This window comes from Dendrobates tinctorius, unplaced genomic scaffold (genome assembly GCF_039654945.1).
Source record: "Dendrobates tinctorius isolate UK_male_01 unplaced genomic scaffold, ASM3965494v1 ptg000107l, whole genome shotgun sequence".
Lineage (NCBI taxonomy): Eukaryota > Metazoa > Chordata > Amphibia > Anura > Dendrobatidae > Dendrobates > Dendrobates tinctorius.
In genome coordinates this window covers 26,036,688-26,158,583 of record NW_027361775.1, presented here as the reverse complement: position 1 = coordinate 26,158,583, position 121,896 = coordinate 26,036,688, and the positions used below count along the sequence as shown (strand labels likewise).

The 121,896-nt window shown below is 44.4% G+C and overlaps 2 protein-coding genes across 3 annotated transcripts; one reads left to right on the top strand and one right to left on the bottom strand.

Annotated features, from left to right (window-relative positions):
* Nucleotides 1-390: 390 nt before the first annotated feature.
* PSMD1 (proteasome 26S subunit, non-ATPase 1) lies at nt 391-115,090 on the bottom strand. Its single transcript, XM_073589300.1, has 25 exons — nt 114,940-115,090; nt 111,571-111,614; nt 109,865-109,938; nt 109,118-109,287; nt 106,633-106,838; nt 106,309-106,452; nt 105,994-106,220; nt 105,578-105,638; nt 103,439-103,567; nt 89,016-89,104; nt 88,635-88,713; nt 88,365-88,538; nt 85,222-85,333; nt 84,929-85,125; nt 82,756-82,851; nt 82,606-82,670; nt 9,417-9,531; nt 9,223-9,339; nt 7,331-7,433; nt 6,818-6,987; nt 6,004-6,096; nt 3,772-3,858; nt 3,002-3,142; nt 1,845-1,999; nt 391-564 (listed from the first exon to the last, which is right to left on the bottom strand). Exons 1-24 carry the CDS (start codon nt 114,953-114,955, stop codon nt 1,853-1,855), a joined length of 2,856 nt encoding a protein of 951 aa, XP_073445401.1. The 5' UTR covers nt 114,956-115,090; the 3' UTR covers nt 391-564; nt 1,845-1,852.
* On the top strand, nt 34,123-42,783 carry HTR2B (5-hydroxytryptamine receptor 2B). Of its 2 annotated transcripts, none has more exons than XM_073589299.1 (3): nt 34,123-35,422; nt 39,453-39,551; nt 41,166-42,783. In XM_073589299.1, exons 1-3 carry the CDS (start codon nt 35,101-35,103, stop codon nt 42,062-42,064), a joined length of 1,320 nt encoding a protein of 439 aa, XP_073445400.1. In that variant the 5' UTR covers nt 34,123-35,100; the 3' UTR covers nt 42,065-42,783. The 2 variants fall into 2 exon arrangements, with proteins under 2 accessions (XP_073445400.1, XP_073445399.1); XM_073589298.1 differs by having other exon boundaries at nt 39,351-39,551.
* Nucleotides 115,091-121,896: the final 6,806 nt, after the last annotated feature.

The following is a 121,896-nucleotide window of genomic DNA, read 5'->3' as shown; positions in this document are numbered from 1 at the left end:
GTATTTGCATAGAATTATAGGCTATGTGCACACGCTGCGGATTCTGCTGCGGTTCCGCAGCGTTTTTGGCCCTGCGGAGCCGCAGCAGTTCCGCTGACATGGTACAGTACCATGTTACCCTATGGGTTTTAAAAACCGCTGTGTTCACGCTGCGGTTTTGCTGCGGTTTACAACCGCAGCATGTCAATTGTTTCTGCAGATTCCGCAGCGGTTTGGCACCTATTCCATTGTCCAGGTGCCAAACCGCAGGGGAAAACCGCTGGTGAATCCGCAGCGTGTGCACATAGCCTAAGTCATTCAACATCAACACATTAGATAAAACAAATGTAGTCAAATGATTAATGGGTTTGTCACTTCATTTGAATAATAAAGAATGATGCAAAACATTGGTTGCCTTCTTGTTTTCTTATTTTTATTTGAAAAGTGACCACTGGTCAATAACATGGAATCCAGATATTCTTCACTTTATGTGCACGACATGAAAGGGTTGCAGACATTTAACATGCAGCCTAGCTGATGTTGCTGCTTCAGGCATCCATCCAGACATCAGACATTAAAGTAAACCTACAAAGAAATTAAAAAAACAAAACGTTAAACACATAAGCGTTATGTAATTCTTAGCAGGTAATCATGATTCCGTATTTGCAACAGATCTGAAATATTTTCTGGTTACATTTTTTCTCAGCCCAAAGTGGCTGTAACTGAAAGATGGGGTCACTATTGTCTAATAAAGAAAAATATATTATACATATTATTGAAGGGATTCTCCAGCGCCTTGGAATTCTGCATCAGTAGCTGAGAGATGCTGATTACATAGTGTCGGCAGGTGGTAGACCGCACGTATGCACCGCCAGCAGGTATCGTGCGCACAAACTATTCTTTTTTTTTTTACATGAAAAACTGACTGATTTTCTTAAGTGTTTTGAATCAGATTTTTAACTGTGTTTTACAGTCCATAATCATATACAATGTATGACAAAAAACCAACCAGACAGGTTACTCCAAGTCCGCCTGTCAGTGAAAAATGGACAGCATTAGGATGCCATCAGTGTGCTGTCAGAGATTTTCTCTCGCTCATAGGCTTGCATGGCAAGTTTTTTATACTGATGAGTATAATAAGTATGTACGTGTTCTGTGAGCACATCTGAAGATATTAGACATGTGAATAGGGCCTAATAAAGTGATTTTGCTCACCCTGTACCAGTTTACTCAGCAAAGCTGACAAGTGAGCTGCAGAAAGGTCAGCCAATTGTGTGTGCTGTAATGGCCAGTGTAAAAAGTTGGAATATCTTACATATTTGAGAAAAAAAAAATGTTTAAAAGAAAAAAAGTAATAAAAACCTGATTTAACAAATATGTAATTTTCTGATGACACAATCACTTTAATTAAAGCTGATCTCTCACCAGATTTCAGGATACAAACTGCATACATTATTACATAGGTCTTAAACCAGAGGCTGCTGGCAAACTTAACTGGAAAATTCATGTGAGAATGTCTGTATAATTATTTTTAAAAGTTTTCTTCACCGATACCAAGATGAATATTTTAGCAGTCCAGCTTTTATTGAACAACTAAAATGCCCATCCTAATATCAGGATAATACAGCCATTCTTACACAGTTTTTCTTAGTAAGAACCACAGACACATCAGGTCGAAGATATTGATTGTGAAATCTAGTCACAGATCCGCTTTAATCATGTTCATAACACACACAAAACACTTGAGTTCTGTAATAAAGGCATGCCAATCACCACCCATGTTATGAATAGAAATATATCCATTACCCTTTTCTGGATACTAAAATACCTGCAATACAAGCATTAATACTCATAGTTCTCCCTACCTTTACTTTTAGTCATCAATATATTCAAATGGCTCTGGGGGCTCTGGTTCTTGCTCCTCCTCCTCAATTTTTGGACCATGCGCAGCAACAGGTTCCACTAGTTGCTCTTCTTCCTCACTAGTATCTCGGAGGATGATTATGCCACCAATTGAAAGCTGTGGGGAAAGAAATAAACTGCACCAACAGACTTCAAGCATGGCCAACAAATTAAAGGTGTAGAAAGAATTGAAAATTTGGAGGAAGCTAACAAAAACCCTCAGCAGTTTACCAATTCACAAGATACAGTTCTCTAAATCTACAGTCGCCTTTACAGAGACAGAGTTAAAGGGTTTGTGCCATGTGAACAACCCTTTTCTAAAAGGAGGATCAGCAGTTCCAACCCAGTGCAATAAGATGTTATTTGCAAGGAAAGCAGCGCGCGGCCCCACAAGCAGCGCGCGGCCCCACAAGCAGCGCGCGGCCCCACAAGCAGCGCGCGGCCCCACAAGCAGCGCGCGGCCCCACAAGCAGCGCGCGGCCCCACAAGCAGCGCGCGGCCTCACAAGCAGCGCGCGGCCTCACAAGCAGCGCGCGGCCTCACAAGCAGCGCACGGCCTCACAAGCAGCGCACGGCCTCACAAGCAGCGCACGGCCTCACAAGCAGCGCACGGCCTCACAAGCAGCGCACGGCCTCACAAGCAGCGCACGGCCTCACAAGCAGCGCACGGCCTCACAAGCAGCGCACGGCCTCACAAGCAGCGCACGGCCTCACAAGCAGCGCACGGCCTCACAAGCAGCGCACGGCCTCACAAGCAGCGCACAGCCAAATATTTATCCTGTGGAGGTTTCTGCAGGTGAAATAGGTTTTTAAATGAGTTGCATTCAAAAGGATGGGAGGTCATGTAATACTGTGAAGACCTCCAAATCTGGACTTTTTTATATGTAATGTCTCTTTGCTCTGGAGTGAAAAAGTAAGGCCCACATGCAGCTCAAATGCCCAAACCGCAATCCTCTTAATGAAGGAATTAAGAACTTCTATAGTCATTTAGCGCTGCATTAATCTGTAAGCAGTTACTTCCAGCTAGGTCTCTATGAAATAACCCCTCATCTTAATCCTTCAAGGTCTTGTGTATATATTTCAGATCAGTCTTGGCACAAAGCACTTAAACTGTACTCACGGGTTTAAAAGGTTGGTATCTGGAGCCCTCTGGCATGCTAAGCACTTTGAGTTGAGCTGGCATCACACGAGCTGGGTTCTCAAGGAGCTGGAAGTTTGGTTCTGGTTCCTTCTTTTTCTCTTCTTTTTTTTCAGTCTCATCCTGAGTGCAAAAATCAAGAATCACATGCATAAATGATATCTGCCAATGTAATTATTGCACTATTTATTTAATTAAAGATAACAGACATCAGTTAAATTGTCTTCTGCAAATATCCTTTACATTTATAACAAAGCATCCTTATTCACTACATAGTGCCACAGGTATTGGGATTCTTGGAACTTTTTTTGGTTGTTTCACAGTTCTGGACCATAGAGTTCCCCAACTCTGATCCTTGAGAGCTACCAACAGGTCATGTTTTCAGGATTTCCTTAGTATTTCCCAGGTGATATTTGCATCTCCTGGACAGACAATAATTCCATCTCCTGGGTAATACTAAGGAAATCCAGAAAACATGACCTGTTGGTGGCTCTCGAGGACCGAGTTGGGGAGCATTGCCTTTGATAACAAGACAACAGGAACACACAGAAGGAGTAGGAACACATTTTGTATTTTTTAAGTAGAGCAGACAACATCTGGTTAGTCACATGAACGGGATCAAGAGGCACGTGTGTTTCACGGCTCATTAGTTGGGGGACCGTAATTATAACCCATAAAGCAGACCACTGCTTGTCATAGATCGCCTTTCTATACGTTATATACAAATCAGCTGTAGAAACAAAACAACTCACCACTTCCATTTTTTCCTCCTCTTTCTTCTCTTTTTCTTTCTCCTTCTTCTTTGCCTTGGCTGTAATAGATAGGACAGCAGTGGAGACCTGAAAGATTAAGTATTAACATACATAAAAAATAACATCTGAATTTACAAGATGCAACGTTACACTGTATGAAGAGATACATACAGGAAACCGGTAAGACCATTAAATGGATTTCTTAGAGGTTTGTCAGATTTTAAACAAAAACAAAAAAGTCTAACCTGTTATATTATATGAAACTAGTTCTGGGATTCTACTCATTGGACCACATTCAGTAGTATGGCAGTTTTTTGAAGAATATCTTGTGCCAAAACTAGGCATCAAGTCTACAGAGTAAACCTTGTATAGAAACACTTGTATCTCTCCTACATTTTGCACTCATGTCCGAGTTCCACTTACAAACACTCATGCTAAATACTGATCTAAATATCACTGCGCGGAAATGACCTTACGATGTTCACACTAATCGTCTGATTCTGATAATTACAAGAACTTTACATAAACTTTTCATAAAGTAGTTTAAAATAAAAGTACAATGTAAGAGTTGAATATGTTACACTTTTTCTTTAGTTCTAATGTTCCTCCTTAGGCATGTTTCACACTTCCATTTTCAGGCATCAGTCACAATCCGCCGTTAGGGGAAAAAAACGGATCTGACGGATTTTCCTGGCGGATCCGTCTTTTTCCCCATAGACTTGTATTGTCGGCGGATTGTGATGGATGGCCTTCCGTTGGGTCCGTCGTGCGACGAATCTGTCATAAAATTTGCGTCTGTCAGCCAGGAAAAAAACGTCCCAAGGAATGCTTTTTCTCTGCGTCGAAAAGACTGGTACACGGATCCGTCGCCATCTGGTATAATGGTCGCCTATGGGCAGCAGATCCGTTGCAGGACAGAATCCGTTTTTCCATACTAAGCATGACCGGAAGAATTTCCCTTCCATAAATTTAACCCCAAAATCAGTTCTAGCACAGAAAAGTCTCTCTCTCGAATTCTGTAGCTTTACATTTCCTACACTAACTGATGTGACGGATCCGATATTTAACGGATCTGTTTTTCAACACTTTGGAGGATTTAGACTGAGGCCAGAAAACGCAAGTGTGAAACAGGTCTTAGGCTATGTGCACACGCTGTGGATTAGTCTGCGGAACCACATGTAAAACTGCAGGTAAAATGACCTGTGGTTTTACCTGCGGATTGGCCTGTGGTTTTCCCCTGCGGTTTATCACCTCTACAATGGAGGAGATGGTAAACTGCAGTAGAATCCGCAGAAAAGAAGTGACGTCATTTCTTTCTGCGGATTCAAAACCGCGGCTTTTCCACAGTTAAAAATCAGCAGCATGTGCACAACAGATTGTAAATCACATAGATTTACATGCTACCGTACACTGCAGAACTGCTGCAGATCCGCAGAGGCCAAAACCGCAGCGGAACCACAGCAAAAACCGCAGCGTGTGCACATAGCCTTAAAGGGCAACCAGCTGGAATCTTCAAGAAAACCTAGTAAGTGTTCATACCCTCTGCAGCGCCACCACAGGAGGAATTAAGCATTACACGCTGCCCACTAAACTCACTCTTTTTGGCTTTCTCCCTATAATTACTGCCTCTGACCTCATTTCGATGACAATATTTTTCATGTACGCAAAGAAAAGCAGGAGGTGTGTGTGTCGCCTGTGTATAGTCAGAGTTTTTTAAGTCTGTATAAATAAATTACAAAGATTCTCCTGCCTTTTGCAACACTGATAATACTCATATCCCATATGTGCACGGTATATGTTTTTCTCAGACCCATAGACTTATATTGGCACTTTTTGATCAGTGATGCTGGAGAACAAAATAGACATGTCTCTATGAGCCATGATTTTTGCACGGACACACGGTCTGCGAAAAAACAAGGACATGTGAATAGCAGCATAGATTATAATGGGCATGTGTTCTGTCCATGAAGAATACGGATACAACACGTATCTGAAACATGGATGTATGAATGAGGTCTAACCTAGTAAGTGGAGGTTTCTAGCCAAGAGAACCCTTTCATATGCTGGGCCCATGGTAACTATTAGGGTTATGTGATGAAAGCAACTTTATTTTTCCTTGTATTTGTCAATGCACTTTCTGCAAATCTAATTCTGACACTGTTTACAAGAACAGAAGATTTTGCATTTCTGCAATATTTAAATTAAATGCTCTTTATTATGCTAAACACTCACCTTCTCTTTTTCCTTCTCCTTGGGTACTTCTAAGGGGGCTGGGTAGGCAAATGTTGAAGGCTTGCAATTCGATCGATACTGAACCTTTGGCATCTAAATAAAAAATAGAAATATTGTAAGCAAACATAACTACACGTTTATAACAAAAATGTTTTTTAATTAAATTGTGATAAGTCTGCATGTTCTTTACAAGCTTTACAAAATCGCTAGGATGTGCTGGCCAATTTGTCATAAGAATAGGTGAATGGGCTGTATACAAGTATTCTATGGCCCAGTACACATCAAACTGGGAAACCCTGGGATTTGTTCATTTCTAGTGCTAGTTCACAACTTGCAGAATTACATGCTACAATATTAAGCACTTTCACAATGGAATCCATCTTCTAATGTGCTGTACAGGATAAAAGGGCTGTGCTTTAATGAAATGCATCACTGGCGGCGATGGTATGCTAACACAGTGGATATGAGGACCGAGCAATATCAGACTGAGTGCCAAACTGTACTCCCAACTTTAACCTCTTAGTTCCTTTTTAGATGGCCAAGTGATCATATCTTGAGTAGGAAGGAGAAACTGTTGTATCGGAGCTGGTCTAAAGGAAGAGTTAATGAATCTTAAGAGTCCTGTCTATCATTACTATGAGCTGCTAATGAGTGGTGAGTGATCCTGCATCATAAGGTCTGTAAGAGGATTATGCATTTTTCTTTTAAGTTATGGGGACTTGTGATGCTACAATTATTGTAACCCATTCAGAGCCAGCTTGAGTAAAATTGGCTGGGAAGAAAATGGCAGCAAGGTGCCCAGATCCACACTCACCTTAAGATCCTTATTAAGACCAATCACACAGGTAGGAGTAAAAGATAAAGACAAGAAATGTGAAAGAGGGAACCAGAACCAGAACTGAGTGAAGACTAGGACTCCGACCACGGAAGGCATGTGAGTGTGACCGGTGCGAGACTGCAGAGAGATGGTAACATTGTGTCCACCTGCACAAAGGAAAATGGAGCATTAGCATCAAAATTGGGTTTGGTAAGTAGGTAATACAATGCTGGACATTTACAGCCAAGTGGTTGTTGAGTGGTTAAAATAAGGTCTACAGCCAGGATTTCTCGCGTCAGCGCGGGGTGAAGAGGGCAGCAGGCTGGGTCATTACCGCCAAGAAGCCAGGTGCAGTCATCTAATATCATTATAAAACCATTATCTGCCGACTTCTAGAGAGAAGTAATTTATACAGTGACATACTTCCAGCAAAGATAACCCCTTGGGTGCCACAAGCGTTTCAGATTAATGCATCCACCATTCTAGCTCCCAGGGCTGCTACCAACATACCTGCGTCAAGGATGCCCTGTGCCAGTATGGCTCCAAACTTGGCCATCACGTCATCGTGTTTGTCATTTATCACCTTGGAATACAACTGTCGGAACTGACTGACCTGAAAGAGATTATGTAGTAGGTAACAGGTTGGAAAAGGAAACAAATATACTGACTTGCCATCAATTCTGGTAGAAATGTGCCCATTTCATGTAAATATTCACACTTCAGTAGAAGCTAAGTAGACAACATTTCTTTTTGGTGTGGAAGTACCAGTGATACCCTTTGGTAAAAAGTGACAGGCGGCGCTCGCAGTATATCATACATTCTGAACTGTAATCATATCTTGAGGAAGCAGGACTACAATAAGGCAGATGCTCTGCAGACCTAATGCTCCGCTGGCGCCTGTTGGAAAGGCAATATTCTGAACACCGGACATGACTATTGTCATGCATACAGCTTGAAACGGCACACTGACAAGTTAAAGGGTGGTCTAAAGTCTTCTGGACTAACCCCTAAAATGCTGGAGAATCAGATTTATGCTCAAAGTAAGAAAACCATGAAAGAAAGCATTACACCAATATAGGGCTGTTGGACGCTTCTGCTTGGAGCCTTTAGTAGAGGGGACATGACAAGCTTTACACTAGTTGTTCATGGGGTTTCCAGGAAGGGCCTGGAGACGGGAGGCTTGAGTCACAGTCCAGGTTCTGCTCTGATCTAACTGTGGACACAGACTTTATTATCTGCTTTATAGACTGCACCGAACTCAAATAAACAAAGTTCTCCCAGATGGAACGCTCCGGAGAGAGCTGCATACCAAAGTGGGGAGACAATCTGTGTACGAGACCGCGTATGGGAAGGTAGGCATACATACACTAGCTCAGGCTTACATGGGAAGGCTGATGTCATATGTATTAAGGTGGAAAGTAATAGGGTTCAGTGCATGTGCTGCTGAGGTGTGAACGATATGGACCATCTACTTCTCCTGATCCAGATCATTGAGACCCACTAACTCCATTTACTAGGACTGCCTCTCGCTCGTTCTGGGTGTCACACCTATATGTGCAAATATGACATATTTCTCAACACTAGGACGTAGTTTATCCCTGTGTGCATGATATAAAAGGGGTCATCCTCCTGCAAATGTCATCTTTCAGACAGAATTTTTTTTTTTTTATCATAAAGGCTGTTGTCTCATTTACTCTCTGCGACATGCATGAAATAGAAGGATAAAACGCTGGATTCGTGACACATAAAATATTGAAAATATTCAAAAACTAACGGAAAAAGCTGCCAGAAATCTGGCAAGCCATGTTTACCCTTCCTAAGAAATGTGACCGACAGCGTTTCCTTCATTAGTGCATGGACATAAGAAGTTAATGAACGGCTTCTTTCTCCTCCTGGAATGATTATTAATTTTCGAAATTCTCAATTGAAGGGTAAAATCTGTATTCAGTAAGGACAGATTTTTACATTATGGACATAGCAGTTGGTGCTTTTAAGATTCTATGTAGATGGAAGGAGGGAGGAGCCAGAGACAAATCCTCTCCCTCCCCATTCTACATAGAATCTTACCAGTAGTAACTGCCATCTCCAATCTCATGTCCCTGAATACAGATTTTACCTGATAGTTGAGAATATTGAAAATTAATGATCAGTCCAAGAGGGAAAAGAAGCAGATTTCTTTGTTAAGATATATTATAAAATTGCTTATTTTAACGTGTACCACTGATTTGTGAAATAAAAATGATAGTTATTCTTTAAACTTGAGAAGGAATAATTAACTTGTTTTTTTAAGGGTGTAAATTCTATGATGGGTAGCATGGAATCCTATGTAGAAAGTGAAAAGTAACCAAACTATACACATACAGAAGAATTCTGTAACTTGGGGTATTAAAATCTTCACCTACTTTTGGGCAAGTAACTTCAGTCTGCTGGATCATGATCAGTGCAGAGGAGATGAGTGCACCCTGACGCACATAATTCACAGGGTCGTTAGTCATCGGTTCAAGGAGGTTAATGGCTTCCTGTAATAGATACATGGACTTTAGGTCATACAGCATACAAGCCAGGTCGAGGATAAGAGCGCGGCAGATTCGCGAACCTTATTTCCAGTGCCAGAACAGCAGATCCCAAGTGCCATCGCCGCGCCATAACGCACATGAGGATTGTAGCTCTCGGACAGCAGGGACACTACACTTGGGCACTGCTCTGGGGTTCTGCAGAAGGAAGAAGATGAGGTCAACAAACTGAAGTCCAAAAAAGCAGCAGATAATTGAACTAAATGCAGGATATAAACATTTCCAATCACTTTTCCATACACCAGACCAATAATATGTTACCATCAGAATATGCAAAATCTTTATTTTTTTTGTGCATTTACAGGTGCATCTCACAAAATTAGAATATCATCAAAAAGTTAATTTATTTAAGTTCTTCAATGCAAAATGTGACCTTCATATTATATAGAGTCATTACAGACAGAGTGATCTATTTCAGGTGTTTATTTCTGTAAATGTTGATGATTATGGCTTACAGCCAGTGAAAAGCCAAACATCATTATCTCAGTAAATTAGAATACTTTATAACACTAGCTTGAAAAATGATTTTAAAATCCAAAATGTTGGCCTACTGAAATGTGTGTTCAGTAAATCCACTTAATACTTAGTCAGGGCTCCTTTTGCATCAATTACTGCAGCAATGTGGCGTGGCATGGAGGCAATCAGCCTGTGGCACTGCTGAGGTGTTATGGAAGCCCAGGTTGCTTTGATAGCAGCCTTCAGCTCATCTGCATTGTTGGGTCTGGTGTCTCATCTTCCTCTTGACAATACCCCATAGATTCTCCATGGGGTTAAGGTCAGGTGAGTTTGCTGGCCAATCAAGCACAGTGATACTGTTGTTGTTAACCCCTTCATGACCAAGCCTATTTTGACCTTAATGACCAGGCCATTTTTTGCAATTCTGACCAGTGTCCCTTTATGAGGTAAAAACTCTGGAACGCTTCAACGCATCCTAGCGATTCTGAGAAAGTTTTTTCATGACATATTGTGCTTCATGTTCGTGGTAAATTTTGGTAGATAATTTTTGCATTTATTTGTGAAAAAAATCAGAAATTTGTCGAAAATTTCGCAATTTTCAAATTTTGAATTTTTATTCTGTTAAACCAGAGAGTTATGTGACACAAAATAGTTAATAAATAACATTTCCCACTTGTCTACTTTACATCAGCACAATTTTGGAAACAAATTTTTTTTTTGTTAGGAAGTTATATGGGTTAAAAGTTGACCAGCGATTTCTCACTTTTACAACAAAATTTACAAAACCATTTTTTTAGGGACCACCTCACATTTGAAGTCATTTTGAGGGGTCTATATGGCAGAAAATACCCAAAAGTGACACCATTCTAAAAACTGCACCCCTCAAAGTACTCAAAACCACATTCAAGAAGTTTATTAACCCTTCTGGTGCTTCACAGGAACTAAAGCAACGTGGAAGGAAAAAATGGACATTTTAATTTTTCCAACAAAAATTTTCTTTAGCATCAATTCTTTCATTTTCACATGGTAACAGGATAAATTGGATCCTAAAATTTGTTGGGCAATTTCTCCTGAGTACGCTGATACCCCATATGTGGTTAAAAACCACTGTTTGGGAGCACGGCAGGGCTCGGAAGGAAAGGCACGCCATTTGACTTTTTGAATGGAAAATTAGCTCCAATTGTTAGCGGACACCATGTCGCGTTTGGAGAGCCCCTGTATGCCTAAACATTGGAGCTCCCCCACAAGTGACCCCATTTTGGAAACTAGACCACCCAAGGAACTTATCTAGATGTGTAGTGCGCAGTTGAAACCCCCAAGTGCTTCACAGAGCCGTAACAATAAAAATATTTTTTTTCCTCAAAAACTGATTTTTTTTAGCCCTCTATTTTCACAATGGTAACAGGAGAAATTGGACCCCCAAAATTGTTCAATTTATCCTGAGTACACCGATACCCCACATGTGGGGGGGGAACCACTGTTTGGGTGCATGGGAGAGGGAAGGAGTGCCATTTTGGAATGCCGACTTGATGGAATGGTCTGTGGGCGTCATGTTGCGTTTGCAGAGCCCCTGATGTTCTTAAACAGTGGAAACCCCCCACAAGTGACCCCATTTTGGAAACTAGACCCCTCAAGGAGCTTATCTAGATGTGTAGTGAGCACTTTGAACCCCCAAGTGCTTCACAGAAGTTTATAAACGCAGAGCCATGAAAATAAAAAATCATTTTCTTTCCACTATTTATTTTCCCAAGCGTAACAGGATAAATTGGACCCCAAAAGTTGCTGTCCAGTTTGTCCCGAGTACGCTGGTACCCCATATATGGTCATAAATCACTGTTTTGGCGCACGGCAGGGCTCAGAAGGGAAGGAGCGCAATTTGACTTTTTGAATGGAAAATTAGCTCCAATCGTTAGCGGACACCATGTCGTGTTTGGAGAGCCCCTGTGTGCCTAAACTTTGGAGCTCCCCCACAAATGACCCCATTTTGGAAACTAGACCCCCTAAGGAACTTATCTAGATGCATAGTGAGCACTTTGAACCTCCAGGTTCTTCACAGAAGTTTATAACGCAGAGCCGTGACAATAAAAATATATTTTTTTTCTCAAAAAATGATTTTTTAGCCCTCTATTTCTATTTTCACAATGGTAACAGGAGAAATTGGACCCCAAAAATTGTTGTCCAGTTTGTCCTGAGTACGCTGGTACCCCAAGACGTTTTGAAATGCCGACTTTGATGGAATGGTGTGCGGGCGTCATGTACGTTTGCAGAGCCCCTGATGTGCCTATACAGTAGAAACTCCCCACAAGTGACCCCATTTTGGAAACTAGACCCCCCAAGGAACTTATCTAGATGTGTGGTGAGCACTTTGAACCCCCAAGTGCTTCACAGAAGTTTATAACGCAGAGCTGTGAAGAAAAATTTTTTTCCACAAAAATAATTTTTTAGCCCCCAATTTTTTATTTTCCCAAGGATAACAGGAGAAATTAGACCCCCAAACTTTTTGTGCAATTTTTACTGAGTACGCTGATACCCCATATGTGGGGGTAAACCACTGTTTGGGCACACGTTGGGGCTTGGAATGGAGGGAGCACTGCTTGACTTTTTGAACGCAAAATTGGCTGGAATAAATGGTGGCGCCATGTCGCGTTTGGAGATCCCGTGATGTGCCTAAACAGTGGAAACCCCTCAATTCTAACTCCAAACCTAACCGCAACCCTAATCATAACCCTAACCACAACCCTAACCCCAACACATCCGTAACCCTAATCCCAACTCTAACTCAAGCCACAAGCCTAACCGTAATCCCAACCCCAACCCACCCCTAACCCTAGTAACAACCCTACCCCCAACCCTAACCGTAATTCCAACCCTAATTCCAACCGTAACGGAAAAATAAAAAAAAATAATTTCTTTATTTTTTTGTTATATGTGCCGGCATATGGGGGTGATAAAGGGGGGGGGGGGGGGGGGGGTTAATTTACTATTTTTTTCATTTTGATCACTGCGAAAGAATATCATAGTGATCAAAATGAATGAATTCAGGCAGGCGCACTGCGCATGCGCCCACCATTTTCCAAGATGACGGCACCCATGAAGCAGGACACCGGGAGCCAGAGCGGGACATCAGAGGTATCGGGGGGATGGGGGGGGGGCTGATGATGACAGCGGCGGCACATTGCCGATCGGCCACGTGAGTCGGTGTGTGTGTGTGTGTGTGTGTGGGGGGGGGGTCGGATCTGGGTCTCCAGCCATGTCCGATGCTACTGCAGCATCGGCCATGGCTGGATTGTAATATATCAATTTTCATTGATGAAATACAGTGGGGCAAAAAAGTATTTAGTCAGTCAGCAATAGTGCAAGTTCCACCACTTAAAAAGTTGAGAGGCGTCTGTAATTTACATCATAGGTAGACCTCAACTATGGGAGACAAACTGAGAAAAAAAAATCCAGAAAATCACATTGTCTGTTTTTTTTTTCATTTTATTTGCATATTATGGTGGAAAATAAGTATTTGGTCAGAAACAAAATTTCATCTCAATACTTTGTGATATATCCTTTGTTGGCAATGACAGAGGTCAAACGTTTTCTGTAAGTCTTCACAAGGTTGCCACACACTGTTGTTGGTATGTTGGCCCATTCCTCCATGCATATCTCCTCTATCTGCGGGTCGGGTGACCTTTCATTGACCCCGGTCACCCGACCCGCAGGGGGGCTTTGAAGTCATGACCCAGGGTATGCGTCATGGGTCGGAATGGCACCGACTTTCAAGACGGATACGCTGTGTCACTGTTTGTGAAGGGGTTAAACCACGTATTGGTACTTTTGGCAGTGTGGACAGGTGCCAAGTCCTGCAGTGCTGGAGTATGAAATTTCCAACTCCAAAATCATTGGATGATTTTAAAATTATTGTTTCAAGCTGGTGTTATAAAGTATTCTAATTTACTGAGATAATGACTTTGGGTTTTCATTGGCTGTAAGCCATAATCATCAACATTAAGGGTATGTTTCCACATTCAGTATTTGTGTACAGTCGCAGCGTCCAACCCACAGCGTCCAGATGTTACAGCATAGTGGATGGGATTTTATGAAATCTCATCTCCACTATGCGTACAAAGACGCAGGTGGCAGACCTGCGTACACACACATGCGGCACATCTTTATAGACTGCAGCATGTCTATTTATCGTGGAGACGCTGAGTCTACACAAGATAAATAGCACCGTCCTATGAATAGGATGCAGTGATTCCGCTTGTGTTCAATGAACAAATGTGGAATCACCGCGCGTAGAAAAGCCGGCAGCGCTATGGATGGAGCAGGGATCTGCTGCGTTCAATGCGCTGCCAATACGGACCGTGGAAACATACCCTTAGGCCACATGCACACATTCAGTATTTGGTGAGGTTTTTATCCCAGTATCTGTAAGCCAAAACCAGAAGTGGTGGCGTGTTTCTATTATGCTTTTCCTCTGATTGTTCCTATCCTGGTTTTGGCTTACAAATACTGAGGTAAAAAACTCACCAAATACTCAATGTGTGCATGTGGCCTTACAGAAATAAACCCTTGAAAGAGATCACTCTGCTTGTAATGTCTCTATATAATATAGGCGTTTCACTTTTTGTATTGAAGAAGTGAAATAAATGAGCTTTTGGAGGATATTTGTGAGATGCACCTGTGTCCTCACCCTGAAGGTTACATGGTTTTCAGCTTGCAGACAGTCTGTGGCTATAATGGCGGATCCTGCACAGACATACATAATTCCTTATTTCCTCCCTCAAACAAATCCCAGGAGTGTTCTGTACCATGATGTACTGAGGCCATTACCAAGCATGTCTCAACAGTGCAGGTTCAATGACGGCACACTTTACTGCGCGCTGGAGGAAGCGCAATGGCTTTCCATAAGAAGATACTGCATTCTCTTTCTGGATGAAAACTTATGATGGGAGGAGGTTACAAAACACATGGGTAAGATATAGAGGATTTGAAAGGCTTTTTAAAAATGCCATCCAAAATTTATAACTACAGTTAAATCAAGTAACCCTAAGCATTCTACCATAAAGGATACAATCATTATGGTGGGAAAGACCCTTGGAACGGTAGCTGCACTTTCACAAAACTTTTTACGTGTTAGGCTAGGTTCACATTTGCGGATGGCCGAGCTGCGAAGGTCTGTTGACTTCCTCTGTGAAGCTCCGCCCACTGCCTCACCTCCTCCGTCATGCTCCGCCTACTTCTGCATGCGGCCTGCGTACCCCTATCTTTAGCATTGGATACGCAGGTTGTGTGGATGCGGATGTGCGACCGCATCAAATTCCAACATTTTGTGTTCGACGCGAGTCGCTGCACTGTCAAAACGACGCATGCAGAGGCACCCACATACATCCGCACGACCTGCGTACCCAATGCTAAAGATAGGGTACGCAGGCCGCATGCAGAAGTATGCAGAGGTTGACAGGGGTGCGGCAGTGGGCGGAGCTTCACGGAGGAAATCCGCAGCCCTCCGCAGCTCGGCCACCAGCAAATGTGAACCTAGCCTTAGGTGTTTAGATTTGCAGTTTCTGGGTGCCAACATCCCCCATCAATTGCTAAAAGACTGCTCGTCCTCGAAAATGAAGCCGACTGAGCTCAACAGAAAATCAGCGACCCCCGCCAATCAAAACTTCTGCCATGAACGTGCAGCTGGAATACATTGATAAAGCTAAATGATCCATAGGAATATATACACAAACACAGATCACATAGTATTTGACTGCAGATTAAAGAAAGGGCTAGCTATAATGTTAAGACAAAAATATGTTCTGTTGCCTCACTAATCTCAATAACTCACCCATCCCCCTGTCTGACCACAACCTACTGACATTCTCCTCCCTCTCCTCTCCTACTGCGCAACCCCCGCTCCATAAACTCACTCACCCTCGCAGGAATCTCAAACACCTCAATTTACAATCACTCTCTGAATCCCTTCTCCCTCTTACAGACATAGCTTCCCTTCATGACACAGATGCTGCTGCCACCTTTTATAACACCACAATAACAGCAACGCTTGATTCGGCTGCCCCCTTCATGCAGAGCAAAACTCGAACAATCAACAGGCAGCCCTGGCTCACCAGCCTGACCAAAGAACTGAGATGGGTTTCCAGGGCCGCTGAGCAGAGATGGAAGAGAACCCATTCTACTGAGCACTTCAACGCATACAAGCAGTCCCTTGCTAGCTTTAAGTCGACGCTCTCTGCCGCAAAACAAACTTACTTCGCATCTCTCATATCCTCCCTGTCTCACAACCCTAAACAGCTCTTCAACACTTTCAATTCTCTACTCCATCCCACAGCACCTCCTCCCCCTCCTCTCATTTCTGCCGAAGACTTTGCCTCCTTCTTTAAGCAGAAGATCGACACAATCAGACAAAACTTTGGCCCGCACCCCTCAATGCCCCTCTTAGCCGCTCAGCCCTGTTCTGCAAAAGCCAGCTTCTCCACCATGACAGAAGATCAGCTCTCCACCCTTCAGTCAAGATCACACCTCACCACTTGTGCCCTCGACCCACTCCCGTCTCACCTCATCCCTAACTTGGCCACAGTCCTCATCCCATCTCTAACACACCTTTTCAACCTTTCACTTACAAATGGTGTCTTTCCCTCATCCTTCAGACATGCCTCAAATCACACCCATCCTCAAAAAGCCCTCCCTTGACCAATCCTCTGTGTCTAACTATCGCCCAATATCTCTTCTCCCTTACGCCTCAAAACTACTGGAACAGCATGTATATCTTGAACTGTCCTCCCACCTATCCTCCTGTTCCCTCTTTGACCGGTTACAATCTGGCTTCCGACCGCATCACTCAACTGAAACTGCCCTAACTAAAGTCACTAACGACTTACTAACCGCCAAGAGCAAGCGACACTACTCTGTCCTCCTTCTCCTGGACCTGTTCTCTGCCTTCGACACCGTAGACCATTCCCTCCTGCTACAGACTCTCATCTCTTGGCATCACAGACCTGGCCCTATCCTGGATCTCATCATACCTAACAGACCGAACATTTAGTGTCTCCCTCTCCCACACCACCTCCTGACCCCACCCCGTCTGTCGGTGTTCCCCAAGGCTCTGTCCTAGGACCCCTACTATTCTCCATCTATACCTTCGGCTTGGGATAGCTCATAGAATCCCACGGTTTGCAGTATCACCTCTATGCCGATGACACGCAGATCTACCTATCTGGACCCGACCTCGCCTCCTTACTGACTGAAATCCCACAATGTCTGTCTGCTATCTCAGCCTTCTTCTCTGCTCGCTTTCTCAAACTGAACATGGACAAAACAGAATTCATCATCTTTCCCCCATCTCACTCTACCCCTCCACCAGACCTATTCATCAATGGCTGCTCTCTTTCCCCAGTCCCGTACGCTCGGTGCCTTGGTGTGATCCTCGACTCTGCGCTCTCTTTCAAACCACATATCCAAGGCCTCGCCTCCTCCTGCTGCCTCAAACTCAAAAATATTTTCCGGATCCGCTCATTCCTCAACCATGAAACCACAAAAACACTAGTGCATGCGCTTATCTCCCGCCTCGACTACTGTAACCTCCTACTCTCTGGCCTCCCCTCTAGCACTCTGGCTCCGCTCCAGTCCATCCTACACTCTGCTGCCCGACTAATCCACCTGTCTCCCCGCTATTCCCCAGCCTCCCCCCTATGCCAGGCCCTTCACTGGCTTCCTATCGTCCAGAGGCTTCAATTCAAAACCCTAACCATGACATACAAAGCCATCCACAACCTGTCTCCTCCATACATCTGTGACATGGTCTCTACGTACCTACCCACACGCAACCTTCGATCATCTCAAGATCTCCTTCTCTACTCCGCCCTTATCTCTTCTTCCCACAACCGCATACAAGACTTCTCCCGTGCTTCCCCCATACTCTGGAACTCCCTGCCGCAACACATCAGACTCTCACCAACAATGGAAACCTTCAAGAAGAACCTGAAGACCCACCTGTTCCGATAAGCCTACAGCCTGCAATGATCCTCAGTCTACTGAACCACAGCATGACCTGCTATACCCTCTCCTACTGTATCCTCACCCATCCCTGTAGACTGTGAGCCCTCGTGGGCAGGGTCCCCTCTCCTTATGTACTTGTGTGTCCCTTGTCTTGTTTACTATACTTGTCTATATTACCCCTTTTCACATGTAAAGCGCCATGGAATAAATCGCGCTATATAAATACATAATAATAATAATAATAATAATAATAATAATAATAATAATAATAATAATAATATTACTAAAAAGTCACTATCCACAATTTTCTGAATTAGAAAATAAAACAAACACTATGGCTATTAAAAAAAAAAAAATAAGAGCTGGTATGAAAGAAAGAAGTATCCAGCCTAAACACAAAGCTTGCTACAAAAGTGTGTTCATTCTGCACAACAGAAAGCAGGATGTCGCTATTAATCTGGTTATCATATATATAAGGCGGCAGACCCCGCAGAGACTACAACGAGGGGGTTTGTTTATTACGGGAAATGTACTATCCAGTTGGTTAACACAGCAGCATTGTGGAAGAATGTAAACCATGCAAAGAGCGGCGACAGTCATTGCATTTTCTGCGTATTTTCAAGAACACACCATCACCCAATACAAAGTCTGATACAGATGATGGATCAGACAGACTGTAGGAAGAACCTGTGCCCAATAACTACCCCACGTGATATTACGAAATCAATGTCACATGTACAACAAAAGGGAAAAAAAATCGTGTAATTTTCAATTACACAACCTACAGAGTACATGAAATCTGGTAACAGATATCAGAGGATATAAATATACGCAACCTCATTAGTCAAAGTAAAAAAAGAGATAAGATCCTTTGCTTCACATCCAGAATAATGAAACATGCCATTGTGTTTCAATGAGAAAAAGGCAGCTATGCATTGTAATTTGCATCTGTGCCACTTTTCTCTTGGATAATGATATGCACCAAGACTGTATTGCTTAGGCCATGTTCGTATTGCATTTGCCATGTATGATGGGAAATAATCTGAATTTATACAGTAACGTATAAGTGTTTTATGCAGGTGTGCAGATCATGCTGCAAAGTAAGAATGCTTTTAAAAAAAAAAATAGAAGTGTTAGTTTAATTTGCATCAAGTAACAAAATGTAAAGAAAAGATGAAATGAAATGAAAAGAGAAACCAAATTAATATTTGGTGGGACCGCCCTTTGCACCAAAGCATTGTACAGTTTTTGAAGGAAAAATGTTGTTCCACACATCGGAAAACGAACACAGATCTTCTGCAGATGAAGACTTCGGCAAATCCTTTGGTCTCTTCATGTACCTTCAGACACAATGTTCAGATCACCACTAGACCGTTTTTGGGGAACTCACAGTGAGCGATGATATATATACACACCTCCTTCAGCCCTGCTCTGTGTACAAGAGATGCTCACTTGCTACTGCTGGGCCACGCTCATAGCTATCCAGCTAGGAAAACCACAGGGGTCCGCTGCAGACCCTGGGTTGTTATGCCAACCCATCGGCGACCCACGGCCATGTGACACGGGCGCCAATGGGAGGGATTAGTAACACGCTTCTGGCATGATTGTGTTAAATGGCGCTGTCAGATTTACAGCAGCATTTAGCAGGTTAACAGCCGCAGGTGGATCGTGTTGAAGTCAGCTGACGTACCGGAAAAGATGTGGGCTCAGGGGAGGAGCCCACATCAAAGGGGGGAGACCTGACATGCGCTGTACATGTATGGCACATGTCGTCAAGGGGTTAAAGTGTCACAAAGTGTCATCAGCAACAGAGATAAAGAAAGACTGAAAGGCAAAGAAGTGAACATCCTTTGATCACATCACCACACAACTCCAGGCAAAATTATTTAATTAAGAGAGACACTAGGCACCCAAGTGTCAAATCAGCCCATTTGAAACAGTTTACATCAGTGTGACCCGCTTATTCGAGTACCTGAGCACACTACCAGGCACAGGTGTCATTGTCTTGCATTGGACCAGGTACCATCTACACTGCAAACCAGTGGGTCTCAATTCTGTTCACTGATGAAAGTTGATTCACGCTGAAACAATAACCGCCAACCATGTTGGAGATGTGAAGGAGAGCTCTGTGCATCAGCCACTGCTGTCACCAGACGAGCCTTTGGTGGTGGTCTTACAGCGTAGGCAGGTGCGTCTAATCAATGCAGACGAGAGAAAAAAAAATTAAATAAATAATAGCAGGGGTATATCTACCAATGACGAGATGTGTATTTTGTAGCAGATTGGTACGGACCAGTTTAACTAAAACTTAACTTTTAATCAACCTTTAAAAACATAAATCAACAAAAAGTGCCATACAAAGTGCTCGTGCTGAAGTGATTAAAAAATTGTTCAATGCCGCCTGAAATCACCCATATAGGACAATGGGGCACTCGTTATATCATGTTATACCTTGTTTACAACAGCCTCTTAGTGTTGCATACGTATCGGGCCTCAGTCCCTAAATCCAAATATAATGAAGAATGGCCTATAGCCCCACATATAAATTGTCCTTTTATAGTTATTGCTGTTTTCTAGGCTCTAATACAGTCCGTATAGGACATTAATATAAACAAAAGGTGAGCCACTGTACATATATCGAACACCCTCAGAAAGGAAATGTATAGAGTCTCCTTTAGATTACTAACCGCAAATCACCTTTCTAGAGTATGAATAGATCATGTACTTATCTCAGATATCGTTGCTTTCCATGGCGATACCCGAATAGATAAGCAATGCCACTGGACTAAATGCCACTACTCCCCTGATGAATTTGTGGTAGATGAAACGCGTTGGGAGATATACAGAGGGAATAGAGCTACCCAGCGATTCGCTGATATGTGGAGCCCCCTGGCTGTGAGCAGTATTCGGGTATCGCCATGGAAAGCAACGATATCTGAGATAAGTACATGATCTATTCATACTCTAGAAAGGTGATTTGTGGTTAGTAATCTAAAGGAGACTCTATACATTTCCTTTCTGAGGGTGTTCGATATATGTACAGTGGCTCACTTTTTGTTTATATTAATGTCCTATACGGACTGTATTAGAGCCTAGAAAACAGCAATAACTATAAAAGGACAATTTATATGTGGGGCTATAGGCCATTCTTCATTATATTTGGATTTAGGGACTGAGGCCCGATACGTATGCAACACTAAGAGGCTGTTGTAAACAAGGTATAACATGATATAACGAGTGCCCCATTGTCCTATATGGGTGATTTCAGGCGGCATTGAACAATTTTTTAATCACTTCAGCACGAGCACTTTGTATGGCACTTTTTGTTGATTTATGTTTTTAAAGGTTGATTAAAAGTTAAGTTTTAGTTAAACTGGTCCATATCAATGCAGACGAGCCCTACACTTTGTGAATGGCACGGTGACAAGCATCTACTACCTGTATATCATTAATCCAGTCAATGTGCCTCTGCATGAACAACACAGGTCTAATTTTATCTTCATGGACAACAATGCTCCAACATATCGAGGTCGAATCATTAGGCAACAGCTAACCTGTAGCTCGGGTGCCACACGTGGCTCATGTTCCCATGAACCAGGGCTGTGGAGTCGGAGTTAGTTTTGGTTGGAGTCAGAGTCGGTAGAAATGTACCGACTCCAGCTTTAAAAAAAATGTATTAATATTTCATAATTGAACTTTCATATGAATTTTATAAATGTTACTCAAATATATATGTTCTATCAAACTATGAACAGTGATAAGCAGTTCTGCTGGAGATAGAGACATTTCTTACTTCTTGTGTGTCACTGTTCTCCACTGCCCTTATCTAATCTTATACTTGGTTAACCTCGCACGGTGGCTCAGTGGTTAGCGGGTCCTGGGTTTGAATCCCACCAAGGACAACATCTGCAAGGAGTTTGTATGTTCTCCCCGTGTTTGCGTGGGTTTCCTCCGGGTACTCCGGTTTCCTCCCACACTTTAAAGACATACTGATAGGGAATTTAGATTGTGAGCCTCATCGGGGACAGTGATGATAATGTGTGCAAACTGTGAAGCGCTGCGGAATATGTTAGCGCTATATAAATAAATAAATAAATGCTGCCCCAACCCCCCTACTTACAATGTATGAAACAAAGTGAAAATGTGTTGCAAATTCTTAGTAGTAAAGCTCCTCCTCTAGACTAGATCATACTAGGTGTGCGTCTTCCAAGCATCTCACAGTTGCCTGCTACTCAGAAGAGGAAGACTGTAAGAAGTATTATCCTTTCAACAAACTTTGCATCAGTTAACTGTGAGTACATGAGGAATAATAACAGTATTACTGACCACTATATCAGTTGTACGACCTGGCAATAATTTTGTACAATTGTTTTTAGGAAAAACAATTGTCATTTGGATTGTGAATGCAGAATTAAAAACCTGAGAACGTCAAAGAAGCATCACATTAAATCAGCTGTATTTGAACATTTCACCTTCACTCTAAGATAGAAAACATTATGTCTGTCAGTGTATGACAAATGATCCAGACGAAAACAAATGCTGTGAAGCCAAGATGAGTGCATATTCAGGAAAAGATAAAAATGCTCCTACCAGAGCTTCTAATCTAAAGAGACATTTACAGCGCTTTCATCTAGAAGTACTGAAAGCAGTGGATGAGAAAGACTGCATCCAAACCAATGAACCAGTGCCCAGCTCTTCCAGCCAAACAAAGGAGCAGAGAACTTTGCAGCCATCAGTTGCAAGATATTTTGTCAGTGACAAAGTTACTGTGACAATGACAGTAGATACATTTAAAAAACAGATCATAGAGCTTGTTGTAAAGGATAGTGTGCCTATTTCATTATTTTCACGACCAGCTTTTATGTGTCTGAATGGGGAAATGGCCCGCAAGCTTGGTGTTTCTCTGGAGAGAGAGAGTATTAGAAAATTAGTAATCGAAGAAGCTTTTAAACAAAAGGAAGAACTTAAAAAAACTCTCAAGGGACGCTTTCTGTATCTGAAAATGGATGCCTGCACACGTCACAGAGTGAACTATTTTGCCATCAATGACCGATTAGTTTGTGACAAAAATGAAATAGTTACCAAGACATTGGCAGTAAAAGACACCAAAGCTCATCACACCAGTGAGTTTCTCCAGGTCTTGGTGGAAAAGGTTCTGCAAGACTATGAACTTAAAAAAGAGCAAGTTCTTTCTGTCGTAACTGACAATGCTTCAAATATAAGTACTATTAAGCTAATGAATGAGAGTAATGATGGTGACCAGCAGCTAGAAGACCATTCTGGGTCCACAGACACAGAAATGTTTGAAATAGAGGAACACAGTATTGTAACTGAGGAGAAAACTGAAGTTGCTTCAGATGAACAGCAACATGATAGTTTAGATTATCTTGTTGAAACTGTGTCAATATGTTCTTTCATTCATCACATGCGCTGTGTTGTGCATACGCTACAGCTGGCTATAAGAGACAGTCTGCAAGAAGGACATGCTGCTGCACTGATTGGCAAGGTGAGAAAATTGGCTACTGTTGCCAGAACCCCTAAAGTTGACTCAATTTTGAAGAGACGTGCTGGAAAAGGGGCAATTATTGATCAAGCCACACAATGGGGCAGTACTTACTTAATGATTCAGCGCTTGGTTGAACTGAAAACCTTTCTTGTAGACATGGCTAACCCTCAACTGACGCTAAATGAAAGTCAGTGGAATCAGGTGACTGAGCTTGAAAAATTGCTAGAGCACCCATTTACAGTGACTAAAAAATTACAAGCAGAGGACTTAACTCCAGGTATTTTCTTAAAGGAGTGGAAGAACCTGATGTTTCGCCTGTCCCAAAGAGGAGGGTTAATTGCAAGTGGCATTGCTACATCAATGAAACGGAGAGAGGAGCTACTATTACAAAATAACATTCTTTTGGCAGCTGTTTATGTAGACCCAATGCATCGGATTCTTCTAGATGATCAACAGCTAAGTAAAGGAAAAGAAGCTCTGTTTGAAATAGCAGTAAGGATGAAAGGGTTGCAGAACAGTCAGGAGGAACAAGAAGAATTTGGTCGTCCTGCCACATCTTCACCCTCATCATCAACTGATGAAGAATTTAATTTCGAAAAATATTTGGATCACAAGGACCGTGCAAAGCGTTCCCGCATAGAAGAGTCATCCCCATCAAGGAACACAGCCAGTACATTTCAGCAGAATTTTTCATGTGCACTAAAAGAAATTGAGAAATTTGACCGTTCATCAAAAATAACAGTGCAACAAGCGATTCCTTTGTATCCTGACATTGTCAGAGATGTTGCCCGAGTGGTTACTGCTTTGCCACCAACACAAGTTAGTGTAGAGAGGTTGTTCTCTGCTCTCAAAATAATTAGATCAGATTTGAGGGCATCCATGAAGGAGGATCTGACAGAGGCAATACTTTTTCTGAGGACAAATTTATAGATTTCTTCTTATTAACTGCATAAAAGTGTTTATTGCATATTTACTTACAGTTTAGAAAAGTTTATAAAAGTTATTTGCTATATTCTAATTGTATTCTAATAAATGTAGTTTTTGCTCTAAGTGGTCTGATTACTTATATGATGGTGAGAAACTGAATAAGCACGATGTTTAATATTTTACAACAGTAAATTTGTTGTTATGAATTGGCCATTTATGAAGGAGTCGGAGTCGGTGCCTGATAAAATCCAGGAGTCGGAGTCGCAACTGTGACTTACCGACTCCACAGCCCTGCCATGAACTGTGGCTCGCGGCCGTCTGCCAGCTTGGTGCATTAGCTCCAGGTCTAGCAAACAGGTATGAAGAGTACATCTCAAAATGGTGAATTTTGTGAGTAGCCCAGCACAGAAGAGCAGATCTGGATGCAAACAGTCTGATCTCAGTGGTTTAGAGATAAATTTAAGTATGGTACGCTGGAGTCAGGAGGTGCTTGAAGCTGGATGTGACAGTGGGTTGGGAGTGCTTAGTGATGGATCAGAATGGGGGCATTATGGGTACCCTTGGATCTTGTTATACTGCTACGGGGTGATTTCTGTGGAAAAGCTTTGGGTATCATACCTGTAATTGGGGTTTTGGGTGCCACTTCTGTGAAGCGGTTGGGAGTTGGATGTGGCTCACGACATTACCTTGGAGCTGGATGTGGCTCGCGACCCTATCTTGGAGCTGAATGTGGCTCACGACCCTCTCTCAGAGCTGAATGTAGCTCTCAAGGTCAGAAAGGTTGGGGACCACTGTGCTAGAGACTGGGGTACCTCAAATGGAGTAGACTGCACTTTCTCCAGACATGAATTCCATGGAAAACCGATAGGATCAGCCGAGTCGTCGTGTAGAGGCTCCTAACTCTGAACCCCAGTAGCCTGAGGGCCGCCCTTCAAGAAGAGTGGGATGCCATGCCTCAGCATACAGTATCTTCACTTGTGAACAGCATGATGTCATTTTCAAGCTGTAATTGATGCTCAAGGCCACATGAAAAGTTATTGAGATTAACATTTCTTGGAGGGTATGTTTCTGTTGTTGGCTTTTGTTTCAACAGATTTCTTGAGATTAGGAAATCACCATTGCATGTTTCTAGTTAAATGCCCTACTTTCATGATAAAATATTGTAGTGTGAACTTTATACCTTTTCAACAAATTTCACCCAAAATCCAAATATCATTAACTTTTTGTGAGTAGTGTATATACCCAGATACTGCAAACGCCACAATAACAAAATGAACTACTAGCTGCCACCACCAATTGTTTATACAGGTGGATTGGACAACCGTTACATGGCTTTAGGGGTGTGGTTTACAGAGCAAGAGGAACAGAGCTATTAACTTTTAACTAGCTAATTTTAACTAGCTAGTTAATTAGCTATTAAACTTCAAGAAGAACCTGAAGACCCACCTGTTCCGACAAGCCTACAGCCTGCAATGATCTTCGGTCTACTGAACCACAGCAAGACCTGCTCTACCCTCTCCTACTGTATCCACACCCATCCCTGTAGACTGTGAGCCGTGGGCAGGGTCCCCTCTCCTTATGCACTTGTGTGTCCCTTGTCTTACGCATGTTTATTATACTTGTCTATATTTCCCCTTTTCACATGTAAAGGACCATGGAATAAATGGCGCTATATAAATGCATAATAATAACAATAATATTTAATCTGGAAAAGGTAGACAGTGTTGATAAAAAAAATACATAAAAAAGGACATTAAATGGGAACAAAACAATACAGTACATACATTTGCATTGCATAAAATAAAGGTCATAACAAAAGAAAATGACTAAACCTGTGTCATGGAAATGGCTCAGAGCTTAGCGAGGGAGGTATCCCTTAGGAAAACTGATCGAACTATAGCAAGCTGTACCTTCCAAGACTGACAATGACAGAAACCCAAAATCTATGCTCACGATTACGCCCTCATGCCTGCCCTTGGTGAGCTCCTATGAGGGCTGGTTGTGGAATGTGCTACGTCTGTTAGAATTTTAGGAGATCTTTACCTTTCAAGATACAGTCGCCCCTGGTGGTAGATATTGTCTTAGGCTAAGTTCACACGGGACTTTTTTGCTGCTTTTTTTCTGCAGCAAAACCTGATCTTCTGGGCAGGAAAGAAGCTGCGGCAAAAACGCAGTTTTAGGTGAGTTTTTTTTTTTTTTTTTTTTTGCCTGTTTGTCCATGCTAATGTCCATGACTTTTCTGCAGCAAAAACTTTATTCAACACCCATTCAAGTCAATGGGTGAAAAACGCTGAAAGAACGCAGCAAAGAAGTGACATGCTCTATGTCCAAAAACGCAGCAAAGCACAAAATCCTGATCACACAAAAAACCAATGTGTGTCCATGAGATTTCTGAAATCTCATAGGCTTTGCTGGTAATGGAAAAAGCAGCTGAAAATTAACAAAAAACATGAAAAAAACGCAGCAAAAAAGTCCTGTGTGAAATTACCCTTAATGTTTCCTATTGCGACTTTACCTTTCTAGAGTTGAAACGTGGCATGGATAGCATCATCCACTGGTCCAATATGGTTATGCTCATCCCTTCGCTAAGATGTTGAAAATATATATCCCATAAATATCGGCTAGATGCAAACCCCAATATTCATATTCATCACTGACCATTGGCTCCAAAAAGTCTGGGGACCAGTGATTTTCACAGAGGAAGGTCTTGCCTTGGAAGCATACTTCTCCACCCGTGAATAAACATATCCCAGGCTTAGTATCTGGCTGTCAGATCGGATCTCCAGGTAATTACAGCAGATCACTCTAGGAGGTCCCTACTTCAGTTGAGAAAGTGTGAGCTCTCTTACTTCTCCAGTTATAATTAATCCCATATGTTCAATGTTAGGGTGATATGTCCCTTCTCTATAGATGTCTCTATGGATTTAAATGTTTCTAATATAACACACAAGGATGCTCTCATTTCAAATTCAGAAGGTGTCCAGCAGTGCCATCACCTCAGAACAGGTTGCAAGCAATGGCACCCAGCTATACCCATTTACTGTTCAGAGAAAAGTTTGGCCAGAAATGGTCTTCATGAAAAAGCTGCCATGAAAAACCATTCCTTCAACATGGAAAGAAGGCCAAATGACAGACTATGCATAAAAAATAGGAACTGGAATGCACAAAAATGGTAACAGGTGCTCAGAATGATGAGAGAAAATATGAAAATATGAAATATGTGGCTGTGACGGAAGGCAGATTGTTTGCTCAAGGGCTGAAGTGTGGTACAATAATGATTGTCTGCAAGTAACAGTGAAATATGCTGGAGGTTCCTTGCAAGACTGGTACTAAATTACAGCACAAGAATTTGGGAACTTGGTCAGGAATAATAGTGTCCTCAATCTGAGAAATACATTCAGATACTTATCCATTCTGCATAAGGATAATGACTTCAAACATACAGCCAACGTACAATTATTATTAGTGTTAAAGGGGTGGTCCGGACCAAATCGATAAGTCTGCAGTTACTCCAGTCATGATCCTGATCAAATCTGCCTGGGATTATATGGAGACAGAGGGGTTTACACAAGTCTACATCCACAGTTCTGTGGATAGTTCTCCACGATGTTTGGAACTATCTCCCTACTGACTTACTTCGAACACTAAGGGCAAGCAAACCTACATTTCTGTTTTTGCAGCATTTTTCCCCACATCTGTCAAACTCTGGCAGAGTGATGTACCTCTGATATACTGTACATGTCTGGAAGACAATGGCAATTGACACCTGTCGACGTCCATTGCAAGAGCATCCTACATTCCTACGGAAAAGCTGTATGATTGTACAAACTCCTCAATGAACGTAAAAGTTCAGCAGTGCTGAGTGTGAGAGGTTACTAGGGCATAGTGAGTAACACCGTGTGCTGCTCCTAAAGTCCATATATAGCAATAATTCCAAATAACAAGCTGATGCGATATACTGATACCGTCCTCTCTGGTCATGTACAAAACACTTCGCTTTGACTCAAAGACGTACACTACTTTTTAAAAGGCAGAACGTTAGAGTAGAATTACGGTATCTAAAATAACCAATTCCCATATTACATCCTCTGGTATTATGGAGTAGCTCCTCTTAAAAGGCAGGTGCAATATTGCCACGAAAAAGGCTGCTAAAATAACAAGAGGAGGTAACAAGCCAAAACACTCCAGACTTTAGATGGCTGGCCATTGCATATATCTAGGCATGTTGGCTATATTGGTCCTCGCGTTCCTCCAGTTTTATTGTTGGGGCTCTTCCATCAGCAACAGATTTCTTATAGTTTCAGAATTCCAAAAGCACAATACACCCAAAAGTAGAATGGCAGACAATTCACCCAGATTTATACTAACTGCATGAAAGGATACGGTAATTCATTCCGAAGTTTTCATTCTAGAGGAAACACCTTTTACAAGATTATGTTCACATGTGGCGTTTTTGCAGTGTTTTTTTTCCTGTACCAAAACCCCCCCCAGCACAATACATACATAGTATCATAGTATTTAAGATTTAAGATTGAAGGGAGACTAAGTCCATCTAATTCAACCCACAGCCTAACATGTTGATCCGGAGAGTTTTCTACTTACAATTTTGACCCATTCATGTGAAAGAATGCTGAAATAATTGCCATGCTACATCTTGATGAAAAAAATGCAGCAGGGCTTAAAATGTGCTCAGATAAAAAAAAAGAAGAAAAAACAGCATGTTCCAGAGATTTCTGAAATGTGAATGATCATGCTTGGTACTTGGAAGGATCCGTTCACACATTTTTGATGCTTTTTTTTTTTGCGCAACCAAAACCTGTCCTTCTCTCGGCAGTAAGAAGCAATGTCAAACAAAGAAGGTTCTGCTGAGTGTTTGTCGCATTTTTTGCAGCGTTTTTGTCAGGGTACATTTGTCTCTTGTGCATAAAAAAATAATCTGATTCATCTCCATTAGGTTTTGGCACCAAAAACGCAGCAAAACATGATATCTGTGTTTTTGCAGCATTTTGCTACAATGCAGCTCTTTGTTAAACCAGTGGGGGGGGAAAAAAAAAAAATTTGTGTGCATGAGATTTTTGAAATCTCAGATTTTTCTGGTACTGTGAAACGCAGCTGAAAGTTTGCATAAAAAAACACTGCAAAAACAAAACGTGTGAACATAAAACAACTCAAAAGGTGTTCAAGTAAGAAATATGGCACTTCACTAACCATAGAGCAACAAATTAGCCTATCGGAGGTAAACAACTAGGCTAAAACAAAGAGATCCTTAAGTAAAATTAATAGTTTACTGAAATATTACATAAATTTAAAAACTATAAAGAAAGGCTAGTTCCATAATACACAAAATACCCAGTAGGAGAACTCCAACATCTACCCTACCAATAGATAAATCAATGCACAGAGCAGGTATCAAATAAGACAGATCTCAGGTGAGCACAGTGCAGCACTAAGGTAGAAGAACAATACCTATTCCAACGGCATCATGCGATCACTAGAAATCGGGTAATTAGGTGCTAATAGCATCCCTAAATCAATTGCACACTATACACACAAGCAGCCTACTGCATATATGTAGTACAACATAGTAAAAGTTTATAATATCTGAACTCTGGAGAGAAAGTGTGAAGAGGAGAGAGTGATGGTGAGTAGATGAGCCATTCCTCCTCACCCCAACGTGCGTTTCGCTCTGAGCTTTTGGCGGGGGCGGTATTTTGTGTATTATGGACCTAGCCTTTCTTATAGTTTTTAAATTGATGTAATATCTCAATAAACTATTAATTTTACTTCAGGATCCCTTTGTTTTAGCCTAGTTGTTTACCTCAGGTAGGCTCATTTGTTGTTCTGAAGTGTGAACATAGGTGTAAAAACTGCAGCAAAAATACAGTGTGTGAACATACCCCAATAATGCCACATAAAGTAAACGGTTTTTTTTTTCCAGGCTGTATCTTGTTCAGACTTTAAGAGGAAAATGTACTAATTAATGTCCTGGGAGCATTTCTGCATAAATATGTTGTGAACAGTCTACACACCTTGTGTGAAGACTAGGGGAGTCTGTGAAGAAGAATTTCATCACTTACTAACACTAAGATTCCTGCGGAGGTTACACCCCTCCCCTCGTTACCACCCAACATCGGATAGACTGCTAGAAGGCAATACATTATTACAACGCTGATTGCGTTTGTGTTCACAACTGTACAACAAAAATATACAGTGTCAGCTCAAGCCAAGAAAAGAACACAGTGCTCAGCGGGGGATAGAAGTGAGCCGGCCCTGGTGGGATCCACTCCTGCTTACGTAACACAATATCCAGCACACAGAATAAACTAGGCACGGCCATCAGAAATCACAGCACTAGTAGAGGGGAAGAGCGGATACAGCACCAATGGATGTGGGCACAGGAGAGAGCAATTCATCAAGTTCACAAAGTGGCTTTGGGTTTACAGACATCGCATCAGCCATCTGCGTACACTAGAGATCTCAATCAGCAGATAATGCTCCTAAAAATTCCTTAAAATATTAAACAGAACATATATGAGGATTATTATCCAGGGCTCAAGGCTTAAAAAATGAAAAAAAATCATATTATAATATATAATACCGAATATAAACAATACGCATAAACATACATACATCCACTTTTGGAATATAGGTCTAAAATTTAGGGGCAAACTGATATTGATGGTTACATAATAGAGAATCAACATGTAAAATAAAACGTTTACAGTGTGGACTGCCTTGTTATCAATGTACATACCTGATTTATATATCTCATGTAACCTTAAATGAAGCTGTAAAATATTAGTTTGCACTATAGGAGATTATAGTAAGACTAATGTGCCCCCCCATGCTGTGCTGCCCCCTAAAGCTTTGCTTGAAGAGACATTGGCCTTCCATTTATCAAACTTTCATGCCAGAATTCTGCTGTATAATCTTTGAAAAGTCTCAAAACCTTTGCCACAACTTGGAGTTGTGTCAAAATTTCACAACTTTTGCAGTTTTCATGCCGGGGGTTTTTTTTTTTTTTTTTTTTTTTTAGCTCCGACAAAATGGGTGGAGTTGGGGCGGGACGGTTGAAAGCCACAGTTTGTCTAATTCATGACAAGCTGTGGAGTTAACTATGGCAGAAATCCTAAAGTAGTCCCTGACTGGAGTAAGATTTCTAGCATGGCACACGCCACTTAGGCCTCTTTCACACTTCCGTTTTTTACAGTCAAAATCCACCAGGTTTTGAAAAAGAACGGATCCGCAATTTTTTTTTTTTTTTGCGGATCCGTTTTTTCCCCATTGACTTTCATTATCGGCGGATCTTGACGGATTGCCGTCCGTTGCATCCGTTTTTGTGCGGATCCGCCATAATGTTGCTGTCCGTTAACATCCTCAAAGATTTCCAAACGGAGCTTGCAACGTTTTTTTTGGCCGGCGGATCCTCCAGACACTGATTTAACCCGAAATTCTGTCTGGGTGCCGGACAAAAAAAATCTCTCTCTCGCCAGCGGTTCCTTTAAATTTCCTCATTTTGCGGATCCGTCAAAAAAACAGATCCTATGGGATCCGTTCACATCAGTTAAGAACGGATCCGCTTCTCCACTTTTTTGGCGGATTGTAACTGACACAAAAAACTGAAGTGTGAAAGAGGCCTTATCAGACACTCGTGATTCATGAGGAGGCGGACACATGAATCAAGAGCATCTTACTCATGACACCCCCTCATCAAGACCTGTGTAAACAATGCCAGTCTTAAATCCATTTCTATGCAGAAAGTATGAATGCCAATTGAGCATGCATTTCACTTGTTAAAGACTAAACTTCAGACAGAAAGGCCCACAAACAGACAGCAACTGAAAACCACCGCAGTGAAGGCCTGGCAGAGCATCAAAAAGGAGGAAACACAGCATCTGGTGATGTCCATGAGTTCAAGACTTCAGGCAGTCATTGCCAACAAAGGGTTTTCCACCAAGTAGTAGAAATGAACATTTTATTTACAATTATTTAATCTGTCCAATTACTTTTGGTCCCTTTAAAAACAGGGAGGCACATGTTAAGGAGCTGAAACTCCTAAACCCTTCATCCAGTTTTAATGTGGATACCCTCAAATGAAAGCTGAAAGTCTGAACTTCAACTGCATCTGAATTGTTTTGTTTAAAATTCATTGTGGTAATGTCTAGAACCAAAATTAGAAAAATGTTGTCTCTGTCCAAATATATATGGACCTAACTGTAGGTTTTTCTTATTCAAAGATCTATTAATTAAAATGTACTTTGTTCGTAGGACAACCCTTTTAATTTTGTTTCCATGTGAAAAAGTTCCTAGTCCTATTTGATAATGAAAAACTTGCTCAATTGTAGACATTTTTTTAAATAAATATCAAGGCTGGCTGCCACTTTGTCCAAGCTTTTAATTTTGGCACTCTGTATATTTGAGTTTGACATCCCTGCTTTAGTGAGATTAAAAAAACAAAAAACAAACAAAAAAAACTACCGTAATGTCACACAAAGAATGGAGTAAAAACCTTGGCACCTCCTACAGAATGAGGAAATGAGGAATATACAGTAAGGCTTTCACAGGTTTTACATTTTATTGGGATTACAGAGGTCACCAGGGGGTTAATGTGTGGGAAGCGTCTCTGTAGCTAGGAAAGGAGAAAAGTAGATTTTGATTGGAGATGTATATGCACTGCCTTGTCCTATGTATACAATATCTGCACGTGAAATTCTCCAGACTCTGGCTCCTCATCCACTGTAATACTCATATGGTCCAAAAGGTGCTGACCCCAATAATCACAAAACAACTTGTCTTCTCGCATTTCAGCTCACGGAAAGCTAGTCATCCTTTACACAATGCTCACTGCGTATTTCAGGATAGCTGAAGGTTAGGGAATGGATAACAGAGCGAGACAGTCACTGTGCAATCTCCCTACCGTACACAGAGAAAAATATCCAAAAGGCAGTCAGGAGCAAAAAAAATAAAAAAAAATAAAAAAATACAAAAATTATTATATATACATACACACTATATATATATATATATATATATATATATATATATATATATATATATATCTCTCTCTATCTATCTATATATACACACACACAGACACATATATATATATATTCTAACGCATCGGGTATTCTAGAATATGACAGAACTTGTTCAGTAAAGATGAGTGAACTATGTCGTGCAGTGAGTGAGGGTTAAATTCCGCGCCAATATTGCCGATTGCGGCAAATCCGTGCAGCAGATGACCTGCGGCAACCGTCCGGAGATCAGTGGCTAGCGCAGATCTCTCAACAGTAGCGGTGGCATGCGTCGTTCGAATTCTGCGCCAATTCGCGGCCGGACTGCGCCTGTCACTGATTGGTTGCGGCCGGGTGTGACCAATCAGCGGCGCGGGATTTACGTTACAGAGAGACAGACAGAATTAGACGATTATATAGTAGATTATATATATATATATATACATACACACACCTATCTATCCATTGAGATTATATATCTCTCTCATATATATATATATATATATATATATATATATATATATATATATATATATATATATATATATATATATATCAAGAAATGAGTGCACTCCACTTACAAAGTATGGTTTTAATTAAATGACTGGGCCTTGTAATCTATTTTCTAGTATACAAATGTGTTGAAGGTCTGATAGTCTTACAAATAAAGTTGGGGGTCTGTCCATCAGTAACTGGCAGTGAAGCCCCCAAGGGTGCAGCTGCACTGGGTGGGAGGGACAGAATAGAAAGAAAGGAGGAGAAAAAAAAAAAAAAAAAGAAATCAAGAAGGAGTCTGGCTTCTGGCTGACCTCCAGTTCTAAACCTCCACTAGATTCTCATAAGGAGGCTGACTGCTCCAAGTCAGAAGTGCAGATGCATTACAGTCACATAGGACTTGTAGACCAACGATGTGTCCCTGGGTTACAGATCTGTGGCTCGACAGCTGGGAGAAACTGCATCCATGGAAAAGCAGCAAGCACTCAGAATTGTAGTCGTCATATTTCTACTACACCGGAGAGGGCAGAGATCCCAAATGATAGAGAAAGCAGCATCAAAGTTTTGACAGATCCCATCTAAATGGTGGTGGTGAGTACAAACTTTACAAAACAAAAAGTAATAACACAATTTATTGCAATTCGGATCGGATGTTATAACATACAGCCAATGTTTATGACGATCACCCTCTCAGATAAAGACGGAAAATATCCATAGGGCAGAGGGAAAGAGATCAATATAAGAGTCAACGCTTGATGAAGAGTTACCAGCAGATAATACCCAAACTGGAGGAGGAGGAGCAAAAATCACAAAGCAAAGCTCAGTCAAAACAGATGGGTATAAATGAAACAAATCCCTCATTACAAGGGCTGAGCATGGCATTTAAATGGTATTAAAATGGATATTAACATTTTACCAAGCTCCATGCAGATATACATATGTGTTACAGACAATCACATGAGGGTTGACTGTTTTATACTCAAGTTGATTATCGGCTACAACAAGCAACATCTTTGGCATCTAAGGGGTTAAGCAAACACCTCCCACACACATACAAAAATCGAGACACTCCTGGGGAGGTAGAAGAGTGCGAAGACTGGTGATTAGAGGAAGATACAAGTGGACGCAACCATCTGTGCCACATGGGAGACGCCTTTTCGGACTGACTGATCATTTTGCCCTTTCTTTTTATTACCGGGATTAAATCAACATCCACAACATTGGCAAAGGCATGAGACCTGGAGACCTCCTAAATTAGAGCCATGATGGACACAAATCATATGGGTTGTAGGAGGGAAACAGCAAAGTGAATGGGACATGAATGGAGAAGTTGTAACTAACCCCAGGATACCTGGAATCTTTCACAACTCTGTTCTCTGGCACGAAATGCTAGAGTTCAACTATTCCTACACTGCTAATATTACCAAAGCGGACACGGCCCCTCCGAAGTGTTGGCTGGCCCTCCTAACACTTATGGTTATTGTCCCTACAATCGGAGGCAACATCCTGGTGATCTTGGCAGTATCACTAGAGAAGAAACTACAAAATGCTACTAACTATTTCCTTATGTCCCTGGCGGTGGCAGATCTGCTGGTTGGAATATTTGTGATGCCAATCGCACTCGTCACCATTATGTTCAGTAAGTATAAACAGTGCGGAGCCCTTCGGCAGTCGCGCTACTAAGGTGGTGGCTTTGACTTGTTTTGTAGTTGTGTGTACACTGTAAATCACACAAGTTCGTCGAAAAAAACACTCCGAACTGAGCTTTTCTGGTAGGAAAGTCTTTACTTGCCCAAGTTTTGCATTTAATAAGGCTTTGTCCACATTCACATTGTACCTTCCATTTAGAAAAGCAGCAATCATGCTCTACTGAGTAAGTTACACAATTAGCACCAATAGCCCCCGATGGACCCCACTGACTTACGACAGGGTATAAGCAGTTCTGACCACTTATTTTGACACAGAATGGAATGCTGTCTGCATTATTTTTCTGTCCAATGTTACAAAATCTGCTTGGGTCACACCTAAGGCTTGGGTCAAGCTATAACCAAGAGAGGACATCATAATGTTCAGTTTTAAGAATTGGGTGCAAGAAATTACCCAGCACTTTAGGCTTTTGCTAGGACAACAGAAGTCCCTTAAACCTTAAGAAAAGCTTATTACTATACTTACACAAACCTCGTGCATGTTTATAACACGGACAGACAGCAAGACTCCAAGAGAGTGTCTGAGCCATCACATACAACCGTAAGCAGCCCCTATACATCTTACAGCGGGAGAAAAATCTAACTCTGCTTTTAACTTCAAAGAGAAGGAAACAAATGGCGTTTACTCGCCTTGGAGGGAGATGGTTTACAATGTTGTCAAGTACAGGAAACTGGTGAACAAATCTATATCCATTTTAAGCCACTTAATGTGATCATAGACATCCAATTGACGCATAAATCGGCAAAAATCAAATATTAATTACAAAAGTAACTGACGGAAAAAACAACCCACCCTCCATGACACAATAATAATCTCAAGCGCCAGGCTTTCTAGCTTACTAAAATAAGCAAAGCGTTCTTAATACAAAGCATGCCCAGTTCTTTGTAACGGTGAGCGCGGAAATAAACTGCACTGATTAAAGAATCCATCACTGGCCACTGTTATTGTATAAAGCACATTTAAATCAATGGACGTGTCATTAGCTCGACGCTATAAAAAGCACAAATGCCAAGTTAATTCAAACATTTTATTAGTCTGGAACGCAGGCTCCTGCTTTTCCCTCCTGCGAAAGTGCAGCTCTAGGAATCCAAACGATAAAGCTAGGAAACAACGCAGTAAACCGTGCTTCTCCGACTACTCGAGGAGCACAGCACTCTAAAGCGCCATATAATGAAAGGCGGCGATGCCGTAACAGGCGACATTCTCACGCCGAGGTTTTGACACTGTATTTTCGAAAAAAATGTAAGTAACCTATTTTAGTTCATGGGTGCACACAATCTGCAAAAACTCACCAAAAGATTAATGTGGGAACGCAGCCTTACAATGTGCGGTGTTCCCAATATCTAATCTGCATGTATTAGTTGATTTTATTTTTTAAATATTTAAAAGTAACAAAAAAAACACTAAAAAAGTCATACAACCAACCTATTAGCATACTATATCCGTGGAAATTACTTCATTGGCTAAAAAGAAAACGTTAGGATGGATCCAGCAAAGGACAACCACCAGTCGCACTTTTAAAGTAGGGACACAATAGAAAAGTGCTAAAAGGTTTGTGCAGTTGATCTAAAATATTCCTAAAAAGGCCTCACACCGGATGATAAAATATAAAAGACAAAAATAATCAATCAGGTCCTTTACTGGGGCGAACCTGTACCATAATGTGTGCTTCCTGAAATCATCCTCGACAGACCGGAAACGCCCGCGCAGCCAGTGATTGAGTGAGAGCACTGTCAGCGTGACTTGGTTGGGACCAGTAAAGCTACGGATCCACAATCTGATTTTCTGTGGTGTTTTTAGACATGTTAGGTAAATTAGGTTGTGTTGTTTGTTGCAGGGTTTGTTTGTTTTTTTATGTGTTTTATTGTGTTTTTCATAGAATCGTAGAGTTGGAAGGGACCTCCTGGGCCATCTTGTCCAACCCCCTGCTCAAAGCAGGATTCGCTAAATCATCCCAGACAGATGTCTGTCCAGCCTCTGTTTGAAGACTTCCATTGAAGGAGAACTCACCACTTCTCGTGGCAGCTTGTTCCACTCATTGATCACTCTTAACTGTCAAAAAGTTTTTTCTAATATCTAATCTGTGTCTCCTCCCATTCAGTTTCATCCCATTGCTTCTAGTCTTTCCTTGTGCAAATGAGAATAAAGTTGATCCTTCTGCAATGTGACAGCCCTTTAGATATTTGTAGACAGTTATTAAGTCTCCTCTCAGTCTTCTCTTTTGCAAACTAAACATTCCCAAATCCTGCAACCTTTCCTCATAAGACAGGGTTTGCAGACCGGTCACCATTCTGGTCGCTCTTTTCTGAACTTGCTCCAGTTTGTTGATGTCTTTTTTAAAATGTGGTGCCCAAAACTGGACACAGTATTCCAGATGAGGTCTGACCAAGTTGAAGTTGCAACTTTTGTCTTTTCTGGTATGTCAGGTTTTAAACTAAGCCACTTTGTTTTTGATATTTTCCTGGTATTTGGCTTTGACAAAACTTTCATTTTTAGCACGGGAAAGTCTGCACATAAAACGCAGCGTTCCCGCAAGAGAAATTGACAGGTTGAGGATTTAAAAACAAAAAACGCACTGTTGGTCAGTTTGCGTTGCATAAAAAATAAAAAGCCCGGTGGGCATGAGATTTTTATAGATACCATCCACTTTGATTGAACTGTAAGGTGCTGTGGGTTTTTTTTTTTTTTTTTGCACAGGAAAAATATGCAGTGCCAAACACTCACCATAACTCATGGGAACGTAACCATAGGCGTCACAACAGAACCGGGGGGAGTCTGGAGAGTATTTTACGGTTTTCATCTATACACTAGGAATCTGCTGGAAAACCTCTTTAATCCACAAATTGGTTGTCACTTTGCTTTAATAGACTTCAAACTAAGCAAATCTATCCAATTACCCAGCCGTATGGGAGTAGGGGTGTACCGATAAGTATCTAGGCAGTTTTCAGATGCTAGGAAGTTGGTATCCCATATTACAAGCTAGTCACAAGCTGACCCAGCCACAGAAACCAAGGAGGCACCGAGTAGATGGAATCATCACATACAGGAGTCCACTTCACTTGAAAATCATCGATTAGCCTTATTTATTACAAGAACATTAAGGCTCTGTACACATTGGCAAGAGTAACTGCATTCTGTGTTCTGTATTAGGAACAGAAAACCAGGATTCAGGCCAGGGTCAGCGCCGCATGTAACACTAGCAGGGCCAAGACGCTCCTTAAAGGGCTAAGTCACGTCAGTCATGTTGCTAGCCATGTTAGTGGAAATATTTTGTTCCAGTAAAAATGATGGAATGTACGACAGAGCTTCCAATGCAGATGTGAACCTAGCTCGCAGAAGCCCTCACAAAAAAACCCACAACTTTTAATCCCCTAAATGTTTGTGCAGTGCCATGTAGTTGTACTATAATAATCACCGGCTGCTGTCTTCCCCAGTCTCCGGCATCACTCTGGTTCTCTTCTGAGTCACGTGAACTTCAATTCCGACTCGCCTGATCACACAGGGATTTGTGTGTGGAGAGATCACTTTTACCATGTTACACTCCATAGGCTTACAAATGTAAACTTCTGGTCCACCTAAATCCCAAACTGATCTGTCAGGTCAGAATTGAAGGCAGGTATCTTATATTCTTAGGTGTGGATTACATGTGCTGCGGAAACGCACTAAAAACATGCGGTAGTTGCATCTTTTACCTGCGGATTGTCCGCATTCTACGTTTATGGGGAAATTCCGCACAGAAAACTCCGCGTACCCCCCCCCCCCAAAAAAAAAGGAAAAAAAATGCATCAAAGACGAGATAAAAGGTTAACGTGGTCACACAGCCTAAGGTTTACACAATGACCAGTGTCTGTCTTTTTCAGAGCCTGCCTGGCCACTGCCACAATGTCTATGTGCAATCTGGCTATTTCTGGATGTCCTGTTTTCCACAGCATCAATTATACACCTTTGTGCCATATCCTTAGATCGTTACATTGCCATCAAGAAACCAATTCAAGCCAGTCAATTCAACACCAGAGCCAAAACACTCATTAAGATTGCAGTGGTGTGGATCATATCAGCAGGTAAGCGATAGCCGTGTTTGCGCTCTAGATGTGTACAGTAGTTAGAGTACAACGTGGAATACCATAGTGTGAAACAGACAGCAGAAGACATAAATGTGTCTATTACATACACTATTTACCAGAGGAGCCGGTCTATAAGTCTACCCCTTAAGCCACCCTTTCAGAGGCCTCTCTCCGAAACAAAACAGATTTCCTGCTTTGCACCGATGAGGGGCAAACACCCTGAAACATGTGTTTGCAAATTAAGTTTCTGGTTTGGCTTCTTATCCCAAAGTCACTTGGCAAGGCTCATCAAAGAGTCAATACTGATTTTTAGGATTGTTGCCCCCAATAGGTGACCCTAGAGTGCCAATTCTGTTCCTCTCTAAAGGGGCTATTTGCATATTTTTGCCGCATTCAAATGTAGACAATTTTTCACATACATAAAAAAGCAGTCCAAGTGTCAATACTTTTTCATCAGTGTTTGGTCAGGGTTGAATTTTTACAAGTATGGAAAATAAATTACGAAGCATCTTCTATTCATTGCCATGTTAATCACAGACAGCACACGGACTGCCCACTGATGCCATCCGCGTGCTGTCAGTGATATTTCACGGACCCATAGGCTTGTACGGGTAATTTGGATCTATGATGAGAATCAAACACAGACATGTATCTGGGAGGTGGGGTTTTTTTTTTGCAGACACATTCTGAAAGAAAACATGGAAATGTGAACAGTTCCAAAGATTATAATGGGTGTGTGTTTAATGCGTGAAAACCATGGATAGAATGCGTACGTGAAAGGCAAATGCACCGAATCCACCATCAAGTTAAGTGCTTGCTAGTTTTAGGCCAATAGCAGATACATCAAGTTTCATTGAATTCTGAGTGATGAGGAGAGAGGACAAGATTAGATAACACATATTATGTTCACAGAATATATGTTTTACTTGCCACTTCCCCAAAAAGGTCTCCCTAATATACAAATTTGGAGGTTATACAAAGTCAGACATGGCGCCACCTCCGCTCGTAATCCAGAGCAGGTAGATGAACAGGCAACAGCCCCGCTAGTCGGAAGAGCTATGACAACGCGCTGATCCTCTGAATCCCGCAGCTGTGGAGATGCTCGGTATAACTGGGACATGCTGAAAAACTATCCCTATGCTTCCCTATATTGCGGATCAGAAACACTTTCCTTTAATTTATTCGGGCCAGAAATAGCTTACAGTGCATAATGATCAGATTACTTGGGTCTTGCATGATAAAGCTTTAGTAATCAGTCGGCGGCAGCTGTACGGCAGGGCAGGAAATCAACATTTTCTGAAAGATGTAACTAAACCGTGAGCTTAAGATGGCATCTCTCCTCCACCGCTATACACAGTCAGTCAAGAGAAAAAGGTATTTTCAGCTTTGTTGCTTCACATCAGGTGAACAAATGAGGCAACTGGTTTCAATAGTTTCAAAAACGCCACTGCGTGGTTTTAGGATACACCATGGTTTTCACTCATCTTAACACATTAGTAAATGTCAAGGATTTATGGACTGAGAAGTGTAGGATAAACATCTTCAGAGCAGTGCTTGAAATGAATCCATACAAGTTTACATAAGAAGTAAATGATCTTCATTCTGTTTCAGTCATCGCTGTTCCCATACCGATCCAAGGACTCCTAGACCCAGAGACCATCTTCAACACAAACCACACTTGTGTGGTACGGACAGAATTCTTCAAGTACTTTATTATTTCCGGCTCCATGGCGGCGTTTTTTGTCCCATTTGCCATTATGGTAGTCATATACTTCCTGACCATTCACTTACTAAGGAAAAAGGCCTACCTAATCAAGAACAAGCCTCCTCAGCGCATCAACTGGTCTACAGTGTCAACAGTCTTCCAGAGGGACACAGCCCCGGGCTCCTCACCGGAGAAAGTTGCCATGCTAGACAGCCAAAGAAGAGAGCGGACGCTGCAGATAACCAGTGATGAAATGCCCATTCGAAGGCTTTCCAGTGTAGGGAAGAAGTCAATGCAGACCATCACTAATGAGCAAAGAGCCTCCAAAGTGTTGGGCATAGTCTTTTTCCTCTTTGTTTTTATGTGGTGTCCATTTTTTATTACCAATGTGGCTTCAGTTCTCTGCGATCCAAGTGACTGTGATCCAGAAGTAATCCAGATGTTAATGGAGATCTTTGTGTGGGTTGGGTATATATCATCTGGAGTAAACCCGTTAGTCTACACACTATTTAACAAAACTTTCAGAGACGCCTTTGGCCGTTACATCACCTGCAACTTTCGAGGCCTAAGGCCAGTAGGCATCATTAGAAACTGCTCTAGTCGGATATCATTTCGGAACTCAATGGCAGAAAATTCAAAGCTTATCATGAAACATGGTATGAAAAATGGGATTAACCCAGTCATGTACCAGAGCCCACTGAGGATGAAGAACTCCCAGCTTGAATCATCTGCGATCCTGCTTGACACCTTACTTCTCACCGAAAACGAAGCTGGAAAGACTGATGAGCAAGTGAGCTATGTATAAGCCAAACATAGAACCACACATACTTATGATCTGATATCATTTCATAATATATATTTATAAACTGCTGACCATGCAGGAAAATGTTGTCCTGTACATGGAGGATGGGTCCCACACTGTACTAAAGGCCAGTATCTATGTGGACATAACTCATGGCGAAAAGCCAAGAAGGAGCGCACCCTTGCAAATGCCGTTACCGAGCATCACCAAGATTTACACAGAGTTCAGCCGAAAGCTACAAATGACAACTGGTTGAAATAATATTTTCAGAAAAGAACTCTTGAGAGCTGTGAGCTGAAAAACATCCCTGTATCACTTTACATAAAACGTCTGGCTTTAGGAGGTGGTGCAATTAATCTAGCAGAACATTAGCCACTACCTGTAAACCATCTGACATGCAATCTGGGTTTGGGTCTTTTTTCTTTCTAATCGTCTCCAAATGTATCAGACTTGCTACACAAAAACAGAGATGGCAGGCTTAGTGTGACGGCTGTTGTAAGGCATAACAGAACCACAACTTGAGATTCTCTGCAATAAAAATGACTGTGAACAGGGTAAACGGCCTAGAAAGCATCCAGGTTGCATGCAGATGACTTCTCGTTAACACAACAGCGGCTAAGAGAAGACATGTTCAGCGCACAGTCACTTTTGTCAGGGCCTGTCTGTACAGAATGTAATTACTGCTGTTAAGACAATAAACCAATACTGGTTGTAAAGCTAAAGAGGTGCCGCTAATCCATTCCGATTGGGAAAAGCATTTCTGGTGGGTGGAAACAGATTAATGAGGAGGTAAAAAAAACGTTAGAGAAGTTGACTGTTGCTTACGTGTTAGATTCAAAAAAGAGAATTAGAGTACACCACAAAGGAGGCTAATCATCAGATTGTCTGGAATTAAAGGGACCTAAAGGTGTAAAAGCAGACTAGATGAATGATGGCTGAGATGGCCAACTTTCTATGTTTATTAGGGCTCTCCTCCGACTACATTAAAAGTTAGATTTTCCATACCAATAGTCGTCTGACAGCAGCCTATTTACCTGGTTTAACTGATATAAACAGGTATATTTAGCAGAGTAAAGCATGCAATTCTACGTGGGAGTGAGTGGAGGCTGAGTGCTCAATGAGTAGCCATCTAGAGTACATAGGCAGAGTACAGGGGTTTTGTCACCATTGGTTTGTAGGAGAGGACGGCTGCCCTGACTCCCAGCTTCTTGTGACCGGCAGCATGGTTGGTCCACTGGACCACACTGCATTCTCTGATGCTGGAAGCAGAACCAGCTTTGCATTTGAGGAGCATAGGGGTACTGAAGCTGGCTGGATCAGTGATCTGGCTGGATCCTGCCAGCTTCAGATCTGCACTTACAAACAGCTTATATTTATAGTAAAGAGCTTGTTACAATTGGTAACGAGTAGTACAAAACAGAGAAGTAAATTACATGCACTTTGCAATTGTACTAATTAAAGGGCATATCATCAGGTTTTTGCAATGTAATCTACCAGCAGCATGATGTAGGGACAGAGACCCTGTTTCCAGCGATGTGTCAGATGTGGTAGTCAGAGCAGTTCCCTCTACTGCAGATCTAGCAGCGCACAGCTGTTGAGCTGTGTATTTCCCTGCCTACACGCCTGATTAGCAGCTTTCTCTGTATATACACAGAGATACAAATTATGGAGATGCGATTTTTCGCTGATTTTACTAAATGGTTGATGCAAATGACAAACCTCCCAATGATAATAGTGAAAATGGTCACTAGTTGAACTTGAAGCACTACGAGGTCACATTTATTGAAATAAAAAGTTATTCCAATCAAAAACATCTTAACACGTTAACAAAGACCCGTTATTTGATATCACCGTCACAATTCTTGCACCTATTGAACTTGGGAGTTTTTGGCTGGTTTCTGCCTGAATTTCCTTGCAGGATGTCAGAATAGCCTCCCACCCTCATAGATCTTTTGCTTGATGATACTCCAAAGGTTCTCTATAGGGTTGAGGTCAGGGGAGGATGGTGGCCACACCATGAGATTATCTCCTTTTATGCCTGTAGGTATTCTTTGCAGCACAAGATGGTACATTGTCATGCATGACGATGATTTTGTTTTAAGCAGCAAAGAGGATATTTAGTTAAAACCTAACTTTTAAACGTAAATGATTAAAAAAAGAAAACGCCTGATGAATAAATGTGCAGACAAAATGCAAGAACCATATGGGGTACACAACACTTCAGAGAATATTAGGTGGTCAATACAAACTTCAAGTATAGTTCGATGAGAACCATCCAGATGATTCCGGGTAGGAGAATAGGAGCATGGGTACTGATTAACAACCCGTCGTGCCCCATGTAAGATCTCCCGTCCTGACAAAAACAGTACCCAAGTGTAGTCTTGCCTCTCAATACATGCCCCCAAAAATATCCCTTCCACGGGAATTATTTTTCTACGGATGGCACAGTTCTCTTTGTACCATGGAAGAAAGGGGTCAGTTAGAAACAATGTACTCTGCCAAGGTCACTTTCACACCTTCAGGGCCTATCAGCTCTCTCCCCATGCTTCCAGTCAAAAACATGACTCTGCCACCTCTTTGCTGACATTGCAGTGTTGTCGAGGCATGGTAGACATTCACCAACCATCCACTGCTCCATCCATCTGACCATATGGGTTGAAAGGCTCTCATCAGTAAACAAGACTATTTCAAAATTCGTCTTCATGTATGTTTGGGCCCACTGCAATGGTCTCTGCTCGTGAGCTTTGTTTAGGGGTGGCTGATTAGTAGGTTTATGCCTAACTGCAAGCTTCTGGAGGATCCTACACCTTGAGGTTCATGGGATTCCAGAGGTACCAGCAGCTTCAAATACCTGTTTTCTGCTTTGTAATGGTATTTTAGCAGCTGCTCTCTTAATCTGATGAATTTGTCAGCCAGAAACCTTCCTCGTTATGCCTTTATCTGCACAAACTCATGCTGCTCTCAGATGAAGTTGAAAAAACCTGCTGACAAATTCCCTTTTTAAGTAGTTTTCATTGAAATGGACTCACCTGGTAAACAAATTATAACAGGTGTTTGAGATTGATTACAGTGATTCAAAGAGACCCTGAGCTCACTTGAAATACAAAAAAATTACATCTTTAATGACAAATCCAATGTGCATAATAATTTTGAATGCAGTGTTTATTGGCAGCTGCTAATTAGTGGTTGAACTAGGAGGCATGAGGGCAGTTGTCCTGTAATGATAATCTCCTGCAGATAAAACACTTGTTGTATTGAAACAGCAAAACACACTCCAGTATGTGACATTGCTGGAACCTGGCTCTCTTCTTCTACATCATGCTGCTCTCATTTTACAGAGCACAAACCTACTGACGGATTCCCTTTAAAGAACTTTAAGGGTTCTTCTAAAGAGTTACTAGCTTTTAATGCTCTTTATTAACAGAACAAATGTCAAATTAGATATAAATACTCAAAGAAAGAGCTCCCATAGATAAAAAGGTTGAAAAATTTCATGGCAGGAGAGGGTGTTTGGAGCTTCAATTACACATCTGTGATTTTTCACAGACAGTTCTTCATAAGCATTTTGGATCGGAGTTTCAATAGTGTGTCAGTTTTTACCAACAGTATTTTAATCACTAATTTTTCACTGATGAAAAAAAATAAGCTGCAAAGCTTGTCCTATCAATTCCAATGTTAGTCACGGACAGCACACGATATGCCATCTGTGCCGTTCGTTATTTTCATAGAGTTGTATGCTGCTTAAAAATGGACAGGCTTTTGTTTGCGGACGACTCGCAAAATATTGACATGTGAACAGCCCCATTATTATTATTATTTATGGCGCTTTACATGTGAGGGGGGTATACATAAAAACAAGTACAATAATCTTAAACAATACAAGTCATAACTGGTACAGGAGGAGAGAGGACCCTGCCCGCGAGGGCTCACAATCTTCAAGGGATGGGTGATAATACAGTAGGCGAGGGTAGAGCTGGTCGTGCAGCGGTTTGGTCGATCGGTGGTTACTGCAGGTTATAGGCTTGTCGGAAGAGGTGGGTCTTCAGGCTCTTTTTGAAGGTTTCGATGGTAGGTGAGAGTCTGATATGTTGTGGTAGAGAGTTCCAGAGTAGGGGTGATGCGCGAGAGAAATCTTGTATGCGATTGTGGGAAGAGGAGATAAGAGGGGAGTAGAGATAGGAGATCTTGTGAGGATCGGAGGTTGCGTGCAGGAAAGTACCGGGAGACGAGGTCACAGATGTATGGAGGAGACAAGTTGTGGATGGCTTTGTATGTCATGGTTAGGGTTTTGTAATGGAGTCTCTGGGCAATTGGGAGCCAGTGAAGGGATTGACAGAGGGGAGAAGCTGGGGAATAGCGGGGGGACAGGTGGATTAGTCGGGCAGCAGAGTTTAGAATAGATTGGAGGGGTGCGAGAGTGTTTGAGGGGAGGCCGCAGAGCATGAGGTTGCAGTAGTCAAGGCGAGAGATGATGAGGGCATGGACTAGGGTTTTTGCAGATTCTTGGGTGAGGAATGAACGGATGCGTGAAATATTTTTGAGTTGAAGTCGGCAGGAAGTAGAAAGGGTTTGGATATGTGGTTTGAAGGAGAGATCAGCATCAAGGATTACTCCGAGGCAGCGAGCTTGTGGGACTGGGGAGAGTGGGCAGTCATTTACTGTAATTGATAGGTTCGTAAGGGGGGTCACGTGAGATGGGGGAAAGATGATGAATTCTGTTTTGTCCATGTTGAGTTTCAGATATCTAGTGGAGAAGAAGGATGAAATAGTGGACAGACATTGAGGGATTCTGGTTAGTAGGGAGGTGATATCTGGTCCAGAGATGTAGATCTGTGTGTCATCAGCATAAAGATGATACTGAAAGCCATGAGATTCTATGAGCTGTCCCAGGCCAAAGGTGTAAATAGAGAACAGCAGGGGCCCTAGGACTGAACCTTGTGGGACTCCGACAGATAGGGGGTGAGGTGAGGAGGTGGTGTGTGAGTGGGAGACGCTGAATGTCCGGTCTGTTAGGTATGATGAGATCCAGGAGAGGGCCAAGTCTGTGATGCCGAGGGATGAGAGGGTCTGTAATAATAGGGAATGGTCCACTGTGTCAAAGGCAGCCGACAGGTCCAGGAGGAGGAGGACAGAGTAGTGTCGCTTGCTCTTGGCAGTTAAGAGGTCATTGGTGACCTTAGTAAGGGCAGTTTCAGTGGAGTGGTGTGACCGGAAGCCAGATTGTAAGCGGTCGAAGAGGGAGCAAGAAGAGAGATGGGAGGACAGTTCAAGGTAGACGTGTTGTTCCAGTAGCTTGGAGGCGTATGGGAGAAGTGATATAGGGCGATAGCTAGATGCAGAGGATGGGTCAAGAGAGGGCTTTTTGAGGATAGGTGTGATGGAGGCATGTTTAAAGCTTGAGGGGAAAACACCAGTTGTTAGTGATAGGTTGAAGAGATGGGTTAGGGTTGGGATGAAGACTGTGGTGAGGTTTGGGATGAAGTGGGATGGGATCGGGTCGAGTGCACAGGTGGTGAGATGTGATCTTGAGAGTAGAGTGGAGAGTCGATCTTCTGTAATGGTGGAGAAGTTGGTTTTGAAGGTGGAGGGCTGGGAAGTCGGGAGGAAGGGCTCTGGGGGTTGTTGACCAAAACTGTCCCTGATGTTATCAATTTTCTGCTTGAAAAATGAGGCAAAGTCTTCAGCTGAGATGAGTGGGGAGGGAGGAGGTGCTGGGGGGCGGAGGAGAGAATTGAAGGTGTTGAATAACTGTTTAGGGTTGTGAGACAGGGAGGATATGAGAGATGAGAAGTAGGTTTGTTTAGCTGTGGCGAGTGTGGTCTTGAAAGTAGTGAGGGACTGTTTGAATGCGATGAAATGCTCGTTGGAGTGGGATCTTTTCCATCTGCGCTCAGCAGCCCTGGAAGCTCGCCTCAGCTCTTTGGTCAGGCTGGTGTGCCAGGGCTGTCTGTTGATTTTGCGAGTTTTGGTATGTGTAAGTGGGGCAGCGGATTCCAAAGCTACAGCTATTGTGGTGTTATATAGAGCGGCAGCGTCATCCGCATTGTGTAAGGAACTTATATCTGTAAGAGGGAGGAGGGATTCGGAGAATGAGTGTAGGTCAAGGTGTTTAGGATTCCTGCGAGGGTGTGAAAGTTTGTGGGGTGGGGATTGTAGACATGGAGTGAAGAGGGAAGAGAATGTGAGCAGGTTGTGGTCAGAGAGAGGAAGAGGTGAGTTAGAGAGGTTAGATAGGGAGCAGAGGCGGGTGAAGATGAGGTCCAGTGTGTGGCCATCTTTGTGGGTGGCTGTAGAAGACCATTGAGTGAGGCCGAAGGAGGAAGTGAGAGATAGAAGTTTAGTGGCAGCTGAGAGGGAAGTGTCAATGGGGATGTTGAAGTCGCCCATGATGATAGTAGGGATGTCCGCGGAAAGGAAATGAAGTAACCAGGTGGTGAAGTGGTCAAAGAAGGTGGTGGCTGGCCCTGGGGGGCGGTAGATGACAGCCAGTTGGAGGTTGGAGGGGGAGTAGATGCGCACAGAGTGCACCTCAAAGGAAGGGAGGGTAACAGAGGGTGGCAGTGGGATTGGGGTGAAGGAGCAGGTATCTGACAGGAGAAAACCAACTCCTCCACCATGTTTGCTGCTGGGGCGGGGGGTGTGAGAAAGGTGGAAGCCGCCATACGAAAGTGCAGCAGGAGAGGCTGTGTCAGAAGGGGTGAGCCAGGTTTCGGTGATGGCGAGGAAGGAGAGTTTGGTAGTAACAAAAAGATCATGGATGTAGGAAAGCTTGTTGCAGACAGAGCGAGCGTTCCACAGAGCTCCTGTTAGTGGGACTGGGGAAGCGGGGGCTGGGTGAATGGGTATAAGGTTGGAGAGGTTACGGAAGGTTGTGATAGAGCGTGGATGGGAGGTAGAAATGACTGTGGGAATGTGGTGAGGAGGACCAGGATTTGGAGAGATATCACCAGCAGTGAGAAGGAGCAGAGAAAGTGTTAGCAGGTGGGAGCAGGAGAGGGCATGAGGGGGCTGTCTGTGTTTGGAGACAGAGGATTGTATGTTAAGGAACAGTTTTGAGGCGGAGGTGAGGTGGATGGGGAGGATTGAAGAAGAGATGAACAGTTCCTTACTAGGAACATGTACCCATTAAAGTCAATGAAAAACACATTCTTGACGCACATAAGTCTGAATGAGGACTTAGAAACTATACAAACGTATCTGTTCATAGCTTCTTTGTATCCACAATTGAAGAATCAGGATTTTGTTTTGGGATGGGCGCTTTAAAATTTAGATGTCTTCTGCACAGATTGGCCACAGTGTTACTAGGGGTGGCTGGGGGGTAGAATCTGCAGCTTTTCTGCCAAAATTACACATCAAAATGTGTGAGCAGGATATGCAGATTTGTCAGGTGCGTACAATCTGTGTGATTCCGCCCGTAAACCAGCTTCAGATCAGGATATTACAGGTACAGATGCAAATCTTGGCCACAGGTTGATGGATCCAAATTTGGCTGCTTCATAGGCATCATTGAAGCTGTCAGTATGGGTCTTTAAACCAGCGACTGGACTTGCAATACACACTAGAATAATGGAGCTAGATTTGCTGAGCTTTATAGGACAGTAAGGCTATGTTCACAAGTCGCGTGTTTGCTGCTTTTTTAAGTGCAAATTTTAACCTTACAAAAAGCAGCTTTTGCTTAATATCTTATGCTTTTGCAGCAAAAACTGACACCTGCGTTTTTGCACTTACCCATTGCTTCCTATGGGTGAAAAAACCTGCTGCAAATATACTGAAAAAATGCTGAAAGAAGTGACTTGCTGCAGTTTTCAAAAACCCAGCAGTTTTCCGGCAGTCAGGAAAATAACAAAAAAGGTGTGTGCATGAGATTTCTGAAATCTCAGACTTTGCGCGTACTGTAAAACTTAAACATAGCCTAAAGGCAGCTATGAATGTCCCCTGCTGATGTGATACATGCTATACGGGAAGATATGTGCACACCGTGTTCCACACATTGCTGGTAACTGGAGTGAGGAAGATCTAGTCGGATTTCTCTTCTTGAATGTATACCAGCTCCCAAGTACAAGCACCTGTCCTGCCTCTCCAAATTATGTCCAGAATGCCAGGAGGCGGCCAGGAAAGCTCAATCCCACACACTGCAACGTATAAATGTTTGTGTTATAGCATCAGCACCAAATAAACACAGCAAGAGCATGCGAAACCTTGGAATCTCACGCACGTTGCTTATTCACCTGTCTCACAAAACGTAACACTCATTAAAGGAGTACACAATCCGGATTAGTGTAGATGGTAATTGGGACCAGTAACAGATTAACTAGACACACTGAATCTCCAATGGAAAAAAATGAAGAGCAATACATACAGATGATAGAATACTGGTGATGTCATCAGAAAAGGCCTGTGGTCTGACCCCTTAAAGAGAATCTGTCAACAGTTTTTTCCCACAGAACATGTGAGCAGCATAATGTACAGACAGATACCCGGATTCCAGTGATATGCCACTTATACAGCTGCTTGTTGTAGTTTATATAAAATCACTATTTTATCAGCAGGAAATTATCACTAATCAACTTGTAAACCTACTTCCATGTAGTCATGAGCCCTCTCTAACCTATCCCCAACACTGATTGGCAGCTTTCTGCCTATGCATGGTGTACATAGAAAGTTGTCAATCAGTGGTGTGGGTGAGCTTTACAGAACTCAGCTTTCAGAGAACTGGTAGATCTACAACAGATAGAACAGTGTGTTTACCAAAACTGCAGCAAAGAGCTGGAACTGGGGTCTCTGCCCCTACATCATGCTGTTGTAAGACGACGAAGCAAAAACTGGTGACAGTCGCTGTAAATATAAAGCAGCAAATGAGATAAAATATAACTTTTAATATACCAATTAAAACAATACCAAAAATAATGTCACCCACAAGTAAATTTGTTAAAATGCAAAATGAATGGGTGATCCTCAGAGGATATTTGAAAACACCCAAAAGCATAGCATTAGGGATATAGAATGTAGCTGAAAAAACAGACAACAACCTATATGATGGATACAGCATGAAAAATAGCACAGTACTATAACCAATCGCACATGTGTACACATGTATAATGTTTGAGACCAGACCAAGGGTTCATAGCCCCAAATAACGAGATTTCAAAAAAGGAACAATCTCACCAGTTAATGCAGACGGTCAGGAGTCATCAGGGATACTCTGTATACCTACAGGAAGGTAGCGACGGGAAGGCAATACCCTGTCAATTCCCTTACATGCTAACCATTAAACTGATCCCCAGACTCCTGCCCTTACAAGGGCAGTCCACAACTAGCCCTATATTGCACATGCCCTGCACTTTCCCTATAAGGAGAGTCCCAACGCGTTTCATCCAAGTACCTCTTCAGGGGACTAACTTGTTTAAAGTGCCATAGTGCTATAGCGAAGAGAAATACATCCTCCCGCTCTCCATACTATCTGCTGTCTGCTAGCCCCCAGGGGTACCAATCAAGTCAACTATGGTTTGCTTTTTTTCTGGGGCAGAGGCTAAAATCCATGCTAACAAGCAAATGTGCTGGGTTTTTCAATTTTGGTCACTAAATAAAGTCTGTGTTAAACGTTCTTTTTTTAATATTTGTTGATAATTGGTTAACAATAGGTGTATGGGAGCCTAAGGGGAAAAGAGAAAGATCCACAAGTGAAAGGCACATGACCGATAGTATCTAAGGCACGTCGTGCAATCAAAAAAAGCGTGCACCTTGCTGTTCTGGGAATATTTTATACATTTAAATTTTGCTGTAAAAAAAAAAAAAAAAAAAATGGACAAGATGCAGCCGCATGTGACTTGCTATCATCAACAGAAAACCCAACAGATCTTGAAGCATTTGTAAGAGTTCCTGGGTTGCAGCACAACACAATAGGAAACCTAAGATTAGCTTTCAATACTGATAGTAACAAAATAGCCACAATCAAACAATTGAATATTGAATATATAATGCAAAGCACGGTTGAATATATTAATCTTTCTCCCTGAAGTTACCACACCTGACTTATTCCCTTGCCTAACATGCTGCTCTCTTTGTGGCCTCTCCATATTCCCTGAGCAGTAAATGAGGTATTTACGTAAGAAAATGATTTACTGACATTTTATCTCCAGCTCATCTATCACCAACAATATCCCAGCCCTTTTTTGGAGGCAACAACCCTGATGGAGCATTTGGAAGGCACTGATGTTTAGTTCCTTAAAACATTGCATAGGTGCATTTACTTAAAAGAATGATTCATTATTCTTTCATCTATTCCGCCCAAAACCCAAGTCCTCACAACAGCTCAGCAAAAGGGTGAAGCCTAACATGTCAGCTATAATAAATGCTTTATAAGAAAAATCTTTAGATACTTCTTCATTTTTTCTACTTCTTCTTTATTAGTGATGGGCAAACCCGAGCAGTAAAGTTCGGGGTCTGTACCAGACATCTAGTGCCCGTGCACGGACCCCAAAAAAGGACTTCTCAGGAAGTCTGTTACCGGTCAGGTTTGGCAGCATGAACAAAGCTTGTTGAAAAGATGAAGCACAGTCAATCAACAAGCTTTTCCAATGTGGCTACTTCCAGCCCCACCACAGCCATGTCAAGTATTGGCAGGTACAATATGTAAAACAAAAAAAATAAATAAAAAAAATAAAGACAAAACTGTGGGGTAGCCTCTATTTTTGATAACAAGCGCAGGTAAAACAGACAGCTGCGGGCTGCAGCCCTCAGCTGTCTGGTTTGTCTTGGCTGATTACCAAAAATAAAGGGGCCCCACTGCAATAAAAAAAAAGCATGGGGACCCTCCTATTTAAAGCAGAAAGCTGGGGGCTGGTGTTCTCAAGCTGGAAAAGTCCATGGCTATTTAGCCCTCCTCACAGTAAAAATAGCAGCTCGCAGCAGCCCCAGAAAAGGATCATCAATTAGATGCGCCAATTCTGGTTCTTTGCCTGCCCTTTCATGTTTGCCCTTGTGCGTTGGTAAGCGGGGTAATATTTGGGGGTTGATGTCAACTGTGTAATGTCCACTAACATGAAGCCCAGGGGTCAGTAATGTAGAGGCGTCTATAAGACAACCCCCCTTTACTAACCCCGTAATCAAGTAACACACACCCACACCTTTTAATTGTACAAAACACTCCCCAACCCTCTTTTACCTATTACCTTTAAAAAAAAATAATCCAAAAGGGGTCCACCGTAAATCCATACCACGATCCCCAACTCTGCTACATCCTAATGCACTACTAAATTTCTCACACTGCGAGCGGTGACATCAGTAAGGTTGCTGCATTTCTTCGGCTATGAACTGCGATAAGCTTACTGACATCACCGCCCTTCGCACGTGTTCCGGACGTCATGCAGAGCAGTCACATTACTGATGTCATCAGTCAGCACTGCATCTGGATGTAGAGTTGGGGAACTGTTTTTTTTTTTTTTTTTTACAATTAAAGCACTTTTTCTTGATGAATGTTACATTTGACTATGGGGTTAGTAAATAGGGGTGTCTTATAGACACCTCTCCATTACTAACCCCTGGGCTTGCCATCAGCGGAGATTACACAGCTGACATCAACCACAAAACCATTACCCCGCTCGTCAACGCACCAGGGCAAGTGGAAAGAGCAGACTGAAGCAAAAGAATTGGCGCGTCTAATGGATGCACCATTTCTGGCGCATTGAGGGCTGGTGTTATTAGTCAGAGAGGGCCAAAGTCCATGGCACTTCCCAGCCTATTAATATGCGCCGCAGCTGTCTGCTTAGCCTTTGCTGATTACTAAAACTAGGGGGGAGTCCCCCCTTTTTAATAACCAGTAAAGGCTATGAAAATAGCTGTGAGCGGTTTTTTTTTTTTTTTAATTCGTTTATTAAGTCATAAACAGTTGTACAATATACATACTGGTACATAATGTTAGACATAATACAAAATATATATATGTTCATACGACATTGAAATACAAGGCAAAATGTGCGTACTAGTTGTATACAGAATAAAACATAATACAATGTCAATCAAATCACAATGGTCTTGTATTATTACTTGAGTGATGAGATCTGCCTAGCTTCTAGACCGTACCTACATCTACAAAAACATAAACCTAAACTAAACTATTCCGCAGCCTACTTCCACGCAATTAATCTTTTATTATGTGACATCTCCACTCTATAAAGTGAGGTGAGAAGAATTCCACCATTCCCAAATCTTTTCAAATGTACCCGGGCACCCTCTATTTTGGTATAGTGTGCGTTTATATGGGACGATCGAGTTCACTAAATTGATCCAGGACCCGAGAGAGGGAGATGAACCTCCCCATCCACCGCAATGCCAGTACCTTTCGTGCCATAAACAACGTCTCCCGTAGAAAAATCCCAACATATTGACCCCATGTCTCCTCATCCCAGACCCCAGACAGACCAGCGGTTCAAGGGAAACTGGAATTTGTTCCAAGGACGTTAATAATGATGTCACCTCCTTCCAATATTGTGCAACGACAGGACACCACCAGATCATATGGATAAAATTTGCATCTATTGAATGGCATCTCAAACATTCCGATGATTGGTATCGGCCCATCTTAAAGAGTCGAGTTGGAGTCAAATATGATTGATTTATAATATATAATTGTAACATTTTGTTATTAACAGATGGAGATACCCCAATCGAGGACTCCAGGATTTCTTCCCACTCCTCTCCTTGTGTATCGGGGATGAGCCTCTCCCATTTTTTCTTAACGGAGTCTATGGTGGGTCCTGTCCCTACTGACAGCATATATGTATATAGATAGGAGATGAGACCCTGGAGGCCCTGGGATTTAAGGATCGCTATCAAGGGTAGGGACGAAATAGCAGTATCTATACCTACACACCTTGTATGTGATTGAATAGCTGACCTTAGTTGTAAATAGCGAAAGAACTGGGATCTCGGGACATTGCGGTTAACTTGTAGTTGTTCAAAAGATATCAGAGTTCCGTGATCATATAAATCGCCAATCATGAAAACATTATGCTGAGCCCAAAACTCAGCAGAAAGGTTTTCAAGTAATGCTGGAAGGTAACCATTATTCCATAGAGGCATCTCAGCTATAATATCCTCAAATCCAACCACCCTTTTAATCTGCTCCCACAATGACCGTGCCAGACGAAGCAGGGGCAACAACCGTGGGACATTTATTTTCCTCATTTCCAAAAATCCCAGCGGGCAGCTAACCTGTGCGGCATAAAGCAGGTGATCCTCAGGATTAGGAAGGTGACCACCGGGCATCCATGTATTTATGGCTTTGGCCTGTCCGGCCAAATAATAAAGAAAGAAATCGGGTAACGCTGCCCCCCCCCCCTCCCTTCTTGGGGCTCTTCAAAGTGGATAGTTTAAGTTTGGGCCTGGTCTTCCCCCATATAAAAGATGTGATCTGGGAATTCAGATTAGCGAAAAAGGATCTGGGCACCACTACAGCACTATGTTGGAGAAAGTAACTAAGCTTGGGGAGTAGTATTTTAATTAAATTAATGCGCCCAGCCACAGACAGTGGAAATTTACCCCAGATCGCAAATTTGGCCTTAACCATCTCCAATAGTGGATGTATATTAAGTTGCAGATCAAACTTACTGTCTTGAGAAATACGGACACCTAAATACTTGAAACTGGTTACAATGGGCAGTGAGGAGAGAGTTTCAAGTCAAGGCATTGGAGCATGGGAAAGGGGCATCAAAGCAGATTTCTCCCAATTTACATATAGGCCAGATTATTTACCGAATTTATTTATGGTATTGATGACTCTTGTCAGGGTTTCCCCCGCTTTATCCATAAATATCACCATATCGTCAGCATATAGGCCTATGGTATCAATTCGACCCGCTATTTCTATACCAGCAATACCAGTGGAAGATCTAATACGAATTGCCAGTGCCTCGATTGCAAGAGCAAAAAGGGCCGGAGAAAGGGGGCACCCCTGGCGAGTTCCCCTATGTAATGAAAAGGGCTCAGATATGGAACTATTTACGATGACCCGGGCCTTAGGCTTCATGTATAATTTACTGACCCATTTTTGAAATTTATCACCGAATCCATACCTCTACAAACATGCACTGAGAAATTCAAGAGAGTCAAAGGCCTTGGCCGCATCGAGCGATGCCAATGCCCATTCGTTGTCCGACACCAGAGAGCTATTTTGGACCACCGACTGGACTCGTCTATTATTGATAGAGGTGCTCTTACCAGGCATAAAACCAGTTTGGTCAGATTGTATGAGGTCTAATATGACTGAGTTCAACCTGTTGGCCAAAATCTTCGTAAAGATCTTTTAATCCACATTTACTAATGATATAGGCTGATAAGATCCACAATCTAAAGGGTCCTTCCCCTCCTTTTTTAGAACTATTATATTAGCCTCATAGAAGGATTCCGCCATGCATCCCCCCTCCCAAATCCCACAAAACACCTTCAGCAAGAGACGCACCAATATCTCCTGATATTTCCTATACAGTTCTATAGGAAATCCATCCGGCCCAGGGGCCTTCCCAGAGGCCATATCCTTCATGGCATCCTCTACCTCCTCCAGAGTAAACTCAGCGTCCATAAAGGTCCGCTGGGAAGGACTTAGTGTGGGAAACTCTATACCTGACAGGTAGTTTAGACACCCCGGACTGTCAACATCAGACTTAGAATTGTACAATGAGCTATAATAATCATAAAAGCATTTCAATATTTCCTCAGTTGCAGACGCCAAAGTACCATCGGAACTGCAAATCTGTAAGATTGTGTTAGTGGTGTCATGTTGCCGCACTAGATAAGCCAAAAATTTGCTTGCCTGATTCCCCATCTCAAAATAAGATTGTCGGGCGAAAAATAATTTACGTTTAGTCTTAACATACTGCGATATCGCTAGCAATATCGCTGTAAAGTCACTGATTTTGTGACGTTGCAGCGATATTGCTAGCGATATCACTGCATGTGATACTTACCTCCGACCGGCTCCCCCCGCTGGTAATCGCAGATCGCGCGAGAAGCTCCTGGACCATTCCTCGTCGGTCACTTCCTGCGGCGCTTCCTGCTGTGACGACGAGCAGCGCGTGGAGCCGGGCGGGAGGACGCAGGATCGCCGCGTCTGACAGGTAAGTAGCGATCCTCATCCTCAGCTATGTCGCTGGTGAGATCTGCCTGTGTGGCAGCTGACTAGCGACCACCTAGCGATGCACCAGCAATCCTGACCGAGTCATATCGCTGGTCGGGATCGCTGGTGCATCGCTAGGTGTAAGGGTACCCTTAGTGTCAATAACAGGATTTTTGGGTTGCTTACCGTAAAATTTGTTTCTCGGAGCCTTCATTGGGGGACACAGAGACCATGGGTGTATGCTGCTGCCACTAGGAGGCTGACACTATGCACAAAAAAAGGTTAGCTCCTCCTCCGCAGTGTACACCCCACCGACCGGCAGGGAATTCCTCAGTTAGTGAGAAAGCAGTAGGAGAAGTAACAGAATAGACTGAAAACAGAACAAACAACTCAACTGTAACCAAATCAACCAAAGTAAGAACAGGAGTTGTAGAACATGGGAGGGTGCTGTGTCCCCCAATGAAGGCTCCGAGAAACAGATTTTACGGTAAGCAACCCAAAAATCCTGTTTTCTCGTTCGCCTTATTGGGGGACACAGAGACCATGGGACGTCCCAAAGCAGTCCCTGGGGTGGGAAACAAACTTCCATCAGGCCAGTGGACTCACCACCGCTGCCTGCAGAATCATAGAATCACAGAATCGTAGAGTTGGAAGGGACCTCCTGGGCCATCTGGTCCAACCCCCTGCTCAAAGCAGGATTCGCTAAATCATCCCAGTCAGATGTCTGTCCAGCCTCTGTTTGAAGACTTCCATTGAAGGAGAACTCACCACTTCTCGTGGCAGCCTGTTCCACTCATTGATCACTCTAACTGTCAAAAAGTTTTTTCTAATATCTAATCTGTGTCTCCTCCCATTCAGTTTCATCCCATTGCTTCTAGTCTTTCCTTGTGCAAATGAGAATAAAGTTGATCCTTCTACAATGTGACAGCCCTTTAGATATTTGTAGACAGCTATTAAGTCTCCTCTCAGTCTTCTCTTTTGCAAACTAAACATTCCCAAATCCTGCAACCTTTCCTCATAAGACAGGGTTTGCAGACCGGTCACCATTCTGGTCGCTCTTTTCTGAACTTGCTCCAGTTTGTTGATGTCTTTTTTAAAATGTGGTGCCCAAAACTGGACACAATATTCCAGATGAGGTCTGACCAAAGAGGAGTAGAGGGAAATAATGACTTCACGTGATCTAGACTGTATGCTTCCGTTAATACATCCTAGAATTGCATTTGCCTTTTTTGCTGCTGCATCACACTGTTGACTCATATTCAGTCTGTGATCTATTAGTATACCCAAGTCTTTTTCACATGTGCTGTCACTTAGCCCTATTCCTCCCATTCTATATATGCTTTTTTCATTTTTATTGCCCAGAGGTAGTACTTTGCATTTCTCCCTGTTAAAAACCATTCTGTTAGTTGCTGCCCACTTCTCCAGTTTATTTATATCTTTTTGAATCCTCTCTCTCTCTTCTCTAGTATTAGCTATCCCTCCTAGCTTTGTGTCATCAGCAAATTTAATCAGTTTACCCTCAATTCCTTCATCTAAATCGTTGATAAAGATGTTGAACAATACAGGGCCCAGGACAGAGCCCTGTGGTACCCCACTTGAGACATTCTTCCAACTGGATGTGCAGCCATTTACGACCACTCTTTGGGTCCGATCACTAAGCCAGTTATGAATCCACCTAACAGTTGCCTTGTCCATTCCATACTTAGTCATTTTTTCAATAAGGATTGTATGAGAGACTTTGTCAAATGCTTTGCTGAAGTCAAGATATACTATATCTACAGCATTTCCTTGATCCACCCAATCAGTGATACCGTCATAGAAGGAAATTAAGTTAGTCTGACATGACTTATTAGTTACAAACCCATGCTGACTCTGTTTAATCACTTCATTCTTATCCAGGTATTGACATACATGTTGTTTAATAATTTGTTCAAAGATCTTTCCTGGTATAGAAGTCAGACTCACCGGCCTATAGTTGCCTGGGTCCACCTTCTTCCCCTTTTTGAAGATAGGAACAACATTTGCTCTTCTCCAGTCTTCTGGCACTTCTCCTGTTCTCCAAGAATTTTCAAAGATTATGGAGAGGGGTTCAAAAATTTCTTCTGCCATCTCCTTCAGTACTCTGGGGTGTAATTCATCTGGACCTGGAGACTTAAATTCATTTAGGTTAGCTAAGTGTTTCCTCACTATCTTTCTGTTTATAGATATCCTGGATTCTTCTATTCCCTTAATAGGACAGTGAATAACAGTTGATGTTGCATTTCCTTTCTGAGAGAAAACAGATGCAAAATAGGAATTTAAAAGTTCAGCCTTCTCAACATCCTGTCTTACCATTTCATCATTTTCATCCTGTAAAAATCCTATAGCATCTTTGACTTTTCTTTTACTTTTGACATATCCCCAAAATCCTTTATTATTGCTTTTGACATCTCTTGCAAGCCTCAGTTCATTTTCAGCTTTAGCTAATCTGATTTGTGCCCTGCAGGTTCTGCAGACAGCATTATATTCTTCTTTAGATATGCCTCCCTCTTTCCATTTTATAAACATTTTTTTCTTCCTTTTTAGCATGTGCTTAAGTTCTGTGTTCATCCATCCTGGTTTCCTTAAATGCTTCCTATTCTTCCCTCTTTTCGGAATTTTTAACAACTGTGCTTTGAGAATTTCATTTTTCAAGATTTCCCATCCTTCCTGGACATTTTTGTCTTTAAGGATATCCAGCCATTGGATCCCTCCAATTCTCTTTCTGAATCCCTTAAAATCTGCCTTTCTGAAATCTAACCTCGACGTCTGAGTCTTCACAGGTCTTCCGCCTCTAGTTATCCAAAATTCTAAAATAGCATGGTCGCTACCTCCTAGGGTCCCAGCCACTTTTACCTCCTCAACCATTTCCTCCCTGTTTATAAGGATTAGATCCAAGGTAGCAGTTCCCCTTGTTTTCTCCCTTACCTTTTGGAAGATAAAGTAGTCAGCAAGAGAGGATAAGAATTTCCTTGACCTGTTAGTTTTGCCTGAGAGAGATTCCCAACAAATGTCTGGATAGTTGAAATCTCCCATGACAACTATGTCATATTTTTTGGAGAACTTGGCCATCTGATGCATAAAGAGTTCATCCATATCTTCGGCTTGCACAGGCGGCCTGTAGTAAATGCCTACAATGGTGTCCTTTCCATTGTTCTGTCCTTGTATTCTTACCCAAACAGTTTCCACAGAACTCCCAGTCTCTGAAGCTTCAATCTCTGTGCAGATATACGCGTTTCGAACATAGAATGCGACACCCCCTCCTCATTTATCAAGTCTGTTTCTTGCAAATAAGTTGTATCCTTCTAGTCTTGTATTCCAATCATGTGTATTGTCACACCAAGTTTCAGTGATTCCAATGACATCATATTTCTTTTCCTGTGTTAGTAGTTCCAATTCTCCTTGTTTGTTGCCCATGCTTTGTGCATTAGTATAGAAACATTTTAGTTTGTGATTGGTTTCTCTTTCTCCAATATTTTTATTAATTAGATTCTTTCGTCTTTGTTCTTCCTTTCCACTTCTAATAGCAGAGTTCTCAATAGCATTTGTCGGGTGTATGGCTTTTTCTGGTCTTTTGCTTCCCTTCCCATGTTGTTCTAGTTTAAAGCTCTCCTTACAAGTGTAGCAAGGCGACTTCCAAATACATGCTTTCCAGTCTTCGTAAGGTGCACCCCATCTCTAGCAAGTAGTCCATCGTATAAATAGTTCACTCCGTGATCCAGAAATCCAAATCGTTGCTGACGGCACCATCGACGTAGCCAGTTGTTTACCTGCCGAATCTTATTCCACCTCCTGGTTCCATGGCCATCCACTGGGAGGATTGAAGAGAAGACCACCTGCGCTCCCAGTTCTTTCACTTTCTTGCCTAAGTCTTCAAAGTCTCTGCAGATGGTTTCCAGGTCGTTTCTTGCGGTGTCATTTGTCCCCACATGTAGTAGCAGGAATGGGTAGTCATCTGTAGGTCTGAAGAGTCCTGATATCCTGTCAGACACATCTTTAATTTTTGCACCTGGAAGACAGCACATTTCTCTTGAAGTTATATCCGGTCTGCAGATAGCGGCCTCTGTTCCTCTCAGCAGGGAATCCCCCATGACCACCACTCTCCGTTTCTTCTTCACAACATTTTTCTTTCTCCATCCAGGAGGACTCTGAGGGTGTACAAGGTTGCTGTTTGTTGGCAAAGTCTTATCCTGATGTATTTCTTCATCGTTTTCCTGCGTGAGAGCCTGGTACTGGTTTCTGAGCAGTATGGGTGCTGACTGCCTCCTGATGCTCCTGCTTCTCTGGGTCACATGTCTCCATTCCTCTGTTTCTTCAGGTGCACTTCGAATTTCTTCTCTTTCTGTGACATGAAGAGATAATTCTGCTCTGTCCAAGAACTCTTCACCTTCCTTAATGATCTTCAATGTAGCTAACCTCTCTTCGAGATTTTGCAACTTTTCCTCCAGCAGGGACACAAGCTTGCATTTGTGGCATGTGAAGTTTGGCTTTTCCACTGGTAAATCTGTGAACATGCAGCAAGAAATGCAGCTCACCAAATGGCTCCTGGCCTCTTCCATCTTGAGATTTCTTAAAAACGATGAAAGATGAGCCAAATTTCCGATTTCCTCTTTTCAGCTGCAACGGCCAAAACCCAGTGATCGTTGAGCTCGCGGAGACTCTTCACTTATCCCAGAAGGCACTGGGAATATGCAAATGATCTCCTCAAGACTCTTCCCCTGGTTTTCCGATTTCCTCTTTTCAGCTGCAACGGCCAAAACCCAGTGATCGTTGAGCTCGCGGAGACTCTTCACTTATCCTTCTACCTAGGCTGGCGTCCGCCGAAGCGTAGGTGTGGACCCTGTAGAATTTCACAAACGTGTGAACCGAAGACCAGGTTGCCGATTTGCAAAGCTGCAGCGCGGAGGCTCTGTGACGTACCGCCCAGGAAGCACCCACTGCCCGGGTAGAGTGCGCTCTGATCCCCGGAGGGGCCACTCGATGCTTAACCCGGTAGGCCTCCAAAATTGCCGATCTGATCCAGCGAGCAATAGTAGCTGTGGAAGCCGGGTGACCTTTCCGCGCCCCATCTGGAATGATGAAAAGAGAGTGTCTTTCGCAAGGAAGACGTCCTAGACAGATAGATTCTCATCGCCCTGACCAGATCCAGCTTGTTCAGGGACCGCTCCCGAGGATGAGTTGGACTCGGACAGAAGGACAGCAGAACAATATCCTCATTGAGGTGAAAGGAGGACACCACCTTCGGAAGAAAAGAGGGCGGAGGCCGCAGCACTACCTTGTCCTGGTGAAGTACCAGAAAAGGAGAGTGGCAAGAAAGAGCCGCCAATTCCGACACGCGCCGGATGGAGGTGATGGCCACCAGAAAGGCTACCTTCCAGGAGAGAAGGGAAAGGGAGACTTCTCTGAGCGGTTCAAAGGGAGAACCTTGCAGAACCTCAAGAACCAGATTAAGATCCCATGGATCCATGGGCGCTTGATACGGAGGAGCCGTGTGAGCCACGCCCTGAAGAAAGGTTTTGACCTGAGGGCGGGAGGCCAAAGACTTCTGAAATAAAATGGACAGCGCCGAAACTTGACCCTTCAAGGAACTGAAAGCAAGCCCCGCATCCAGCCCTGCCTGAAGAAACGCCAGAACGGAAGGGAGCGAAAAGCACATAGGCGCGATGTTATTGGCCTCACACCAAGTGAAATAGGCATTCCAAGTACGGTAGTAAATTTTGGAAGATGATGTCTTCCTGGCTCGGATCATGGTATGAATTACACGACCGGAGAATCCTGCCCGTTTCAGAACCTCGATCTCAACAGCCACGCCGTTAAATTGAGCGGCCGAGAATTGGGGTGGCAAATCGGACCTTGAGACAGCAGATCTGCCCTGTCTGGAAGCTTCCAGGGGGCGTCCGCGAGAAGGTTGACAATGTCCGCGAACCAAGACCTTCTGGGCCAATTCGGGGCGATGAGAATGACTGGAATTCCTTCTGCTTTGATCTTCAACAGATTGGGAAGAAGAGGCAGGGGAGGAAACAGATAGGGGAGCTCGAACTGTGACCAAGGAATGGCCAGAGCGTCGGCGCCCACTGCGAGAGGATCTCGAGCTCTGGATACAAACTGTGGGACCTTCCTGTTGAGGCGAGAAGCTAGCAGATCTACGTCCGGGGTTCCCCAACGACTGCAGAGCTGAAGAAAGACCTCCGGATGTAGGGACCACTCTCCTGCCGCGAGACCCTCGCGGCTGAGAAAGTCGGCGGCCCAGTTGTCTACGCCGGGAATGTGTACCGCGGAGATTGTCGGTACCGAAATCTCTGCCCACTGAAGGATCTTGGACACTTCTGCCAGGGCTGAGACACTCCGTGTCCCTCCTTGGCGGTTGACATATGCCACCGCTGTGGCATTGTCTGTCTGAATCCGGACTGGCAGGCCCCTGAGGAGCCTCTCCCAGTGGACGAGAGCCAGATGGATCGCTCGTATCTCTAGGACGTTGATCGGCAGGGCTGATTCCTGAGTCGACCAACGACCCTGAACAGTGTGATGGCGGAACACTGCACCCCAGCCGAGGAGGCTGGCATCCGTTGTTACAATCTGCCAGTGAATGGGAAGAAAAAGACCGACCCAAGTGGATAAGAGGTGACGTCAACCACCAGTTGAGTGACCGCTTGACCCGGCATGAAAGACGTACAGGGCGATCCAGCGACAGAGCCGACCTGTTCCACCTCGACAGAATGGCGTGCTGGAGAGGTCTGGCGTGAAATTGGGCAAAGGGAACTGCCTCTATCGCTGCCACCATCTTTCCCAGGACCCTCATAGCTGTTCGGAGGGACGGAAATCGTGTGGTCTGCAGCGATCGTACATCCTGCTGCAGGGAAAGAATCTCCTCTCGTGGAAGACAGACCCTTGACCGACGCGTGTCGAACAGTAGGCCCAGAAACACAAGACGTTGAGAAGGAATCAGACAAGACTTTTTCCTGTTGACGATCCACCCGAAATTGGAAAGGGTGTCTAGGACGATCGTCAAACTTAGGCGAGCCTGTTGAAAAGAGGAAGCTTTGATCAGAATATCGTCGAGGTACGGAAAAAGAACGAGACCTCTGATCCTCAACAAGGCCATCAGCGCAGCCATGATCCTCGTGAAGACTCTGGGTGCGGTGGCGAGACCGAAGGGCAGCGCGACGAACTGGTAATGTTCCTGGCGAATCGCAAACCGCAGGAACTTCTGATGTCCGGAGAATATGGGAACATGTAGATAGGCATCTTGGATGTCTATTGAACACATGAATTCCTGCTCCTCCATGGAAGCGATTACCGAACGAACCGACTCCATCCGGAAGTGGCGAAGGCGTACTCTCTTGTTGAGAAGCTTGAGATCCAAGATGGGTCGGACCGCCCCGCCTTTTTTCGGCACCACAAAAAGGTTTGAATAAAATCCTGTGAACCGCTCCGAGGCGGGAACGGGCACAATCACCCCGGAACTGAGGAGAGAGGTGATGGCCGTAAAGAACCCCGGAATCAAGGCTGGATCCTTTGGAGGACGGGATTCGAAGAAACGATTCGGTGGAAGAGAAACAAACTCTATCTTGTATCCTGACGATACAACCTCCCTGACCCAAGCGTCCTCTACTGAGGCCAGCCAAACGTCCCTGAAGAAGAGAAGTCGACCTCCCAATCGGAAGGGACCCTCGGGAGTCTGACGATAGTCATGCAGATGTAGACCGTCCAGACCTGGATCTGGATGGTCTGCCCTGGGAAGAGTGGGATCGCCAGGAAGGAGTGGGTCTGAAGGAAACTTTCTATCTTGGCGCGTCTGTGGTCTTTGTTGGTTGGATGGGTTCTCCGCCGTATTGAAACAGCGGAAAGCCCAAAAGGGTCGAAACTGACGCCTTAGTGGAGGTCTGCGAGGCTTAGACTGAGGGAGAAGGGAACTCGTGCCTCCGGTGGCGTCCTTAATAATCTGGTCCAATTGGGATCCAAAGAGGCGTACTCCCTGAAAAGGCAGATTAGTAAGAGACTTCTTAGAAGACAAGTCCGCCTGCCAGGCCCTGAGCCAAATTGTACGTCGGATTGCCACAACGTTGCTTGCCGCCTGAACGGCGCACAATGCGGCACCCAAAGAAGCAGAAAGCAGATAATCCCCCGCATGGTAAATCTGATTGGCGAGATCGGCCAATCGCTCTGGTTGTGCTTTATCTAGGATGCCCTGACGAAGATCCTCTGCCCAAGTCGCTATGGCTTTTGCTGCCCAAGACGAAGCAAAGCTTGGACATACTGCCGCTGACGCCGCTTCGAAGGCGGACTTAGCTAGGGATTCTATAATCCTATCATTAGAATCCTTTAGAGCCGCCACGCCTGAAAGCGGGAGAACCGTGTTATTAGAAAGTCTGGACACGGGTGGGTCCACCAAGGGAGAAGCAGCCCAGTTGTCCGTGAGCTCTTTAGCAAACGGGTACAGAACGCCGAGACGCTTTCCTCTTTGAAAGCGTCTGGTCGGATCTTGTCTTTCCCTGGTAAAAATCTTTCCAAACTCGGAATGGAAAGGAAATACCCTGGAGGGTGTTTCCGCCCGTCTGAACAAAACCTTCTGATCTGAGGATTTCGCAGGGGGGTCAGCAATCTCGAAGGTCTGGTGAATCGCTGCAATGAGGTTCTGCACCGTAACCTTCATGTTCGCATCCTGGTCCGAATCCAGCTCTAAAATCCCCTCAGAAGACCTGTCCGAGAACGCTTCACCTGACTCGGGAGAGGAGGCCCGAGAAGGAGGCTGCTGAGACGGACTATGCGGTGAGATGGGACGAGGGGAGGATTCCGGCCGGAGATCCTGCCTGGGTCTTTTGCTACTAACGCTGGCTGACTCTGACGTAATCTCTTGAGACCTGCTGGACCCTGCAGAAGTGTCCAGGGGCAACTTATCCAGAGCGGCTACCAGGGACTGAGACACCCTGGTGAGGTCTGCCACTGATTGAGAAAGAGATGAAGCCCAGCCAGGAATGGGGGGTTCACTCTCACATGGGGCCATAGATGGCTCCTGCGCGGCGTCAGGCTGAATTGGATTGCTACAGTCCAGGCAGAGGGGAGTGGACTGACCTGAGGGAAGTTTGCGATTGCAAGAAGAGCACGCAAAGTACTTGACTAGAGTGCAGGGGGGAGCCGTAGAGCGGGCACGATCAGATTTAGAGTTAGACATAGTGATAACTGAGGTAGTGCCGGAAGGTTGGGGGACAGAAGGCAGAGGAGGGTGTCAGTCTGCAGATGCAGCGCTACTCACAGTCCGGTGTCCCCAGAGACAATGCTATCCGGCTTGTCTGCAGGTCAGAGCGAAATCCGGCTGACGGGCCCAGAGAGCGATATCCGGCTGACAGAACTGCGTCCGGCTGAGAGGCTGGGAAGATGGCGACCGCCTGAGAGGAATGGGAGAACGCGCGCTTCAGGGGAAGAAGAAGGGCGGCGTTAACTGCCTGGCTGAAGGAGGCACCGCCCGCTGGCCAAGAATAGGCTGGGGTGCAAGAAGGAGGCGGTGGGAGGGCCTGGGACGGGCGGGAGAGAAACCCGCTTAGGAGAAAGGGGCGGGGGGCGTGGCCGTGACGCAGAAGAAGGCCCGAAATGAAGCCGGGGCCTAAATTAATAGCGGCGGCCGCCTGTCAGTGCGGGGCGGCGCGGAGGTCCCGCAGCGCTGCCGCGGCAACCGCTCTGCAGAGCGCCGTTGCCATCTGCTGGGCCCAGGACTGAAGGCGGGGGGGAAAACGCCGGGAAAGGCCCCTTCTGACGCCAGGGCCAGGAGTAATTGCGGCGGCCGCAGTGGCCGCTTTGAATAAGATTGGAGCCGCCGAGAATCCCATCTAGGGATGAGGAGGACGTGACTCGGCCCCCATACTTCCCTCCGTCTGGCAATCAATAAAGGTACCTCAATATCCCACGCTGTCTGTCTTCTGTAGTGTCCGCGTCTCATCCAGACCGACAGGCTCTGGTGGGCCGAGTGGGTGGGAGACGGGGAGCGAGGACCATCTGGATCGCTGGCACGCATCCATGCTGAGCCCTTGGTCCCGCCGTAGAGACCTATGAGGATACGGGGTGGCAGTACACGCCGTACTCAGTCTCTTTGTGGGAGTACAGCTGTGACTCTTCACACTGTATCCCTCCGAAACCTGAAAAGGAACGACGCACATCGAGGTAGATATGGGTCTAATGAAAGACCCGTGTCCACCTCCTACTGACACTAAGCTAAACTGAGGAATTCCCTGCCGGTCGGTGGGGTGTACACTGCGGAGGAGGAGCTAACCTTTTTTTGTGCATAGTGTCAGCCTCCTAGTGGCAGCAGCATACACCCATGGTCTCTGTGTCCCCCAATAAGGCGAACGAGAAATGTTGAGTATATAACCTTTGAGCTGCCAAACACTCCACCCTATTACCATTAGTTTGGTCAGATATGTAGGCGGCCTCTGAATCTTTCAAAAGTCGCTCCATCTCGCCATCCTCCTCCGATGTTACTCGTTTAATATGAGATCGTGGAGGATAAACAAGCCCTCAGATAAGCTTTAAGAGTATCCCAAAATAAATTAATATTTCGGGGTTCAGGGTGGGACGAGACGAAGCAACGTAGCTGATAAAATGATTGATCAGGCGGTTTTATCAATTTCAGCCAGAAAGGATTCAGTTTCCATGTTATCCTAATGGTCGATGGCCCGTAATTAAGTTTAAGAACAACCGGACTGTGGTCTGAAATCCCCCTGCTGCCATGTTCAATACTATCCACCCATGTCGCTAGGCTGCTGGATCCAAAGATATAGTCTATGCGAGATAGGGAGCGTTTAGAGGAGGAATGGCAAGTATATTCCCTTGTCTCTGGATGGCGCACTCTCCATAAATCCAGCCGCCCACTACCCGTCATAAATTGTGACAGCCGGGATGTGCCCGGGGGGGGGTCGGGCCGCTCTGTATTCCATCACCCAATCTCAATTTGTCAAGATGATTATTCATGACCAAATTAAAGTCTCCCATACAAATGACGTGTGCATCTGGGTAATTCAGGGCAAAGCTCAGTGCCTTTTGGATGATTGACATATTGGCCGGAGGGGGGTTGTAAATACACAGAATAACATATTTCTGAGAGTTGATCAGCGCATGTACAAACACAAACCGTCCCTCAGGATCTTTCCGGGCCTCCCCGGTCTCCCACCGAACATCTTTATGTATTAACAATGAAACCCCCCTTGAATAGCTGGTATTAAAAGCATGTATAAACCATTGTACCCACGGTTTTGCTGTGAGCTGTTTTTAATAGCCTGGGAAGCTTCATGGATATCGGCCTTTTCCCAGAATAAAAACACCAGCTCCCAGCTGTCTGCTTTCCCTCAGCTGGATTTTAAAAATAAAGGGGCGCCCACGTAATTTTTTTTGTTTTATGTCTTTATCCATTATCTAAGTATATGTACAGTAAGCTACACACACACTGCACTTACTATATATCTTACTGATATCTTTCTTACTACGCACATTGAATCACAGTTGCTTGCTCTTGCTGCTATCAGCAAGACCAGATGTACGATAATAAAAGTAGTAGTCATCAGCCAATGCCTGACCTGCGGTAACCTTTTCACCAATGGTCACAGCTGCTGGCTCACACGCTTTCTTTTGTGTGACAGTGTGGGAACCGCAATGACATCACACAGAAGACAGTGTGGCTACCACCAGATGTTCGGGCCCCAGTCTGGGATCAAGTTTGGATACCGCTGGGGTAACAACCTTTTTTATATAGTTCGCTGAACCCAAACATCCACGGGTCCGCCCATCCCTAATTTTTATGAATCTTAAAGGGAATCTGTCAGTAGGTTTTGCTACCTCATCTGAGAGAAGCATGGTGCAGCCAAAGAGGTTCTGAATTCAATGATGTATCAGTTAGATTACTGGGTACAGCGATCCTAACACAATCGGAGCTTTTATATTTAAAATGAAGCAGAGCTGAGAAAGCTGCACCCGCCCACACTATGCTCTTGGTGTACAAAGTCCTTGGACAGCAAGGTGCTTATGACAGGAGGGGGTATTACTGGACTAGTCCAGCAATCTTTATCTCTTAGTGATACATTCTTCACTGTAAACAACATCATGCACTTGGACAGTGACACATCCCTGAATTCTGTGTTTCAGCCTTTATCTCCTGCCGTCTTCAGATTACATACATAGCAAAACACCTGCTGACAAGTTTCCCTTTGGTGGTCAGTTGATAATTATTTCTAAAGCTAATGCAAGCACATAGATGGATGGCTCGGAGACTGTGTGTGTATATACATATATATATATATATATATATATATATATATATATATATACACACACACATATACATATATATATATATATATATATGTGTTCTATATCTGACTATCTTAAAGTGGGTGGGTATTCAGGGGAAAAAGATATTTATTTTATATTGAAAGCTGCAGCAATTCCAAAATATAGATTCAATATCAATTCTTTGCAGTTTTCAAGAATTGGGTAAAAATACAACCTGGTCATGTGATGAATGCACGAGTCAGGACCACTAATAGTTAATTACAGAGCTGTAACTTGGAATAAGTTGTGAACCTGTGCCATATGACCAGGACAGCTTTGTGTCTACTGAGGATCACCAGCCGAAGTTCTGATTGAATGGCTGCAAGCAGTGATATTAAAAATTACAAATTGATATATTGGAAAATTAAATAATTTAATTGAATAGAACATTAGTTCGTTGAAACCAGAGTATCCCACTAACCCCATTTGCTGCAAATTAGTTTTACCTGATATTATTCCAGTCTGATATAATGTATAAAGAACTGGGAAACAAACAAGAGAGTTCTAAGAAGCGTTTCCACAGTATTACACAAAGGCTAATAAAATAATGTGTTAACGGCAACACAACCATACTGCTTTGCGCAGAAGCAAGCGAGCGATCCAATGCCAATCACAAACTACAATTTCTTAGCATTGGGGTACGGTTTGTTTGAAAGGTTCTCTGGTGAATAGAAAAAAATAAACTAAAAGATAAAAGAATTACAAACAAACTCTTAAATACATTTAATTAGGAAATCAAAAAATGGCCCCCACCTTGTTTCACTGATAGAAACGTGTCCTAGAATGTTAGAAGAGCTGTCTATGAGCATATGAAGTAGGAAGTTCCGCTCCTCTTCATTTGTAGGAAGATGTGCTCCACTAATATTACTGGAGATACATGGAGTGCTGAGGTAAGATGATGAGATTCACTAGTAGGATTTTTTATGGATTAAAACGTGCGCTGCCAGACCATCACTCCTCACAAGTTGTGTACTTAATATATTTATTTCCCAACGCGTTTCGAGGTCATAAAACCTCTTCCTCAGGGGATGACATGTCTACCTGATCCACTTGGCAAGTGAAAAGGTTTTAAATACTAGAGTAAGGACTGTCCCACAAGGGTTGCCGTGACGTGGCGGGATGGCTTGCACATTATTTTGATCAAAATTATGTTTACTAAATACCCTTATTATTATTACCTTTATGCATTATTTGCAGTTAAATTTTTACTTTTTAGTTCAGGATATTTGTGTTTTTTGCTTTTTGTTTTCTCTGATCCAATACTGGAGATACCAGTGTGCTGAAGTAAGAAGAGGCTGCTCACACTGCTGTCCACACTTTCTTTCTGATCTAATTCTGGAGATACCAGGGGTACTGAGGTTTGAGGTCACTCTCACACTGCTATCCATGATGTGTGTCTGATCTACTACTGGAGATACCAGGAGTGCCAAGTTAAGACTAGGGTGCTTACAATGTTGCTCCATTACATCGTTCTGAACTATGCTTACTATAGGTTATCTCCTGGTCACAGCAGAGAAGCTTCTACTGCACATGCTCAAAGGCACGGAGTCCTAAAATTCTAGGACAGGTTTCTGTCAGTGTAAAAAATAGTAGGCACCATTCTAATTCTATAGTCATTACTTCCCTAGGAAAAGAGTATGAACTAGTCCTATCGGTAATTGGCTTTCCAGGAGTCCATCATGAAACAGCATCAGGAGGTTGCCCTTCATATCTTTGATAGGGACAGGAACACACAAGAGGTTAAAAGGCCCCTCCCTCCCCTCACCAGTGATTTTCAAAGCACCACACCAGGATGGATGCAACTATTTTACAGAGTTTCCTTCTACATACATTACCTTCACATAGCAGACAGGAAATTTAAGGGAGGGAATGTAATGGGTGCTGTCATGATGGACTCCTGGAAAACTAATTACCAGTAGAACCAATGCCTAGGACAACTCTCCTGGAAAGAACCACCAGAGAATACATTCAGGGTGGGACTACAACTTGAAGGACTTTTCTTCCAAAGGCTGATCTCAAGATGGGCCTTTCAAGATCCAAGCAGAAAATTGCAGGAACTTCACATTGGGATCGTATATCGCCCCCTGAAAAATCCAGCAGGGTGAACCAGATTCTCTTGGGTCAAAACAGTAGTACTACTATTACCTTAGCCTGGTCCTCCTGAATCTTTCGCAGTACTGCTGGAATTAGGGGCAAGGGAGGAAAGGCGTATGCCAAGGCCATGTCCCATATCTGGGATAAGTCTTCTACTCCTGTTAGTCGTTTTGATTCAAGGAAAAAAATTTGAGCTTTTGCGTTTTCTCTTGTGGCAAACAAGTCTAGCTGGGGGGTGCTCCAGTGATGGGTTAAGTGATGAAACTCTTCCGGTTTTAGTTCCCATGCTGATTGCTGTAACTGTTTCTCGCTGAGAAAATCTGCCTCCAAATTCTGGGATCCCTTCAGGTGTATCACTGTCACTGATAAGACTGTCTCTAAAGGCCCTTTTACATTTAGCGATGCACCAGCGATCCGACCAGGTCAGGATCGCTGGTGCATCGCTAAATGATCGCTAGTGAGCTTTCACACAGAAAGATCTCACAGCGATGCAGCAGCGACGCAGCGCACGATACTCACCTTTCACACACAGCGATCCTGACGTCCTCCCGCCCGCCTCCAGCGTCGCTCGTCTCACACAGCAGGAAGCCCCAGCAGGAAGCAGACGACGAGAAATGGAGCCACCCGATCTCGCGCGATCAGCGATGGACAGCGGGGGAGCCGGTCGGAGGTAAGTATCACACATAGCAATATCGCTATAACGTCACAAAATCAGTGACGTTTTAGCGATATTGCTAGCGATATCGCTATGTGTAAAACCCCCTTAAAGCCCCCGTTACACACTGCGATATCGCTAGCAATATCGCTGTAAAGTCACCGATTTTGTGATGCTGCAGCGATATTGCTGCATGTGATACTTACCTCCGACCGGCTCCCCCACTGGTTATCGCTGATCGCGCGAGAAGCTCCTGGACCATTCCTCGTCGGTCGCTTCCTGTGGCGCCGACGAGCGACGTGTGGAGCCGGGCGGGAGGACGCAGATTTGCCGCGTCTGACAGGTAAGTAGCGATCCCTGTCCCCAGCGATGTCGCTGGTGAGATCTGCCTGTGTGGCAGTTCACTAGCGACCACCTAGCGATGCACCAGCGATCCTGACTGCGTCATATCGCTAGTCGGGATCCCTGGTGCATCGCTAGGTGTAACGGTACCCTTATGCACAGCGAAAAATCTTTCCAGCCAAAGCCTGAAGATGGTGATGTCTCTGGCAGCCTTGATGTTCTAGGAAGGCTACTGTCGTGACTGACAGAATTTTGATGTGTTGACCCTTTAAATGTAACCAACATCTTCTCAACATCTCAGAGACTGCGTGTAGCTCCCTGATGTTTGATGATACGAGATAACCCGGCTTTGGCCAGTTGCCCTGTAGGTACTGACCTTGTACCTGGGCCCCCCATCTGCTGTTGCTTGCATCTGTGGTCATGGTTACTAACGGGGATAGACCAGGTATACCCTTTCTGCAGGCTGTCTTTAGAGGTCCACCAGAATTATCTTTTTGTTAATATGAATAATGTTATCTTCTGGTCCAATCCTTCCACCCGTCTGTTCCAAGACATCAGGATCTGCTGCTGCAACTGCCTTGTGTGGTACTGGCACCAAACACATGGTATAGAGGCTGTCATTAATCCCAGGATCTTCATGCTCTCTCTGATAGAGACCTGTGATCTTCTTTTGAACGCCAGAACTCTGACTCTCGGAGTTCATTTTGTTACCCATCTGTTAGGAAGGATGTCTGCCGTTCTGAATCCAGGAGAACTCCTAAAAAAATTTTTTGTTTTCCAGTGAGGAGATCAGACTTTTTCCAGTTTATGATACATCCCAAATTTTTTAAGACGTAAGGCCCCGTCTCACTAAGCGATCTCGGTAGCGAGATTGCTGCTGAGTCACAACTTTTGTGACGTAACAGCGATCTCACCAGGGAGATCGCTGTGTGTGACAGCGATCAGCGAGCGGCCCCCCTGCCGGTATCGCTGATCGCTGCAAGAAACCTCTGGACATTTCTTTGGTCGCTGGTCTCCCGCTGGCCAGCACGCATCGCTGTGTGTGACAGGCGGGAGACCAGCGATCAGGTGTAAAAAAATAATAAAAAAAATAAAAAATATAGTTATTCTCACCTTCCGATGTCCCGTTCAGCCATCCTGCCTCTCTCCACGCTCCGGTCCCAGTGATCCTTTGCACGAATGACCGCGAGACTTTGTTATCCCGCGAGACTGACATCTCGCGGTCATTCGTGCAAAGGATCACTGGGACCGGAGCGTGGAGAGAGGCAGGATGGCTGAACGGGACATCGGAAGGTGAGAATAACTATATTTTTTATTTTGATTCTATTTTTTACACGGATGGCCAGCGATGCCGGGCGCTCGGCATCGCTGTGCTGATCGCTGGTGAAGCTGTCTGTGTAACAGCTCACCAGCGATCACATAGCGACTTACTAGCGATCCTGACACCTTGATATCGGTGTCGGGATCGCTGGTAAGTCGCTTAGTGTGACGGGGCCTTAAGATGGTTGATGCTAAACTGGCTCTTAGCTGATGGGGTGATTCTGCAATTAACAGGAAAAGTACTGAAGATTAATATACCTTGTTCCCTCATTATTTCTGCCATTAGCATGGTGAAAATGCATGGGGCTGAGGAAAGAACAAACGGAAGATAAAGGAATTGGTAATGCTGAATTGCCTCCCTTTGTTACACTGCGAATTTCAGATACCCTTGGCTGTGAGGATGAATAGTCACATGCTAGTAGGCCTCTGAGATCTAGCGTACACATTAACATATCCATCCTGATCAGTGGAATTGTTGATCTTATAAATTAGGTTTTGAATATTTTGTATACCACCCACTTGTTTAGGGATTTTGGACTTATAATTGTGCTCTTGCAGACCTGCGGGGACTGGGAAGTCGTGAAATGTAATCTTCCTTGAAGGATGTGCATGAAGTCTATCTTGTATCCTTCTGATATTGTTTTAAGTATCCACTGATTCTGGGATACTTCTGCCCAGGCCCTGTGAAAGGAAAGGAGTCTTCCTCCTGATTTCTTGGCGTCACTGTCCTCATGTTAGCTGTTGGATTGAGAAAGATATTCCTTTAGCTTCTCTTGGGGTAGCTCCATCTACCCGTTTGCCTGTATAATCTGGTCTTTGATGGGAAAGGGACCTCCGGAAGAACAATACTTTTTTTGACTTATCATCTGGAAATCTTTTTTTCTCGTCTGAGGCACTTTATAGTATGTCGTCCAATACAGGACCAAACACTCGGATACTGGAAAAGGAAATGGAACACAGCTTATTTTTTGAGTGACTATCCCACCGAACAGGTCTTAATCGATATAGCTCACTTTACAGTATTAGGGCCCCGTCACACATAGCGACTCACCAGTGATCCCGACAACGATATCAACTTGTCAGGATCGCTAGTGAGTCACTACATGATCGCTGGTGAGCTGTCAAACAGTCAGCTTCACCAGCGACCAGCACCAGCGATGTCGAGCCGGCGTGTCGCTGTGTACGTTAGTTACCAGCGTGCTGATGCAGGGAGCTGGTAACTAAGGTACACATCGGGTTTCTAAGCAGCGTGCATCACTTCGAAACCCAATGTGTACATTGGTTACCAGCTCCCTGCATCAGCGCGCTGGTAACTAAGGTACACATCGGGTTTCTAAGCATCGCCCGGTGCTTAGAAACCCTGCGTTTACCTTAGTTACCAGCGCGCTGATCTCTGGTCTCCCGCCTGCCACACGCAGCGATGCGTGCTTGCCAGCAGACCAGCGATCAAAAAAATGTCCTGTCTATTCCAGGACGATAAGCGATACCCGGCAAGGGGGGCCGGTCGCTGGTCAGTGTCACACACAGCGATCTCGCTGGTGAGATGGCTGTTGCGTCACAAAACTTGTTAATCAGCAGCGAGATCGCTATGTGTGACGGGGGCTTTAGACTAGTACCCCATTCCTTGCAGCAAACCTGATTGATTCTGCCGAGGCATCAGCCATAAATCCTGTTGCTATTTTGAGTAAGGGAATCGATTCCAGGATCTCCTCTCTGGATGTCTTTTTCCTAAGATGACTTTCTAGCTCCTCTATCCATAGATTCATGGATCTTGCTACAGAGGTTGCAGCTATGTTAGCCTTAACAATTGCTGAAGTTTTCCAAGTTCTCTTGAGTAGCCCATCCGCCTTCCTGTCCATAGGAACCTTACAGCATGATGAATCCTCAAAGGAGATAGATGTGTTTTTAGCTATTCTGGCTACAGGAATAACTATTTAAGGGATTTCCTCCCATAATTTTATCTCTGCCAACTCGAATGGTAAACGAGATCTGAAAGTCCTTGGTATAATCAGTCTCTTTTGTAAGTCTTCCCATTCCTCTAGGATCAGGCCTTTATGTGCTTATTGACAGGGAATACTCTGTTCATACGGGACCTTAACCCCCCCCAAACATCTTCATCCTGAATTGAGGGGGACCGATAAGTGTCTTCAACTTTCATTGTATTTCATACTGCCTGTATGAGCGGATCCGTATTTTTCCAATAGAAAAGATACTTCTGCTTCTCTTCTGGTTAGGTTGGAATTAATCCTTCATCTTCCTCCTGTTCAGGGTCAGTATAATAAGACAATTCCTCCTCCTCTGGACCTGACTCCATGTCCCACCGTGGCCTTTTCTGCCTAAGTGCCACCTGGGAGGAATGAGTGGAAACTAGCTCCGCAGCACATTTCTGGACCTCTTCTCTCATTATGACCCTCATGTCGGTCATGGAGGAGGAATGTTTTTCCTTTACCACTCGCAATACACTCCTGTATGTGTCAGGAAGCTTTGTGTTGCACGCGGCACATTCTTTCCCCTTTTTTAAAAATGTTGAAGGGGCCATAGACCTTTTAGGAACATCCTTAGCCTAAGGAATAAAGGTATATATAATATAAAATCAATGTGGAACAAGCCCTAGTAAGAGCGAGCCTTTCACAGCACTTGTACCAGGGATCCATTAGTGGTACCAGGGATCCAGTAGTAGTACCAGAAAGGTCAGTATTTTGTCCCTCCACTGCTGGATGTCTAAATGCACTGGTAACTCAGCTCTGCCCTGGTAGTACAATAAACAGTACCATCTCACCGGTCTTGCATCTGAATCATCAAAAGAGGCGCTTCCCCTTTAATAAGGATTTGGCGCTCTACTTTTCAAATCCCGGAAGTGCAGTCCATGCTGGAACCCACACAGGGTACTAGAGGCCTAGAGTCATCCCTTCTGTAAACCGGAAATGGCCAGAATGCCGGTGTCTCGGGCTCGCGCTCCAACCGTGCGCGCAGGTATATATATATATGGCGTGAGCCCCCGTGAGCGGGAAGCGCCTCAATCCTCAAGCTCCAGCTCCACTGGCCAGGCTGAGGGTCCCTTTGTTCAGCGAGGTGTCTGCCTCTGGACTCTGCTGCGGGAGGAAGGAGAGAGATGGGAGGACCCCACCGGATCCTCCTGCGTCCGGCGCTCCCACTCCACTGACAACTAATATTCTTCTGCTTTGCCATAGATTGTTTTTGATATTCAACGGGGTAGTGAATGAGGACTTCATGTTAACACAAAAACAAACACTCCTGCAATCTTCTAAGTGTGCAGCTGACTCTCTTCTCCTAGGAGAATACTATGACCAGAAGGACCAGATCCTCAACAATGGTACTGTAGTAGCGACATTCAGTATGCTAAGCCGTGCCTCTTGATAGATGAAAAAAGGATATTCAGTTCTATCTAGATTTTTAGCATCAGATTGAAAAAATTAGATAAATCTGGATCCACAAGCCACAATATGAGATGACTTCTCCCCGTTTCCTGAAACCTACGCAATTCACCTTTAACGCCTTAGAAGCCAGAAGTGTACAGGATCTTTTCTTGCAAATTCGAAAAATGTAATTAGTCAGCGGGCTCTGTTATTTCTCCAACATGAAACCAGCTGGCCCCGAACCACTGCACATGGCTGACGTTCGGTGACTCATGTAGCTGGCACCATCGTCTCTACCATTACGCCGCTGTTTCCAGTTAGCCCAGTGGCTCCATTCCCTCCTCACACATCTACAGAAACACTAACCACATCCAAAGCGGAGACAGCCTAAAGCGCGCCCCATTTACAAGTGCAGATCGTGTTCGCTATTCATATTAGATAAGTACAGCATATGTCACGCATTAATCTAGCCCCAGGTTTTTGCTAACCCACATGAAAGCAGCATGATGTAGGGGCCGAGAACCTGATTCCAGTGATGTATCACTTAGTGGGTTGCTTGCTGTCATACAATCAGTTTTATCTGCTGCAAATCTAGCAGTTCTCTGAATGCTGAGCTCTGTATAACCCCGCCTACATCACTGTTTGGCAACTTCCTGCTTATGTAGTGTGTACACAGACAAATGCCAACCAGTGGCGGGGGTGGGGTAGAGAGAGCTCATGAATATGGAGGACTACATGGCAGCTGGTTTATTAGTCCTCTAGTGATAATATCCTGCAGATTAAAGAGTGAGGTTATAAAAACTATAGCAAGCAGCCCAGTAAGAGGCACATCGCTGGAATCAGGGTCTCTGTCTCTACATTATGCTGCTCTTTGATAATGTAGCAAAAACCTGATAACAGAGTCCCTTTAATGAGCAGCAATGATATTACCGTATATATTTGTACAAGCATGTCTTTCAGTTCAATAATAAGTAGACCGCTTTCTGAATACCCCAGGTAATGGGCTGTGCCACAAGATTGACACAAAGAACTGCATTGAAATAAATCCAGAAATGGAGCCACTACATCCAGTTACCCTGACTTCTGATGGAAAACCCAGGGACATTCTGAAAGCATGTATGAACAGCATGACTATTCACTGCTGTGTACCGTGCAGCAATTCCCCCAGATCAGCACACAAGACTGAACACCGAAAACGGCGCGTGGAATTTCTCTTCTGTATATGTAAGGCTGAAGACTGACCAATGCTGGCAGACCAAATAATGGGTGGCATTACAGCACCATCTGCTGGGTAACGTGGCCACTGATGGATCTGCATGCAGGGTATCATATTGGGAGCTGGATTTACAGCAGATCTAATTAAAATAAGATTTCAATACGTGTGAGCATTTGGAATACAAAAGACAAATGTAGAATTTCTGGGTCTCTTGTGGCTCTCTACCAATCCCCCTCCAGCCTCTGTGAGGCCCCATGTATGTACCATGTCACCCAAAAGCAGCCATGGACGTGACCGCTCGATGTGCCAAACTGTCCCTGCTGCTGCCCGGTGCTACTGAGAGGCATTTATCATACTAATCTGCACTGGAAATGGGGCATCGCCAACTTTAAGCCTTTCATAACCGGAGCTTTTTTCAGTTTTGCGTTTTCGTTTCTCTCTCCCCTTCTATCCAGAACCATAACTTTTTATTTTTCCGTCTATATGGCCATGTGAGGGCTTACTTTTTGCAGGACGAGTTGTACTTTTGAACACCACCATTGGTTTTACCATATCGTGTATTGGAAAATGGGAAAAAATTCCAAGTGCGCTGAAATTGCAAAAAAAAGTGCAATCCCACACTTGTTTTTTGCTTGGCTTTTTTGCTAGGTTCATTAAATGCTAAAACTGACCTGCCATTATGATTCTCCAGGTGATTACGAGTTCATAGACACCAAACATGTCTAGGTTTTTAATTTTTAGCTAAGTGGTGAAAAAATATTCCAAAGTTTGTTTAAAAAAAAATAAAAAATTGCGCCATATTCCGAGACCCGTAGCGTCTCCATTTTTCGTGATCTCGGGTTGGGTGAGGGCTTATTTTTTTGCGTGCTAAGCTGCCATTTTTAATGATACCATTTTGGTGCCGATAAGATCTTTTGATCGCCGGTTATTGCATTTTAATTCAATGTCGCAGCGACTAAAAAAACAATTCTGGCGTTATTTTTTTCTCGCTATGCCGTTTAGCGATCGGGTTAATTATTTTTTTATTGATAGATTGGGCGATTCTGAACGCAGCGATACTAAATGTGTGTGATTTTTTTATTGTTTTATTTTGAATGAGGTGAAAGGGGGGTTGATTTGAACTTTTATACTTTTAAAAACTTTTTTTTTTTTTTTACTTTTGGCATGCTTCAATAACCTCCATGGGAGACTATAAGCTGCCACAACCCGATCGGCTCTGCTACATACAGGCGATGATCAGATCACCTCTATGTAGTAGACTTGAAGACTTGTTATGAGCACTGTCCACTGGGTGGTTTCTACATAGAGGAGAGAATAGCTCAGAATTATCTGTGTAAAAAGGCAAAATGAGCAATGGTAAGTACACAGTGCTATATAATATGATGACTGGTGGAATATATTGAAAGAATAAAAACTGATGGAAGTGCTTCTTTAAGTGTGCATTAAAAGCAATCTGTTCTGGCAATTTGCTCTGCCATACTGCGAGCCGCCGACGTCTCTGCGCAGGTGCGAGATTTCACCCAACTATCCAACTATGTGGATGATGCAGGAGAACGTCAATGACAGCAGGACAATGGCGAAAAGCAGCCTGAAAATGGGATCGATGCCTCAGCAAGGACACCTATTGTTGACATGTTCCCTTTAAATTGAATATGTGAGCAGTTTTTTATATGTAATCTGACAGCAGCATGAAGTAGGGACAGAGAACCTGATTCCCGTGGGGTATCTCAGTTTACTGGGTACAGCAGTTATGAAAAAAATCACAGTTTCGCCTGTGGCAGATTTTGCAGAGCTAACACCCTGTATACAACACTAATAGGCATTTTTCTGTGCAAATTGCATTGTGACAGAAAGATGCTAATCAGTGGTGAGGGAGTGGTTGGATTAACAGGCACGAGACAGCTTGCCCTGTAGTGATAATCTCCTGCTGATAAAACACTGATTTTATTGAAACAGCAAAATAGAGGCCAGTAAAAGTTACATCACTGGAATCAGGCTCCCTTTCCCTACACCATAGTGCTCTCAGATTACATAGCAAAAACCTGCTGACACATGCCTTTTATGTGATGTAATATATACCATGATTCATTTGCAATCTTTGATGTACAATTGGGGAATCAGGTGGAAATTGCATTTCCTGATGAGCACACCATTTGCCATAGTAAAAAATACACATTTTCCTTGTGCAACAAGACCATGAAAAATCCAAAAGATGAATCGAATCGTCTGTAGTGATATTGGTAGCACAAAAATATTTAAGACACAAACACACACATCTTCCTATCAAAAAAAAACTATACTGATGACAGCGGAACAAAAACGGGAAAACGAGCAGTGAAAGGGTTACCTATGGCCTAAATGCACCATTAACAAAGCTGCCTGTACAGATTCCAAGCCGAGCCCGGCCTGTATCTCGTCCCGGGAGAGCTGTCACCGGCTGTATAAACACGAGCTTCCCGTCAGCAAGTTCAGTCAATACGGAGCTTGTTCCAGGCAGTGCACACTCACCGGCAATCCTCAACAAAGCAGCTCGCCTGCAACGTAACACTGCTCAGAGCAAAGCCGCTGCACCCGGCGGAGACCAGGGGTCAGTGCCGTCTCTTAAACATTGCATTATTTCACTCCTAGAAGCCAAATAAACATTATACATAAGGCTCCGGGGTACACATTACATATTAATGGCCACTGGAGACCCGGGGGTAAACACTGAACTGGAAGATTCTTACAGAATCCAGAACACTTAAACAGCAACTTTTTATAGTTTTCTTCAGTGTGGAAAGTCATGAAAGTTTGCTAATTACTTATGTTAGGGGGATCTTTCTTCATTCCTTTTCCTTTTTGCCTGCCTTTGGCTACTCTTTGGAGTACAGATGATGGCAGTGAAAGGGCCAGCTCACCACTGGGTGGAGCAAAGCCAGATGCAGGAGAATGATTTGATAAGCAGAGCCTCAGATAGGTGTGGACACACTTACTGCCATCATCTGTACTCCAAACGAGTATGTTCCGATATATATGCAGCTGAAGGCAGGCAAATAAGACTGTGGAAGAGCAGAGGTTTAAAAGCCACTTATAGTAATTATTTTTAACACATATATATATATATATATATATATATATATACACACACACACACACACACACACACACACACACACACACACACACATATATATATAATATACACACACACATATATAATATATATATATATATATACACACACACAATGTACACACATACTGTAGTTTAGAATACCATACAGTGTCTATATATGCATTACTAGTACCATCTGCGATAAAGTATGCTTTTATGCTTTCTATGATTTTAACAAAATTGGGAGACAATGACAATGTGGCCTCTTCTGACCGAAAGCTCAATTCCCACACACACAGGTCATTGTGTTATACTGCATATATGCCATAAGATGTGAATGAGAGCCAGGTATTTACTGCAGAAATTATATGGCTAGAACAGGATTTTTTTTTTATATATATATATATATATATATATATATATATATATATATATATATATATATATATATTTAGAATCATTTCAGTTTTTCAGCAGTGTAATGTATTCAGCGAAAGGCTACAGGGGTAATCTGCTGAGCTGTACCATTTTGGACGGAGAACACCTTAAAGGAGGGTGGCTGGGCTATGCGCTACTGAAGGCAAGAAAGCGGGAGAGGCTCCTGCTGCAGCTAGGTCCTAGCTGCCACATATAAAATAATGGGAAAGAGAGATCTTCTGAGACACAGATCTCTCTATAATATCTCTCACTATTATTAGCAATAGGAACAAACATAAAAATAGCAAAACAAAAGAGAATATTAAAGGATGACCTGCTGGCACATTTTAAGATAATTTTTGCACTTTTTAGAATTCATTTAAAAAGAAACAAATGTTAAAAATTGATATACTATATATTTGCAGAAGCACTATACTTGGCTTTATGTACACCCAACTCTAAAGCTAAGGTGTACAGAAACATTTACCACCAATGAAAGGTTGTAATAGGAATGTGTATGCATCAGTAAGAGGTGCAGACTTCACAAAGCCATCAGATATAGTTAGAGATGGCAGAACCACTGACCTGAACAGGATGAAACCTAGAGACTCCACAGCAGCCCGCCTTACATCATCGTTCACATCACTCACCTAACGAGACACGAGCACAGATCTGATATAGGTAACGCAGCTCCGCAATTCGGTATACACACAAACGCAATGCAAGTATACTTACAGCAACATGAAGCAGACGACGAATAGCTTTGTTATTTCCGGAGCCGCAGTATGCCATGGCGACCGTGTACATGCCCGAACGACGCAGAATTGGGTCCTAAGAAGAACAGGACATGCAGTTCAAGGGATATTGTCACCCCCACAACTCAATTTAAACTACTTTGGACACATGATACAAAGAGAGCAATCCCTGGAGGAGGACATCATATTCAGAAGAATAGCAGGAACAAAATGAAGAGGAATACCAGCAAACCGATGGCTCTATACAATCAAGATGATGGTGGAGAAGACCTATCTAGGCTTGAACAAGATCGATCTTCCTACAGTTTGTTCACTCATCAAGTTGACATGGCACGAGATCGACCTGAAGGCTGTTAAATAATAAATAATACAGTCCTACATGGCACTTCGCCCCTATAAAACTCACACCTGCCATGTACATTTCCCTTCTTTAGCACTTGTTCTGGGCAAGCAAACACTGTCAATCAAACTAGGAGGTGTGTGCGGCATATTAAATACAGGGGTGAAACGGTGAATCGAGTTACTCCCTTAGGGTGTACCAAGGAGCCCTCCTTTGCATATAAGTTTTTTAGTAAAACTAAAGGGAGATCGATGTTGTGGATATTGGCTTTAGATGGGTTAATTCTCCTATTGGGCTGTATATGTAGTGTAAAATGAGTTTTGGGGAGATGATATTCCCACTAAAGCCACCCACAGCTCTGTATACACAGAGCATTGTAACAAGGTTACGTCAGGCTGCCGCGGAGCACTTTTGCTCCTACAGCAGTAATTTGTGAAGTGTTTTGCACAATAACTCTGGCTTATAATTTTGTATGCACTTTCTACTGTACTGCCTATTAAGCTCAATTCATTTCAGAATAAAATTAATGTCTCCTGCCACAGCTTCAAACCTTAGAAGTACTTGGAAGCCAGACACGTCTGCTACAGGGAGGTAAAACAGACATGGCCGATAAATTCTACAGGAATGAGAACAAGCCAGACAGTGGGAAGCATGCAAGAAAACTACACTCTGGAGGAGAGATGATTTTTTATAAATGTAGCTTTTAAAAGGGTTTTTCAGGACTGTGGAATTGCTGCCTGATCAGAATATGCCATCAATATCAGGAGCTGGCCGGCTGAGTACCAGAGACCACCCACTACACAGTGTACAGAGCTGTTAATAGTGCTGTTAACGTCCGGCCATCTTGACACCCACACACACCTGATCAGTGGGGCGTCAAATGCCAGACTCCAAACAATATCATAGTCCTGGACAAGCCATTTAAAAGGGAATCTGTCAGCAGGATTTCACTCCCCAAAGTATATTCCCATGTAGCTCTTACAAAGACAAGTCCTGCAATAACTTTACATGGCCAGTCCTTTCCTCCGTTACTGAGAAATCAGCATTTACACCGATACGCAAAAGAGGCTGAAGAACTATTTGTAGATCACTCCAGCACTACTCACCATTGTCTCCTGCTTAACTGACAGCATCTATGTTGTGTGACTTCAGGGAAAGGAGCTGCCAGTCAAGCAGGAGCGATAGGGTACCGTTACACCTAGCGATGCACCAGTGATCCCGACCAGCGATATGACGCGGTCAGGATCGCTGGTGCATCGCTAAGTGGTCGCTAGTGAGCTGCCACACAAGCAGATCTCACCAGCGACATCGCTGGGGACGGGGATCGCTACTTACCTGTCAGACGCGGCGATCCTGCGTCCTCCTGCCCGCGTCCACGCGTCTCTCGTCGGCGCCACAGGAAGCGCCGCAGGAAGTGGCCGACGAGAAATGATCCAGGAGCTTCTCGCGCGATCAGCGATAACCAGCGGGGGAGCCGGTCGGAGGTAAGTATCACATGCAGCGTCACAAAATCGGTGACTTTACAGCGATATTGCAGTGTGTAACGGGGGGTATAGAGGCTTCAGAACTGCAGTAGCACTTCAGCCTCATTTGCATATCAATTCAAACACTGATTTCTCAGCAATGGAGGAACGGAATGGCCAAGTAGAGATAATGCTGGACTTGTCTTGGAAAGAGCTACATGCACATATAAATATTTTGAGATGTGAAATCCTGCTGACAAATCACATTTAAATTACTAGTGGTGTATTGTTAAGTACACATTATCACTCTATTCTACCCACGTAAGGAAACCTAATTTTAAATCACTTACCTTATCTCTGCAAAGACTTTCAATTAAAGCATCTGCTTCCTCCATACGGCCATACATAACCAGGGCAATGCCAACTGCCAAGCCTCGTAAGATCTTTTCATGCTGCGTCTCTTGGGCATACCCAACCATATCTTCTATGGCTTGGGCATTTTTGGATCCGAGCATCACCAAGCCCAGTGCCAAGCCTGCCGCCTCCCCTAAATTCAAAGTGGTAAAAAGTGCAAAATGATAAGCTGACTTAACACAAAAAAGAAAATGGTACACAAGATATAAGGAGAAAAACAAATGCACACCTGTCACCGCATCATCTTGGTAGAGATTTGTTTTAAGTAGGTCATAAACATCTTGACGTGCTGTTCCCATTGCAGCCAAACCTAAACCTAAGCAGCCACCGTGACGCACAATCTGTTTAAAAAAAAGAAAAGTCATGGGCGAGTAAGAGGTGCTGTCGTGGAAGGCGACTAGAGAAACAAAGCATTTTTATAGCTGCAGGAGATATATGGGTAAAAAAAATAAACTATGTTTTTTGGAATGCTGCTATGAAAAAAAAAGCTTGGTCTTTAAAAGGGTACTCCCATCGCCAACATCCTATCCCAATTGTATAGTAGGTATAATAATATTCGCAAATACCTCCAATTAGAAATGTAGTATAGTTCTCCTGATAACCGCTTACCCCAAGTGCAGACGCTGCAGTCGATAAGTATTTATGGTTAAGACAACTCGACAATTTGTTAGCTAACGTGGTCATAACCACGAATACCGAAGCTATTGCAAAGCCCTGCACAAGGGATAAGCGATACAACGAATCAGAAGAACCATACTAGATTTCTCAGTGGAGGAGTTTGCAAATATTATTATTACATCTTACTACACACCTTGGGGTAGGATCTTAGAGATGGGAAGGTCATAACATATCAGACGCAGTCACTGTGTATTATCGATATAAACTGTGTGCACCACCTTTGTGCTGTATTTAACAGCAACCCGTTCCTACGATCACAGCTCCCCACATACCCAAGGCTCTTTACAAATGGTTTGTCTCCAAATGCTACGTGGAGCAGTGCAGTGCGATGATTGTCGCCTGTGCATGGGGCCTTCCAGCCTTGATTGATGTGGCTGATATCTCACAAGCCGTCCACACAGTCTGAAGAGCCTGCGCAGACCTTGTTACCTAATGTGCAGGTGTGAGAGCGGAAGAGACTCTGTGGATGACTGTAGGATAGGTCAGCCACGTCAATCAAGGTGGAGAGGCAGCAGAAGAAATACCCAGTCAAATGCCTATTAGACTGCAAAGTGTCGATTAGCATATGAAGAAAAACTATTAAACTGGGGTTTTTTTTGTTTGTTTTTTACTTGTAAAGGGCATGTCACACTAAGCGATATCGCTAGCAATATCGCTATAACTTGTGACGTTATAGCGATATTGCTATGTCTGATACTTACCTACAACCCGCTCCCCCGCTGGTTATCGCTGATCGCGCGAGAACGTTCAGGACTGTTTCTCGTCGTCAGCTTCCTGCAGCGCTTCCTGTGGAGAGACGAGCGACGAGCATGGAGCCGGGCGGGAGGATGCAGGATCGCCTAGTGTGACAGGTAAGTAGCGACCCCCGTCCCCAGCGATGTCACTGGTGAGATCTGCCTGTGTGGCAGCTCACTAGCGACCACTTAGCGATGTACCAGCGATCCTGACTGCGTCATATCGCTGGTCGGGATCACTGGTACATCGCTAAGTGTGACAGTACCTTTAGGTATGAAGGGAGCTGTGATCGCATGGAGAAGTTCCGTGACTGCTGTTAAAGACCACACAAGGGCTGTGGATAAGAGTTTATAAATGGAGAAACTGGTTAGCGGATTCCTTTAAGTGTTTAAATTTTATACACTACAAGTTTTTACAGATAAATCTTTATTAAATAATGACATGTAAGAACATTAAAAAGGAGAGTACCAAACATAGAAAAAGGACACACCAGGCCAATAAGAATAGCTCACAGCAGTCACTAAGTAATAATAGCAACCTGTACACCTACACGCACAAGTGAATGTACATGCAGATCAAAATGAAATGAAAGATGGAATAATCCTACCAAGAGATACCTGGATGCACAAAAAGGTATAATACAATATAACAAGAAATTCTTTGGTTATGAGGATAAGTATACCAAAAGCAGATGTCCGCCAGGAATAGATTGTATATAGGCTAAAAGGAAGACACTGATTCAACAATTAAAAAATGTTTTCCAAAAAGCTCAAATGGAACGTCTTATCCAAATAAGACTTGAAGGTGGAGGTAGAACACGTTCCTGAACTGGACTACATGTAAACTAGAAGACCATAGTTAAATTCTTATAATGAACATTGAGCCTCGGAGGAAGCTGTATGCGAAACGCACGTTAGGGTTGCTCCTTTGGCCGCCACTCAGGTGTATGTCCACCTTCTTATGGTCTTTCTAGTTTACATGTAGTGCAGTTCAGGAAATTGGTCTACCTCCACCTTTAGGTCTTATTTTGAGAATATGTTCCATTTGAGCTGTTTGCGAAGCATTTTTTCAATTGATGAATCAGTGGCTATCTTCCTTTTAGTTTACCTACAAACTCTTCCTAGCGGGCATCTGCTTTTGGTATACTTATCCTCATAAACAAAAACTTTCTTGTTATATTGTAGTATACCTTTTTTGTGCACCCAGGTATCTCTTTAGGTAGGATTCTTGTTCCTCACTGCATTCACTTTGATGTGCAGGTACAATGACTTGTGCATATAGGTGTACAGATTGCTATTAGTGACTGCAGTGAGCTGTTCTTATAGGCCTGGTGTGTGCTTTGCCTATGTTTGATACTCTCCCTTTTTAATGTTGTTACATGTGTTGTAATTCTTTAATAAAGATTTGTCTTTTATATATGGCTCATCCTCCTATTTGTTCATAGGATCGTGTAGTTTATGATGTGGGAGAGCCCTCAATAGCTTTGGTCCATCAGGAAACGTTTCGATATGCAGATACACTGATCTAGCATCTGAAGGCAGCCACTCATTTCTCCTGCAGCAGAAACAGTACTGTATGATGTGGCAGGGAAGGGACCACTTTCCATGACATCTATAACCTATTAGGTCAGTATTGCTCAACTCCAGTCCTCAAGACCCACCAACAAGTCACGTTTTACAGATTTCCTTAGTATTGCCCAGGTGATGGAATTAATGCTTGCGCAGGTGATGAAATTATCATCTCTGCAATACTAAGGAGATCCTGAAAACTTGGCCTGCTGGTGGCTCTTGAGGACTGGAGTTGAGGAACACTGTATTAGGTTTTCTGGAGAAAGAGTCCTGAAGGGACAACCTTACAGTAACATTTTGGCTGACGGCCCCTGCTTTGACTTCCTTACAAGCACATTTATTACAAGGTGTACTTCCCAACAAATCCAATAATCCGAGACACAAGTCTTACGTCATTGCTGGCATTCTTCAGCTGGTTGAGCAGGTAGTCTATTATATCACCACCATGGTTAGCATGAATGAGTCCCAATGCATACAGGCCACCTCCTTCCTGGTATGCAGAGCCAGGGGAAGTGTCCTTTGGCAAATATGTAGCCATAAGCTGTAACGCTTCCTTTTCATGGCCCTGTCGGGAGAAAACATGGATCAGTATTTTAAAAAAAAACCCATAGAAAGTGGTTAACCTACAAATGCCATGTAGATATAAGCTCGGCTCACTTACTTTGTGAATGACTCCTAAACTAGCAGTTGCAGTGAACTTTGCCCAATTTGTAGCTCTTGCCAGCCACTCTAGATTATCTCTGTCAATACAAGAAAGCATTGTTCAATTACCATCTACAACTGTTGCAACAGACAAGGAGATGTGTGGTGCCTCCTAGTCGAATCTCTAATTGCTTCAAAATGAAGCTCCCTTGAATAGAGCATCATCCACAGAATATAAAGCAGGCGCCGTGACAGACGGATGTAGGCAACATCCTTACAGACGGAGCTTCGGGTTTAGCGTCAGTGACGCAATGGAATGGGATGGGATGGATCTGTACAAAACAGTGAGATTCTATGCATCAAGAAGACATCATAAACCAAGAAAGAACAGGGCCCTTACCTAAGGAACTGATCACTGGTGGTGCCACAGTGCATAAAAGAATTTGCTATTACAGTCGCTGTATGACACACAGAATTCCTCACTGCATCCTGAAATAAAAAGCTCATTGTTAGCGCGCAGAATAAAAAAACAATGCCTTGGGCAAACATATCTAGCAGGTCAGGCAACGTTCAGACTTCACAACTGGAATTAATGTCCAAAACGGATCCGTTGCATAGTGTGTCAAATGGAAGCAGTGGGGTCCCACCTATGCTCCCTTATGGGGGAAAAGAAAATTAAAAAATGCTGCATGATGCAGTATATAGTCAAAAGATGCTCTCCCAGGTGGACAAAGATGGCAGTGGTGAGACCCTGCAGCAGGCCCCAGGCCACCATGTTAACCCATCCGCCACCGGCGATCGCATCACAGGGATATGCCAACAAGGCGAGGGCATACACATACTGGCGATATCGCTTTTAAAATGCCTCGGTCAGCGATTGGCACCAGCATATAAATGGTTAAACAGCAGAGATCACAGATCGCTCTGGTCGTTGTCATTATAGCCATATTCTAGCTTCTCCTGGGCATGGGGCGGGCTCAGTTACTCAGCTCGCTCCATAGAGAGACACTCGACCTGTCACTTGTTAAGTCGCATGCTGTAAAAGGGGGGAAAATGAGTCCTCCAGCACGATATAAAACTTCGATAACGGCAGGAAATTCTAACAAACAATAAAAAGAGCATATACTTGCCAGTTCTACACCTCAAGACTGTGGTGCTCTCAAGAAGGTTTGCTTACTTGGCTGCAGCAGTGATGTCCTTTCTACATCCACTGTCACCAATCAAAGGCATAAAGGTCTGTTTACATGGACCGCCTGGTGGCACGAAGCGACTTTTACAGATCGGCCAGCGTTTAAATGCTGGTTTACAAAAGCAGCCAGCCAAAGTAAATGTCTGCAGTGAGTGATCTACATTAGCTCGCTCAGTGTGTATAGGTCTTCAGGATTCTTGGCAGTGCGAGTTATTAAGGCTGGTTTCACATTTGCGTCTGTGTGCGCAGCGTTTGATCCGCATATGTCATGCGTACATATATTTAACATGGTGTACGCAGGGACATGCATGTGTCTGCATGCTTTTGCGTACGCATGCATCGTTTCGCGGTGTGCGGCAGGGCGCGGCCAACACAACATGTTGCCTTTTTTTGAGGTGTCAAAAATCCGTCAAACATGCGCAGGCATGCACATGCGGATGAGTGCGGGAAAACAACGCATTACTGTCTATGGAAACGCACTGGTACACATGCGCAATATGCATGCATTCTTCAAAATGTAAATAAAAATCCCATGAGACGCCCATTTTTGTCTGATGTCATATCAAACGCATGCGCATAAATAACGCAACGCATGCAAAAACGCATACAAATACATGCACACGCAGCTTTTTTTCCCATCATGTGCAAGATAATGCGCATACAAAACGCTGCGTAAACATGTGTTATGCATGTGTTTGCGGAGGATACGCTGCGGACTCAAACACTAATGTGAACCTAGCCTTACACAGGATGATGCAGCGCTGAGAATGATGAGCTTTTGTGCTGCAGCCTGTTTACAAGGAAAGAGAATTGTGACAAACGTTTTTTACAGCGCCCGTTTTTGACTATCCTGCAACAATGTAAATTCCCCTTAAAAGGGTTATCCAGGACGAATTTATTTTTTTTTTACAATGAGGCTAAGAATTCTGCTGTCTCAGAGCCGTCACAGACCCGTTCGTGTTGGCGATTCTCAGGCTTCCACTTACACGTCATGTCAACAGAGCCAGTGCTTCTCTTCTACTCTGCTCTTTTGACGAGGCGGAACTGCCGATGTCATGATGATTGACAGCTGGCTGCCCGGCAGTCAAACAGCATGACGCCCGGCAGTCAATGTCATCAATGCAAACAATTAAAATCTGGGATATTATACATCATCTATTTTATTACATTTCTATTGACTAATATAAGTGTCTATTGTTTAGTATGTTTTCTAGAACCAAATATATTATGAGACATTCAAGTTTAAACAAGTTATAGATCTGGAGCGTGCTCAGTTACAAAAATATAGAACGATATTATGAAGTGAGATACTATAAATAGACAAAACAGGATTTTTTGGGTTGCTTACCGTAAAATCTGTTTCTCGGAGCCTTCATTGGGGGACACAGAGACCATGGGTGTATGCTTTGCTGCCACTAGGAGGCTGACACTATGCACAAAAAAATGTTAGCTCCTCCTCCGCAGTATACACCCCACCGACCGGCACCAATTTCCTCAGTTAGTGAGAAAGCAGTAGGAGAAGTAACAAAACAGAATGAAAACAGAAGACAACTCAACTGTAACCAACCGACAAACATAAGAACAGGAGTTGTAAAACATGGGAGGGTGCTGTGTCCCCCAATGAAGGCTCCGAGAAACAGATTTTACGGTAAGCAACCCAAAAAATCCTGTTTCCTCGTTCGCCTTATTGGGGGACACAGAGACCATGGGACGTCCCAAAGCAGTCCCTGGGGTGGGAAACAAACTTCCATCAGGCCAGCGGACTCACCACCGCGGCCTGCAGAATCCGTCTACCTAGGCTGGCGTCCGCCGAAGCGTAGGTGTGGACTCTGTAGAATTTCACAAACGTGTGAACCGATGACCATGTTGCAGCTTTGCAAAGCTGCAGCGCGGAAGCTCTGTGGTGCACCGCCCAGGAGGCACCCACTGCCCGAGTAGAGTGGGCCCTGATCCCCGGAGGGGCTCCGCGACGCTTAACTCGGTAGGCTTCCAAAATTGCCGATCTGATCCAGCGAGCAATAGTGGCCTTTGACGCCGAGTGACCTTTCCGCGCCCCATCAGGGATAATGAAAAGAGACTCTGTCTTTCGCAAGGAAGTCGTCCTAGACAGATAGACTCTTATCGCCCTAACCAGGTTCAGCTTGTTCAAGGACCGCTCTCGGGGATGAGTTGGATACGGACAAAAGGATGGTAGCACGATATCCTAGTTGAGGTGAAACGAGGACACCACCTTCGGCAGGAAAGAGGGCGGAGGCCGCAGAACTACCTTATCCTGATGGAGCACCAGAAAAGGGGAGCGGCACGAAAGAGCTGCCAATTCCGACACGCGCCGGACGGAGGTGATGGCCAACAGAAAGGCTACCTTCCAAGAAAGGAGAGAAAGGGAAATATCCCTGAGGGGTTCAAAGGGAGGACCTTGCAGAACCTCAAGAACCAGATTAAGATCCCATGGATCGACGGGCGCCCGGTACGGCGGAACCGTGTGAGCCACACCCTGAAGAAAGGTCTTAACCTGAGGACGGGAAGCCAATGTTTTCTGAAAAAGAATGGACAGCGCCGAAACTTGACCCTTCAGGGCACTGAGGGCAAGGCCCGCATCCAATCCTGCCTGAAGAAACGCTAGGACTGAAGGGAGCGAAAAGGACATGGGCGCGATGTCATTGGTCTCACACCAAGTGAAATAGGCCTTCCAAGTACGGTAGTAGATCTTGGAAGATGATGGCTTTCTGGCTCGGATCATGGTCTGAACTACCTGGTCGGAAAATCCTGCCCGTTTCAGAACCTCGGTCTCAACAGCCACGCCGTTAAATTGAGCGGCCGAGAATTGGGGTGGCAAATCGGTCCCTGAGACAGCAGAACTGTTCAGTCTGGAAGCTTCCAGGGGGCGTCCGCGAGAAGGTTGACAATGTCCGCGAACCAAGACCTTCTGGGCCAATTCGGGGCGATGAGAATGACTGGAATTACTTCTGCCTTGATCCTTTTCAACAGGTTGGGAAGAAGAGGCAGAAGAGGGAACAGGTAGGGAAGGTCGAACTGGGACCAAGGAACGGCCAGGGCGTCGGCGCCCACTGCCAGAGGGTCCCGAGACCTGGACACGAATTGTGGGAATTTCCTGTTGAGGCGAGACGCCATGAGGTCTACATCCGGGGGTCCCCACCGAAGGCAGAGCAGATGAAACACCTCCGGATGGAGGGACCACTCTCCCGCCGCGAGACCCTTGCGGCTGAGAAAATCATCGGCCCAGTTGTCTACGCCGGGAATGTGCACCGCGGAAATTGTCGGAACGGAAATCTCCGCCCAACAAAGAATCTTGGACCCCTCCGCCAGGGCTGAGACACTCCGTGTTCCCCCTTGGCGGTAGACATATGCCACCGCTGTGGCGATGTCTGTCTGAATCCGTACCGGCAGTCCCTTGAGGAGCCTTTCCCAGTTAACGAGAGCAAGATGGATAGCTCGAATCTCCAGAATGTTGATCGGTACTGATTCCCGATCCGACCATCGACCCTGAACAGTGTGGTTGCGGAACACTGCACCCCAACCGAGGAGACTGGCATCTGTGGTTACTATCTGCCAGCGAATGGGAAGGAAGAATCGACCCGATAGAATGAGAGGTGACGACAACCACCAGTTGAGGGACCGCTTGATCCGGTAAGAAGGAGGAACAGGGCGATCCAGGGACCGAGGCGACCTGTCCCACTTCGACAGAATGGCCTGCTGGAGAGGTCTGGCGTGAAATTGGGCAAAGGGAACTGCCTCTATCGCCGCCACCATCTTTCCCAGGACCCTCCTGGCTGTACGGAGGGACGGGAATCGTGAGATCTGCAGCGATCGTACTTCCTGCTGCAGAGAGAGAGAATCTTCTCTTGTGGGAGAAGGACCCTTGACCGACGAGTGTCGAACAGAAGGCCTAGAAAGACCAGGCGTTGGGTAGGAACCAGACAGGACTTTTTCCTGTTGACGATCCACCCGAAATTGGAAAGAGTGTCCAGGACGATTGACAAACTTTGGTGAGCCTGTTGAAATGAGGGAGCCCTGATCAGAATATCGTCTAGGTACGGGTAAAGAACGAGACCTCTGACTCTCAACAAAGCCATCAACGCAGCCACGATCTTCGTGAAGAGTCTGGGAGCGGTGGCAAGACCGAAGGGCAGTGCGATGAGCTGGTAGTGGTGCTGTCTGAGGAGAGAGGCGATAGCCGTAGAGAACCCCGGGATCAAGGCTGGATCCTTTGGAGGCCGGGATTCGAAGAAACGATCCCGTGGGAGAGAGACGAACTGTATCTTGTATCCTGAGGATACGACCTCCCTGACCCAAGCGTCCTCTACGGAGGCCAGCCAAACGTCCCTGAAGGAAGGAAGTCGGCCTCCCAATTGGAAAGGCCCCTCGCGTGTCCGACGATAGTCATGCTGAAGTAGACCGTCCAGATCCAGATCTGGACGGTCTGCCCTGGGAAGAGTGGGATCGCCAGGAAGGAGTGGGTCTGAAGGAAACTTTCTTTCTCTCCTGGCGAGCCTGCGGTCTCTGTTGGCTGGAGGAGTTGTCCGCCGTATTGAAACGGCGGAAAGTCCGAAAGGGTCGAAACTGACGCCTTAGTGGAGGTCTGCGAGGATTGGACTGAGGGAGGAGTGAACTCGTGCCTACGGTGGCGTCCTTAATAATCTGGTCCAATTGGGACCCAAAGAGGCGCACCCCCTGAAAAGGCAGGTGAGGGACTTTTTAGAAGACAAGTCCGCTTGCCAGGCCTTTAGCCAAACTGTACGTTGAATTGCAACTACGTTGCTTGACACCTGAACTGCACAGGATGCGGCATCCAAGGAAGCGGAAAGAAGATAGTCCCCAGCATGGGAGATCTGATTGGCGAGATCGGCCAAACGCTCCGGTTGCGCCTTATCTAAGACGCCTTGACGAAGGTCGTCTGCCCACGTGGCTATGGCCTTTGCTGCCCAGGATGAAGCAAAGATTGGGCACACAGCCGCTGAAGCCGCATCAAAGGCAGACTTCGCCAGGGATTCTATAATCCTGTCATTAGAATCCTTTAGGGACGCCACGCCTGAAAGCGGGAGAACCGTGTTATTGGAAAGCCTGGACACCAGGGCTGTGGAGTCGGTAAGCCACAGTTGCGACTCCGACTCCTGGATTTTATCAGGCTCCGACTCAGACTCCGGATCCTTCATAAATGGCCAATTCATAACAAATTTACTATTGTAAAATATTAAACATTGTGCTTATTCAGTTTCTCACCATCATATAAGTAATCAGACCACTTAGAGCAAAAACTACATTAGAATATAGCAAATATAAACTTTTCTAAACTGTAAGTAAATATGCAATAAACACTTTTATGCAGTTAATAAGAAGAAATCTATAAATTTGTCCCCAGAAAAAGTATTGCCTCTGTCAGATCCTCCTTCATGGATGCACTCAAATCTGATCTAATTATTTTGAGAGCAGAGAACAACCTCTCTACACTAACTTGTGTTGGTGGCAAAGCAGTAACCACTCGGGCAACATCTCTGACAATGTCAGGATACAGAGGAATCGCTTGTTGCACTGTTATTTTTGATGAACGGTCAAATTTCTCAATTTCTTTTAGTGCACATGAAAAATTCTGCTGAAATGTACTGGCTGTGTTCCTTGATGGGGATGACTCTTCTTCTATGCGGGAACGCTTTGCACGGTCCTTGTGATCCAAATATTTTTCGAAATTAAATTCTTCATCAGTTGATGATGAGGGTGAAGATGTGGCAGGACGACCAAATTCTTCTTGTTCCTCCTGACTGTTCTGCAACCCTTTCATCCTTACTGCTATTTCAAACAGAGCTTCTTTTCCTTTACTTAGCTGTTGATCATCTAGAAGAATCCGATGCATTGGGTCTACATAAACAGCTGCCAAAAGAATGTTATTTTGTAATAGTAGCTCCTCTCTCCGTTTTATTGATGTAGCAATGCCACTTGCAATTAACCCTCCTCTTTGGGACAGGCGAAACGTCAGGTTCTTCCACTCCTTTAAGAAAATACCTGGAGTTAAGTCCTCTGCTTGTAATTTTTTAGTCACTGTAAATGGGTGCTCTAGCAATTTTTCCAGCTCAGTCACCTGATTCCACTGACTTTCATTTAGCGTCAGTTAAGGGTTAGCCATGTCTACAAGAAAGGTTTTCAGTTCAACCAAGCTCTGAATCATTAAGTAAGTACTGCCCCATCGTGTGGCTTGATCAATAATTGCCCCTTTTCCAGCACGTCTCTTCAAAATTGAGTCAACTTTAGGGGTTCTGGCAACAGTAGCCAATTTTCTCACCTTGCCAATCAGTGCAGCAGCATGTCCTTCTTGCAGACTGTCTCTTATAGCCAGCTGTAGCGTATGCACAACACAGCGCATGTGATGAATGAAAGAACATATTGACACAGTTTCAACAAGATCATCTAAACTATCATGTTGCTGTTCATCTGAAGCAACTTCAGTTTGCTCCTCAGTTACAATACTGTGTTCCTCTATTTCAAACATTTCTGTGTCTGTGGACCCAGAATGTTCTTCTAGCTGCTGGTCACCATCATTACGCTCATTCATTAGCTTAATAGTACTTATCATATTTGAAGCATTGTCAGTTACGACAGAAAGAACTTGCTCTTTTTTAAGTTCATAGTCTTGCAGAACCTTTTCCACCAAGACCTGGAGAAACTCACTGGTGTGATGAGCTTTGGTGTCTTTTACTGCCAATGTCTTGGTAACTATTTCATTTTTGTCACAAACAAATCGGACATTGATGGCAAAATAGTTCACTCTGTAACGTGTGCAGGCATCCATTTTAAGAAACAGAAAGCGTTCCCTTGAGAGTTTTTTTTAAGTTCTTCCTTTTGTTTAAAAGCTTCTTCGATTACTAATTTTCTAATACTCTCTCTCTCCAGAGAAACACCAAGCTTGCGGGCCATTTCCCCATTCAGACACATAAAAGCTGGTCGTGAAAATAATGAAATAGGCACACTATCCTTTACAACAAGCTCTATGATCTGTTTTTTTAAATGTATCTACTGTCATTGTCACAGTAACTTTGTCACTGACAAAATATCTTGCAACTGATGGCTGCAAAGTTCTCTGCTCCTTTGTTTGGCTGGAAGAGCTGGGCACTGGTTCATTGGTTTGGATGCAGTCTTTCTCATCCACTGCTTTCAGTACTTCTGGATGAAAGCGCTGTAAATGTCTCTTTAGATTAGAAGCTCTGGTAGGAGCATTTTTATCTTTGCCTGAATATGCACTCATCTTGGCTTCACAGCATTTGTTTTCGTCTGGATCATTTGTCATACACTGACAGACATAATGTTTTCTATCTTGAGTGATGGTGAAATGTTCAAATACAGCTGATTTAATGTGATGTTTCTTTGACATTCTCAGGTTTTTAATTCTGCATTCACAATCCAAATGACAATTGTTTTTCCTAAAAACAATTGTACAAAATTATTGCCAGGTCGTACAACTGATATAGTGGTCAGTAATACTGTTATTATTCCTCATGTACTCACAGTTAACTGATGCAAAGTTTGTTGAAAGGATAATACTTCTTACAGTCTTCCTCTTCTGAGTAGCAGGCAGCTGTGAGATGCTTGGAAGACGCACACCTAGTATGATCTAGTCTAGAGGAGGAGCTTTACTACTAAGAATTTGCAACACATTTTCACTTTCAGTTTCATACATTGTAAGTAGGGGGGTTGGGGCAGCATGAGGTTAACCAAGTATAAGATTAGATAAGGGCAGTGGAGAACAGTGACACACAAGTAGTAAGAAATGTCTCTATCTCCAGCAGAACTGCTTATCACTGTTGTTCATAGTTTGATAGAACATATATATTTGAGTAACATTTATAAAATTCATATGAAAGTTCAATTATGAAATATTAATACATTTTTTTTTTTAAAGCTGGAGTCGGAGTCGGTACATTTCTACCGACTCCAGCCAAAACTAACTCCGACTCCACGACTCCGACTCCACAGCCCTGCTGGACACGGGCGGATCCACCGAGGGAGAGGCCGACCAGTAGTCAGTGAGCTCCTTAGCAAATGGGTAGAGTACGCCTAGACGTTTTCCTCTTTGAAAGCGTCTGGTCGGATCCTCTCTTTCCTTGGTAAAAATCTTCCCAAACTCGGAATGGAAAGGAAAAACCCTGGAGGGAGTTTCTGCCCGTCTGGATCGCTGCAATGAGGTTCTGCACTGTGACCTTCATGTTTGCATCCTGGTCTGAATCCAGCTCTAAAATCCCTTCAGATGACCTGTCCGAAAGCGCTTCACCTGACTCGGGAAAGGAGGCCCGAGAGGGAGGCTGCTGAGAAGGGCTATGCGGTGAGATGGGACTAGGAGAGGAATCCGGCTGGGCATCTTGCCTGGGTCTTTTGCGACTAACGCTGGCTGACTCAGATGGAACAATTTGGGACCTGCTTGGCCCTGCTGAAGAGTCCAGGGGCAACTTATCAAGAACGGCCACCAGGGACTGAGACACCTTGGTGAGGTCTGCCACTGATTGAGATAGCGAGGAGGCCCAGCCAGGCATGGGGGGTTCACTCTCACCTGGAGCCGTAGATGGCTCCTGGACGGCATCAGGCTGAATTGGGTTGCTACAATCCAGGCAGAGGGGAGTGGACTGGCCTGAGGGAAGTTTGCGATTGCACGAAGAACATGCAAAGAACTTGACTAAAGTGCAGGGGGGGAGCAGTAGAGCGGGTACGATCAGACTTAGAGGTAGACATAGTGAAAAGCTGAGGTAATGCCGGAAGGTTGGGGGACAGAGGGCGGAGAAGGGTCAGTCTGCAGTGCAGAGCTACTCACGGTCCGGTGTCCCCAGAAGCGATGCTCTGCGACCTGTCAGTGGATGCAGGTCAGAGCGAAATCCGGCCGATAGACCTCCTGAACGAAAAAAAACAGCTGGCGGAAGATGATCCGGTGACGAGCTGGTGTCCGGCTAACAGGCTGGTAAAATGGCGCCTGCCTGAGAAAAAGCGCGCGTCCAGGGGAGGAGGGAGGGCGTAGCACATCGCAGGGTTAAAATTCACCGCCCTCTAGCCAATAGCAGGCTGGGCAGGTGAAGGACAGGCGGTGGGAGGGCCTGGGAAGAGCGGGAGAGAAGCCCGCTTAGAAGAAAGGGGCGGGGCCGCGACGCAGCGGTAGGCCCGAACTGAAGCCGGGGCCTAAATTAGTTGCGGCGGCCGCCTGTCAGCAGGGGGTCGGTGCGGAGGTCGGAAGAAGGGGACGCCGCAGCCGCAAGCCGCTCTCAAGGGGCCAGCAAAAAAGAGATGGTGTGCCTATAGATGTAGGGCGACTGCGTGCGACCGCAGCGCCCGCATCCCTGTGCCATTGAAGAGGCCCCCTGTCCGTCGGGAATGAGCAGCCAGGTAATAAAAATAAAAATAAAAAAAATCCCCGATCCGTTACCTGGGTCTGAAGAAGTCCTGAGTCTCATCCAACCGACAGGCTCTGGTAGGCGAGTGGGAGGGAGACTGGCGACAAGGACCCCTGGAGTCGCTGGCACATCTTGGTGTTGGCGTCCGTCTGGCTGGTCCTGCCGCGGAGAACTGCAAGGATACGGGGTGGAAGTACACGCCGTACTTGCAGACTCCATGTGGGAGTACAGATGTGACTTTTCACTCTGTATCCCTCCGTAGAACCTGTAAAGGAACGTCGCACGACGAGGTAGATATGGGTCTAATGAAAGACCCGTGTCCACCTCCTACTGACACTAAGCTAAACTGAGGAAATTGGTGCCGGTCGGTGGGGTGTATACTGAAGAGGAGGAGCTAACATTTTTTTGTGCATAGTGTCAGCCTCCTAGTGGCAGCAAAGCATACACCCATGGTCTCTGTGTTCCCCAATAAGGCGAACGAGAAATGTATAATTTGGATCACCATTCACAATAAATCAGCTTTCACTAAAGAGTCTGAAATGTAAAGAATTGAAAGGAAGTCTGTCAGTAAGCTCACCGCACCTCCCATTCATTAAGAGCATGTAGGTCTATTCATGCACATGAGCACACTGAGATCTCTAACGGTTCCTGCATTCCTGAGTAAATAGTGTTTTCATATATATATGATAATGAGGAGTTTAGTGCGCGGACGGAGCATGACAGAGCCTTACCTGGGCTTCAGACGCCCTAGGTTGGCACCACATCCAGCACCAGACCCTTTCGATTGATAACTCACTGTCTCAGGCCACAGTGATCTACCAAGCCAAACACAGTGGTGCTAAGCAAGGAAACAACCTGGAGGGGGCCAGACTTGTTAAGTGCTCTGTCATACCCAGGGCATTTAACCTCTCATTGCATACTAATGAAAAAAGTCATTACTTAATATTGCAACCTATAGAAGATATGAAGGTATGGATGGTTTAGCATTTTAAAGAATGGCATGACCTTATATAAGGTTTGGGCAGATGGAACTTGATCTTAGGCTGGTTTCACACTTGCATTTTTTTGCACATAAATGCGCATGCGTTTTCCCCCCTATACTTAACATGGGTGCGCATTGTCACGTGTTTGTATGCGTTTGTATGCGCATGCATTTTTTGTAGTGTGCCCCCGAGTGCACAAAATGCATCCTGTTGCATTTTTTGTGCGTCCGACCTGTCTCTAAAAAACGCATGCGCACGAAATTCACCCAAAATCACATTAAAGTCTATGGGAGTGCTGACATGTGCATGGTCATGCGCACGTCAGCGTTTAAAAACGCATGCTTTTTTTTTTGCAAAAACCATGCGCAAAAAAACAAGAAAACGCATGCTTTTTTTATGCGCATCTGCACTGCGCACGCAGCGCAAAAAAAAGCAAGTGTGAAAATAGCCTTACTGATAGACTCCCTTTAACCCCTTAACATCCAATGACGGACATAAACCGCCATTGGATGCCTCCCCCTGTTTTTTCCAGGGCATGACAGCTGTTATAATCAGCTGACAAGTGACCGGAACAGCAGCGAGTGAAATCGCGATTCATCCACGGCTGTTAACATGTTAAATGACGCTGTCAAACTCTGACAGCGACATTTAACATGTACATGCAGGAAGCGCATCATTCCCTCATCCCATCGGCACCCGTGTCACATGACTGCGGGTCACCGATGGGTTGGCATGACAACCCGGGGTCAGGAGAAAACCCCTGTGGCTGTCATTGCTGGGTCGCTATGAGTGCCGCCTGGTGATCTGCACTCATAGCAAGTGAGTATATCTGCTACATAGAGGAAGGCTGCAGCCCTGCTCTATGTAGCAGAGGCGATTGGACAAGTACAGCTTTTAGTCTCCCATGGAGACTATTGAAGCATGCAAAAAGTAAAAAAATGTTTTTAAAAATATTTAAAAAAAATAATAAAAAAGTTCAAATCACCCCCTATTGAATCATTCAAAATAAAACAATTTAAAAAAAAAAAAAAAAAACTACATATTTGGTATCGCCGCATTCAAAATCGCCCGATCGATATAAAAAGTGAATTAATCAAATCGGTAAACGGCGTAGCGAGAAGAAAAAAAAAAAAAAAAAAAAAAAAAAAAAAATATAATATCGAAACACCAGAATTATGTTTTTTGTTCGCTGCAACATTGCAATAAAATGCAATAAAAACATCAGATCGGCACGCAAAAAATAAGCCCTCAACCAGCCCGAGATCAAGAAAAATGGAGACGCTACGGATCTTGGAAAATGGCAACTTTTTTATTTTTTTTATTTTAACCCCAAGTGTGTTTTGCTCGTTAATGACCGGGCCAATTTTTACAATTCTGACCACTGTCCCTTTATGAAATAATAACTCTGAAACGCTTCCATGGATCCCGGTGATTCTGACATTGTTTTCACGTGACACATTGTACTTCATGTTAGTGGTAAAATTTAATTCATATATCTTGCGTTTATTTGTGAAAAAAATGGAAATTTGGCGAAAATTTTGCAATTTTCTAACTTTGAATTTTTATTGGCACACAAAATACTTAATAACATTTCCCACATGTTTACTTTACATCAGCACAATTTTGGAACCAAAATTTTTTTTTTGTTAGGAAGTTATAAGGGTTAAAGGGAATCTGTCACCCCTTTTTTCGAATATGAGCTGCCGGCACCGACATCAGGGGCTTATCTATAGCATTCTGTAATGCTGTAGATAAGCCCCCCCCCCGATGTAACCTGAAAGAGAAGAAAAGTTAGATTATACTCACCGAGGGGGGTGGTCCGGTGCGACGCCTCTCATCTTCTAGCGGTGCCGTCCTCTTCGTTCCTTCCTGTCGTGGCTCCTGCGCAGGCGCACTGCTCTGCCCTGTTGAGGGCAGCACATTGCGCCGCTCCGGGGTCTTAGGGAAGCATGTAGGGAGCCCCCCTCCCTGCGCGATTCTTCCCTGTTCCCCCCGTACACTGCAATCATGTTTGATCTCAGTGTGCCAGGGGTTAATGTGCCGGGGACGGTCCATGACCGCCCCTGACACATAGTGTCGGATGTCAGCTGTTATAAGCTGTCAATAGACGATGTACATATAGAGAGTGGTGTGGGTGGGGTTAGCTTTCTCAGCTCTGCTGCATTGCTAAACCTAAAAACACGGATTGTATCAGAATGGCTGCACCTAGTAAACTAAGTAATACATCATTGGATTTAAGGTCTCTGCCTACATCATGGTGCTCTCAGATGAGGTAGCAAAAACCTGCAGACAGATTACATATGTAATCAAGGGGAGAAAACTTTGAAAATATGCTCTTCCCACGATTAGGAATAGCAGAGTCCAAAATGCTGCATTCTACATTACAAGCACAGTGGATGCGATTGATAGAAATTCCATACCCTCTGCGCTTCTATTTACCGCTGCATAAACTCACACGAGGTGCGGGTTTATGAGCCGTAACATGCAAATTTCTGTTGTGGAGACACCAGTCTCCGCAACAGAAATTTCCACAATAGGATGTATTGTACCGTATTTTCCGCTTTGTAAGACGCACTTTTTTTCCCCGGGCACACAAAGCAGCACCGCTGGGCACTGGAGACACCTGCAGCACCGGCCAGCAACCCGCCAGACACGCGGAGAAACCTGGCAGCAGAACAAGACCCTGCAGCAGCAACGGCACACATCAGAGCCCTCCCTCATCCCAGAATGCGGTCTGCAGCATCACTCTACGCCTGCCTCCTCCAGCAGCGAGCCTGGGACCCCGCTACACCGAAGCCACCAACCCCGGTAAGCCATAAGATGCAAGGATGCACCACCATTTTATTAAAAATATTTTTTTATATTTCTCCTCAAAATTTGTGGTGCGTCTTATAATCCGGAGTGCCTTATAAAGCGAAAAATACGGTATGTGGTAAATCTGCATGGTTCAGTGAACACATGCGGATTTACCTGTGTGATTAGAACACAGAGAAAATACTCTGCATCCAAAGCACTGCTACTTCCTGAGCGTGGGCATGTACCCTTTTATAGATCAAATCAATAATATTAATTAATAATGATATTATTTAAGATATTTTTTTACAATCTAACATGTAATTAACCTATACCACGAAAAGGGACCCTTGTAGCTGATGAACAGAGTTGTGTTACAGGCTTCAAGCAGTTATGGACAATGCATTCATCAGGTTTAGATTAATTCAGTAAAAAAGTGAAGTAGTATGGTGTTACAGGAAATAATGTAACAAACCTTAGTGTTCTTTAGGATCATTAAATCTGTATTGTTATTCCGGATCAGAAATTGTAAGTGCAGCTCTATGGCCATCTCCCCGCTTAGGATTTTTATCATTTTTGAAATCTGGTCTTTTGGTTCTGGACTCTGAAAATGATAAAAACAGCAAAATGGACAATAAGACAAACTAGATATGATGTATGTAACAGCAAGTCCACAACATTTAATGGTTGGGTACGTTCCAGTGCCAAAACCCTTCTCTTCTACTATAAAACTACTGATTTCATTCAATCCTTTCCCTAAGATCACCAAGAATAGGGAGGAATTGTACTGTACATTTAATAGTCTACAGCAGAAGTCACAGCCCACGTTCCAGGAATCAGAAGATTAAATCTAAATATACAGTGTAAAACTGATCTGGGGGAGAAAACCAGGTCCCTAGTTACAGTAAGGTATCAGAAAGTCACAATCTGGTGCGTGGTGACAAAGACAGAAAGCAGGAGCTACTGATCGCAGCATATAAAAAGTTATCCAGATGGATTCAGGAACACAGACTTTACATCACTATGCACTAGGAGTGAGCTTGGTGACAGAATAAAAAGGGAGACTCAGCAATGTATCCCTGGAGGAAACCATTTAACGCCTATTCACATCATAGCAATAAGTGACAATGTTGTGACAGGAAGCAGTTAATGGGGTTTGCCAAGGGACGCATTATACAGTAAGTGGTAAAACTAAAACCACCTTGGCTGATTGGCTGACTGGGGAGACTGAAGCGTTCATTCCATTCACAGTTTACACAGATCGGTGAAGTACATGTATTAGTGCTTCTACCTGGTATTTCAGATTGGGAGCATGCACTGAATCTGGGCGATGACAACGGGTTTGGCGCAAGTCGGCGCACCGTCAAAAGGGCGCATGCGCCGTCAAAATCATACCGGCGCACGGCCTGCGTACCCAATGCTACCGATAGGGTACACAGGTCGCATGCAGCGTCATGCGCCCATAGGAGGAGCTGACCGGAGGGGGGGGGGGCGGCAGGGGGCGGAGCTGCACGGCAGCCGTACGCTGCGTTTCCTAAGGCCTCTTTCACACTTCAGTTTTTTTGCATCAGTTCAAATCCGCCAAAAAGTCATTGAAGCGGATCCGTTGTTAACTGATGTGAACGGATGGCACAGGATCCGTTTTTAGACGGATCCTGAAAATGCGGAAATTTAAAGGAAATGCTGGCGAGAGAGAGAGAGAGAGAGAGAGAGAGAGAAAGATTTTTTTTTTTTTGTCCGGCACCCAGAAAGAATTTCGGGTTAAATCAGTGTCTGGAGGATCCGCCACAGAAAAAAACGTTACAAGCTCCGTTTTGAAATCTTTGAGGATGGTGACGGACAGCAACTTTTGGCGGATCCTCACAAAAAACGGATGCAACGGACAGCAATCCGTCACAATCCGCCATTAATGCAAGTCAATGGGGAAAAAACGGATCCTCAAAAAAAATTTGAGGATCCGTTTTTTTCAAAACCTGGCGGATTGTGACTGATTGTAAAAAACGGAAGTGTGAAAGAGGCCTAACGCAGGTGTGAAACTAGCCTTATACTTCAGCTCTGCTCACTAGAGCTGTCACTCAAGGAGAGCACACCCTGCCAAAAACCATGATATAAGGAGACTGCAAAGATCTGAGCTGCTTGAGAATACCCTTTAAAAGCCACAGATCATAGCACAAACGGAGTGTAAGAGCCACTAGGCTTGGTTCACACACAGGTCTTGGGATTTTTTTTGTAGCCAATGTTAAGAATAGCTGAAAGGATATATTTGGCTAAAATAAAAAAACCAGACACTCTAAAGTCAAGCAGTCATCTATTACAAAGGGTGAATTTACAAACTGTTCTTGAGGTGCTTTTCTACAAGGATTTGCATAAAAAGCACCTTATTTGATAAGACTTATCATGATTTATAGGTTAAAAAAAAAGGTGTTTACAGAGCAGATCTTAGCCACATTCAGATGATCATGTGTGGACCGTGATGCTAGGACTGGCCATGGGTCTCCTGACCCAAACAGGACAGCCTTATATAATACTATGAAGCTGTCAAGTTCGAGCTCAGGAGACCCGTGGTTAGTCCGTGTATCATGGGCTTCTGAATGAGGCTTTATAGTACACTGACCAGGTCTGTTGATTTGCTGCCTGTTGTGCTTGTGGGGTTTTCCTCAGTTTCCATTGATTCACTGCAACATGAAATATAAAACAGCATGGATTATATGCAGACCCTTTTACTGTCATAAGAAGCTTGCTTAGCTAATCTGAGAGACGGCCAGCATCTACATACGCCTACACACAAGGTGGAGAAGAAGCTCCCTGACACCTTATGCTATGTGGGAGCATCACAGGAAGTCTCAAATGTTCAAGATAAAGTTGAAAAGTGAAATTATGCCACCCATGGAGTTTTGACAATGAGAGTATATTAGCAAGTTTCATTTGAACACAAAAAAATTTAATTTGCAGTTTATTTTTATTGTTTTAGACTATTCTGAACCATTTGATAATTCTCATGAATGTAATCTGTGTAGGAATAAAACCTACCTGTCTTTTGCAGACCCTGGTACAGTGCCGGTGTTTGTTGATCCTGGTACCGATGGAATTGGGGCTCCAACAGTCCGAAGATTTTGGATAACGGAAGACAGGAACTGCTGGCTGGCACTCTCATACAAGTCAAAGCAGATCTGATAAGCCATAAGTAAGTTATCCTCCTTCACCAACTTCTCCAAAATGTCGCTAACAGCTTGTGGGTCATCCAAGAAGATGAGGCACTGATGGCAGAAAAAAAACAAGCAAATGTCCAGCTTATCACAACAATTGTTTATACGATTGCCATATTGACCATGGTGCTAAAGTTACCTGGCACACATTGATGAAGTCTGGTTTCTCCAAGTTCATATAGATTTTGACCAAAACTCTGAGAACTTTATTCCTGAACTGCTTGTTCTGCATTAAAGACATGCAGACCTTTAAACTGTAGGCCAACATACCAGGGACATCATTCTACAACACAAAAAGGTTTTAGAATTTAAGAGAGTCGGGAATCGTTAACACCTGCAAAAATGCACACATTTCATAATAAACTTCACAAACTCAACTGAAATAACAAAAAAAGCCTAAATAAAAGTCATTACTAGCAAGAAAATAATTCAGACGTGCCAAGAGGAGAACCATGGGTCTCACCGATTCCAGAATGGTTTTCTGGAAGACATCCAGTCGTCGAGTCTCTAAAGCAATCCCGATTGCCTGCTTGTATTTGTGGTCATCAAGGCAGCGCTGGAACATCTTGTTCACTATCCCTTCTAAGCGCTCATCCACCGGCTTCTTCTCGCCCTCCGGGAGCTCAGCGTTTTCCACACACTGCTTGGTGTAATGGTCAATGCATTTGGCTACATAAGAAAGCGAAAGATTTAAAATAACGCAGCTAACAAAAGTGAAAGCAGATCAGGTACCTACTCAATCCTTTAAATCCTCACCAATTGCTCAAACCACAGGACACAATCAGTCAGTGCGTGCATATAGTGGCGGGCGGGCTCAGAGGTAGGGGGGCATTTACACGGCAAGATAGTCGTCAATGGGAGCTGTTAAAGACGCTCATTTCACAATGATCACACTGCCGATCACCCGATGAACAAGCAAAACACTCGTTCATCAGGTGAAATGATCTGTTATGGAGCATCAAGCATAAGCATTCCTGGTGGTGCATCATCCTGCTTAAACCAGATTCGCACTACCAAGAACAATGGCGGCCTACACGCACTGAGCAATCTAGTACAGATCATTTGAGGCACAAAGTTTGCTTTGGTCTGCCTGTTTAAACAGGCATTCAAAGGAGCATTGAACAGTAAAAGTTTACCGATCTACGTTAGTATCGGGCCACTGGTCGGTCCACGCAAACGGACGTTAACAGCTCCTCCACATGGCTTCAAGAATTGCTGGGGATCTGAAAATCTGTACGTTTTCAACTTACAGGAGGAGGGGGCCATATATACCAGGATGAGGTGGCATGTATACCAGGATGCACCTGGATGGAGAGGCATATATATACCAAGATGAGGGCTATTAGTACAGAATTGGGGGACATAAACCCTATAACAGTGTCAGCAGCAGGCCTCTATCCCCATAACAGTGTGTCCACAACCAAATTTTTTGCTTTTTTTTTTTAAAAAAAATTATATATATTTTCCATATTTTCCGTCTCTAAAACCTTGGTGTGTCTTATGGTCTGGTGCGCGTCTTACAGTCCGAAAAATAGGCTATACTAGAAAATAGCTCAAATTATGGGACTAAGTAGATAGAAAGTTAGAAGAAAAATGCTTAGCTTTAATGAATCAGACCCGGTATGTGTAAGCCATGGTTCATGAAAAAAAAAAAAAATCCAGGCAGTTGAATCCAAGCTTTTTTTTTTCCAGTCTATGACTAAGGCACCCTAGCCAAAATGAGTTTTTTTTTCTGTAGTGCTGCCCTGTGTCATGCCGAAATGTTGGACTTTTAATATGCTTAAATAAATGTGAAGTTTTATATTCACCTGTTTTTCCATCATCGCTGGAGAACCACACCTACTGCATTATGACTGCATCACAGCTGAACTATCTGACCCTAGGGTGCTTTCAAATTGCATTCGTGCACCTATTCAGTGGCTCATATCGGGGCTAAGAACGAAGCCCCAGCAAAATGGGATTTGGACATGTGTGCCGATAGGGCCATAGACTATAATGGTGCCGATGGAGTGAACGTGCATCACTGTTGGCTGTGTACGCCTACCAAAGACAGAAATTCAGACATCGTAGACTGCACCATTACAGTCTATGGCCCCACAGGCGCATATGTCCAAATCCCGTTTTGGGGGGGTAGGGGGGGGTTCAGACATACCTTTGACATGAGCCACTGAACGGGTGCCTAAATGCAATGTGACCACACCCTTTCCGTTAATGTGGACATAGACTTTGGTGATGACAGATATGTCACTAATTAACATAAGACAGTGCAGTGGATCTTGCCGTGGGTCAGTCTGCAAAGACATCTGCAGCATAAACTCAAATCAGCAGCAAAAATCTGCCTCAAGGCTGCCAGATGAGAATGCAAAACTATCCAAGAGGGTACAGTTACACGTAGCGATGCACCAGCGATCCCGACAACGATAAGGATCGCTGGTGCATCGCTAAGTGGTGGCTAGTGAGCTGCTACACAGGCAGATCTCACCAGCGACATCGCCGGGGTCGGGGGTCGCTACTTACCTGTCACACTAGGCGATCCTGACGTCCTCCCGCCCGCGTCCACACGTCGCTTGTCGGCGCCACAAGAAGCCCAGCAGGTAGCGCCCGATGAGAAATGGTCCAGGACGTTCTCGCGCGATCAGCGATGAGCAGCGGGGGAGCCGGTCGGAGGTAAGTATCAGACACATCGATATCACTAGCAACGTCACAAAATCGGTGACTTTACAGCGATATCGCAGTGTGTAACGGGGGCTTAACACCAACCAGCTATAGATGGCCGATAATAGCACAATACATCTTTACAGCAAAAATAGCCGAAACGAAAGTGTGCAAATAGCAAAATCCACAGAAAGCTCCTCAGAACTTCATATTTTATACCTCTCACACCCTCTCCACCTTTTCCGGAGTTCAGAAACTGCCTAAAACCCTTTATCTAGCCAATTCCAACTTACCGATAATAGTCTCCACATATTCAGAGTTGTCGTTCACGTTGAACAGATCCCCGGCCCCCAGGGCATAGTTCAGAGACTCTTCAAAGGCCCCTAAGTGGTAAAACACTTTGGAGGCCACAAGGGCAGCAAACTGCCTGCTCCGAAAAGTCTCATCTTCATATAGCACTTCACTGTCAAGCAAACAGAGTAGTAGTGGATGCAGTCATTAAAAGGGTCAGATACAACATTGAAGGAAAACGTTCCTCATTTCATGCCAGCGCAGTACTGGATATGGGATGCCGCCAATCGGAATCATTGGACGTGAGGACTGGCAGGGACCTGCCGGGGTAATGTGAGACTGGCCTTACAGTGGGAACCCATGCACACTTCTATACGCTGCTTTACATCATTCATCCCATAACCTTTGGAGCCCATAAAGACGGTCTCCTGCCGAGATCATAGGAGCGCTCAGCAGAGAGAGTGCGTCGGTGTATGGAGGAGTCAGGACAGGTAGCTGCCGGTCGGAATGAATGGCACAACATTCGGCAGACAGTTATGCATTATGGATAAAGCCCCTCCAACTACAGTTTATTCTATTCTTACGGTCAAAAAATGACAAAACCCTGGTGAAATAAAATCTGAAAGGTAATCTAACCCACAGCCCTGGCAGCTTAAAAAACGGTTCTATACACAGCTGGGCAGGGCAATAAAAAAGAAGTACTCTGTGTATTTACAAACCACCTTAATTATCATGGGTAAAAGTCTTACATTTTATCCACAGACTCCGAAATCTCTGCCCAGAAGTCATTGACTACTGCATTCAGCTTGTGTAATGCGAACTCCTAAAGGAAAGAATTTTCTGATGAGTAGGCAGATCTACAGATTTATTACAAAATACATGCACAAAGTACATAAATATAGAGAACAGCATGATGCAGAGGCAACGATCCTGACACCAGCGATGTGTCACTTATCTTACTGGATGCTGCAGTTTTGATACAATCACTGCTTTAGAAGTTGCAGATCTAACAGTTCTCTGAATGCCGAGCTCTGTTTAACCCTCCCACACTGCTGATTGACAGCTCTATGTGTACGCTGTGCATAGGCAGAAAGCTGTCAATCAGTGGTGGGGGTATGATTAGACTACATGGTAGCAGGTTTACAAGTCCTGTAGTGATCATCTCCTGCTGATAAAACAGTGATTTCTTAAAAAGTACACTAAGCAGATCAGTAAGTGATATATCACAGGAATCAAGGTCTCTGATGCCTATATTAAGCGGTTTCGATAGAAAAGACCAAGTGACCGATTCCTATAAAGAAGGAATGAGCATTTACAGTCTAAAACAGGTGGGCAATTTCTCAACAAACTAACAAAACCCTCACTGGTCAGGTACAATGATAATTGAGAAACTGGGTCTGAGCAGAAAAAGTAAATTAATGTGCATGCAAAATGTAATTGCATATGAACACATGACCTTTACACAGAGAAAACCAAAAGCAAAACACAAAACAAATATCCTGGAATAAAAAAGTAAAAAAATATATTGCAAAAATTGCATGAAGGTAGTAATAATAGTAATAATAAGGGTATTTAGTTAACATAATTTTGATCAAAATTATGTAGAAGCCATCCCGCCACGTCACGCCACATTTTGCTTTTGGTTTTCTCTGTGTAAAAGGTCATGTGTTCATATGCAATTACATTTTGCATGCACATTAATTTACTTTTTCTGCTCAGACCCAGTTTCTCATTTGTTTCATTGTGCATTCTGTGCATATAAGGGTGTGACCGCCCTGTTTCTGAGTTGGAAAATCCATCCTGTCTGGCCTATACTATTACTGGTGGTTCAGTCCCTCTGTCCTTGTTCACATTTACGTCACTTGACAAGTGGAAAGGTTTTAAATACAAGAGTTAGGACTGTCCCACAAGGGTTGCCGTGACGTGGCGGGATGGCTTCTACATTATTTTGATCAAAATTATGTTAACTAAATACCCTTATTATTACTATTATTACTACCTTCATGCAATTTTTGCAATATATTTTTTTACTTTTTTATTCCAGGATATTTGTTTTGTGTTTTGCTTTTGGTTTACAATGATAATTGAGCTTGCAGAAAAATAATTGTTATCGGCAGCACATCATCTTGTGCAGAAAAGCCAGGCGCTGCACACATGAAAGAACCATCCTACGGATAGAACTGCTGTAAGCCTGTCTACTAAACTACCACCGGTCGAGGTGCTGGTCTCTGACCGGCAATCACTCAACGGCCATGGATGGTAGACTGCTTCATCGCTGCTCACAGACAGATCTAGCAGATTGGTGTCACCAATCACAACAGTCTAAACAAGCTCGGACTGTTCTGAAGGACGAGAAAAACCTCAAAAACATCACACACTAGTAGAGAAGACTATAGTAGCAAGAATCCATGCAGGAAATATGTAACATAGGATTAAAAAGAAAGAATGAGCAAACCTTAAGCTGAGGCTCCTCTTCATCAAGAAGGGACAGGATGCCAGCTGCAGGACAAGAGGACACCGAAAGGTCACATGAATGTGGAAACGGCCTGTTACTTCGATTTTACAAAACTATAATACAGGTACGTGCGGATTATATACGTTATTAGGCTAGGTTCGCACAATGAAGATTTTTTTTCAGTAGCCAGAATTTGCTCTCTTGCAGTGAAAACGTTATAGTAAAAACACTTTTATTCTTCTTCAGTTTTTGCAGCGTTTTTTTTAGCTGATTATGTGTCATTTGTGTACAGTTTGTAAATCTTCTCATCAAGTTCTATGAATGAAAAACCGCTGCAAAAATCCTGAAAGAATTAACATGCTGGAGATTTGAAAAAAAATGCTGCAGCTTACAAATTGAATCAAGAAAAAAACACCACCATGTGCAGGAGAATTCTAAAATCTCTTAGGTTTTCGTACTGTACCATGTATTGAGTCACACTATGCAATACATGTATATTTCCAAAGGATGCCACTGAAAAGTAAATGGGGGGCCTATGCGGGGTGGACAAAGACAGAAAAGAGCCCCTGTGCAGTCCAATGCATCTGTGACAGAAGCAGATTGCTGCTTCTAACATGGTAGAGGACCCCCTTTCTTATTGGGGCCCTGTGCGACTGCCCAGTTTGCATCAATGTTATGTCCGCCTCTGAACCTATGAATACACATGAGTTATACCAGGAGGGTGTCATCTACATCATCAAAGAGATACTGCAAACACTAGCAATTAATTAAAGGGGTTCTCAGGTCATTTAAAGGGGTTTCCCACTACTAGGACAACTCCTTCTTAAACTAAATGTTCAGCCCTGTCCTGATAAAATAAGAAAGCCACTGTCCTTCTGTGCCGGCTCCATTCCAGCTGTGCTCATGGTTGCGGTGGAATGACATGCGATGCCCGGCGCCCAATCAGCGCTGGCGTCACTGTCCAGCTGGGCTCTGGCTTCCTCTTCATGCTAGGTTTGTCCAAAGATGGGGACAATGACGCCAGCGCTGATTGGGCACCGGCTTCACAACTCTGCACGAGAGCCCAGGGGAGAGAGCGTGCCGACACAGCAGGAACAGTGCCGGAACAGGAGGCGAGTATAAGCTTTAATATTTTATCAGGGCATAACCTTTAGTTTAAAAAGAGGTTGTCCTAGTAGTGGACAAACCCTTTAATAATAATAATGACGTATCACTGGGTTATGGTCATCAATATCAAATCCGTGAGGATCCAACACCCATCACCCCATGGATCAGTTATCTGCTCCAAAAAAGAGAAATACTTTACTAGATATCACAGGTCATTGACAAACAGGGCTAAAAGTGACAGACTATATCCGCATAAACCATACGGGTGGTATAGACAAGCAAAGAGTCTTGGAGTATGTTACAAATGAGCATGTATGTAAAACAACATGGCAGGGATCTATGCCGACAGCATACATCATATCCCATATATAGATAGGAGTACACATAGTAAATGGGCAAAGTAATGTTGCACAGTCCACACAGACATCCATTTTGTCAAATAGCTGCAGATTTATAAGGCACAGTCAAGAGATAGTATAATGAACATACCAGACAGCAGAGCTCCAGACACCACGCTGTCTCCCGCCCACCCCAACGCGCATTTCGGAGTTTTCCTCAGGAGGCGTGGAAAATCAGTGGAAAAAAGTAATTTAACCTCTTCAATAACACTCTTCAGTGCCCACTTTGATGCCCATTTTTGTGCTAGTTTCATAACTTTTGTAGCTGCTTTTTAAAGGGAATCTGTCAACCCCCAGGACGTATATGACCTATTAATATAGGCATACAGGTAATAGAAATGTTACACTAGCCCTACCTATGTATGCCTCATATTAATGGTCTTGATGCTGAGAAATTTTATATTCTGTCTTTATGGTAATGATTTCTTTCAGGTTTCGGGGCGTGCAGTGCCTGGAAGAAATCCCTGCCTCCTGTCTTCACTCTAATACTACCCCGCTCCCATCAGCACCAGTTATGTCCCCGGAATCCTGCGCCCTGCACTCCCTCAGAAATACATACCTGATCCTCCCTTCTGTGGGCACTGCATTCAGGGACGAAGACTGCATGCATCATTGGTGCGGCTCCCCTCCATCACTCCCGCTCCATCCGCCACCAGTGGCGCGGCTCCCCCTCCATCCGCCATCAGTGGTGCGGCTCCCCCTCCATCCACCATCAGTGGTGCGGCTCCCCCTCCATCCACCATCAGTGGTGCGGCTCCCCCTCCATCCGCCATCAGTGGTGCGGCTCCCCCTCCATCCGCCATCAGTGGCGCGGCTCCCCCTCCATCCGCCATCAGTGGCGCGGCTCCCCCTCCATCCGCCATCAGTGGCGCGGCTCCCCCTCCATCCGCCATCAGTGGCGCGGCTCCCCCTCCATCCGCCATCAGTGGCGCGGCTCCCCCTCCATCCGCCACCAGTGGAGCGGCTCCCCCTCCATCAGTGGCGCGGCTCCCCCTCCATCCACCATCAGTGGCGCGGCTCCCCCTCCATCCACCATCAGTGGCGCGGCTCCCCCTCCATCCACCATCAGTGGCGCGGCTCCCCCTCCATCCACCATCAGTGGCGCGGCTCCCCCTCCATCCACCATCAGTGGCGCGGCTCCCCCTCCATCCACCATCAGTGGCGCGGCTCCCCCTCCATCCACCATCAGTGGCGCGGCTCCCCCTCCATCCACCATCAGTGGCGCGGCTCCCCCTCCTTCCACCATCAGTGGCGCGGCTCCCCCTCCATCCACCATCAGTGGTGCGGCTCCCCCTCCATCCACCATCAGTGGCGCGACTCCCCCTCCATCCACCATCAGTGGCGCGGCTCCCCCTCCATCCACCATCAGTGGCGCGGCTCCCCCTCCATCCACCATCAGTGGCGCGGCTCCCCCTCCATCCACCATCAGTGGTGCGGCTCCCCCTCCATCCACCATCAGTGGTGCGGCTCCCCCTCCATCCACCATCAGTGGTGCGGCTCCCCCTCCATCCACCATCAGTGGTGCGGCTCCCCCTCCATCCACCATCAGTGGTGCGGCTCCCCCTCCATCCGCCACCAGTGGTGCGGCTCTCCTCCATCCACCATGACACAGCACATGCCGGTGACGGAGCAGCGAACGTCAGGCCTCCACGAGGTGACTCAGCATCAGCCCGATGCCTCCGCTCCTCCTGTCCGCACCGCCCTCCCTCTCCCGGATCCCCCCAGCACTGACACTGTGTACACCCGACCGGTCCCGGCACAAAACACTCCTCCGCCAAGACTGAGCAATGAGTCAGCAGATATCGTCCTCCCTCTCCTGTAACCTGTACGCAGTCCCCCCGGTGCCCAGCATGGCCCCGCTCACCTGCCGAGGTGATCATTGTGCTCCGTGTCTAGTCCCCGTTCTTCCTCGGTACCCGGTGAACTGCTCCCGGCAAAGCGTTGTATCAATCTGCTGCTTCCGGCGCACGCTACGGGTCATCACCGGACCGGAAGTGATTGCATCCCTACGTCGTGGATTATGAGCGCCATTTTAAAAGTGGGCAAAAGCTTGTAGACGAGGGCAGGTAGAAGCTTCTTATCAGCTGTCAGTTACCTTTATTCTCAGGGTGTTATTACTTTATAGTGAGCGCTCAGGGTGTTATTACTTTATAGGGAGCGCTCAGGGAGTTATTACTTTATAGGGAGCGCTCAGGGTGTTATTACTTTATAGTGAGCGCTCAGGGTGTTATTACTTTATAGGGGGCGCTCAGGGTGTTATTACTTTATAGGGAGTGCTCGGGGCGTATTTCTTTATAGAGAGCACTCGGGGGTTATTACTTTACTAGATTATGGCCCGATGCTATCGCATCGGGAGGATGCGATAGCATCACACCTCTTGCCATGTTAACCCTCAACACACACACTCCTCTCACCTTTCACCATCTCCACTCACTCTTTCACTCCACATACGACCCATTCTCTCATTCCGTCTCTCATACTCACGCCGTCATCGCCGCTGCTCCACGATCCCCGACATCATCTTCCGCCGGCGCCATCCTGGATCCAGACGTTGTCCACGCCGGAGACATGTTCTTGCGGCGACGCCATCTTGAGTATCGTGAAATCCCGCGATACTCAAGATGGCGTCGCCGGAAGAACATGTCGCCGGCGTGGACAACATCAGGATCCAAAATGGCGTCGGCGAAATCTCGCGAGTTTTCGCCGACGCCATTTTGGATCCCGACGTCGTCCTCGCCGGCGACATGTTCTTGCGGCGACGCCATCTTGAGTATCGCGGGATTTCGCCGATCCAAAATTGCGTCTCCGCAGGAACATGTCGCCGGCGTGGATGCCGTCGGGATCCAAAATGGCGTCGGCGAAATCTCGCGAGATTTCGCCGACGCCATTTTGGATCCCGGCGTCCTCCACGCCAGCGACATGTTCTTGCGGCAACGCCATCTTGACTATCGCGGGATTTCGCCGATCCAAAATGGCGTCGCCGCAAGAACATGTCGCCGGCGTGGAGGACGTCTGGATCCAGGATGGCGCCGGCAGAAGAAGATGTCGGGGATCGGGGATCAGCGGCGATGACTGCGTGAGTATGAGAGACGGAGTGAGAGAAAGGGTCGTATGTGGAGTGAAAGAGTGAGTGGAGATTGTGAAAGGTGAGAGGAGTGTGTGTGTTGAGGAGGAGTGGTGTGTGTCATGATCCAGGACGGGATTTCGCTTTGACCCGTCCTGGTTAGACTATGGGTTAATTGTGCTGCCTCTCTCTGGCAGCAGGAGGCTATTTAGTGCTCACTGGACCTGGGTCCGGTGTCAGTTATACTCCTGCCCTCGGCTAAGTTAAGTGACCTCTTATATACGTGTGCCTTGTGCCTGATATCTTGCTTGCTTGTTCGGTTGTGATCTGGTTCTGTCCCTGTTACGAGTTCTGCCTGACCCTCTTGTACTGCGCTACCTCTCGTGTATGACTCTCTGCTTGTGACCCGACTTCTCTCTGCTTGTCCCCTTGGTACCAAGTCGCCCTCTTGTGTATGACCTTTGGCTCTGTCTGACTACCCGTCTGTTTGTCCCTCCTGTACCTCGTTTGCCCGTACTGCTGTGACTTCTGTTTTGCCTGACCCTGAGTTGTTGTATGGTGTCCTGTCCTATCTGAAAACAAGACGCTAAGCCCCGCCCCCTTGCAGTCACATGACCATAGGTCCCGTGCAGATTATTCATTTTCAGTGTCCGCAGGTCCTATTCCTCTTTACCTTCCAGCGCTGACTGGACCCTGACACTATTAGCCTGAAGCACGCATGGTCACCACTGCTGCCCGTCTCTACAGGTATCTTTTAGCACTGCTTCTGTACTCAGGACACGCGCACTGGCTCTCTGAGCAAGTGCTGTGCGGTGTCTCTGACAGTGTGTTGAGGGTTAACATGGAAAGAGGTGTGCGGTGACGTCACCGGTTACAACTGGACGGAAGTTGTTACAACCGGAAGCTGCTTAGGGCATTTATTATTATAGATAGGGTCTAAGGGGTAAGGTTTCTCCTTGCGCTTTATAGGGAGCGCTCGGGTCATTATTACTTTATAGGGAGTGCTCCAGGCATTATTACTTTATAGGGAGTGCTAGAGGCATTATTACTTTATAGGGAGTGGTCAGGGTCTTATTACTTTATAAGGAGCGCTCAGGGCGTTATTACTTTATAGGGAGCACTCCGTCGTTATTATTTTGTATGGAGCGCTCAGGGTGTTATTACTTCATAAGGAGCACTCGGGGTGTTATTACTTTACAGGGAGCTCTCAGGGCGTTATTAATTAGTTCAGAGGGAGCGTTCAGGGTATTATTACTTTATAGGGAGCGTTCGGGGCATTATTACTTTATATCCGGGATCTGCCCGGCTGGGTAGATTAGCAATCCGGGCCTGCCTTTAGCTATGATGTATGTCTACCTTCATCCTAGTAGCCTCAGGCCCCACGCTCTGAGGGGGCTCTCCCAGAGCTATACTACTGTAACTGAATCGGTGTCCACAGCGCGCCGATGCAGTTACATTCTGCAATAGGGAGAGAAAGACGCGCACTCTTGCTATAATGGAAGTGCAGACTGGACATGGATTTAATCCACAAACGACATCATAAAGAAAAATAGTCACAGTCAAAAAATCATGTCTTAGTAAAGAAAAAGATTTATTTCAATCAAAAAAAGTGCAATAAATTCACCGCAGTCAGGTCAAAATGAAGACGACAAAGGTAACGTTTTTCAAACCTTGATCATATGGAAGGTCAAGAAGAAAAATTGTGCACAAATGGTACAAGAATCCCATTAGGGGCTTGCGAGACACGTTGGGGTAGAGAGACCACTCCACCACAGCTGTCTACCCAAACGCGTATCCCGACCTTTTTCACTTATTTCCTCTGGAGCGCTGCTGCCATTCTATTATAGACAGATACATAGACACACTTGCTCCGGGTTTAGCCAGTAGATATAAATGTGAATTTTTATTAGCTGATATGGGTAACTTTTTTATGGCTCCACACAGAGTATATATTGTATTTGTGTGTGTATATACCACATTTTTTGGATTAGAAGACGCACTTTTTTCCCCAAAAATTTGGGCTGAAAATGGAGATGTCTCTTATAATCCGAATGTAGCTTACCAGGGGGGGCGGCTGCGGTGGAGCGGGGTCCCAGGAGGCAAGGTCGTCTAATAAAATGAAAGTTCACTGATCTGGGGTGGGAAATGTTATAGTATGTGTGCTGTTGGGATGTGTGGCAGGGCAGCTTTTTTGTCTCAGTCCGGCCCTGACTTACTCTCACTCTCATCAGCAGTAGGTCCTTGGTCTGTGTCATTGGTAATAGGAAGCATCAGATTGAAGATAGAGGAGGGAGGAATGTGAGTGTAATTATTGCAGCGCCCCCTAGGGCCAGGGTACTCGGTATCGAGCCGTCAGTTCTTAAAGGGGTTGTCATGGCAGCGGTGACCCGGTCCGAAGCCCTGGGCGTGCAATGAAAAAATGATGAAAGGGGATGATTACGTTTATGAAAGATAGTTCGTGACGCAATCTGTGGTACTTGGCAAGTGAAGGTGTTAGCCGACGCTGCAGATTCAGTCCGCTGGGGTAGATGTTAATGCAGCAGAGTTGGTTCAGCTCTCCACAGGCAGAGCTATTTCCCCAGGGCAGTTATGGTATTTAGGATAGTGATGATGGTGGTTGTAGTGCAGGGCAAGTGACTCAGTAATAAATTGTAGGACACATTAAAGTGAAGTCTTCACAAGTTTTACTCACAGTTCAGATGATACAAACCCCAGCCGAGGGTGCTGTGTTCTCAGGGATAGTGGTCCAGACAGCTCACAGGTAGCTTGGGGTGCACGTTGCCAGGGCTCCCTTAGATGCTTCTTTCCTGGCCGTCTCACTACGCTGGCTACCGCCTTTCCTGCCCTGTGTTTTCATACAGTGTCCCGAGCCAGCAGACTAGGATCGTGCCGGGCGACATTGGTCAGACCCCTGGATCCTATATGTCTGTCTTTTCAGCAAATATGTATGGATATGGCTGCAGCACCTGCAAATACTGCAGCCTCCGGTTTTCTAGCTAAGTCCTTAGGCTGGGTTCACACGTAGCGGAACCCCCGCGGAAGTTACCGCGAGAATTCCGGAATTCCATTCCGCGGGAAAATCGCATTTTAAATTCCCGCGATTTTCCCGCGGAAAAACTAGTGATTTGCAAGCGTAAATAGCTTGCAGAATGCTAGCGTTTTCCAAGCGATCCATAGCATCGCTTGGAAAACTGATTGACAGGTTGGTCACATTCGTCAAACATAGTATTTGACGAGTGTGACCAACTTTTTACTATTAGGCTGCCTATGCAGCCTCAGTAAATGTAGTAAAAAGATCTAATTTTTTTTAAAAATAAAAAATCGTGTTTTTCTTACCTTCCGACGTCCCGCGCTGCGTCCCCGATCATCGCGATGCTGCCGGCAGGTCCCGTTCCCAGTGATGCATTGCGGCAATGACCTTTGATGACGTCGCTGTCTCGCGAGACCGCTACAGTATCGCAAGACGCGACATTAGCAGAGGTCATTATCGCAATGCATCACTGGGAGCGGGAGCTGCCGCGTGTATCGCTGAAGCCTGGGGACGCTGTGAGGGACATCGGAAGGTGAGTATATTCCGATTTTTTTTATTTTAATTCTATTTTTTACAGGTATATGGTACCCAGAGCCTGGAGGACAGTCTCCTCTCCTCCAGACCGTGGGTACCATCCGCAAATGTTCTTCTTACTATTCGATTGGTGGCCACAGGCACAGGCGGAAAGTAAGCAGAACAATGCATTCCTATGTGGGCGGAATCGCCGCAATTCCGCAAATGAATGAGCATGCTGCGTATTTTTCCGTGATGCGATTCCGCAGCGGGAAAATCCGCAGCATTAGCACAGCATTGCGGAATCCGATAGGATTGCATGGGATGCTGTTTTTTTGCGTTTTCGTGGCAAAATCGCGCGGTAAAAAACAGCAGCGTATGAACACAGCCTTAGGCCTGTTTCACACTTACGTTTTTCCTGTGCGTTGGCAGCCGCTAAAATGGCGGATAATGGATCCATGGGTGATGAAACAGCAACGGGAGCCACCGGACCGTTGGTGCGCCATGATCCGGCGATTTCGGAATTTTTAAGGAACCGCGGCTGAAAAGAAAAAATGACTACCGGCGATGTGGCGGTCAGAGGAGGCGAGATCTCGGGCGATGAGGCGAGATCTCGGGCGATGAGTGGAGGAGAGAGATTTTTTATCCAGCAGCCAGATTGGATTTAGGGATAAACATGTAGCAAAAGAGGAAAATACGGATCCGGACAACAAAAAAAGTTGCATTGTCCGTTCGGTGATCTCAGCGGACGCCAAAATTATGGCGGATCCGCAGAAATACGGATGCAACGGACGATCCTCAGTCAAAATCCGCCGATAATGAAAGTCAATGGGGAAAAAAACGGATCCGCCAACATAAATGGCGGATCCGTTTTTTTTTTTGCAAATCGGCGGATTTTGACTGATGGTGACAAACGGATGTGTGAAACAGGCCTTAGTTTCTCCACTAGTTTTGGGGTCAGTCCCCTTACTGCGACCTGGTCCCTCCACTTGGTGAGGACATGTGGATATGGGTCCCACGGATGGATTCTCACTATCCATGCCCCTGAGATCTCTTCTTCCTCTCCACTACTGGAGACTTTCCTTCTCTCTTGCTTCTCTTTCTGTAGTATGGAACAAGCTGCACTTAGCTTCAGCTCCCCTTGTAGACTGTTCCTCTAGTCCAGGCCTGGGCAAACTGCAGCCCATGGACCACATCAGGCCCCCTGAGTGTTCCTGTGTGGCCCACTAACACTCACAGACAGAGGGATGGAATCCTCACCTTTATATGTGAGAGTTAACCCTTAACTCCCTCTTCGCTCCCAGCTTGTACTGTTGTTTGTCCTGTGCAGGACAGGTAAGGGTTAAGTCCCCCATAGTGCTCTCCCTGTGATCTGTGGCTTATCACATCCACTCCATAGACTGCAATAAGGATTCCGACCCCCCTCCTGTCAGCTCCAGCCCCATATGTGATGTAGATCTCTGCATGTGGAGTAGAGGTGAAAGAAAACTTTTTCCAATGTTCCCAATTTATTGCTTGATCAACCTCTATTACGTGTTGCGATAAGCTTTATTGCAACAAATATTGTCAGACTATGTTCACACAACTGTAATATTTGTCCAAGTGCTGTCTATCGGAAAAAAAAGTAAACCCGACCTCAGACAGAGCACTAGGATCAATGTTATGGAATTGAGCTATTTAGATTACAGCTTGAAAATGTCTGTGTGAGAAATGTCACAGCACCCACTGGTCTCTTCTGTATTTCGGATCAGACTCACCTGTTGAAGTCTATGGGTGTGTAAAAATAAAAAAATTGGATCCCATATGAATCATCCGTATAGCATCCAATTTTTACAAATACATTTCCATTACTAACACAGGATACTGTATTTCTACTTTAAAATTTTATTCACTTCTGATGTCTAAAAATGGATGCCATACAGATGACAATGCAGATGGAAAATCGCCTTTTTATAGATGAAAATAATTTTTTTTATACGCTCATGTAAACTTCATCACATAAGTAACTGCTTTTTATAAAGTGACAAATTTAATATTATGCAGAATTAAGGGTGATCCGAAACCAATGCTAACTTTCATACTAAATTTAATTCAGAATCTAATCACTTTTCTAATATATTTCAGTTATAAAATTTCTACCTTTGCCTCTCTACTCTAACTTCCTGTCTGCTTGTGTTTTTTTTACTTCCAATGACATTTTGAGAATCCCAGTG

Coding starts and splice junctions, on each gene's coding strand:
- HTR2B (XM_073589298.1), top strand. CDS start 35,101: ATGAATGGAGAAGTTGTAACTAACCCCAGGATACCTGGAATCTTTCAC. Junction 35,423..39,350: donor ACTCGTCACCATTATGTTCA/GTAAGTATAAAC, acceptor TGTCTTTTTCAG/AGCCTGCCTGGCCACTGCCA. Junction 39,552..41,165: donor GGTGTGGATCATATCAGCAG/GTAAGCGATAGC, acceptor ATTCTGTTTCAG/TCATCGCTGTTCCCATACCG.
- PSMD1 (XM_073589300.1), bottom strand. Junction 109,939..111,570: donor AAGAGGAGCCTCAGCTTAAG/GTTTGCTCATTC, acceptor TCTTTCCTTTAG/GAGTTCGCATTACACAAGCT. Junction 9,340..9,416: donor GTTCTGGCACTGGAAATAAG/GTTCGCGAATCT, acceptor TATCTATTACAG/GAAGCCATTAACCTCCTTGA.